The sequence below is a fragment of the Strongylocentrotus purpuratus genome, unplaced genomic scaffold (assembly GCF_000002235.5).
Source record: "Strongylocentrotus purpuratus isolate Spur 01 unplaced genomic scaffold, Spur_5.0 spur5_scaffold_8, whole genome shotgun sequence".
Lineage (NCBI taxonomy): Eukaryota > Metazoa > Echinodermata > Echinoidea > Camarodonta > Strongylocentrotidae > Strongylocentrotus > Strongylocentrotus purpuratus.
In genome coordinates, this window is record NW_022145614.1 from 7,170,005 (window position 1) to 7,314,183 (window position 144,179).

Sequence of the window (144,179 nt, forward strand, 5' to 3'; positions counted from 1 at the left end):
AACACATATTTACACGAATGGCAACCCTTTGGACTATATGACGAGCACTCCAGGAATTAAGAGCAAACCTAGACGAACGAAGAACCGTCAGACGAATGACAAACCTAATTTACACTAGGCACTAGAATGGCACACCTTCATCGGACCAAACATCTGATAAAGATAAATCTTTGATGAATGGAATCGTATAGACTTACGACGGACTTGGGACGACTGGCAAACCTCGAGAAGATATGGCGTAACACAACCTGTAGAAGATCGATACATCTTTCCTCTAAAGACAAACCGCGGACGAAGGGCGCCACCAATGATGATCCTTGGTCGGATGGCCCGACAACGGAACCTGGAAGAATGGTAAACGTTGAGAATCAATGACGTTACACAACCTATAGAGGATCGATACATCTTTCCTCTAAAGACAAACCGCAGACGAAGGGCTCCACCAATGATGATCCTAGGTCGGATGGCCTGACGGAACCTGGAAGAATGGTAAATGTTGAGAATCAATGACGTTACACAACCTATAGAGGATTGATACATCTTTTCTCTAAAGACAAACCGCAGGCGAAGGGCACCAATGATGATCCTTGGCCGGATGGCCTAACCTGGAAGAATGGTAAACCTTGAGAATCTATGGCGTTACACAACCTATAGAGGATCGATACATCTTTTCTCTAAAGACAAACCGCGGATGAAGGGCACCATCAATGATGATCCTTGGTCGGATAGTCGAAGGACGGAACCTCGAAGAATGGTAAACTTTTCGAATAAAATAATGTCAAACTCTAAACGTCCGACAACCATTCGAGATTCGCTAAACCTTAAAAATCACGACAAACTTTGGACAAAACAAACCTTTACAAATAAAAACGAGAAACCCAATGGGAAGGATGACAAACGTTTAGACTAAGTACAGATCTTTGGACAACATGCGATACTACTCAGTTTTATAACAAATCTTCCTCTACTCACCAAGAACATTCAAACGAAAAATTAAACTTTGAGCTAAAGACAAAATCTTTTGCTCCAGCTGCACACTTTGGACAAACGGAAGAATTTTTGTTTAAATTGTAAGCGACGTACCATTTGATCGATAACATACATGTACGTACATCTTTTCTAGCAAAGGAACCTTTGGACTAGCGAAGCCCTTTTGTAATAACAAAGTTATCTGTTGTTTAACTAGAAATCTTTAGACCAACGACAAACCTTGCGACTTCAGACGAACCTACGTAACGATAAACAATCTCCAGGCCAGATATACAAACAACGGTCAGTCACAAGAGAGCCGTCATGTTGGTATATTATGTCGTGGGATTTCAAATGATCTGCAATGAAATGTGGGATTTACGTTAACAAGGAGTCTCTTTCTGAGGAAAAGGTATAACCATGGAACGTCTATCATTATATATGTGTATCTATTTTTTCTCGACTTCGACTTATAAAAAGTAAAAAGTTCTTTCTCTAAACAATCTGTAAGAAATACTTTGCCAAACATATGGAACACTCTACCTCAAGTCCTCCGCTTATATAACAACAGTTCAATGTTTAAAAAAAAAAAAAAAAACTGACCTTTTATTCTGAGTATCGTTAACTTTACCTTCCAAACCTTTTTGCCCCCCCCCCCGCCAATTTAAAATTATTTCATACATGTTTGTGTAGTTTTTTGTCTTTATATTGTGTTTATCGCTGTATTTTGTGATATCTTTAACTCATATATGCTCAATAATATAAATAATATAAATTATAATATTCGGGGAACTTTTTATACAAAGCCACCATGGGCTTTTCCTTTGTTCTCTAATTTCATTTGAAACTATTGTAATAACTGACCATTCCTTGTATGTATATATACTTGTATGTTTATTTGCACTTGCTGTGTTTTTATGAAAATTAAATAAATAAACGAACTTAACCTTGAACTTGAAGCGCATAATTCATTACTTGAGAATATCCACATGACACTAGTGATATGGCGTCTATAACACACAAATATGGAAACATATGACTATAGCAAAACTTTTTTGTCTTATTTTAGAAGGGATTATACCCCTTATTTATTTCACCCTCGCTTACTGGACAAGTTATCAAAATGTTTGACATAAAATGGCAACACGAAAAATGAATCATATTCATATTTAAACGAGATATACATATGAGCGATACAAACACTTCAATGTTATTTGAAACGAATCTTCAAAAGACAATACACTGTATGTACATGTACGCAGTACATATATACACCATTTTACATTTAACTCTTTACAACTAGTACTGTGATTATTTTGTCGTAAGAGTGTTATCAGAGTAACTTAGAATAAAAAAACATGTTTCGCGCTTCAATGGACTGAGTACCAAACAACATACAGGCAGGCGTATTTTAAGATAATTTACAGAACAGATTCTTATTACATTGAGTCTCAAAATGTATTGCTTGCGAGATAAATTACGTTTATAAAAAAAAATATTTCAGATTTTTAAAAAAGACGAAAAAAAAAAAAGACAGAGTATTACTCTCCGAAATTTGGAAAAATGTCAAACTTATATACAACAAAATAAAAACTCTCGTTTCATATGTGAGAGGTACAGTTAGGACGAAACAAATTTTTAAGGGGCAAATAATTGACCCCCAAAATACAAAAAAAAAAATTGCCACACTTTAAATGCAATGAAACGCGCTGCTTTATTTAAAGCGATATAGTTCCTTTGATGCTAGTGATCGAATTAAGAAGAAGAGTGTATTTACATGATATCTAGTAGCTTAAAAGTAACCATCGACCAGATAATTGTTATACGAAACAAATTTTCGTTTTAATTTTGCGCGGACTGGCCAATAATGGCTTCAGTACAAAAACAAAAATCGAATCAGATTGGTGCATCGTAAATGGAGAGAATATTGAAGAAACACATATACAAAACGGCAAAAAACAGATTGCATCTACAGCAGTTCGAACGAAATTCGCGTACAACAAAAAGTAAGCATTCAATCTTAGGTGCAAAGTATACAAGGGAACCACAATATTATCAAATAATTTAAATAGAAATTAGTTTATTACGGAAACTGTAATATACATGATTAAAACGTTATAACGGCGCAAATCTCGGCTACTCTAAAATTGATCAACAAAAACATTTCTAGAACAACTAAAGTAATGCCCACCATTTTTGAAAGACGAGTTGTTATTTTACAGGAATGTACAAAAATGCATTATCATACATAGGAACAGCGCCAAGGAAAAATCATATTATATTTCACCAAATCCATGGGTGGCAAATTTACAAGCAACCCCACTACCATCACGAAACACTTCCGAGAAAAAAATATATACAAGTATCAAAATAACACCAATTATTCATAGAACATTGCCTATACAATCTATTTATATCAAAATCAAAGTCTGCGTTAGTTTACCAATAAAGCACGCGAATTTTTTTTATATTCGTCCAACGATGCTTTAGTTGTATCGTGGAATTTCGTTAGAGAGTCGGGAGATTTCAGGTCACTCCTGGGACCCGTTTCACAAAGCCTTTTTTCAATGACAAATGACCCAAATCAGTGACAAATCCGCTGATATCCAACCAGATGCAAGGATTTAAGTAACTTGAAACCGCTGTAATTTGTCACTGATGACAAGTTTTGTGAAACGCCCCCTGGAGAAGTGCCTTATCTTCTGCCCAATCATAAACGAATGCCCATCGCACACGAGGCGTCATTTGCCTGACGCAGAGTTGCGTCAGTGATTTGTACGGTCTTTAACGCGCCGTGCGAATGACGTAGTACAAACAAGTGATGGCAAAATAATCAGCGATGAAAACATTGCGTTGAATTATTAGCGTCTATAGGCTCGTCACAGCTCGTTTATAACGCGCGGATAACGCAATCAAAATAACGCCTCGTGTGCTACTTGCTTAACTGTCTACAAGTGCTTCCATAAGAGATGAAAGTGAAATATTTCAAGTAACCCGAAACTAAGTGGGTATAAGTGAAATATTATGCGTAAAGGTTTCGATGGAACGTCCATTTTCGTTATATATATTCATTGTATGAATGGTGTCGGATAAATGTTGTTCTCGATCACCCTAAAAAAAAGAGAGATATTTGTCTTTTCTATCAACACTATTACATTTGATAACTTACAATATTTCATATTTTTTCAGGAAAAAGAAACAGATAATTAGTATTGTGCATATTTTCGCGAATAACGTAAAGCAATAAATGAAGAAAACATACGGTCTACTAACAATTTCAGCATAAAAGGAACGATAGAGTACCTGTATAAATTCATTTTAAAGGCGGGCCGATGCAATTTTCACTTAAATACGAAACAATTTCATCATCCAGAAAATGTTTAATACTTGATTTAATAAATTATCGCAGTATAATGCCCGACTGGAACGCATGTAAAATAGCCTATACGACATATCATTCCTTCAAAGCTTAATAATGCACATTTTGTGCATGTATTCTCGGAAAGAAAACAGCAAAATTCATGGTTTCAGTTCCGAATAGGCGGGAGTACTATTTTCATTGGATCCATATTGGCCTTCATGCCGGGCGGTGACGGACGAATACCGAGTACACGAATCATAAGCGGTATAATGAAGAAACGTGCAAGAGATGGTGACCAACATCGTGAATAGATGAAACACTTCCTTGTTAAATATTATATTATTTTATTAAAATTACATTACGAATCCCGACACGGCACTCATAACCTTCGGCAGGTATTAAATGGGTACCCGGTAGGATGCTACCGTCATCGTTGGTCAGTTTTTGAGCGACAAGTAACGCCTGGCCGGACTACTCCCCAGGGAGTGGAGATTGTGCACACCGTGCGTGCGGGCAATTGTTGAATCCAATGAGCGGGGTAATAATATATCTGTAAAGCCCTTAGAGACATTTGTATTAAGCGCTATATAAAAGCGGAATATTATTACGGAGCACTTTAGAGGCTGAAAATATAAATATCCTTTCTTAGATTTGGCTCCTTATGTTGCTAAAAATATGGACAGATAATCTGAAACCATACATTAACAGCTGAAATAAGGCCCGTCTTAAATTTAACAGCGTAAGACAAACTTGTAGCCTGTCCATCTCATTCGGTGGTGATAGTATACAAAATATTGAATAATTTAATTTGCGGGGCAATGCTCATAATTGACAGAAAACTACTCACCATAAAGGGTTAAGTTTTATCGGTGACACCAACTTTGTCGTCAGTAGTCCTTTTATGTGCCACACCCCACATGTGCATCCGTAAAAATGGCAAATCTTTTAAAAATATACCTTACAAAAGGTATTTAAAGTACGATTTTCAAAGCAGTTTTGTAGTGCACAGTGACGGTATTTGGTTTTAAGCGCTATAAATCCAGATTCATTATTATGATAATACTTATGTCGTCCTTGTTTTGTGATTTACATGCAAAAAGAGCCATTTCCGGACAATGTTTTTACTAATGACCGACAGCTGTTACATGGCAGTCGATAGCCACTTTTACGCTCGTAGTTCTGACCAATCAGAGACCTAGAATCCTACCATGAGGTATGTAACAAAATACAACTCCCTTCAGCGGTCCAAAGAATGTTATATTACACCCCCTGCTAGTCAATATCTGTATAATAATACACATGGCTTTACAAAAAAAATGTATAATACAGCGACGCATGCATCATCCTAAAATATATTTTTTTCTATATATCTATTCACGACTTACGGCCTCTATCGTCTTGATGTCTCACAACCACTTTTCATCTCATCGGTATGTCGCCCGAACATCGCGTATGGTCTCGTTACGTCACTAGCAATAGCTACTCCGACATTTAACTTGCGAAAAGAAGATAAAAACGTATAAAGCATGATTGTTAAATAATCATATTTCATATTTGGGAACAGGCATTTCTGAAAGCTCCATACAGGTTAGCGGAAACTGCATTGCGTTTAATGTTAACAAAATTGTGGTATTATAAAAGAAGTGATACGATATGAATTCAATTTAAAAAACGGATATTATTATATTAGAAAGAATTGTCGAAGATCGAAAACGATTGCAACTAGTGTCGAAAAATCAACAAACATGACAATGACGTATTACGTAATCTGAACATGATTTCTATTGGACATTTAGTAGGGCACTGAAATTGACCTTGAATTGATTCTTCGAAACCATTTGCGTTCGTGTTTACTCTAAGAAGTATCAATAATAATAATAGAAAGTTTCTCATCATATGGCGACATGCATGATTGATCAATAGAATATTTCTTGAACATTGTATTTTTTTCTCGCAAACATTACACTCGAAACCGTCTTCAAAAATCCATATCGGTTCAATGAAAAATAATTTAAACGATCGTACAAAATTTTACTACCATGATCTGACGACAAAGAAAAAACACTTGAATGACTTTTACCAACCATCTCTAATTAAGATACAAAACATTACCAGATTGTACGCTTGAACAAGACAGACATTAAGGATAGAGCACCTCTCCTGGTTGAGTAAAATGGAGTACATGGAAGTCAAGCTGAAGGTATTGCCGTAGTTATTCAAGCACGTATGGGTTCCTATAACGAGTTTAAACACCTCATTATTATCAACATGAAAAACTTTTACATGACAATCAATACATGATTGATCAAATCAAAGTTCCCTACTGTCATATAAATGATTAGTTACATATATATTAGTGTAATGTACATGACATGCAAATCAATGAAATAAAAAGGCATGAACTACAACATGTATTATATTTCAATGATTTGTTGGCAGCCAAGAAAAATTTGAAATATTAGTCCTGAATGTACATCGCATTGCCTTTTAGCAATCTAATTCTCCCATTGCACCTTTGTACAGCGCATTTTAATGGAGGATTTAGCTTTCACATAAGTGTACGACATGGTGCAAAACGCATGGAAGATGATTGATATTTCATATTCTTATTTCATACCTTTCAAGTGAGTGAGCAACATGATGCAAAATATATGGGAGATAATTTATTTTTTGCCGACAAATCACCTCACAAATTATGAAAAAGATCCTCTATAATCGGGTAAAGCATTGATATAAGGAATCATCAACAGAAGTGCGTTTATAAATAACATTATTGAACAAAACTGAAATCTTTTGCATGATATTGAAATAATATTTAAAACAAAATAATAATGTACATGCAATATTTTGTATACAATGAGACAGCTTTTGTTAAATACAAAGGGATAATGAGCTCCTAAACAAACAAAAATGTGCATTGCTGGAAGCAGATAAATCACAGACACAATAATAAGTTCCAGAAAGACAAGAAAAATAAGAAAATTGTGATTTGGTTTCAAATTCAAGAAAACTGTTTTTACATCCAAAATGTGTACAAAACAAAAGGGAGAGTTCTCTTGATATACACCACAGAGTATGACAGAATCGTAAGCTTGAGATTTTCCACAAAATTAAATTTAGATCTTGATTTATCTAAAACAATCACCAATATTGATTGATATAAGAATTGATATAAGAATTGATATAAGAATTGATATAGGAATTGATATAGGAATTGATATAGGAATTGATATAAGAATTGTTTTAAGCCAGATCCTATTTGTTTTAATCCCTGCACCAAAATATATATTATTCATTGGTTTAAACTATGGTCACAAACCAGAGCACTTCATGTTTTCAGGGTATCGCTCGGTCGCCGCTGAAGTTTTAGCGCGGAGTTAAGATTCGGCGGCGCCTGATCTTTTCGCTTGCCGCCCAAAATACGCACGGTGCCCGGGCGTTTGTCGCCCGACACCGACCTAATCGAGCGTTCGCCGTCGAGCGATTTAGGTCAAAAATCGTAGCCGCTAGGTCAAAGGCTGTCGAGCGGTCGCCGCCCAGTCGCTGCCCGGTCGTCACTGGGAGATTAGTCGGTCACTGGGCGGCGAGTTCGAAAGCGGTCGGCAACCTTTGACCTCGCAGCTTCGATTTTTGAGTCTATCGCTCGACGGCGAACGCTCGATGACCGGGGAGGGGCGACTGCCCGGGCACCGAGTGTATACCGGTGCCCCGCCGATCATCGGCCGGCCGGCGGGCACTTTCTTTAAAATCAGCCGGTGGCCGGTGGGAGACCGCTCGGGAATCGTTTGGTCATCAGTCGGTCACTGCCGGGACGCCGCCCAGAGAAGGCGAGAAGCTCCCCGATTTCGCCCAGTTTTTACATAAAATGACCGGCGATCGACGGGATATCGACAGGGCACCGCACAGACATCGCTTGGGGCTCTACAACCCGATAGACTTTTCAACAAAAAAAAATCGTTTAGCGATGCCTAAATTCCAGCGGCGACCGAGCAGGCTACAAATCGGTCGGTCGTCGCTCTGAGTTGTGACCATAGATTAAGGTTTTACAATTGTGCATGTGGAGGAAAAACATGAAAACATAAAGCTACAGGTCCAACCCTTATCAAATCATGAAATTTAAAGCCACACTATTAACAAAAGAACCCTCGAAATGTATAGCTATTTTAAAGACAATGCCCTTTTTATTTATTTGTTAACAAACTTGATTAGTTTTAAAGCCCCCCTGCACTACTTATAGCTACTTGCGCCCTCTACACAGCCAAAAATGCCTAATCTGTACCCTTTGACCCCAATGATGCCCCTTTCCTTATGGTAATTGAGAGCTGATTTGAAGAGATAACCACCTGCAAGTGACCTTGCAGGGAGGTCTAATCCCTCCATGCCAAACTAGTGCAGAGGGGCTTTAAAAGGTGATATGATTTTCCCCTCCCCCTTTTCAGTAGCAAATTTGCATGACTCCGTGTTGATGTGAATTGACCTGGAGGCAACATAATCTACTCACAGTGCAATGTGCTCATTAAAACATCAAAAATTAGCAGGATGTACTTACATAGGAGGCTGATTCTATATTCCATTATGTCATATATACATATGATAGTCCTTCAAATATAAGTATAAAGTTACGGGAATGGAATAAACAATCTGTTAATAAGGTAAACAGGATTTAGGATTCATAATCAAAGTATCCAATAGGAAAATATATCATGTCACCTATACATAAAAATAATTAGTAAGTCCTCAATATCATGTATCATGAATGACAAATAATGATTTCACGTTTAAAAATGCTGCTTCCTTGGATGATTCCACCCAAAATAAGAAATGTTTCTTAACCAAAGTAATGATTCTTTCGATTTGTGCGTAATCCTCATGCCTTATACATGTATTTACAAAATAGTACTTTTCTTCAATACAAGTGATTTTTATGCTCCTTGAAAATAAAGGAATCACAGAGGCACTAAATCTTAAGTTGTCTATCCATTTCACTGCAGCAGACGACACTTGAATCATATTCTAGGGTTTTGGTAAATGACCTTTCAGTTTCTGGTGCCTTTTCAAAGTCCCAGGTGTTTTGAATGAGAGAGTGCATACCTTACACGTGTTGGGGAGATCCTGCTTGTGACGGTCTAGATGAGCCTTGAGGGAGCTGAAGACCTGGTAGCGAACGCCACATATCTTGCACGCATACTGCTTCACGATCCAGTGGTCATTCAGATGTTCCTTTACTTCTGTCAATGTTAAAAACTTCCGACTGCAGTTCCGGAATGGGCAAGGACCTCCTCTCAGTTCCTTTAAATGCATTTTGTTGATGTGAACCACCAGGGGGCCTGGTAAGGAGTCAGAAAACTCACATAATCTGCATTCAAAGCTCTGTTTCTCACACTTGTGATGAATTCTTTGATGTGCCGCAAGTGACGAGGTATCGTTGAAGTAAATATCGCAATGATGACAATAGTCTGCCCCTGTCTGTAGCGTGTTTGATATTTCCTGGGAAAGTTCTTTACTACCAAGTCTTTCAGGCATGTCAACTTTGGAAGAAATGTTTGGTGTAACCTTGGAACCCGATGTACCCAGTCCCATTTCTGCAGTTACCGAAGCTTGAAATTCATCACCAAACCTTGCATGACTTTCAGGATTGTTGGTGATGCTGTCAGCCTTTTCAGATGCAGCTTTAGCCCTGTACTTTTCAAAGTGTACTTCATTTACATGGTTTTTCATTTCTTGACGAGAAGTGGTTCCAAATTCACAAAATTTGCACTGTTTATTTACAGGCGCTTCTTGCAGAGACGCCTCAAAAGTCTTCTTACTGCCTCTTGGTCTTCCTCTCTTACGACGTCCAGAAGGCAACAGAGAAGCTGCAGGTTGTGTCACATCACTGGCTGTCCTTACTGCAGGCATCTTCGAAGGAGTCAAGCCAACAGACTGCATCAAGTATGCTTCATGGGCCCGCTTGTATCGCTTCTTTGGGCACTGACTCATATCACTCACTGGCTGACTATCCTTTGGGAAATTTGATTTCAACTGCTTTAAGTTATCTTCCACTTGCAAGTCAGATGCAGCGACTGCAATATTGGAAGTTGAAGAACTCCTCAGCATATTTTGGGGATCAATGCAGGCACCATCAGGTTGATTTTTGTTGCTCTCGAAACCCACAGCTGGGCTATCATTGCTTGTATATCGTGAAATGCTAGAGCTGTGCCTCACTTCAGTATCATCACTTCTTGTTCTTCGAAGGTGATATGATACATGCAAAAATTGATCTTGAGAATCAGCCAGCTTCTTCGCATTGGTTTCATCTGGAACCTGTTCTAGTCTGTGATGAACTGCTACTGTTGTCTTTGCAGACTCACCAGCTGTTAGAGTTAAGCTCTTCTTAGGGATCGTAGTGAGATCAATAAGTGGAATGCTTGAAGTACCTGTGGCTGGATTGACATATGTGTTACAGGTTTTTGCAATTTTTAGGCCAGGCCCTTCAGAAGTGAGTCCATGGTCCAGCAGATCACTGAAAGCATGAGGTTGTCCAACTCTTTCAATACACACATTTCTGTCTATTGCTACATACTGTTCTGGAACTGTTATCACATCTACCATTTGTTCATTTTCTGGTACAAACTCTACTGGGGTAGTTGATTCACCAGACTTCCAAGGATGTCCAAGCTTACTTCCAAGCAATTCAGTGTTCAAATCTTGCCTCGAGATATTCCGATCTTGATGGGACACATAATCAGTTTGTACAGGGCTTCTATCATGGCGACTGTCTACTGTAGTGTAAGTGTTGCTAGAATGAGACATTTCTGATTGAATGCTTCGAGCTTCATTTCTATTTGCCTCTACAATATCACTGCCAGGATGTTCTGATTGTGATCTTGAAAGAGTAACCTGTATCCTGCTCTCCTCAATAACCTCACGATGGAACCGTGCTACAATCTGCTCTCGTGACTCAGCATCCCACATTCTTGGTTTGCAAGACAGATCAAGAGGAGCAATGGGGTTTTGTTCAACATGTACCTTTGTTCTTGCTTTACAGGTAAGGTCAAGTGGCATCTCTTCTTCAGGAGCACTGTTCTTCTGCAACATCTGAGATGTTTGAATGTCCATTTGTCCTGGAAGAGTTGATTCACCGATGGAGTTTGGTGTAGATGATGGAGTACAGTGACTCCTTGGTGTTGATGTTCTTGACAGAGATGCTCTTTCTAACTCTGTTGATACTGGTTGGTGAGACAGAATGGTTAAGTTATCACTGGTATATGTTGTAGAGGTGGTATTCGATTTTGGTGTAGGAGTTCGGCTGTGCATTCTGGGAGTGGGAGTTCTTGATGTCGTGTGGCATAAGTTAGTAGCAGCACCTGTCAAAGAGCTACCTTGATTGCTTTGCACTGTGTGTGGATGATACAACACATGCTGGGAATCAACCATGTTCATTCTCTGGCTCGATAAGAAACGATCAAATGCAGGATTCGGCAGTTGATGTATTAATTGATTTGAAGTCTGTGAAGGATGCTGAATCAGAGTAGGGCTCTGGTTGAGCCCCATAATTGGTAAGACATGTGGGGTTTCCAGGAGAGAAACGCATGAAGTCTGACTTCCCAATAGATCTTGACCGGCGTGATCATTTTTAATGGCTCCACATCCACCATGAAGTTGCCTCAACATATCAAGTGCTATATCTTGATCAACCGGGGCCTGTGTAGGTTCTTTGCCAGGATTAGACTGCGGCTGTTTTACAGTTGAGACTTGCATTGGCGTGCTTGATTTCCTTGCAGGCTGAAGATTTTGTTGAAGATTCGTGCGGGGTGGAATTCCAGCCTGCGTACCATCAGGATAGACAGCAATCAATTGTTCTTTTGGCCCTGAAGTAGTATACACTGGAATATTGTCTGCATATCCCAAATGATGATGGGCAGGCGAATACCTTACTCTGCTGGTTTCTCCTTTGTCATGGATTTGCTGATTTTGAAATTTTGCTAGGTTTCTGGGTAGCTGGTCTGCGATTGGAGGGCTAAATGTTCCAGCTGTTGCAACCCTGCTACCATGAAATTGTGGCCTCTCATACTCTTCATGGCCTAATCCGACCGACATGCCCTGAGCTCCAAAGTGATTGGGATTTGTTCCAATAGGTAAATTTCTCTGAGGAGATGGTCGAAAATATTCCAAGTATGTGTGATTAATTGTCACAGCAGTGTTCTCTCTTTTTGGTACATTTGCATTTCGCTTTTCTCTGTCTATTTGCGACTGCATACGTAGCTCTGCTAGTTGATTTAACGCTAACTCCCTTTCTGATGGATAGGTCGCAGAATTTTGCCGAGAAGTACTCCTTTGATTGGGGTTAGGTAATTGACTTTGGGGTTGATGGTGCATCAGGTTTGGCAGATCTGGTGCAACAAGCTTTTCTTTACTCAGCAGGTGTTGTTTGAGCTCGTCGCAGGTTCCTGACTGTTTCAAATATGGATTCCTCAGTTGTATCATAGGTACAGGGGGTTGTTGTTGGAGGAAATGTGAAGATTGTTGCGAAGGATTTAAAAAGTAAGTTCTATTGGTGTTAAGCTGGGGTCTTATTTGAGTTTTGTTATTTCTAGGTGTACCAAAGAAGGTTGCTTTATCTTGGGGAATGTACTGGGGAATGTACTGAGGAATGTGCTGCACAGTCTTTGCACCTATGTCAACCTCTTCAGCTGAACTTTGTACTGTATGCTGCATTTTTTTACCCTCTCTTTGAGGATCTGTCATGCATCCAGAGGATGAAATGGTTGACTGAATTTCCACCATCGGAGTAACACCTTGGTTGCTTGGCAGACTCCCAGATGGGACTAAGCTCTTCAATGCAGCTGTAGCTGATGCACTATACAATTCCTTGCCAGCTGATAGTGTCCTAGGATCATCACCAGCGATCATTACTAGATCCTCTACTCTTGAAGTAGCTATGACCACTGGTTCAGGACCTCCGTTCAAGGGCTCTCCGACTTGACAGTCATCACTACTTGGCCTCTTCTCTGAATTAGAATCTCCCAGTGTTTCTGCATTAGTTCCAATTGGTTTCATTACTACAGATTGATTGGCTTCAGCAGGACTTGACTCATTGATGTGAGAAAGATGACTGTGTGAACTCTTGGAAATGGGGAGTTTGCATGTAGTATGGCTAACCAATTGTGTCTTCTGTGGTGATTTTGGTTTCTCTAAATCCTGATTGATTTCTTTCTCTACCATTGGATCGTCTACTTCCAGATGGTTCCTTCTTCCAGATGGTTCCATAACAATGGCCTCCTCTTGCAGCAGTGATTGTGAGTTTTCACCTGGTACTGATTCCTCATTTTCTGACAGCTTTGTGGCTGTGTCAGGAGACTTACTCCCAAATACGACATCTGAATCAGCTACAAAGGTCATTTTGATATGTTTCTTGTCTCCTTTTTCTGTTGGATTTTGTTTCTTGTGTGATTTCCTTTTGCCTTTTGCAAGGTGTCGATCTCTAGATCTCTTTCTTTTCTTTGGATTAGTGAACTTTACAGTCCATTTACAGGCAGTTGAAGTTAATGAATGTTCTACATCTTTTCTGTGTCTAGTTGTGTGTAGATTTGGCACATCTTGTACAGTTGATGAAGGTACCCCAACCTGAGCAACATTATTATCATTGCATTCATCATGATCATTCCAGTCATCCCCATCACTGAGTGGGTATGGTATAGTAGCACCCCCTGAACTTGTTGTAGACATAGCATCCTCATCATATCCCCCTACAGTTTCCTCACAGGCAACTGACAGCATGTCCATTGTCCCTTCACATGTTGATCCTCCCAAGTACACGAAAGGATCTTCATTGGCTTGTTTCTTTGCATCAATAAGATTAACAAGCCCCTCTGATGTTTGGGAAAAATTTGAATAAGTAATATCATCTTTAAGATTGTTCCCATCTTGTGAAGTATCAGTCTGGTTTGCCGAACTTTCAAATGAACCATTTGGATGGGTAGGACTACAGAGAGATTCAGGTAGAACAGTTGGCTCTGTTGTAACACTTTCTTTAGGACAGTCCTGTCCCAAGTATTCTGCTGTCAACTCTTTTTGGCTCTGGTCAAGTTTAGAAGTTTCTAGTTCTTCCAAATTGGACTGCAGGGAAAGTTGATGATCTGCAGACTGATCCTTAACCATGTCTCTGTCCTTTGTTAAGCTGGGCTGAGGATTACTTTCCTCCTTCTCACAATTCTGTATTTCTTGTTCAATGGAAGAGTTAGACTGCTGAAGAGCATCAACTACTTGATTTTGCTGCATTTGTGATAGTGATAATGGTTGCGAATCTTCAAAGTCAGATTCATTTTGTGAATCACTGGAAAGTGGATTGTCATTTTCCCTTTTAGTGCTATCTGACTGTGCAGGTTCCTGTTGTTCATTACTTTTAGTCACGTCAGTTTGACCGCCTCTTTTGTCAATCCTGATCGGACATAATTCCTCGACATCAGGACCAGTAGACAAAGTTGACTGAGGTTCCTTTATTTGTTCTTGTAACTCCATCGCATCGGAACAGTCTTCAGGCTTTGATGGCACAGTGGTAACCTCATCTGTGTCCTCCTTAGACTCCAATGTGGCCTGTAACTGTTCACTAGCTGTTAAGCTTGCATGTTCAACTTTTGCATATGAATCTTGCAGGACACCCACATCTACTAAGTCCTCCTCATTATCATCTGATGAGCTTTTAGATTCCTTCTCTGTATCCTTACATGATGTTTCTACTGTTGCGGGACATTCCTCTGATATGACTTCCTTTTTGTGCAGATCTTTTTCAGGTTCCTCTTCCTGGAATTCGGTTTCCTTACACTGCATTATGGGAGGATGTTCTTCACCTTTGTGATTTTCTTCTTGGGAGGCTCTATGTATAGAATCTTCACTAGCTCGTTTGTCAAGGTTATCTTCAGGTGTTTCTGACAATCTAATGGTCCGTTTTTCTTTCCTTTTACAGGCTTCAGAATCTGCATCGTTGGAAGGTCTGACATGGTTTAGTAAATCAGTAGCACCGCTAGAAAGTTCTGCTGTATCTTGACCATTTAGTGAAGAGTCTCCTTCTTGGACGTTTGTATCAGCTTTGCAGTCATCGGAAATCTCAATATCACCTACTACAGAGTGAGCAACTTTCTCTTCATCAACTAATTCTGGTGAGCATCTATCAAAAGTGGAGTTGGGTAGTTCTTTAGGATCAGCCACATGTTGTGATTCTTGACGTAAGCTATCAGCATTATTTTTATCAGTAGGGTGTGCTTCATGTATTGGTATCCCTTTATCGACTGCGGTGTTGCTTTGCAGATGCTCATCATTCATATCTTGAGAAGTATTGGGCTTCTCAGAACTCTCATCGTTGCATTCTGCAGGATTGTTCCCGTCACTCGATTGTTCATCTCTTCCTTCCATTCCAGGCGCCATATCAACCTCCTCAGTAACAGATTTTGAATGTGTTTCTTGTTGATCCATTTCTTGCATCTCTGTGTCATCTACCACACTGCTTTCCTTTTGGTCTATTTTGTTGTCCACATCTTGCATCACTTTGCTATCAGGCACACTGCTTTCATCGTTTTGCTCAGAGATGTTGCCGCTGTCCAGTGTAATGCCATTCTTTTCTTGATCATTTTCAATGATATCTGCTTGTTTTACATGTTCTGACCAAGTTTGGTGTAATGGCTTTTGTGATACATGGAATTCTTGAATAGCAGTGGCATTTCCATTTAGTTCTTCAGTGGTGTCTATAGAATCTGGCATAGGAAGATTCTGAAGCTTGGTAGAAGGGCTTTTCTTACAATCCTGAAATCCCACACCTCTACTGGGACTTGAATTACCAGATGCTGACATGCTTGGGGATGATGCTGAACTTACTAAATGGTTGGGCGAAATACCAAGATTAGGAAAGGAATTCTGAAACTGCATATCATCACATTGGTCTGTTTGTTTCTCCTGTATTTCAGTTGGAGTGCTCAGCACCTTCCGATCATTATGGATACATTCCTCCTTGGAAGTCGAAGACTCACTGATTGCGATGTGGCTTGGGGATTGTTCCTCTAATAACTTGACATGTGGATGTATGGTGTCATCTTCATCTGGAGTCTCAAACTCGAATTCTTCCTCATCGTCTGCAACACCAGCATCTTCCTTCTGGAGATCTTGATCAACTGCTTCAGCTGCATCAATTATGTCAGTTTCAGGCTGAGGTGGATCTGATCCTAAGGGCCAGTTATGAGAAAAATCTTCAACATTGACATTCTCTCGTGGCTTATCAAACTCTGAGGTAACGTCAGATGGGTTCTCAAATTCAAATTCATCATCATCATCGAGGCAAGTACCATGGAAAGCTTCTTTTTCTAATATCGGTAAGGTGTCAGAACCCCCAGAGTGTGGACTGTTGTGGGAAGCGTAGCCATATTGACCACTACCCCCATAGGCCTCGAGGCAAGGTATCTCAGGGTCTGATACACTCAGTTCTTGATGCCATTCATCTTGCTGTATGAAATAACTGAAATCAGACGCATCCAAGTTTCTACCCTGATTAGAAGTTTGAGAATTCAAAACGCTTCCCAATGCCTGGAATATGTTTTTCCTCTCCCTCCTTGGCAAAATAGATGAATCGTCAGTAACTTTCACTGGAACATTATTAACACTGGTAGTTGAATTGGCTCCACTGTGTTGAGTTTCCATGTCTCCAAAGTGTGTACAGCTACTTGAGAGTTCATCTTTTGACAAGGAAAAGGTCTTCGCAATTCTCACTTGTGCAAGTCCATCTGATTCTTCAGTAGAACCGTCTGTGGCTACTATGGATACATTCTCTGAATTCCCTGGATTACCTTCAGTAATACTTTTTTCGCTTTGATCTCTGCCACACATGCTTTCCTTTCTCATTACTGGAAGCACACAAGGAGATCTGGTCCTGTCCAACATTTCTTTGGAGCTGTCTGTAATTGTAGAACCCTGATGAAATTGTGGCATATGGAGATTTGATGAAGGTGATGAAGCGACAGCTTCGGAGAGGGGATCCGGAGCAGAAGATGACAATGAAATGGTGACGTTGCTTGGGCTCTGACATGCTTTCTGGATGCTAGGCTCTTCTGGAGTTTGAGGACATTCATCTCCTGATATTGTTGAGAGGCATTCATTTGATCCTGGAGGAGTCAAGCATGTAACGTCTTCACTCATCCCTTGAAATTCTGATGATGGTTTGTCCTTCCAAGCTAGTGTCCGCATAGCACTGGAAACATGGCCACTGTCATCTTTTAGAGGATTAGGTTGTGTATTATGTAATAATGATACATCCGTCTTCTGTTGTCTGCTTTCAATTAATTTTGGAACACAAAACGGATTGCTGTTCCTATCCGTTCCAGGAAAGTTATCATCAATAAGTCTTTCTTGTTGCAGGGGCAAGTCTTTTTCCACATGTGATATGATACATCCACTTTCCTGATGTAGTATGTCAAGTTTCTGGACATGAAATACTCTATGTGCTTCTTCCTGGCAGTTTTTCTGTGATGGCAACATGGTCGTTGTGTCCTTCCGTGGCCTCCCACGACTCTTTTTCGTTTGAGGTTCCTTGTTACCTTGTACAATGTCCAAACGATCCAAATTTCTTGATGTTATCATTTCTGACCTGTTCCTACAGTGTTTTCTATGTGGTAATACTGTCCTTGACTGGAACTGCTTTGCTCCTACCGCATCATCAATTTTCTGCTTTGGAGGTCTTCCTCTTTTACGTTGTGGCTGGTCTGAGAGTGGAGTAGTTGGCTCACACAAAATCTCGTCTGACGAATCAGTGAAATCATAAACACTTATGGATTCACCAAGATGTTTACCATGTTTTGATAATGGTTTCCATTTTTTCCTTTTCGCAGATCGATTCACATATGTGGGAGCAGGAGGCAAAGGAAGGTTTCCAACGAAATGAAAGTTCAACAGCTTTGGCTTGTTCTGTGACTTTTTTGGAGTATTTCCTTTTTCTTTCACACATGCTAAGTGGCCATTGGCTGGAGAAATTGTAGATGATAGGCTTTCACATGCTTCTTTATCATTAGTCCTTTGTTCGCTTGCCTTTGGCTCAACTGATATAGAAGTATCTCCAGGATCGCCACATAATTTAGTCCTGCAACTTTGTGAAATTTCCTCTTTGGATTCCTCGATTTCTTGAGGAATTCCTTCTGCTTCTATCCATTCACCATTGATTTCTTCTTTGGAATCCACGATTTCTTGAGGAAATTCTTTTGCTTCTAACGATTCACCATTGATTTCCTCTTTGGCTTCCTCGATTTTTTCCGCTTCTTTCAACTCACCATTGATGCATTTTGAATTTTCAACTGTTCTCTGAGAGTAGGTTTTACCAATACAAGGTGTACTGTTCCTTTTATGAGAATGGTAGAACTGTTTCTAGCAACTCGTCCTAAAACATTGGCATATCTAGGGAATCTCTTGGACACTCCTAAGTCTCTTGATTTTGAAGGAAGCAATCTTCTCAATGGGTAATTACGAACTATGTCATCCTTTCTAGCTGTGGAGCCAACCTTTGACTTTTTACAGGGGTGATTTCTTTGACTCTTTGTTGCACTAGACAAACGACTAACAGGAACAGCAGTAGGAATTACATTTTGTGCGTTGCCTTTGTCAGGTACTCCATTCTTTGGTGGCCTACCACGCTTTCTTGGTTGATAGACAGTTGATAGGCTATGGGGCTTCTTAGTAGAGCCTATGTTTTTTGCGACTGTACCACCTACATCTTTAAGATTCTTTGGTGGCCTTCCACGTTTCCTCTTGATGTTGACTACCCGTTGTTCAGGTACATTCTCTGTTCTTATGAGGGGGACATTTCCCTTGACTGCTTTGCTTGATTTCAATTCAGATTGCAATAGTTCGCTGTCATTGGAAGTGTTTTCCAGTGCCCCCTCATGGGGAAATGATGTACCCAAATCTAAGTCATTCTTGTAAGTCAATCCACACCTGGTTTCAACCACATTTCCATTTCTAATGTCTTGGCCATTCTCATTGTGTCCTCTGAAGTTTTCTTGGATTTGTTGTCTGGGAACAAGACCAGGAAGAGACAAATGCAGCTCTCTCTTTAGACGAACAAGGGGAGATAGAAGCTTTAGGCTAAAGTTATCATTGAATTTTGAGATAATGTCATGATCACTTATACCTAATTGGTTATGGTAATCATCACTCTTTCCTAATTGGTTATGTAAATCATCATTGCTCTTCTCTACCATTGTTTTTTCATCATCTATACTTTGGAGGCCTTTAGGATGAAAGGTGTTTTCGGAACTCGTCTCACATCAATCACTCTTGTCTCTTTCATTTCCACCTGTTTAAATGAATCCAGGCAAACTCGGTGGCATAGAGATTGTGTAAGAAGACTGGCTCCTGTATGTCTCGCAGTCCTTTCTCAAAGATGTCAGGGCAAGGAATTTGCAGATCTGAAGAAAAAAATAAAATTGGAAGAACAAGAGTTTAATTCTTTCCCTCTGTCATCTGTCCATTAATCTTTAAGAAGATATCATGAGAGTACTTCATTTTCTTCGAAGAGTGATAATCAATGCTTAAAAATATGTCCAGATTTGAAAACAAAAGTGTTGTATCAATTTTCTCTCTATTTAGCTATCAAGGTATCTCCTCCCAATTTCGGAGGTTGATTGCAACATTTTTCACACATCTCTGTTTTCTGCCATCCTACGGAACCTTTAAACTCTTACAGCGTCATATTTCACTCCATGTCTCATTCCCCCTCTCTCTAAGACAAGACAAATTGGGGCTTTATATTGTTTTTAAAGCTATGAAAACTAAGGACAGAAAAGACATTTTGAAATGCTCATTGAATGATTTTTGAATTGGAACGACAATACAATAATGTGTGCAAGATCATGACATCATCAATATTAAATAATATAGCAGAATCAACAGGAACTCAAAACTTAGCCCTGTCAAATGTATAATTACAACTGCATAATGCTCTGGCATAAAGTATGTGCAGATCAACTAAGTGAGAAAACACACACACACATATATGCAAATACAAGTCTACAAAACAAAGATGAATTAAAAGTCATATCTAATGGTAATAATGTTTATAGCTCTCATGATTACTGTATGAGAAAGGTGCTCAATAATGATCACACATTCTCATCATAACGGGGGAATAAATTCTAAATAACTGAACTTACAGATTTTAATACTATTGTATCTCCTATCCTCATTCATTTTAGAAATCACAAGCATTCTTTAAAAAGCTAATATATGGAGAAACACACATATTTACATCAGGAAGTATTGTTTGAAGTTTAACCACACATATTTGCCTTTAAAATGGGGGAAAGTGTATAATACATTTTCAACCTACTCCTTTAATGGGGCATCTTTTCAAATACATGTACCGGTACTCATACCAAACCATTTCCTGTGCAGGGAACATGAAATACAAGTCAAAATTCATGATATCTCTTGTAAATCAGAAGACTTATGACCCCTCACCCCTCAATGATCGGAATGGGAGGATATACACCTCTTCCTACATGGACAAAATAATCAGTCAAAATAACAAGCATATTATTTAACCAATGAACAAAGTTTCATACATACATATATAAAGTTATTTCACAGCAACATACTTACTTACTATAAGTGTACCAAAAACAGGGAAGTATAGAAAGTAAAAACAAACAGATACACATACAAAGCTCAGTTGTAACAATGCTGGTTAAACACAAATTATGCATCTGTGGATCTAAAAACCAAATACTACTTGTGTGAGTCTTTCCTACTCCCCTTTAAATTCTTTCAGCAAAACCAATCATGTATAGCTTAGCGTTGGTGTGCAACAATACACGTTCCTTTGGTTTTGTGTAAAGAATTGAAAACCATCAAACTAAACTAACAATGCCTTCTTACATTCAAGTTACTCGAGCATGAAGCAGTATAGCGTCACAACTAAATCTTACCACATTCAGGCAAGCTACAGATAAATTTCTTTCACACACCTTAAAATGTCCCCTGTGATGGTATAACATCAACAGTTAAAGTGTAACAAGTGATCAGACAATTGCACTCGTGGGTACTCATAGAAGTAGGGGCCGGGTGGTCGTTATCATCATGCTCTAATGCTCCTACAACAGGTACAGAATTCTATACGTGTATGGCACTTCCATAATCATGAAGTTGATGTGCTAAAGGCAATTTGTGTAACGAGAGCGGTTTGTATCTACGCCAATGCAATCAGAATTGATTAGTCATATGCAGTCATTCTAGTGGTCTCCTGCTCAACATAATTGAAATGGATATGAAACCATGGTTCTATCTGAGGTACAGTGCACCGTTTCAATGATGAATAAATGTACAGTACAATGGCAAGTTTATTTAGGTTGCGTTAGTTGGTGGTTCACTATCGTAAGGGTATTTAAATGCTCAAAGAAAGCAGAAAATTCTGTTTTGGGATCAAGGATTGGTCATCTCATACAATTCTCTCCATAGGTTGCCTTCATATTTGATTTTCATCTTTTAAATCTAACTTGGATTTAGAGATACACGTCAGCATATATACTTTTATACAACCAATACTTGGATGAAGCGTTTTGTTTCTTTATCAACATATTACCATACATTAGATTATAAAATACATGTTATTGATTTCGCTCTTTAATTACTAAAAAATGGGGTGAGGTCTGATGTTATGTCTTATTCTACACATATATCACCCTTATAAAAAAATTCCATGGTACACTGTATTTTGGCTATGGTACATTTACCATGGTACTACCATCGTAGTACCATTACAATTATTACGGTATATCACAAATATAGAGCCATGGTAGTACAGTCTGTATCATGGTAGTAATATATATATATATATATATATATATATTTTTGTAAGGGCTGTCAAGGTCGGGACAATCAAGGTTGGGACAATCATACCAATTTTCCTCCACCGATTACCAATGGAAAAGCAAGAAAGAGTCTGATAACTCATTACCTGGATGGCATTCAGCTAAGCAATTAAGTTAACTGCTCATCCCATTGCGACTGATATAACAATAGCAAAGTTGCAGGTTTACACTTTACTACCAGCCGCTTAGTATGCTTGCTCTCTGATGCATTCATACAATTTCCTAATCAATTAGTTTGAATATTGAAATTCAGTAAGGAGCGTAGCAATCAATATAATTGCTATTTTATTTTGAGTTCAAATATGAGTCATCAATAATAGATGGATGCGTATTATTTCTCTCTTTTTTAGCATGACGTATATCCTTGTGGAAAGCTGCAAAGCATTAGCCAGGGAACATAATGCAATTGTCCAAAATGCAATTAATTCACCAGCATTAGATCGTGGTTATGTAGGTTTGAGAATGAGTGAGTGAGTGAGTGGGTATGTGTATGTGTGGGTGTATGCTTGTGGGTGTTGTGAGTGCATGCATATTTTGTATTGTATAAATTACAGTATATTTTGCATGCCATTTGAGGAAAGTTTTGGAACGTATGATCAGTGCAATGGTAGAAGTGTTGGTTGAAACAGTAATAAATTAGATTTCCTGGATCTTCCATACAAATGGGTAACAAGCCTAATGAATGATTAACTTTAAAAAAAATTGTCAAGATTAATGGTGAATGCTGGTTTTATAGAAGTGCTAAGGTAATGCAGCTGGCTTGTTAATTGTAATTACATCACTATTGAGATCTATCAATTCACACATAATACTGCTCTATTTCCCTTCATTGATCTCACAATAAAGAAATCTGAATTAAGAAAACTGTTGTAGAAGGGAAATATATTTGTCTAGCAGAACAGATATGCTTGACATTTTTTGTCCAATTTGAGAAGAAAAAAAAAATTATCATTAAATTATTCGGCCGTCTGGAGCACAAAGATAAAAAAGGATATCCTTCAAAAAAAAAATGGCCTTGACCGATGATATTTTTTGAACATCTGGCCAAAAAATATTTGTTAAGCATCCGGCTAAAAACTGCATATGTAATAGACAATGAATACAGAGACATTCTTTTCAAATCAACAAAATTGTCATTTAAATTGACCACAGATCACACTATACTTCAACAGATGCAAAAGAGGTTGAAAAAAACATAAAAATAACCACAAATTATGCCCGCGTCATCAACCGCTATGGTGCGTGCCCGGGAAAAAATTATCATCAACATGCATACTGCCTCATCTCAATCTACAAAATGGCTGATGAAACAAATTAAACAAAGTTTTACCTACACGATACCACTGAAAATACAAAAAAAGTCACTGCCAGGCTGACACCATTCCTCTAGTCATAATATAAAACAACACATGCAACATATGTATGAATAGAAATTCAGATCAACATGATGGACAAGAGAAATCGAGTTTGGGTTTGGGCTTTTGACAGTCACTTGAATGGGTTCAAATTAGGGTTATTTTTTTGATGACTTTACTATTTTACTGAACATGCGGAGTGTTGTCATCTGGTCATGCTACAGTGAAAAAATATATACTGAAGAGTGGAGAGCAATGACTGCCAAAAACACGTCAACATGAGCTGACGAAAAGGGAAACAAAGCTATGAAAACAACGATGACAGAAATCCTTGCCTTTACGAACATCTTCCCTTTCCTCTGTGTAAAAAAGAGTTATTCCTACATATTCATTCAACACAATGTACTATAAACCACAAGTCTCTGACTTGTTTGAGAAGGCAAGGGTTATAGGGGTCGGATGCAGTTTTAACTTCTAAGAAAGAATGCATTGTACTACAGTTGGTACCAAAGTTGCGGATTTACATATACCACAGAATAGGATACAACCAAAATGAAATTCCATCAATAAGCGGAAGGTCAACTGCCATAAATACCACATTAGAAGCCATATGTGAACGACCAGCAACAAAAACAGCTACAAAAAGCAACCGGCACTTATAGAACATCAGTGAATACATGTATGAATGTACTCACCTTCGCAATGAGAAGAATACTCATGGTGAAGGGCATAAAATCAATAACATGGATGTATGGATGAGACATCATGATGTGTTTAGTCATGCTCACTATAGTCTACTTTGTATAAACCATTCTTGCACGAGCAGTAAAGCTACTCCCCTAGCCAAAGCCATCATGCAGGGAAAGAGCTGATGCTCACAATACGGAATAAAAATGAAATTAAGCCAACGTTTCAATATACATTTCTATAATGGACATGGGCTGGGGAACCTGATCGCTAATCACATCCTGACACGTTGCCTGCGACACTTCACTCCACGACACACAAAGAGCGTGATCCTCCTCCTAAATGAAACCATGGTAACCGCATCATTTTCATAAGAGGTTGGATGGAGAGGAAGGGGGGGGGGGTGCAAGGCATGTATGAGTAATCATCCCACCCAATACCTGGATGTATGTGTGTGTATTCAGTAATTTGGCAGGTTAAATCCAAACCTATTCATCACTTCTCTTTTATTCCTGACTTCTCTTTTATTCCTGACTTCTCTAAAGAATAAAATATATGCCTGAATGCATAAACACTATTGTTCTTATGAATCATTTCTTTTTTTTCGCCATCATGTTATTGTGTTTTTGTGACCTGTTCAAATGCTCCAATGAATCTCCCAGGGTGTTGTGGGGGCGGAACATGTACAAATGCTTTTCTTCTCTTTGTAAACAAAAACTGACAATGAAAAAGCAATTCTGCTGCGCGATACCACAAAGAAATGACTGCCTTCCAATATGATTTGGTTTGGTAACCACAAAATAGAGAAAATACAATTTCAGTAGCTTATCAAAACAACCAGTTGGCAAACTGAATACATTTTCAGAAAGAATGCTGCACGTACAGATTAACAACTTTCTCCAATGATAGTAAAATCAAATATTTCTCACAATCTTTAAGTGAACCCCCCCCCCCAAAAAAAAAGGCAATGGATGGAAAACCATGTGGTAAGTTTTGCATGAATCTATAAAATACAATTAGTTAAAAAGCTGTCATTTCACATTCAATGATGATGACGCACAAGAAACGCACAAACACATAAAGTTAATACATGAAATGTAATATATATCTTCATCTGTTATCCGTCTCAGAAAGATCTTACATTTAAAAGAATATGAATCAATAAGCATTTATTTCAAACTGTTTGTAAATGTAAATCTCAATTTTCAAAGCCAACAAATCGATCGAACCAATGCATTTTGGTTCTCATTTTGTTTAGTCGGTCATCAGGAAACGCACAAATCAAAGCGTACCTCCTAAATTGTTATTACAAAAGAAAAACAAATGAATGGGTGATTTGTTCGGCATTAATATTTCACAATAAATACAACGCATGCAATAGCCCATGAAGTTTCCATAGACCCCGTCATAGATTGATGCAGACAGTTTTTTACTGACAAACCCTGAATGGATCATTGCTTATCTTTTATTTGTGAATTTCTAAAGAGCCATATTGAAGGCATTTTTGGGGAGGCAATATGACGTCATAAGTCAAATTCATTATTCTCATTTCTAAAGCATCTAACCATTTACCCCCCCCCCAACAATATTTTTTCATTCATATCTAACAATGAAGATGACGCACAAGAAACGCACAAACACATAAAGTTAATACATGAAATGTAATATATATCTTCATCTGTTATCCGTTTCAGAAAGATCTTACATTTAAATGAATATGAATCATAAGCATTTATTTCAAACTGTTTGTAAATGTAAATCTCAATTTTCAAAGCCAACCAATCGATCGAACCAATGCATTTTGGTTCTCATTTTGTTAAGTCAGTCATCAGGAAACGTACAAATCAAAGCGTACCTCCTAAATTTTTTTTACAAAAGAAAAACAAATGAATGGGTGATTTGTTCGGCATTAATATTTCACAATAAATACAATGCATGCAATAGCCCATGAAGTTTCCATAGACCCCTTCATAGATTGATGCAGACAGTTTTTTACTGACAAACCCTGAATGGATCATTGCTTATCTTTTATTTGTGAATTTCTAAAGAGTCATATTGAAGGCATTTTTTGGGGAGGCAATATGACCTCATAAGTCAAATTCATTATTCTCATTTCTAAAGCATCTAACCATTTACCCCCCCCCCCAACAATATTTCTTCATTCATATTTAACACTGAATAAGTTATAAAATCTACAAAAGTAATGCTATTCTTTACCCCCCAAAATCTCTTGGTACACGATATCTTTAACAAAAGTGTTGCAACGTATCTGCAAAATCTATGCACTTTTATTTTGCAGAAATTCTCAATTATATCTACCAAAAACAATTGATGAGATGAATGATATTGATGCTGTAGAAATAAGAATGAATGCACAGATATTCTAGAAATTTGACAAGTCTTTTTTATAAAGAGAGAAACCTAACAAATCATTTTTACCTTTACCACGTTCTAAAAAAAACCACTGAAAAGTGTGATTATAGTCAGAAGACTGTAAGACAAAGGCTCAGCAACCCAAGCAATTTCACTCACTCAATATATATGCTACTTATTTTGGAAGGACGCATGCAATCTATAGGATCATTTCCTTCCAAGGACTTAAAATTATAATACAGCAATTAGATGAAGTAATTTTGGTTTATGAAAACGTTTTTAAATTAATAGAATGATAAATGTAGAGCCAAAAAGACTAGAGTCATGTCTTCATCATATCAACTGACGTCTGAAAGTGCAACATTATTCACATTTTTTTGTTATGTTCACTACTTGATCTAAACTTCTGAATTTCAAATGAAATTATACTAATAACGTCAATCTACACATAAACCTGTTTTCAAATGTCTCTCAGTTAAAACTCAACACACAGGATTCTAATACAAAGGGTCTATTCGACAAACACCAATGCTGAGGACAAAAAGTAATTCATTGTCGTTTATGAAGCATATCATCACGTGAAGCACTTTACAAGATTAACTGTTTAATAATACATACATGAGCGAATGCAGCCTGAGAGGCTTTGCAAAATAACAAGTCCTCTTCCTGGTAGTGCGTGACAAATTAGTCTTTTTGAATGCACACTGCGAACAAAAGGAATTAGGCGTGGGAACCAATTCACACATCTGTTGTTTCCAAATATAACGATGCTTTCATGATGTACAATTTATACCTGAATTTTCCCCTGTCAAAATGATTGAATTCTACACCATGCATATAAAAGAACAAAAATTGACAGCATGCGTGCCAAAATTTTAGAAATTCCACTGGTAGTAAAATAAACCAATTACAACACACGTATGTATGCAAGCACACAGCAAACAAAAACTCAAAAACACTGAATCTCTGTATACACTGGTAACAGTTGGAATCTGAAACTAAAATATGGGCATTCAGAGACATGAGAGATTTTAGAATGGTAAGTGCACTCCAGAAGAATTATGTATTTATATATAAACTAATGAAATAGTGACAGGGCAAACATTTTACAAATGCCTTCTATAATTTCCTTCACAAAAGCTCAATGAATTCTAAATTGAATTGATATTCATATATGAAAGCTTCTCATTAATTTAAGAAGACACTGTCTGATGCATTTTCTATTTTTTCGAGTAAAAAGCTCTATTAATTTTATTGAATTGAGGTACGGCAGTTTTAAAAACTTATCATTAATTCCAGGAATTTATTAAATATTTCCTATTTAATCAAATAAAGCACAATTATGTACATACAAAAAAAAAGAGGGTTTTCAGTAAATTTAGAATGTTGTTAAATTTATCCATCTACATTAGCACACAATACAACATCCAGATGTCATTTATTGATGATGGTTTACCAGCTAAAAGATACAGGTTTTGTGGTTGATCTTACATGTTGTTACATATTATTTGTTATGAGATAACAACTAAGTAGATCTAAGTAAGATAGTAACACATTGAAGATAAATTTCACATAAACAAACATGCAACAGATGTCAGCTGAAATAAATTCCCACTAGCGGGATACATGCAACAAGTTTTTTGGCCAGTTTATAATTTTCTTTACTAAACTACCACCCATCTGTTCTAAATACTATATCAAGAGTGTTTTGATTTTTTTCCTGCACAATCCTACATCTTAAATCTATTTTATGAATTTAAATACTGAAAGTATATAATTATGAAGAAAAAAATGTTTACAAAAATGTTAGGTAGATCAAGATTATCTTTAACAAAAAATCTAACAGAATTCCGTTGAAGTCACTCATGGATTCATGAGGATATCTACGATTTAATTCTTGATAGCAATGAACATTCAATTTCCTTTTTCCTCTTGTGTTATTCAAAAGTACATTCACCAACAAAAATGAAATTGTTTTGATAAAAATCCAATACCTGATGGCAAAATCAATAAACCTCATGGTGTATATCAGCTGTTCTCCAATTGTTTACAAATTTCCCTTTTCCTGATGAAGCCGGTTTTCCATCAAGAAACATGGAAATCAATTAATGTTTCATTAAAAATTCTACAAGGGTATGGGTAAAGCATGTAGTTTTAAATACTTGTCCAAATCAAATAGAAGGTTATTTTTTCATAGTGATGCCATAGTTACAACATCGAATTTCCACAATTGTGGTTGATCTTTAGTACTTTATTCACCACTTGTTAAATGATCTCTTTCTGGTACTTACCTGAAATTTAACTTTCAAAAAGGTATGAGCCTACGAGGTATTATTATTAAGACACAATACATTTAAGGGTCAAGATTTGTCTGCACAATATAGCCCAACCCGCTAGCTCAAAAAGGATATACATATACATGTATCAACCGCTCATGCAATGTATGAGAACATCCTTATTCCTTATCATTCTGTACATTGCGTACGAAAACAGGAAATGGGTCAAAAGGTCACACCTGTGTTATACCGGATTTCCTAGGCCACTGTATCATGGGAATGAATTTCCTTCCAATGCTCTCTACATGGCCCCTTCATACCGGTTTCATCTGGTTTAATACAGGGGGAAAGTATGCTCACATGGCCAAAAAAAAGCTAAATTGACAACATTTTCGACACTTCCAGAATTCACCAGCAGAATGCAAGTCACAACATGTAAAAATATTACTTGTATGTCTTTACCAGTTTGTGTCCAATCAGCATAAAGCAAGCATTGGTTCCATATCTCGGTTACTTTATAATATCTTTTATGATAAGCACAATCAGCATATGGCAAAGTCCAATCTTTGTTGCCTGTTGATATAACATCACATGATATTAATGGCCACGCACAAGGCAGCACAATCGGATTACCTGTGATTATACCATACTTCCTATCAAAGCAGCAATGTTTAATGGCAAAGCGATAAAAATGATATAAAACAAACACTCAAGATATAATTCATGGACTCTTGGACCCCTTACCTTTAATCTTTTACATATAGCAGATAAGTCTAAAGTTCAGAGTATATCAGATTTGGTTTGATATTTACCTTGGCCTACGTAACCCATATTCCCTTTTAAAACAAATCTTTAAAATATTCTTATAAATTGTCAACAGTCAGCGACATACACAGAAATCAGTACAGTTCCTACACAGGGGAAGGGGGGGGGGGATGTTCACAAGTTCAAGAAAAGAGAGAATTGTAGCCTAGATTTCATGTGGTCTTTTAGAGAGCACTACACATCTGTGCATTCCTATTCCATACATGTAAGACCTATTGTAAACCTATTTGCCCTCATATTTGTCCTTAAACTGGTCGTTACAAACTGTATTTCAATGCTAATCATTCTGCCACTCTAATCCAGTACATGTACCTTACACTCTAATTCAAACACACATTGGCTCGTGTTAATGAGCTTAAATCACAGTTGTACCAGTAAGTTTTGCCTAGCTAGGTAATAAATGGACAACTTACAAAATTGAAGCAGCACAGCGCAAGCAATGAAAAAATCATTATACAAATAATTCATGTTTGCAAGTGCATTAGTGAATATGCACTGCAAGCAGGTTATCAAGTCATGATCGGATAATAAACGAGACTTGTCGGGTTATTTTATTACCTTTTTTTATTTTTTACTGGTAGGCGTGGTAGGAAAGTAAGTAAGATGCATGAACACATATGGTGTCATTCGACGAATTATAGTGCCTACATTTTTTTAACCGATTTTAAAATGATTGAAATAGCCTCCTTCCATCCTTGAAGTACAGCCTAAATGATTTTAATCGGAATATGAAACTAGTGCACTTGAGATTTCTGAGTTGCATTTTTGTACTCGCACTGCCTTATCTTGAAAAATACCTTCAAAATTCTGAACAAGATTCATGAGCTCTAACCTACTCATTTATGTCAAACTTAGGAAAGTTTCATCTATAGCATCAATAATTATGAAAATGAAAAATTTCTCATACCCTACATTTTTCCAATCTTACCTGGAAGTCATAGGGAATCTTATAAAGATAAAAACTTGGTAAAATAACATACGACTCAAAGAGACTCAACAAAATGAAAAAAGAGACTTTATTTGTCAAAACAAAAATAGTTTGAAACACATGTAAGGACTAAAAATATGTTGAAAATTTATGAAAGTTATGAAAACTTTTCTACTTTACTACAAAGTTAGGATGAAAACAATACACAAATGATGGCTATGCATATGAATATATTTACAATTTAAAAGTAAAGTTTTTATTCAAACACACATGTGCATTATGCCAGTACATCATTATGAGTCTAAGACAAGGAATGTAAAGAGTTACAAGTTCTCACAAACACTACATGGATACCAACAGCTGCATCTGCATGTATTATCTACCAAATAGAGTTTTGATACATTAAATGTGAGGATATAATGAAGACTGTGATCTTGAGACCAACATTCGATTCTAGGTCTTCATCTCCAGGTTAGCAAGCTTCTTGCGGAGCAGTGCACCCTTCCAGCCAATGGTCCTCACAAGCTCCTCCATCTTGGCTGCCATGGTAACCTGCTTCCATCTGGCCCATTCTCACAAAGGATGCTTGCCAAGAGTCCCTCCTTTCTTTCTCTCTCTCCAAAAGTTCTAGGTATTTTTTTATTATGTCCTGATATCTTCATCATCATTCTAGCCTCCAGATCCATGGGTTGTGGTTTCTTGTAGTCACTATTTTCTCGCAGGCACCACACCTTGCTTTCTCTACATGGTTGGTGGTGTTCCACAGGGTTACTCTCTTAGTAATCATGCTTTTTTTACATTTCATTTCAAAATATCCTTAAAATATTGCTGATCAACTTACATCTCAATTCCTCAATATCAAACAAAATAATGGATACTTCCTGAAACACAGGAGAAATTTTCTCATCCAAACAATTACTTTTGAGCCAAGATATTAATATTAAAATTCATCTAGTTGCCAAGTAGCTAAATATCTTTCTCTATTTAGGCAATTCTTCTTTCACTTCTACCTTTAACAGTGTTTTAAATCAAGAAATGAAATTATCTACATATGATAACACTTTCACTTCATATACCTCATTGTAGTCCCTCTCCTTGATGGCAATACTTACCAGATTGATTCTTGCCAAAGCTTCTAATGACTGATTATGTGCAGACAGACCTGAATTTATTGTTTTGCCTTCAAAAACCAAAGAACAAATAAGTTTATGGTATTTCTTTTTTTTTATAATATATATATTCATCAGCATAAAATGAAGTAGATTTTAATGTGATAAATAAACATTGTTGGTATTTTTTTTTAATGCGATGAAAATACTAAAGACACATTGATAATACCAGTGTAACACCAATAGAAACTAAACTTGAATCTTGAATCTTAAACATTGCAGTTTGTGTCATTATGTTGCAATATGACATTTACATCTCATCTCAAATCATTAGGACTCTTACATTTTTTATTGATTTATAAACTTCATTTTTGATATTTTGAGGATGACTTTAATGGTTTATTTCATGGCTACTGCGTGAAATAATTTATAAGGTACTGGTGTCGCCATGGTAACAAAGCTGGTAGTAAAATCCTAGGCTCATAATAACACAATTTTTTTCTTCACAGAGCTTCACTATTGACAAAACTTGACCGGAAAGTGATTTACAAATTCTCGCATAACCTTGCATAACCCATCCTCATATAAATGTAACTTTAGCATCACCAGTCATACTTACCAGATACCGGTATTCACCAGCTTTAGCAGTACACCTGCAAGTGAACCAAACACAATTTTTGAATATGGTTGCATTAACATAATAAAAACATATGCAATCAGTATGCAATCAGATATAATGCTACAGTCTGCTTATATACTGAAGAAATACGTTCTAATCTCTACGAGATACAGTCATAAGTATATATGACGCACCTGTTCCAACCACAGATCATTTAGTATAGGTAATACCGGTATGCTCAGTCGACGGCGCCTGCATGTTACATCCCAGCTGAGGAGTTGATGCAGTAGTCCACCAGAACCAGAACCAGAATCATTATAGCCTACTCTTACAAGGTTACAAAAGGGGGACATGGGAACTGATGATATGATAACTGAATAATGCACCTGTTGATTGTTTGCTTGCTTTTCTCATTGATTTATTGATTTATTCAACTGATAGTAAGAGCAAGGTAACTAATGAAAAAGATTTCAAAGAAACATGTCTGCATGATCAATATTTCCAACACTTGCACTGATACCAGAGATGCCAACCCTCCCGATTTCATCGGGAGGCTCCCGATAATTCACCCCAACTCCCGACCTTACGATCGCCATCCTTATCCTCCCGATTTATTTAATTTTTTTTTTTTTTTTTTTTTTTTTTTTTTTTTTTAATAATTTCTTTTTTTTTTTTTTTTTTTTTTTTTTTTTGGGGGGGGGGGGGGGGGGGGGGGGCGCTTATCAGTATATATATCTGTAAATTGAATGGGAAATATCGTCTGCTAACTTTCGCATGTAGTAATTCCACTATGTTAAAAGACAAATTAAGAGTAGCGAAAGATTGTTTCAGCATATGGATTGCCGTAACCAATGCGTGAATATTGACACAGAATCCAAATGGCGGAAAATCAGCAAAAGAAGACCTAGAAATGGTCTCAGAAGTATAAGACCGAATACAGTATCAAGTACCCGTGTCTTCGGAAGTCTGAAAGGAATTCATCATGCATTATGTACAATTTGTATGTTATTTTTGTTTAAAAGTGGGAATTATTTAACTAAATACACATGTAAAATGCTCCAAAAATAAGGCTTAGATTGCACCAGAGAGCATCTAGAACCCTAGAGCTTCCAGGGCCCTAAGGCGGCCCTGGACCCCGGCCGCATGGGTCGGGCGCTACGCGCTCGAGATATGCGCTACGCGCACATTATTTGGTGTCGGTTACAAATCCTCCCTATTTCTGTTTTCCAAGAGTTGGCATCTCTGTGATACACCTATAAATTATAAACAGAACAGGTTTTCCAACTGTTCATATGATGTTTGTGCATATTACATGCCCTGGCTTACTTTACAAAATCAATGCGGAGGTATACCGTTTTTATCTCATAAAGCTGTGATTGAAAGCAGTATTGAAGGTGGTATAACAATTTAATCTAAAGGACAGTGGGGAGGGGATAACAGCAATCCACAATTCGTATGGGGTGGGGGACCAGTCTGAAACTTCTCATTGTATTTGCTGGGTGCATTTTGGTAAGTATGAGCAAATTTGAGCAAATTTCCTGGAGGTGTGGGAGGATTAGAAATTATTTTTTTGTACACTACATGCTTTGTGAAGGTATTCTAGACTGGAACACACAGCCACCATGTCCCTCCCCTGGACCCACTCATAGGAGTTAGTATTTGATACTATTTGGAATATCCTTGTGAGGGTAATAAATGAAGAAAGAGAATTTGTTTGTACAATTTTGTTTGAGAGGGATTAATAGTAATTAGGCTCTTACCTGTAGTCATGTAGTGGTCCTGTAAGTATGATTTCTAGAATCCTTTCTCTTCAGATATCAAATCTCATCAAAGTAGCAATCAATTTTTTAGTCCATCAGATCAGTTTCTACAAGCTGCCAGATGCATTGTTTTTTAATGAAAGAAATATGATTTGTATTGCAACAATAATAACATTGATCAAAAGTAAATTCTAGACAAAAAATCTCATGTTACATTCAAATTGCGGTGAAAAGATTAATATATTCCAGCCAAATTCTTACCCATTCATTTACCTATGCAGAGAAAATTACAAAACAGATAAAAGAATAAAAACTCTTTTTTTAAATATACTGATCATTTCTTTCATGTCTAAAAGAAATGATTATAATCTTGAATATGTACTTGTGGTTGATAAAAACCCAAAATGATTTCAAATACAAGCACCTTTTCCTCTTGATAAAGGAATGGATCAAGATTCCAAAGTGGATATGTAGACCTCTTACTTTACTATTGTGACTTATTCTTTAAATAACTCATTATTAGGGTAGACTACTTCTAACAGTATCATTACACTCTGGCATTTTTCAATTTCTTATGCCCTTTCTATTTTTTGAATATCAATATCATATAAAGTTCATGCCTATTTCAAATCAACTACACTTACATATATATATATATATATATATATATATATATATATATATATGATTAATTCCTTGTTTTAAATAGTCGTTATTTCCTTGTACAGCTTTCTGTTTATCTACCATGTATCGGTTTCAAATGTGGTCCTTGCAAAGTTGTTTTTCATGTTGTACAACTGTGAGCTTTCATATTCATGTTTCTAAATCAACATACAAAAAGTGAAGATTAATCTTGCACTTCTAATTGATATATAATTAATACCACATGGTAATTATTTATATTAATTAAAATCTGATATCAAAATCATATTTTGAAGTCAGATATGATAGACAAAGCTAAACCAAAGGATAAGTTGTGGTAGCCGGATGTGCACTCACTCGCACACATGTAGTTCAGAACAGGCAATTATACAAACCAGGATGTGCAACTTGTATCTAATTATAATAACACTTCTTAGAAATTACTGAGTCATTGAAAAATGACACCATTGTATTTAAACACGACTGAATTCATTATTTAAAAAGAATTATCTCCTTTGTGGTGGCTAGCCTTTGTTTGAGTTTCCATAGAAAATGTATTTCCTTCAAGTGAATGTCATATATCATTAGATATATTTATTTCCAAAGAGTTCCTTTTATATTTTTGCTTTCAGCTTTAAAGGATTTAAAAAATCTGACACTCATTATATTTCCATACTGTAGAGGCATCACGATCTTGTGAATAAGTCAGAAGACTGAATCACAAAGCACATGGTTTGAAATCCCTGTCACAGCACTAATGACCTTTGATAATTAAGACATTGCTTTACATTTGCCACTCTAAACCCAGGTGCAGTAAATGCATGGGGCACCTGGGAGGAAGAAATTGCTTGAATTCTTGAGCACCTTATAATGGTAGCTTGGTTACACCAAATGAAATAAATAGGATTCTTTGAAAAGAACAGTAGAGTATATATATATATATATATGCAGAGTAACTTTCACAGCTGTAGTATAGCTGTGTATATAAATGGATATGGTATATTGTATTATCAGTATTATTAGAGGCAAACATTGCATGTTAGTACAACTTTGGACAATTCATAGTTTATACACGAGACATATCCTGACATAGCACAACCAAATATCTTGCTTTAAACTATCCAGAAAAAGAGCGAGTCAACTATTCGTGAGTACGTAATAAAAGTACAGGGTGACTATGTTTGACTCACCTTAACATGCAAAATGAATCAGAGTATCGAAGCATGAGGAAAATTACCTGGTCAATGTGGCATCAGTCCATACAAGCGAAGGTTTGTTATCCCGTTGAACACTGCAAGGGAAAGCAACAAAGTAAAAATAGAAAAGAAATGGCACTATACAATGAATGGATCACGATTCAAACAAATTCTCTGTGTACGGCCCTTTAACATTTCTAAACATTTATCCATAATACCACCTACACAAAAAGTGAAACTGCAGAATAAGCACACACGAGACGAGTTGTTCTAGCTAGTTCTCAACGACTGGGTCCATGCTCCGCGTGTAGCATGTGAGAGAATCATACATCTCCTCTATACTGCACAAACATAATGATCAAAACTCACGGGTTGTTTCGTTTATCACCAAACGATACAAACCTCCAACTTATGCTAGAAGACAGAAACTGAAGAAAAGTATTCTATTCAGCACTACAATAGAACGCCGAGCTTGACTGCACATGAAAATTAAATGCCACCACTGTGTTTTTTTTTATATCTCTGTCTTTTTATCTTTTTTCTATAGTACCGCCGGAGTGTGTATGCATCAAGGCTACATTCAGTATTGAGTCTGTGTGAGTGTGTGACATGCACAGGAAGGCTTCTGTGTTTGATTAAACCAGAGGAAGTTAATAGTGCTTTTATCAGGAAGTACAATACACACCCACACCCACAGAAAAAAAATATGTGGACTTTGGACCTTCGATTCAGTCCCCACTTCTATTCAATCATGATTTGTCTACCAAATCAAACTTTATTTGTGTGCAACGTGTCAGCTTCTGTCTGTGTTCCCAACTGACCTTTCATGTGTCTATATTTTCCCAATATCATAACAACTTTATCAACATACACAATATACATTCTTCTATCAAAACTGATGAACAATGTATATACAGACCACTTAATTTTATCTTACTGTTGCCGTACATCACATAGGCCTACAATAAATACTGTACCGAAAATTGCATATACATATACATGTATAGCAATTGCATATATATTGTATACATGCTTGCATTTCCTTTGATAGGTATTAGCCTAATAAGTGAACACTGAAATAAATATAGGTTTTCTTTTACAAATGCAATAAGTTTCTAAACGGTGCCTGGATGGATATGTTGTCATAGCAAGCAGTATTAATCAGTCATTTGAGGGTACTATTATTCTCTTATATATCTTATAATTAAGAATACATTCACATACTCTGGATAAATTGGAGGTACTTAACACTAGGATAAACAGTCACTTATAATTTTAATTAAGAGGTGTTATAGAATTTTAATGATAAATTTGAGTGGAAAAAAGAAGAAAAAACAATATTTGTAATTGTGAAATAACACTGAAGATATGGCATTTGTACAGACATTATATTTACCGGTATGGCAAAGTTAACATATTCAATAAAAAATTCATTTGCCAAAACAAGCTGAACAAAAGTGGTCTAGTTTCTCTCGTGCATGTAACACAAGTAATATACTAAACATACAACTATTATTTTATACATTTTAGAATATATCTGTGACAAATATAATACCAGGAGACTTTTAATCATATCAAATTGGGTCTTAAAAGAGAAGAATATGAATGAGAATTTCAATTTAGAATTCACCTCCATTATTGACAGCATAATGTAAGAGTATCTCCGTTGGGGGTCAAGGTCAAATCCAAAATCATGGATTTAAAGAAAGGGTATGTTATTATTAATTATCATGCATTTATTTGATCGCCTTAGACTATATCTACATCTGTTAATAAGCCTCTTTCACATTCAAACCAAGGCCTATCAACAGCCAAGGTCACAGATTTAAAGCAAGTTTTTATAATTAATTTTCATGCATTTATTTGATAGTCTATAAAACTTATCTACACCTGTTAATAAACCTCTTTCACATTCAAACCAAGGTCTTCCAACATTCAAGGTCACAGATTTTAAGAAAGTATTTATTATTAATTTTAAGGCTTTATCTCCACCTGTTAATATACCTCTTTCACATTCAAACCAAGGTCTTCCAACATTCAAGGTCACAGATTTTAAGAAAGTATTTATATTTAATTTTCATGCTATTTATGATAGTCAAATGAAACTTATCTACACCTGTTAACAAACCTCTTTCACATTCAAACCAAGGTCACAGATTTAATTTAAAGTATTTATTATTAATTTTCATGCATTTATTTGATAGTCAAATAAAACTTATCTACACCTGTTAAAAAACCTCTTTCACATTCAAACCAAGGTCTTTCAACAGCCAAGGTCACAGATTTAAAGTAAATATTTATTATTAATTTTCATGCATTTATTTGATAGTCTAAGGCTTTATCTACACCTGTTAATATACCTCTTTCACATTCAAAGTAAGGTCTTTCAACAGCCAAGGTAACAGATTTAAGGTAAATATTTATTATTAATTTTCATGCATTTATTTGATAGTCTAAGGCTTTATCTACACCTGTTAATGTACCTCTTTAACATTTAAAGTAAGGTCTTTCAACAGCCTTTAAATCAGCTAGACTAGTGCATCATCCACACATGTTTGGGATCTGAATTCTTGAAAAGAGTGGGAGGTGGGAGGTGGGGGGAGAACCGGTAAGCCAAGTTTAATACAAGCATATGTTTCAAAATTAAAGTGATCACATTATTGACAATTCTTATAGACTTATAGCTACTAGGTAAAGGCACTTATTATAATCATTTTTACACATTATCAATATTGTTATTAGTAGTATTATCATTAATATTATCATAATTATTATCATTATGATTATTTTTATCACTATTATTATTATTGTAACTAATGTTATTATCTTGTTATTATCACTATAATTATTATTATTATTAATATTATCTAATCATTATTAATTCTATTATTTCTACAAATCATACTTTTTGAGAATTATGTCACTTACTAATCGTAATTTTACATCTTTATCGTCATTTTGCAATAATTTGAACTAATGGATTACAAACCTGAAGTATCTCAACGGTACCTTTAATTACATTGAGCGTCATTTAGATTGATATTACTTTCAGTGCATAATACGTCATTTACTTTCATACAGGACATTGAGAAATATGCATGTAAACTTGAAAGTGTATTTTGGGCGCACTATATTGAACGTATATTTCATATAGTATATTGTACACAAACTAGGCATATAGAGTGGTGAAGTGTGACGTCATCAAAAATCTATTTTTAGAATTTCTCAATTTTTTCTTCATATTCCAAAAGAACATCAAAAATAATGTCCAAATGTCGAAAACCAATAGAATATGTTAAGTATTGGCTGAGATATGACCATCTGAATGAATATATGTCCTATAGGAACTCGGTGTTAAATGCTCTGGCTCCTAACCATTATGAGCCAGAGCATATAACACTGAGTTCCTATGGGGAGTATATTTATTCAGATGGTCATATCTCAGCCAATACTTAACATATTCTATTGGTTTTCGACATTTGGACATTATTTTTGATGTTCTTTTGGAATATGAAGAAAAAATTGAGAAATTCTAAAAATAGATTTTTATGACATCACAGCTTCGGTACTCTATTGCATAATTTCACAAATCCAGGTCAAGTATTTTAGCTCTCTACAACAACTGCTTTGAGCAAAATTATTTACAGTACCAGTACATACTTCTCACAAGTAAATAGTTATAAAAACTTTCTCATCACATCTCTTCTGCTTATTCAGCTTTAAACTTTTTAAACTACGCTCCTGATTATGACTATATTTTTTATCCCAGATAAAACCTCTAACATTTATGAAGAAGCAAGATATATATACATATAGATATACATTTGTGAATTTTGAAGAAATATTAAATCAAATGTCTGGACTTGAAAAGAAAATATATTCCTATTAAAAATATACCACAAATAGAGTGGGAACATGAATTTGCTCGCCTAGAAAATTAATTGACACCTGGGAAGATGGTGGAAGCTTTTATAAAAGAGACTAATTTTTATTAATTAAATCACAATTCTGGAATAATTAGAGGTACCTTGCCAGATTTTGCATGTGAATAGTTGTGCCTTTAAACAAAAATCTGGTTGTAAAGGACCTGACTTGGTTGACTAATATGCATTTATATTTGGGGTATATCCAAATATCCAAAGGCCTTTTGAAAGCGCATACAGATGTTATATTATAATGTGATTATGTCAAGAGCAGAATATTATTATTATTATTATTATATCCTGATCATGTATGTTCAATGCATACAAGCCCAACCAAATAATAATACAGCGTAATATCACAGTGGTTATTACACCCATTTTTGTGTCAGAGTTGGTGCAAGGAGACAGAGAGCTCACAAACCAACACGATAAAGCCACCGATGTTCCATACCTTCTCTGAGGTCCAACTGTGGTATATCGATGATGAAATTATTTGTGAGACTGTGAACGCACCATTTCCAACAATTCCCACTGAGACCACATAGTTTGAAAATACAGGTAATCAGCATTATAAAAGTGCTCACACTGTGGTGTGTACACATTGTGATTCCCTCAGTGACCACAGTGTCTCCAGTGTGGAAATAATCAACACTATAAAAGTGTTTGCACTGTGGTGTGTACACCTTTTGATTCCCACATTGTGTGCAGTGTGGAAATAATCAACACTCTAAAAGTGCTCACACTGTGGTGTGTACACATTGTGATTCCCTCAGTGACCACAGTGTCTCCAGTGTGGAAATAATCAACACTATAAAAGTGTTTGCACTGTGGTGTGTACACATTTTGATTCCCACATTGTGTGCATTGTGGAAATAATCAACACTCTAAAAGTGGCCAAACTGTGGTGCACACACATTTTGATTCTTTCTCAGACCACAGTGTGTTTAGTATGGAAATAATCAACACTATGTAAGTGCTCACACTTTTGTTAGTACATTTTTTTTATTCCCTCCTAGACAAGTGTGTCAAGGATGGAAATAATCAACACTCAGTAAGTGTTTACATTCAAACCACAATGTGTAAGAGTTCACACTGTGGTTTATACACATTTTGATTCCCTCCTAGAAAAGTGTGGCAAGGGTGGAAATAATCAACACTCTGTAAGTGTTCACACTCAGACCACAGTGTGTAAGTGTTCACACTGTGGTTTGTACACAATTGATTCCCACTCAGATCACAGTGTGTCCAGTATGGAAATCATCAATACTATGTAAGTGTTCCCACTGTGGTTTGTACACAATTTGAATCCCACTCAGACCAGTGCGCCCAGGGTGGACATAATCAACACTGTGTAAGTGTTCACATTGTGGTACATACATACATACAAGACCTAGTACACTTCTACGAACCACGACTAAGCTCTGCACACATTTACTTCTTTGCATCCAGGGGTCTTGACACTCCTGGGGAAGACAATCACTTTCAAGTTCTGGCCCTGAACTGTGGAACACACTCCCTCTTCACCTCCGAAATGAGAACTTCTACTCACAGTTCAAATCTCTCTTAAAAACATACCTGTTCTCAACATGTTAGCTTGTTTAATTATGTCTTACATTGTACTACCAGAGATGCCAACCTCTTGACACAAAAAAACAGACTGAGTATCCTAAAAAATCAGATTTTCACGAAAACTTGACACTACCAATGGCCGGTTGGCCCCAGGCCAGTAAAATGTTTGCTCTTTCATTAAAATTTTAAAAGAAAATTGTAAAGCAAAGTTTTTGTTGGGGCTGCGGGGGTTTACTTGTTCATGTTTTAATGCGATTCCATGGTTTTTATGGGTATTTAAAAAAATATTAAATAAAAAAAAAATTAAAAAAAATTATTTTTTTAAATGTTGTTTAAAATCGTATTTTAAGAGGTGATATCGTATTATCGTATTCCACTCTTATTACCGTACTAAATACGATTATATCGTACTGGTTGGCACCTCTGTACTACCCTTATATAACTTTCATTACTGTAATATGCTTTGTATTGGATATTAACAACAGTATCTCATATGTGTTTCAATTCAAACCTGTATCCTATTCAGCCTATGTAACCTTGCTTTTATGTTAAAAAGGATGTTGTAATTCTATTATTGCAAAGTCATGTCCTGAAATATGCTAAACTTAAATTCATGTGTATTTTACTTTCTTTTTTGAATTACTTGATAGTCCTATGCAATAATACAATTTTCTCACAACTGCGCCAGGAGTGTCGATTTATAAACGTTCACTATTATCATTATTATCCAAGTGTTCACACTGTTATTTGTAAACATTTGATTCCCTCTCTGACCACAGTGTGTTTAGTGTGGAAATAATCAACACTGTGTAAGTGTTCACAGTGTGGTATGAAAACATTTTGATTCCCGCCTAGACCAGTGTGCCAAGAGTAGAGATAATCAACACTATAGAAGTGTTCACACTGTGTTGTATATCCATTTTGATTCTCTCTCTGACCACAGTGTGTCTGGTATGGAAATAATCAACACTGTGGTATATACACACTTTGCTTACCTCTTAGACCAGTGTGTCTAGAGTGGAAATAATTGACACTATAAAAATGCTCACAATGTGGTGTGTACACATTTTTTTATTCCCTCTCTGACCACAGTGTGTCTGGTACGGAAAAATAATCAACACTGTGGTATATACACACTTTGCTTACCTCTTAGACCAGTGTGTCCAGAGTGGAAATAATTGACACTATAAAAATGCTCACAATGTGGTGTGTACACATTTTTTTATTCCCTCTCTGACCACAGTGTGTCTAGTGTGGAAACAATCAACACTGTGGTATATACACACTTTGCTTTCCTCTTAGACCAGTGTGTCAAAAGAAAAATAGTCTGTGTTATGAAAATCATAGTTCTATTATCATCTTACATGTACATCTCATATTAATATGTATAATGTGAACAGTTTCCTCCCTACAACAATGTTAACTATTGTGGTGCATTTACTCTCTGTGACTAGTGTGTCACCAGTGTGGTAATGATGTGAACACTGATTTAACACTCTCATGTGTACACCAGGACTTGTGGTAACTACTGTGTACCAAATCTAAGTTGTGGTCACACACTTCCATTTCCTTTGTAATACTAGCACGACCAAATTGAGCAGATTATCTCACTGAAAAACTTGTCTACGATAGTAGTATCACAGAAATAAAGCACTTTTGAAGGTTGCTAAGAAGCCCCATACATTGTGCTTACATTTCAATAAAGCGTCAGTGTTAACAACGGCATGTGAATTCTATGCGCATGGTAACTCAAATTGTGCAAATACCCTCAAAAGATGCAATTTTTTTTAGTGTGCTAAGAGCAGTGAACCATAGAAAATATCACAAAAGTTTCTTTTATTCCACATTCCTTCCATTCAGAAATGATCCATACACTGCAGGAGGTTTTCTACATGTAATACAAATATGGGTATGAAGTATATCAGGGTTTGCATCTGCCAATAGCTTTGTCATACAGGTATAAACTTTTAAAGCTCATCTTGAGCTCTGGTATATGGGAATTGTATTTTGTGAGAAAATTGCTATGATTTATTCTGGACTGTTTATCCTGCAGTAGATTGGTCTTTTGAGCCAGTGAAATATTTAAAAAATGCACACAAAATTATTATGACACCATTTGCACATTGTGATCTGTGTTAAGTACATGGTGTCGGGCCTACTTACCAGGATTTCCTCATCTTTCTATGCTCATTACTCAGCCACTATACATTTTCTACCTAAATAGTTTCCCACATGTCATTTATTTGTAATCTTGAACTTCAGTGTAAGTTTCGCTGGAATCTGTGAGATTTTTTTTCCTATATTTACCAGAACTCAAGTTTATCTTTAACCAGGGAGGTGGGATTCCCAACTCCCTTCTTTAACTATCTATAGTAAAGTAAGGATGACATAGAGCCACTCAAAAAAACTCAACTTTATATCATCTCTCATAAAAGAGAAAAGAAAAGATAATAAACTGCCGGATCTGTTCATGGAGTAGTTGACTTAAAACCACAACCCATGGCATAGTAGTGAAAGAATGACCAAAGAAGGCAGTTAGTCAAAATGTTTGTTGCGCCCAAGCTGTGCAGAGTTTAGGTATAGAGCCAACTTCCGTATTCTGTATCAAAACAAGTTTCCATGTTGAACAAGTTCTTGTACATATTTGTCAGAACTGTGCAATGAATTTATTTCTCTATTAAAGTTAATATACTTTGCCAAGGTTAACATCCCAGTTATTGATGGGCAAGGGATTTCACATGCAGTATGGATTTTATCAAGTCAAGTTTTCAACATTCAAGTATTCCAATGCTAAGGAGAAAGACTATAGATTAATCATATGTTATGCAATTACATTTATATATTCTTCTTTTGTATCATAACTGACATTCAAAGAGCAGTATAATATATACTTTTTTTGCAAAACAAATATTTTTTCCAGGGTTCTTTCAACTATTATCAAGAGATCTATATACTTTTATACCTCTAATTGTACCCTCTGATTCTATGAACATTCTTTTTAAATGTTGTTCTATAAGCTTAGATTAATTTGATTTAGTACTAAAGGTACATAATACATTTTTTGATAAATTTACTAAAATGTAAAAGGATAACAAAATTGTACACTTTGTGCACTCTAACTACTTACATTTTCCAAGTTTGCTTTCCTACGCTATCCGGAAAAGAAAACCAAACGAAAATCAATTGTTTTTTATGTGTTTGGAAACTCAATAATGATCCTTACTACCTTGCAACTAAAGACCTTGAAACCACAAAATATTAGCCTGGAACATTCTATCAACTATTCTTCAGAATTATGTTTCAAAGTTCACAATTTCAACTTTCCGGAAACACATGCTAGTCTCATAAATAGACCTAATAATCTAACGACTAACACAATTATGAAACTTAAGAAAGCATAATATTTATAGATATTATGTGTATACATATATCAGCTAGTTATATGTGACAATAATATGAGGTGCATGTGAGCAGAATTACCTCTGTCAAATATTGAGTTAATCCCTGAAATGTATTTTGCACATCATCAAAATGTCTCAAAATGAAAACTACAGAAAGGGGAATAACCACAGGATGACGTATGGGAATGTTGCAATGTTCCTGAATCATGGCGCAATATCACAGGTAGGAGGCCAAAATGATTTATCTTATGAAGTCTTCCTTTGTCTAAACTACATTCCCATTTTCATTGTTATCTTTTGACGATTTTGGGGTACAATGTGGACTCTTCAAAGGAAAAATTCAGTACAAATGTATGTGTTACTTCAAAATAGCCCAACAACCTCTCATTACTATTAAATTGAAGCAGCATTATTGGGAAAGGATTTACATACCATGACAAGAAGAGGATCTGTAATCTTTTTATAAACATCACAATGAACTCAAGGTCATAACCATGGCAACAAATACACTTCAGCCCAAACACAGAAATGTAATGGCTGTAGGGGACCTTATCATTCCAAACATTTGAACAGATTGGATGAAAGTTACGGAAACAAATCACTGCTAAAGCCCCTCTGAAGTGTTGGGAGCCCCAAATTTTGCCAAAAATTTGTTGGCAAAATTCCACTTAAATTGTTTCATAAATGTGAAAGAGGATTTCATTAAAGACACACTTCTGCAAAAATTTCCCCCAATAAAATGTGTTTGAGGACGAATATTGATAAAACAAAACATTATTTAGGTTTTTTGTTGTACGCAGAAAAACTAAATTTTGTATTCTTTCATCAATATTCGACTTCAAACACATATGTTTTGAAAATCAGTGCAGTAATGTGTCTTAAATGTACTGTTCCATTTGCAGGCCCCAAAAAATGAAAAGGTTAAATTCCAACGGCATTTGAAAGATAATACTAATTCAGAACTTCCCTAAAAAAAAACGGTGCTTGAAAATGTCTTTAAATGGCAAAATAACGACTATTAGTTGTCGAATCGACTTAAGAGCTATAGAGCCAGTAAGTAATAGTCTCAATTTTCAGACCATTGTACCAAATGGTTGTACGTTTTATGCTGCGCAAAGTTGCAATCAGATTACTTATGGCCATTACAAGAAGTGGGTTATTGACATAGACAAATGCTCGTATACCCTGTACAGCTCATTTTCTGTATGTTATTACGAAAGAAGAAAAAAAGCCAGTCAGTCACTCAATAGTGTCTGACAGTGAAGTCTAGCAAGTAAACAGGTTTCCTTGCATAATTTGAATATTAGGACACTGCTAACATTTAAATTTCACAGAAAGGACATACATGACATATTCATAATTCCTGCAAAGTTCTACACAATTCGATGTTGGCTGCAAAAGGGACATAGTATCTTTAAATGATAATCCTTTCATATTATGATGCTATTTAAGTGAAATTTTTGCCATTAAATTTTGGGGGCTCCATACAAATACTATGGGGGCTTTAAGTCTATTGTACTTTGCTTGACAACTCTGGCAGGAGAGGGTAGTATAGTAGAGAAGCAGATCAGGCCTGGAGGCTTGACACCCCTGGGCCACTTTAAAAAAACTTGATGTCAATACTCAATAGCAACTTGCTATTGACATTACAATAACTGTTATAAGCTAGTGAAATTGTGGAATCCGATTGGCTGACAGCTACTAGTCATGGAATTTTAGCATTTGTTATTGATAAAAAAAAATATGAAAGAGGGCCCAGATCTGCACACATTTTAAAAGAACTAACACTATACATTGCAATAAAATCATTGGAAAATCCTTTCTTACAATAACTATTGCTTTATCATCTGGCAAGCACTTTAGAGATACAAATGCAGATTTTTTTTTTTAGTCACGTGAAGGGGAGCTATAAATTGTTTAAATCGCTACATGTATACAACTGTATTGGCCATTTACTGATACAAGCCTTGCTCTAGCACACACATATGGTGATTCCACAGACAGGTCCATGTGTACTAAAAACCAATTTACTATTACCGGTAAATGCCAAGAGCAGTGAACCACAGAAAATATTACAAAAGTTTCTTTTATTCCACATTCCTCCCATTCAGAAATCATCCATACATTGCAGGTTTTCTATTCAAATATGGGTATGAAGTATATTGGTTTCGATTTGAGAAAGAACCATACAGCTGCTCAAAAACACCGATCCGAATATTATCTCTTATTAAAAGGAATTTTTAAAAAATGGGATCTGTTCATGGAATGAGAGGTTAATCTAAAGACACGACCCATGGAATAGTAGTGAAAGAATGGCCCATAATGGCATTTAGTGAAAATGTTTGGTAGATGGGTCTTTCAAACGCCTTATATCACTTGCTAATTAATGCAAGCATACCTACATGTAGCTGTACAAGTATAGAGTCAAGTCTCATCTAATTTATAAAGGCCAAGTTATATTCTGTGTCTATGTTTCAACAAGTTTTTGCACATTTGCAAAAAGTGTGTAATGTATCTATTTATATTTCATCAACACTATCTAAGTGTTCACACTGTGGTGTCCACACATTTTGATTTCCTCTCCAACCACAGTTTGTCCAGTGTGGAAATAACACTTTAAAAGTATTCACAATGTGGTGTGCACACGTGTTGATTCCCTCTCTGGCAACAGTGTGTCTTGCGTGGAAATAATCAACACTGTGGTGTGCACACGTTTTGATTCCCTCTCTGGCAACAGTGTGTCTTGTGTGGAAATAATCAACACTGTGTAAGTGTTCACATTGTGGTGGTACACATTTTTTGATTTCCCTCTCTGACCACAGTGTGTCCAGTGTGGAAATAATCAACACTATGTAAGTGTTCACACTGTGGTATGTACACATTTTTATTCCCTCTCAGACTACAGTGTGTCTAGTGTGGAAACAATCAACACTGTGGTATATACAAACTGTGCTTACCTCTTAGACCAGTGTGTCCAGAGTGGAAATAATCGACACTATAAAAATGCTCACAATGTGGTGTGTACACATTTTTATTCCCTCTCAACCCACAGTGTGGAAATAATCAACACTATGTAAGTGTTCACACTGTGGTATGTACACATTTTTATTCCCTCTCAGACTACAGTGTGTCTAGTGTGGAAACAATCAACACTGTGGTATATACAAACTGTGCTTACCTCTTAGACCAGTGTGTCCAGAGTGGAAATAATCGACACTATAAAAATGCTCACAATGTGGTGTGTACACATTTTTATTCCCTCTCAACCCACAGTGTGGAAATAATCAACACTATGTAAGTGTTCACACTGTGGTATGTACACATTTTTATTCCCTCTCAGACTACAGTGTGTCTAGTGTGGAAACAATCAACACTGTGGTATATACAAACTGTGCTTACCTCTTAGACCAGTGTGTCCAGAGTGGAAATAATCGACACTATAAAAATGCTCACAATGTGGTGTGTACACATTTTTATTCCCTCTCAACCCACAGTGTGGAAATAATCAACACTATGTAAGTGTTCACACTGTGGTATGTACACATTTTTATTCCCTCTCAGACTACAGTGTGTCTAGTGTGGAAACAATCAACACTGTGGTATATACAAACTGTGCTTACCTCTTAGACCAGTGTGTCCAGAGTGGAAATAATCGACACTATAAAAATGCTCACAATGTGGTGTGTACACATTTTTATTCCCTCTCAACCCACAGTGTGGAAGTGTGAACATCCACATGGTACAAGGGGAAACTCTGTGGTACATACACACTGTGGTTCTCTCTGTGTGTCATACAAATAATGGTCTTATTAGTCTGTTCACCATTGTTCAACATTATAAAAGAGCCCACACTGTGTTATCAAACAAGTTATATTAACAGTTTTTCACAGTACATCACATAAACTATATTATGAAAAGTGTCCTCCCTACAACAATGCTTACTATTACAGTGGTGCATTTACTCTCTGTGACCAGTATGTCACCAGTGTGGCAATGATGTGAATGCTGATTTCACACTCACATGTGTACACCAGGACTTGTGGTAACTACTGTGTACCAAATCAAATATGTGGTCACACCGCTCTGTTGTTTCTTTTGTAATTCTATGTGCCTGGCAATTCCAATCGTGCATACACCTTATAAAGATGCAATTTTGTATTTTGTACGCCAAGAGCAGTGAACCACAAAAAATATCACAAAAGTTTATTTTATTCCACATTCCTCCTATTCAGAAATCATCCACACAGTGGAGGTTTTTTAATCCGAAAATATTGGTATGAAGTATATTGGGGTTTTGCTGCTTTCGCATTGAAACAGAACTATGCTGCCAATACCATTATAATATAAACTTTTAACTATTAAGAGCTGGGGTTCTCAAACTTTTTCTTTGACGGTCCAGTTGTGATTTTTATAAATGGTCCAAACCATGGGAAGCTATTCGCCTAAAAATTCTTATGGTCGATCGTATACTTTAACTTAAGTAGAACAATGTACGATATGATTGTTGGAAAGCCGGGCACGACTCGAGCATTACTCAATTTTGTTTCAGACTTAGACAATCTACTCCTAAATTTTTTACAGTAATGACACTTGCATACTGAAGATAATGAGGTTTGTTTTAGGTCTACATCTGATCCAAGGAGAATTGTTACAGATTAAAAAAACTGAGACGCCAGTGCTTCCACTCATTTAAATACTGTTTCCTGAAAAAGAACACCCAATTTCCTGGAATTTGATGGAATTTTCTTAGAACTTTCAAACTGCTTCTTACATGGATTTTTTTATTAGGATGAATTGCTAGAGGAAGACCAAGGTCATCAACTTGTCGCACAGTACCAGATCATTAACTTTAAACTGTACATTTTGCAAATGAGCAAAAATGGCTACTTCATTAAAAGGAAAGGGGTAAAAGTACTCTACATTTCTCAGCTGCGGATCCAGGGTTTGTAAAAGGGGAAGGGGGGGGGGGTCAAAGCCAACGAGTGCGCGAAGCACACTGCAATCGCACATTAACGCTAGTCCTTCTGGATGGGGTCCAGGGGCAGAGCACAAAGAAGTTTTAATATATATATATATATATATATATATATATATAATATCAAATATATGAATAATTTAGTGGGGATTATATTACTTTCTAATGGATTCGTACAACATGATAGAGCTTGGGGGGCCTGGCAGAGCCCCTGCCAGGGGTTCCGGGGCGGAGCCTCAGGACGCTTTCGAGTCTTAGCAATTCAGAACCTTCAAGATGACCGTCTTGAGCAATGGAAACTAACACTGTCTCCTAGGGATAATTTTATACACCAGCGGGTTTTCTGGGAAACCACTTCTATGTTTACTAATGGGGGTCCAGGGGTCCGCGTCTGGAACCCCATTGTGTGCTCCTTTCAAAGAGCACAAAAAGCCCTCAGATTGAACATTCTATCTCATTCAGAAATGGCAAAACACGCCTTTAATATCAGACACAACATTCAAAGGGATGATGCCCAATTAATCAGTTATCCATCTTGATAAAAAGGATTAATCCTTCACCTAATCTAGCTATACATTGTTATCTTTCTTCGTTCCAGTGACCTCGAGACAGCAGACAGCAAGAAATTGTGTAAATGATTAAAAAAAAGTCTACAGGAGTGGTTGTTAGAAGGTTTAACTACATAAAACTCACACTCTCTCCTAAGGACAATTTTATACAACAAAAGCTTGTCTTGGGAACTTACATCTTTATGGATGGTGTGCAGGGGGATAGCCTTTGCCATGAGTCTAGGGGGTAGAGCCCCAGGAAGTTCTTGAATGTTTCAAAAATGTAGAAAATTAAAAATAGCTGTCACAAAATTGTAATTTCCTCCTTGAAAGTTACATAGCCCCTTTCATTTCATTCTAAACATAACCTCTCTTTCTCTCTTAAAAACAATTTTTAAAAACGTTTTTTTGGTATTGTTGTAATTTTGTCAGCAGTCTTATTAAGCACATTACGAGCCGACTCATCGGAAATGAAATCCGTTAGTTTATGTTCTTCCTTTTTCTGTTTTTCTCTTTTTCTCTCTCTCTATCCCCTTTCCTCCCACCCTCTATCTTGTCCTCTTTTACATTATTTTCTCTTTCTTTCTCATGTTTCCTTCTGTCGTTTTCCCTTTTTCCCATTTCCATTTGTTTAGGTTGCCAAAAAAGGAGAGTGGCGGTTGATTCATCGCCCCTCCCTCAATCAGTCTGTGATTTATATGTTGATGCGAGCAATACGCATAACCTGCGGTGGGATTTGTTGCCTTCTCCCTATTTTTTAAAACCTTTTCTCTTTCTTTTCTTCTTTTTCTTCCGCCGCTCCCTCTTCCCCCTTTAAATTTTTCGCTGACATACAATTACATCAACCGTCACCTGGATCCCCACTGTTTCTAACGCTTAACAAATAAAATCCTTTAAAAATCTTTGAAGCTTTCAAAACTCTGTATTTTTCCTTAAATTATCTTCATTACAAAAACAAAAACAAAGAAATGGGATCTGTCCAAGGAACGAGGGGTTAACCAAAAAGCACAGCCTATGTCTTGATGGTGAAAGAATGAGCCACAATGGCATGTTAGTCAAAGTGTTTGTTACATGGGAGCTTCAAACGTCCTATATTACTTGCTATGCGCACATACCAAGCATTACAAGTATAGAGTATAGAGTAATAGAGTCAAGTGTCATCTTTAAAAAGGCCCAAGTCATATTCTGTGTCATATTCTGTATCAAAACAAGTGTCTTTTATAAACAATTTTTTGTTTGTCAGAACTGTGCAAAATATCTATTTCTACAACTTTCACTTCCCAGTAAAATTGAGGGGCAAGGGATTTTGGATGCAGTATAGTTCATCAAGTCAAGTTTTCAACATTCAAGTATTCAAATGCCAACAAGAGAGATTATAGAAATCCTATGGGTTATGCAATTACATGTATTTATTCTCATCATAACTGATATTCAAAGAGCAGTATCAAATATACTTATTTGTTAAAGAAATATTTTCTTCAGGGCTCTTTTAACCTTGGAGTGGTTCAAGAAATTCCCCCACAGTAAAAAGCAATATGTATAGACAATCCACATGTATTCTTCTATAAAGGCCATTGAATGTGGTGTGCCTCAAGGCCCTATTTTAGGTCCATTATTTTTTATTGTATATATATTAATGATTTTTACATGTCCTCAACTACCCTGTCCTTCATTTTGTTTGCTGATGACTCTAACATTTTCTTTTCTCAACGTGACACAGACATTTTTCTGGGGACAAATAACTCTCAATTACGAGGGGTTACTGACTGGAGCAGGGCAAATAAACTGTCATTGAATTTACAACAACAAAAATTATATGCTCTTTAGTAATATTATTGATAACTTACAATGTGATAACTTACATTACAATATTTAAAGCCACACTGTCCTACTTGTAGCTACTTGCTCCCTCTATATAGAAAACAATGCCGAATCGGTGACCATTGGTCCCCCATGATCCTCTTTTTCTTATGTTATTTGAGAGCTGAGTTGATGAGATAACCACCTGTCTAGTGACCTTGCAAGGTGCTCTAATCCCTTCTAAAAACTAGTGCAGATAAGCTTTAAAAAATAGCCAATGTCATAGATATTTTCCAAGCTAATTTTCTGTTATCTAATTACCGGTACGTTTAATATTGTGATTATCTTGTCTTTGTTTATATTATGTGAAAAATGAAATAAATTTGCTGTGCATAGAGCGACTACTACTACTATCATCAAGAGATCTCTATTATTAACATATAATCCTGCTCTCTGATTCTATGAACATTATTTTCATATTGTTTTATAAGCTTAGATTAATTTGATTCTAATAATAAAGTACATAATCAAACACTACATGTTGATAAATTTACTAAAATGTAAAAGGATAAAAACTTACTACTTACATTTTCCAAGTTTGCTTACCTCAGCTACCTGATAGAAGAAACCAACTGGAAATTAATTATTTTTGATGTGTCTGAAAACTCAATAAAGATCCTTACCATCTTGCAACCAAAGACCTTGAAACCACAAAATATTAACCTGGAACATTCTATCAACTGTATTCTTCCTATGTTTCAAAGTTCATTATATTTCAGCTTTCGTAACAAACATGCTAGTCTTTATAAATAGCCCATATAAATCATCTAATGACTAACAAATAGTGAGAGCATAATATTTAGAGATTATATCTGTTTATATTTAAGCTAATTTAAGGTGCCAAAAACTGCCAATAATATGAGGAGCATGCATGTGAGCAGAATCACCTCTGTCAAATATTGAGTTAAATCCTGAAATGTATTTCGCACATCGTCAAAATGTCTCTAAATAAAAACTACATATAAAGAAAGGGGAATAACTACAGCATCATTGCGCAATAGTAGAGGGAGGGTGGCACAATGATTTCTCCTATTAAGTCTCCTATTGTCTACACTACATTCCGATTTCCCATTTTCATTGTAATTTTTTGTCAAGTTTTGGGCACAATGTAAGGAAAATTGTACTACAAATACATGTGTTACTTTAAAACAGCCTGACAGCCTGTTATTACTTTGAAATTGAAGCAACCTTACAATAAAAAATGAAAATGAAAATGATTTGTCATCTTATAATAATTTTTCATGTGATGTTAACTTCAATGAATTGTGAAATTGTGAACATGCTTATATAAATAAATAAATAAATAAATAAATAAAATGAATTAAAGCTCAAGGTTATTGGGAAAGGATTTTTCATAAATGAAATCTAGCTTTGTTAAGAGGAGGATCTGTAATCTGTTTATAATACAAACATTGCCTGACAACTCTGGCAGGAGAGGGCGGTATAATTGGTTTTAGACCAGGTCTAGAGGCTAAATACTCCTGATATGCACACAGCTACAGGTGTACATAATAAAACAATTAAATTTATACATTCCACTCAAACCAATGTAAAAAAGAATTCTTTCAATAATGTACTTTATCATCTGGTGAGCATGCACTATAAAGACACCAATGCACTTTTTAAAGTTACATAAACATGGGCTATAAAATAAATTGTATAAACTAAAAAACCACTACATGTTTACATAACACAACTGTATCAACCATGTACTGAACTACTGATACTAGCACAGAACTCATGCTGCTCCCAAAATACCTCACAGACACTAGGCCGACAGGCGACACTTCAGAAAATTAAAAAAGCATGTCTATTCATATACATGTACTTCAAGAGACAAGTCTACCTAAAACCAATCATATTAACAAATATATAGTGTATCAATCATGTCTCAAGGTAAATAATATATTCATAGAATGACAGGAAGCATGGACACAAAATGATACACCTTTCCAGAGGGAAGCACTTCATTCAAAATGATGTTGATTTCAAACAAAATATATGGCATAGACAAGCTTCATCTGTGCAATAACCTTTAAATTAAAGATTGTATATAAAATAAATAATGGTATAAAGAATACTTCTAGATTTACACTCTTCAATATAACTACACATAAAGTGAGTCATAAATACATGCAGTGCGCACAAAGGAGTGTGTCATCAGAAGATCACTTTAATATTTCATTTTTTGTAAAATGACCCTTTGACAAAGAAGAGGTGAAAATGCCTATTTTTTTGTATTTTGCAAGGGAAATTATAATAAAAATATTGGAGAAAGATTCAATGCATTCCCACTTCCAGTATCAACATGTAGCTACATCCTGAAACCAGCAGAAAAAAAAAATGCTCCTTATTTGAAATGTTTAAATTATCTTTGAGAAAGTAGAGTATGATAGGCTTTATTGTGAGCCCTTTAATGTAACTATTAACTGTAACATGCAGGCAGGCCTATCAGATTCTGTTTAATGAAGAAAATGATAGTTTTAGTAGAAAGGTAATGCCTCAGTCACACCTTTGCGTATGATGCTGCGTATTGCTGCGCTGTACGAGGTATATCAATACGCAGCCGTTCCCAGCAATACGTGGCAAATTTGAAGGTAGCAGTCACACTATTGCGTATCTAGCTCGTAGGTAGCTCGTATGCCGCTCGTACTAAGACTGTCTACGGTTGCCTATGACCACGCTATAGCTCGCTCCACATTGTATTTGGGTTACCCCCCCCCCCCCACACCCTTAGCAAAAAGCTAGATCCGCCCCTGTGTTTTGGAAGGATATGGTTAAGACTAAAATTAAAGAAAGAATGTAAATAAGGTTGCTCCGAATAATGAGGAGGACATTATGTGCAGAACGGGAAGAAATGGAGAGAATGTCATCACGGGTATAAAAGTCAATAACAGCTATGTAACAAGTTTCTAAGAGGGAAATCGCCGACTTAAATAAATGATAATGACAAAATACCAAGGGATTTAGGAGTTTCATGGGTACCAATTCAATGGAAATTTGTATTAAAGGTATTACAAAGTTTTGGTATGGGGTCATGAATTTGGTTCAAATTAACATATTGGAAGCGTATGCGTTCCTAAAATATACATTGATCGTTGTCGCGGTTGAAATCAAGTATAAATTTATGAAATTGTAAATAATAAACTTCTTATGTTGTAGCTCCCTCTCAAGGTCAAGATATTAATTAAGCTATAAAACAATGTTTTTTGACTAAAATCGACTAATTAGCTATTCCCGTTTGGTAATTATATGTCACATCTACATATTCTGAGATTTTCATGGTCGCAGCTACCATTGTACGGCCATAGGCGCTATTTGAAATTTATCAAAATTTACCGGGACCACCGGTAATTTTTTATATTCAAATTTTCTCAAAAACAGAAGTGTTTTAGGGGCTAATTTTTTTAGTGCTTATAAATATAATATATCCACAGGGGCATCCAAATATATCAAAATTGTAAAGATTCACTATTCACCCAATTTTCAAAATTTCCCAAAACTTTGTAGTACCTTTAAAATAAGAGCCCCCGTCAGCACCCAAAGAGCCCCTGTGAGAAGGCTCACAGGGGCTCTTTTTTTTTTGGAAGAGCCCCCGTGGACAAAAAATTAATTTGAGACCTGGTGGAGAGGAGCAATGTAGATAAAATGCCTTGCTCAATGACATAATTACCGTGCCGGCCGGGATCAAAGACAGGACCTTTGAATTATCAGTTGAGTGATTAGAAAACTCAACTACGATACCTCTACAAATGTAGTAATAAAAGTTAAAAGTACCAACACTGCGAGTGACAAAATAGGCCTTGAGAGGGCACTTGTAGAATTGAGTTGGGGGGGGGGAGAGGGGCAGAACTAAGAGTAAGAGGTAGGGACTGGGCATAAAAGCCAGAGTTTAATTGTTTTATAGAATGGTGAATTAATTAAAACAGCCCAAATAACAAAAATTTAAAGTTTCTCGTCCTGCCTCCTTAAATTATTAATGTAACTATTTACTATTCAGAAGAAAAAAAGCCCCCCCCCTCGCAAAAAAAAAGCTTGTGATTTACATTTTCTTTAGATAATAATCATTTAGATAATAATCATTTGTTTTGTCATACATTGCATCAGACAGTACACTCACATGGAACAATATCTGTGAATAAATAGGCTTAGCCATGCGGCTATTATTAGCATGGCAGCCATCATGGAAAAATATAACTAAAAATTGCAAAAAAGTAAATAGTAATGCCCTGCCCGATCCTCCCTTTTAAAACAAGTCCGGAACGAGAAACACATTATTTTTTATTATTTGGCCTTATCACAATTGTTATTTTTGGTTTTCTTTATTGATAACTGAATTTTCTTGTATGACTGAAGATATGGCATTTTACGAACGCCATAAAACAACTACCGGCCAACAGATAGACTGGTCAGTGAGAAGTCAGGGTCAGAGCAGGTCACAGCAAGGTCTCAAGTTGTGTAGTTCAAGTGTATATACTGGCAACCATACTTTGTTTGTTTAGCACAGCTGATGTTGTTTTGTTGTGCTCCATGGCACTTGTTGAAGTTTGATCTACTGCATCAAATCAAAAACAATTAAGTTAAAGGTATGATATACTCCACCCAGGTGAAGTAAATGGGTACCTGGTAGGAATTTATTCCTTGAAAGTTGAAACGCAGCGCGCGTAACAGCTGCACTGCTAAAGCCAGGGTAATTATGCTGCATTATTGTAGAGCGCTTAGAGACTTCTGATAAAGTAAGTGTTAGGCGCTATATAAGCAGGGATAATTATTATTATATACTTTCCGGACTATGTTATTGTTTCATAACTGTATATTCATGAATCTGTGTTTGTATGCTCGATTAGTCTCATTATGACTGTTCGAATGTGCATAAACGAGTGTGAGAAATTGTTTGAGTAAGCTTTGCATCTTGCATGCCATAACTTTGGCAATTAAGTGACGCATTAGTACGCCGTACGCTCCCAAAGTTAAAATGACCGCTCGGAAGTGGGAACGTCAGCATAGTTGACAGCATGAGACTGAGATGGAGATCGCGAGTGAGAAAAACCCCTAACAGTAACACACTTAATACATCATACATCATGTACTGAAAGAGTAAACGGTCTATAGTTCAATTCTCATGACATGACATCCGATCTACCATAACATAATATTATTCAACAACAAAGATAGCACACACACTACCATGAGACAAACATTTAAGTTAACTTGTCTTTACTTGTTAGAGATTTGTCAGTTTGATATTGTATTAACATTCATTACTAATATAGTAATACTATAATAAACGAAGCGATCATAGTTTCAATATCACTGCAGTGTTCATAATCATACAACAGATCATCTGATCATGTGCAATATTATGATGACAAGTAGGCCTACGTTCCACTCAAACTAAAACAAAGCGGAATTACTCACCATATACTCCCTATTGGCTACACATTAAAATGATCAGAACGACCCTTAAACATGAATTTTGACGAAGGATTTTTCATTCAGAAGGACTTTGAACAGTCGAAGATAATGGCGAAGGCCGAAGGTGCAGTGTCCAAACAACACATGAGCATAACGACAAGACGCTTCCGCGTGTATACGGTAGATTAGATCCACGTGTATAATGTTTACAAGTTGAGGAGATGTGGATCACGTGACCTACTAAGATAAGGGAACGCTGAGGTTTTACATCTAACGGTATATTCACTGAACTTTTATCAAATGAGAGTTTTGCAATACATTATCTGAGAAAGAATTATCAAAATATCCCAGGACAACTCGTAAGATACATTCTCGTTACATGGATATCCGCGTATCAAGCTAACTAAGTATGAGTATGAACATGATGAATGAGGTCAGAGCTGACTCTCCGGTCCCACCTATGGAAAATCGTCGTAGTGATTCGCCTGCTATTCCTCCAACTCCGATGATATGGTTTGAATTTCTATTGAAGCCTGGGCTATTGGAAAGTCATCTCAGTAGTGAGAATCCAGGTTCGTGTATTCATTTAACAAGATTTGCATCATATATGATGCCGCTATTGTACTCTGAAAGATAATGCAAATTCTATGTTTAACTTTATTAAAGAATGAGTTTTTTTTAGTTGAAATATTTTTATTTCCTCGCTCTGGCATCTCGAGAGGTTTATTTTCTCTTACTCTTAGACTGAAAAAAACACAAACATAGTTTACTCTAGAGACTAGACCTTTTAAATGATTTAGTCTATATCTGTTGTGTTTGTTGTAAGACAGCCTAGTAGTGATATTTATACAGTTCATTGAAATGAAGTTGTTCTTAATTCAGTGTTTATTATCATGATTATAGGTCTAATAAACATTTATAATTCCAGATTTCATGTAGATATAACAATATTAATAACTATAAGTTATAAGTCAATACTCAATAGACCACCAAATCAGATATATATATATATATATAGATCTATATATATATATTTAGATCTTGATATGTGACTATGCCCCTTATATTTAAATTTGCAGGTTGAATACATTTTGGAAATGGACATTTGCCATGACTTAATTATCATAGATCAGTTTTTGTTTTTACTTTACGTGTGTGTCACCCGTCTTCAATTCTTTGCAGAACCATCGGCAACTCATCTCCTTGAGCAGTTTGTAGACCAGTCCATCAAAGAGGCAAACAATGAAGAGTCTCCAAGTCAACTACGGAAGATTCACTCCCTCAAGGTCATGGCACTCAAGGTGGCGGCCCATCTCAAGTGGGACTTCTCTTTCCTCCAAACAAGGTATTAAAGCTCCACCGCACTACTTATAGCTACTTACGCCCTCTATTAAGCAATGCCTAAGCGGTACCCTTTGGTCCCCCATGATCCTCTTTTTCTTATGTTAATTGAGAGCTGATTTGATGAGATAACCACATGTCAGTGACCTTGCAGGGTGGTATAATCCCTCCTTACCAAACTAGTCCAGAGGGGCTTTAAACCCCAAAGAAAAGACAATCATAGCATTCACTTGTGCATCCAGAAAAATAATTAGATACACAAGTGTACCATTCCTGTTATTCCTCTTCCACTTAGACATATTCTGATTTCAAAGATTTTAAAGTTCATCTCATTAGTGTTAATATTTATTCATGGATTATTGATGAGATCATGAGAAAGAAAATTTCTGAATCAAGACAATAGTACATCATACATGTGAGATCAAGATTATGACTTCTTGCGGTGGAAGACATTTAACATCACTCAACAATAGGGGATTTAGAAAATTAGAAGTACAAATTATTTTTAGCTTTCTCTTGTTTTCAACCTGCAGCCTTCCCTTGTACATGGTGCATAAGGTTCTCAAGGATTTTGTTGAGTGGGTTTCTCCTCCAGAGCTTAACATCCAACCAACGACAGATGTGTGTAGCTTAGATGACTCTGTGCTGGTCGCTTTGACTATCTACAATAGATGGTGAGTAGGTTGGACAAGCCTTATTTGTGTTTCTTTTAAAATCTGAATATCCTTGATGGGGGCCAACCAATAATATTTTGCTCTTTATATTAATTGTACCGACAGTACCGTGCCCCTATACTCTATGTAGAAGATGACCTTATCATTATAATATCGCTATTATGAAAATATATTGCAACTTTGCAAGTATAAATACACTCTTATTGAATGATTCTGAAACTGACTTGTGAGTAGACTAGCTTGTAACATTATCATACGCTCTTCAGTTTTGCATTTCCAGTAATAACTATTTGACATGATAATAATAATATTAGTAATAATTAGATTAATTTATATAGCGCAGCTACTACTGATATAAATATACTCTAATGCGCTGTGATGAAAGCAAAACTCCTAACCTTGCTCATTTACAGACACACAATAAAAAAATAAAACTGTTCAAAAGCTCCTGAAAACAAGTGTTTCTTCCAATGCAATAAGATAAAGTTTGTTTTTTGTTTTTATAGGAGTGTAAGAACGTTTGTGGAGAGATCAGTCCCATCCAAGCTCATCAAGACACCACCTGGTAATGTTCCTGGGTAAGCTTTATACTTATCATTTTGCAAGGTTTTGTTTAGGGACCCGTTTCACAAGGCCTTTTTCCAATGACAAATGACAAAAATCAGTGACAAATCTGCTAATAACCAATCAGAAGCAAGGATTTCACTAGCTTATAAAAAAACTGTAATTTGTCACTGATGACAAGTTTTGTGAAACGGGCCCGGCCCAGGTACTGAGGTAAGACATACAGACTTATCATAAGATTACAATGTCTATCAATGTTTGGATATGCTTAGATTGTGTTCTTTGGTGAGATGTGCATTTTAACCCATTAAATACTTAATTCATACAATACCATTGGCTTAATACAGGGGCAACCAGATTCAAGTAAGCAATGGGTTAAGTCAATCATATCAAACCCTTGCCTCCTGCACAAATTAAAATCATGTAAGACATTCTCTTACAAAATAGACAGAAAACAAAGAGTTATGTATGTGCTAGTGTTAAGGATTTGCTTTTTTTGTATACACCTGTATTTATCTTTAAACCATTCAATTAATCTTTTTCGATCTTAACCTTGTGTACTTAAAGTCATGAAAGTATTAAATGATATACAAAATATATAAATCAGAACTATATCCCATATTTGTTATGGAATCACTTTTAAGTCAGTCACATTCCAGTATTGTTCTGGTCATGAAATAATAATTCAATTAACAATTTTACCACAATAATTTTGAAAAAAACTTTTTTTCAGGAAATCATTTACAATTCATCTAAGCTATCAAATAAAAGATGTACTAACCATGTTTTTATTGTCTAGGAGTAATGTTGAGGTATGTTATTTTTTTCTTCAGTGCCTTCAATGTGGCTGGTGTAAATGATATGGTCATGAAAACGGTAAGTTATTATAAGGTATTCTCATCCTTCCATTGATACATGTACCTTTATTACACCTAGAGCAATGACAGAGGATCAGTCAGGGACAAAACTTTACATTGCTTTAAAAACCCTGTTGGAAGTGAAAGCCTATAAGCCATAGTTTACAATAATATCAACTATAAACTATTTTAGTTTCTGTCAGAGGAGTAACAGCTCTCTGAAAAATTGAAATATAAACCTGTGAAAATTGGAAATTATTGACCTGAAAGCTATCTACTTGATGACATCATCTTAAAATGTGGAGTATAGATATTCACAATGAGTTTTCATTAATTAAGCATGGCTTATTGCCTCGGCTACATTGGTGTGACGATTGGGTCCACATGTTATTCTTAATTCTTGTGATGTCATACAAGTTAAAAATGAGATTAATACTTATTGAGGCAATATATCTTCTAAAACCCAGTTCCATCATTTCCTGTCATGACAGTAAAATAACAAAATTAAATTAAAGGAGAATATTTAAAGCTTATATATGAATGCACCTGCAGGATATATAATTATTTTCTCTGTGCAAACAGGTTAAGGATACTCTCCCCGATTCCCTCAACTTCTTGGAGCGATGTCTACCCCTCGATCGAGACATCTACTTCCCAGACACCCACACCTTCATTGGCATTGACTTCATCCCAGCATCGTCCTCCTCCTCACCCACCCCATCATCACCATCATCATCCAATGCTAACAGTTCTCCCATCAAGCTACCTGCTCCACACCACCAAGGTATCAAGGTCACCAAGGAAGAATTCCTCTGGCAGTTGAACTATGACCTCGGCTGCTACTGCTTTCATCAGCAGCAGTACGGGAAGGCTGCAGAGATGTTCCAGAGAGTACAAGAACTCTCTCCGAAGGTAAAAACTAGGAGCTGAAATATCATTTTGAATATGGTTAATTCCATAAATTAGTGACCCACTTTGTGACATTTGTGGTGTCCCTGTTACACAAGGAACCCCACGTATGTGGGGCTCTGAGTAAAGAATTAAATAGTGGAGTATGATTGTTAAAGATGAAGTTGAGTTCTGGTCATGCGATTGCATTGTGAAAGAAACGGTGTGGAATCGACCAGAAAAGGTTGATCATCTAGCATATAAGAATTTGTGTGTATTGCAAGGTTCTGGAATCATCAAAATGATAAGAAATTTGGCCAAGTCTTGGTAAAGTTACAAACACTTGCACAGAAAGATGTATATGGGATTACACGAACACGTGGCGTAAAAAGCCGGCCCCCGATTTTTACGATGTTACATGCATATTTAGAATATGAAGGCATTTGAAGAGCCATGCTTTTCAGGGAACATGTCTTAACTGATGTTCTTCCACACTTGCATAATAAGAATGAGTAATGCTCACAAATTATTTTTCACCTCTTCCCAGAACTCAACCTTCTCTTTAAGTGAGTATAGGTATGAGGATGCAATATTATGCTTGGAAGTCACTTTACAATCTCACTCCACTATCTAAGCCTTTACTCTGAGCTATAAATATGTGTGGGTTCCTTATGTAACAAGGACACCAAAAAATGTCACAAAGTGGGTTCCTAATTTATGGAATTACCCATATGTTATCAAGTTGGGGTTAGTGCGTGACTAAATATTTTGAAGGAGAAAGGTTTATTCATACAAAACAGAAAAGTTTTTTAGACATACACTTTCATGCTTGTTTTACACTGAAAGGCTACCTAAGAGAAACTAGTAAAATTGGCCTTCACAAGGACTTGGTCATTTTATATTCTGATATGCATAGAGGAGATGACTAATAACCATAACTATATAGCAATTTATTTATTTATTTATTTGCTCAATATACAACATGAAAATGTAGTCTGTACTGCAATGCCTTTCTTAAAATTGTTAAAGTTTGCCTAGCTTTGGGAGACAATTCATCACCAGAAGTAAAATGTGCTTGTGTAAATTAGTAATTGTTCTCTCTTCATGTATTTATCATTAGGTTGAAACCTCGTTCTACTGTTCTCCTGAAGGCTCAAAGCTTGAAGGTTATCTTGCTGCATGCAGTGCCCTGATTGGTCAGAACCTAAACAGGCTACCATCCAATGAGCCTCTACTCTCCAGATGTGAGGCTAGCAAAGCAAGAAACTATCAGGTGTGTGTTATACCTGGTGAAAAAAATACACGAGGGCGATTTAGCCCCCGAAATGCTTAAAAGAGCCCCCGAAAGTCATAAAAGAGCCTGCAAATATTTGCATAGAGTTCAATGCAAAACAAATTAAAGAGTGTTATTTTCATGCAAGCAAGCTTGAAAAGTAGCCCCAAAAATTGTTAAAGTATTTTTTCCCCTGGTTGTACCTGACAGCGAGAATTACATTCAAGTTATTTTCAGTAGTATGTGTAGTTAGAGTTATAGAAATGGAAACAAATTCCTACTAGAACGATTTAAATAAAGGTTACCTGCACCCATTATATTCTGTGAGTTACAGGAATCATTAAAAGTAATGAAAATGCTTCATTTTTCCCCACACATCTCTGTTCTCTTGCATTGTTATTCCATTCCAGATGGTCTAACCATTCTTAGCCCGGTTGGTTCTTGGCTTCCCTCTTTATCTTGTAGCTTGATAAATAAATAAATTAAAAGAAAAACAAACAAATAAGAAAACTGGTAGCGGTAAATCTATTGTGTGCGGGCATTTAATATCTTGTATACATCTCCTCACTCTTTCAGTAACAGAGAACATCATATTCTCTTAGGTCTTCATCAGCTCCTACCTTTGTCATTCCCAAATCCTTTAAACAGGCTGGTTTTAAATCCTTTCAGTCCTTAGCACGTCTCTGGAACAAACTCCCCTCATTCTTAAGAAAGGGTACTTCACTAGATTTCTCTAAAAAACAACTGAAAACATACCTGTACAACTCCACTTTAATTGTTGATAGTCTAAGAGACAGCGCCTTGTATCCTATAGAAAAGGTGCTATATAAATCCAATTATTATTATTATTATTATCTCTCTCTCTACATCTTTTTTTCTTTCCACAGGACATTGTGTCTATCCTCCTAGAGGATAACTTCAAGCAGGAGCTCCCTACCTGGTACAGGGAATGCCTAGGTGACGACATAACCAAATCGGCCATCACTCCTGCCAAAACCAAACAACAGGTGGGGCTGTGCAATGCGGTACGATGGGCAGCCGAGGGTAGGACAAACCTTGGTGACCTTCAGACGACCCTTCGACACTCTCCGCAGGAAGCAAGACAGTTCTTTGTAGAGGTAACACTATGAACATGACGGACAAAGAAAGAGGACAAAATATACAGTTCCTCATTCTACCCTCAACAATTGCTTGGTAGACAAAGGAACATCCCTTCACTGCTATTACATGCATATTCATAGCAGTGAAGGTATGTTCCTTTGTCTACCAAAGCAATTGTTGAGGGTAGAATGAGGAACTGTATATTTTGTCCTCTTTCTTTGTCCGTCATGTTCATAGTGTAAATTGTACGGTCAAAGGCATGTGGAATGTAATACATGGACGTAGCTAGGGTCATACAGAGGTGCCAACTGTTCCGTTTTTGCCGTATTTGTTCCGTTTTTTCGCTATGAATAAGGCAGTACGTTTTTGTATGTTTTGTTACTTTTTTTAAATTTTTTAAATTTTTCCAATTTTTTTTTTTTTTTTTTTTTTCCAATTTTTTTTTTTTTTTTTGTTTTTGTTTATATATTTTTTTTTTTTTTTTTTTTTTTTTTGGTGATGTTTTTCTTAATTTCTGATTATGGGCTTTGTGTCGTAAGTCTATTATGCACCTACATCTTAAAAAGATGCACGCAGGATGGTGATACGGGCCCCAAACTGCGCACATTGTGAACAACCCACGTGTAATGTATGCACGTCGCGCTCCGATCCGGGTACGTATACGTGGTACTGCCTGGTTTTTTAAGCTGCTCGATTGGACGATATGTTAAGTTGAGAGATTTTTTCAAAAATACTGTTTTTTGTCCAAAAATACTGTTTTTTGCTCTTAAGAATACTTTTTTTTATTGAAGAAGGTTGGCATCTCTGGTCATGAGATTTATTTCTAAAATGCTCTGAAATTTGTATGCATTTGTTTGGTGGAGAAGTGATAAGTATTTGCTATATATTGCTGTTTGTTATTCTTATTGGGCGTGGCAAGAAAGTTGCAATCAATTGCAAATCCCCCAAATCAAGTGTAAGTCTAGCAATTAATTGCAAATTTGCAATTGATCGCAACTCAATTTTCTTGCAATGCCCTATTAGTAAGAGAAAGAGAGCGAGAGAGAGAGAGAGAGTGGGGAGAATAAAAGCTAAATCTAGTTAACTTATTTAATTGTTAAAACTTTAATACTAACAAAATCCTAGGAAATTTAGGAGACTAGTAGGGTGTTGCAAGAAAGTTGAGTTGCAATCGATTGCAAATATCAGTTGTAAATTTTGCAACTTGCAATCAATCGCAACTTTCTTGCAATGCCCCATTAGTATTGTTATATTTGTATGTAATCATGGTAATGGATTTTTTTCTGGTGATGCACAAACAGATGAATTCAAATCATGATCGAGTTCAATGTTTCAAACCAGTAGAAGAATCATTCTTACTGTGACATAGAATGAAATATGATTGCAAGTACATGTGTTGATTAATAATTTCTTCTTTCTTTTTTCTTTTTCAAATTGTGCATTTCAGTGTGTTGTGAAGACGTTATCATCGAGTACTGAACAACAGAAATCAAATGTCAAGTCTCTCCTGAGGTAATTAATATTGATGTTAGGTTCCTTGTAGTAGAAATTTATTTTCAAGTAATCTGTCAAAAACCTATATGGAGGGTTGATAATGCAGAAAATTAGAATAAACATTGATATGCTAATATACCTGTGAGGCTGGTATTATATGGGATCTCATATGGCAGTTTCATTTAGAACATGACGGTGACCTTAAAACCATGTATATCCATACATTGTCATTGGTCATCGTCAACTAATCATCATCATCGTTTGCATGTTTTGAGTCTCCAACGCTTCCTACTCTCAACCCTGCAGAAACACTTGCATACATTTTCCATGGCTATTGATATACATCAGCATATACATTGATGTACACTGATGAGGCTTTAAAAAAAATTGTTGTATTGCCCTTTGCGACCGACCCAAAATTTTTAAAATCTACAGTCAGCTTTTTGTTTAATTTTTTTTTTAAACCGTTTTTAAAATTTTAAAAATTGTATTAGAGCATTCAAAACTATAGAATATCAACCCAAAGAGGGAAAAAGCAAAAGGCAAAAAGCAAAAAAAATTCAACCAACTGACCAAGGTGCTGGCACCTAAAGGGCAATACTACATCTTTTTTTTGGAGGCCTGATGGTGATGATGATAATGGCATCTTAAAGATGAGATTTGCTCCTATTTTCAGGTTGTTATTCCGAGACGACAAGCTGTGTAAGGGTATCCTAGAGAGCCCTCTTGGTATCCTCTTCTCTGAAGAAGAGAGGCAGGAGTTCTTGAGCTGTTTCAAGTTGGAGGATGGCAAACAAACCGGTATGGACACTAGTCAGATGGATCAGCATAGAGGTAAGAGATTCAAGAAGAAGACTCTCGAAGCATCACCTTGGTTGTGATGGGATTTTTTTTTTGTATTGAAATTGTCTTTTTTATTTTTATTTGTCAATTCAAGGTACATTGATATATTTGACAAATGATTCACCCACCAGGGAAAATGAACATTAGATTACATAATGCATTGAACATTATACAGCTTATTAACATATCAAATATCTTTCTTCACTTATCTGACAATAGACATCCACTGGGCCTTGCCCTGCCACCTGCTGTCATTGGCAGCTTTTTTATCATTACGTATAGCAATGTATCTTTCCATTTTGTTGTGATGGTTGTAAATGACATGACATTGTAAAGAGAAAGGTTTGATTATATGATATTTAGCACCGTGCACCATGGGTATGTGTATTTATTGCGTCTTATTCCGGAAATCGATGTAACTACCGTGGAAACCTTGATTTTGGTTGGCTGTTGAGCCCTGTTACCATGGTAGTTGCCATTGATGGTACCTTTGCCATCAATGGCAACTACCATATTTATGCAACAGGCCCAGTTGCAGTTGATTGTGGCAAATATCATGTACACTATAGAAAACCAAAATACTATCGTTATTGAACGAGATGATATAGGAAAGACTGAGAAGACTAAGTACATAATGATGTATCCCATGGTTTGACTGGGAATGTAGAGATGAGTTCAAGTTTAATACACCGATCAGCCCATATACAGAGTAAAGAGAGAACGTGTGACACACAATGTATCCCATTTCAAAGAAAATAAAAGGGGATTACGAAGATGGAAGGTCAGTAAACAGGAAAGAGAATGACGTTAGGAGAAAAAAAGAAAAGTGAAATTTTGAGATATAAGAGCAGTCGTCTGTTGTTTATTGAGGTGTCGTGATCTAGTGGATAAGTACATGGTTTGCAGTTCGAGTTCCGCTGCGCACTAAGGTCCTTGCAAGTCATTAATCTGCATTTGCCACTATCCACTAAGTAAGCGGATGCAAACGCTAATGTGGTTGGATTTGCACGTGTGTGCTTATAAAATGGTGCCTGACCAAAATATTTCCTAGGAAGCGGAAAATGTCCACTATCATGTGCGGTAATAATGATTACAATGTAAAATTACAGTGCTTAGAAACGTAGTATTGAGCGTTATACAAAATAAGACTATTATTATTATTCAGTACTTTGTTTTTCCTTCTTCTAGATAACGTAGGACTCCAGATGGGCCAGTTGGAGCTCAAACTTCTCCTCACACAAGACCCCAACGAGCTGGAGTCTGTTCTCAGAGCTTTGCATAAGATGGCTCCAAACAGGAGGTTCTCAGCTGTCTGCAGCAAGGTAAGCATTTATGTCCTGCCCAGACAAAGTAGAATGCACTTATTTCTTGAACAAATTATTTTACTGTTGTATGTCACATCTTAATCAATATAGTTTGCAAATGATAGCAATACTTTTGCCTTTTCCTATCATGCAGTGGCAGGTGGATAGAGCATATGGCTACATCATTGAAGGCATGAACAACAGACTGTCACAAGACTTCATCTTTATTCTACTGGTCAAAGCGCAGCATTGCATTGAGAAGAAGGTAAGATGAACTACATCCGCCTATCCTTTGTTAAATCTGCTGCAACTAATGAATTTCAGGATGTTCAGTCTATGTCCATATTCTCTATTCAAATGTCAGACATGATCAATCCTTGCACGTCTTGTAACATTTCAGGAGATGTAATTAAGGGATTAGCCATGTTTAAGCTCACCAAAACCATAACAGCTATATATATGGCCAAGTAAAACTGCTTTTTATAAAAGCATCTCTGCTGTGCATATTTTTCTATTTATATAATTTTGTTTAGATGTAGACTTGCAAAATTGACCTACAATATTCTTTGTAAAAGCTCTGGACTGCAGTTGTTAGCATGATCTTTTGCTGCTACACCAAGAAGTATTCTAGTCATTACTTGCTTGGTGGTGGTGATGGTTATTTCATCTAACTGCTAAGAAAGCATAAATGCTTGTTAAGAAGCAATTGGAGGACCGACGGATTTAGGTCCTCTCCAAGGCACCTGGTAATGAGGACTAATGCCTTACCACAGGGCACTAGCGCATCAACTTGGTTTTGAACCCGGGTCACTGGATTACGAGACCACTGCTCTACCAACTGAGCTATCGCGCCTACTTATGTTGCCTCTCTTGTGTTGTGTTTTTCTGTAGAACTATGATTCAGCTATCAATCATCTTGAGGCTGCGTGTAAGGCTACCAAGGATGCTTACTTCAGACTCTATACCGGTGTGAGGAATGAGATCCTCTATGTAGATCTACTGAGGATGGCAGAGCAGAGAGGGGCTAAGACGGCTGGACCTGACTTCAAACAGATGGTCCTGGCTTGTCTACTCGGAACACGCAGTGGTGAGTGGAAGAGGTTGGGAGGGATGAGAGGGGAAGGAGGACAGGGAGAGGGGAGGAGGGATGGATGGGGTAAAAGGTGCAGAGAGGGGCTAAGACGGCTGGACCTGACTTCAAACAGATGGTGCTGGCTTGCCTTCTGGGAACACGCAGTGGTGAGTGGAAGATGGAGGGAGGGAGGGAGGGGATGGAGGAAAGAAGAGGAGGGAGGGATAGAGGGAGTAGAAGGTGCAGAGAGGGGCTAAGGCGGCTGGACCTGACTTCAAACAGATGGTCCTGGCATGTCTTCTAGGAACATGCAGTGGTGAGTGTAAGAGGGAGGGAGGGAACGAGAGAAGATTGAAGGTTGAAAATGCAAAGCAGAGAGGGCTTAGGTGGCTAAATGGTAGAGCGAATGTATTGGTAGAGAGGGTACATATTTATAGAGGGGCTATGACAAATGGACCAGACCAAACAGGTGGACTTGACTTGACTTGACGTATGAAAACTCATAGTGATGAGGGAAGGGGAAGGGGGATGGTGAAAGGGTGCAGATCAAAGGGGGCTAAGGTGGTTGGAAATAAAACTTCTTACTTATTATCTTGGGAGTGGTAGAGACCTAGGAGGGGTAGTAAAAGGATGCAGAGCTCATAGTGAAGATGACAGAGAGGGTTGAGGGAGTGTTTAGTGCTCTAAACTATTTTGTATTTTGACCAACGAGGTAGTTGTTGACTCCATCTGGATGAATAGAGCTAACTATCAGTTTAACACATTGCCTTGCCTTGCTTAAGGACAATGGTAGGCCCACATTCAAAGCTTGTAAGAGTTGGAACTGTTGCTCCACATCATCCTTAAATTTATTATGTTATGGAATAAAATAACAACATGCTCTTCTTTCTCATTTGTGATATAGACCGAGATATCCAGCCTAGAGAGCCGGTCTTAGATCACTGTATCTTGTTCCTACTCAACAGCCAGTACTGGTTATGTTTCTTCAATGCTGATATTCCATTGCCTTTCTGGAGGGTAGGTATCTAATCATTCCTCAACACCCAATGCTGGAAAGCAAACATATGAGACAAATATAAATGATCTTATTAAAAGGACTGATTCAATATTTTATACTGGCAGTGATACAATGTACTTTGAAGTATGCATGCTTTTAACATAGTTCTCATAGTATTTCCTCTTGATCCGAGCGTACAAACAAAATTATGGATACAAATAATATAATTGTAAGCCATCCTGGAATGGACATCAATATAGATGCTAGCCCCTTTAATTGTTATGCCCAAGATAAGACAAGATTAAACCTATGTGTGAAAATGTGTGAAACATAAAGCATTAAATTATGCAAAGTATAACATAGCATTTTATACTTTATTGTTCATATAATATAACCAATATTATCTTTCTGGGGGGTGTTTCACAAAGATTCTAAGCCAAACTTAACTCTAAGTTGGACTTAAAAGTTATGGAGAGCTATTTGTAGCCTTAAAATTAAATATATTCAAAAGCAGAAATTCAAGTATTTTAGACTTGTCATAAATTCTACATCAAGAACATGAAATCTCCTTGATAATAGAAAATATGAATGATTTGAATCAATATTTTATGCCTTTTGAAATAACTTTTACAAATTGTTTTTAAACTTAAAAGCCCAACTTAAAGATAAGTTCCACTTAATAGGATCTTTGTGAAACACCCCCCTGGTCTGTATGTTATTGTCTTGGAATACAGATCAGTAAGTACATGGCCTTCTGCATGAGAGATGATCCATCTGACACCAACAAGTGTCGCCCTGTGGCCAAGGACCTCTCCCAAGCTTTGGTGTCAATATTCAGCACGTCAACACAGACGACGACACAGACTAAACGCAGTAATACTGGAGCCAATGCTGCTACCGTCACCAGAGAGACTAGTACAGCTATCATGACCAAGTAGGAACAAGATAAACTAGACACTTGAGAAAATGTCCTTTGGCAATAATAATAATAATAATATTTACCTTTTGTATAGCGCTTAATACAATGTCTCTAAGCGCTTTACATATATACTAATACCCCGGTCATTGGATTCAGTGCATTGGATTCAGGCAAGACATTGATCTACATTTGCCACTCCCAACCCAGGTGTTAAATGGGTACCCGGTAGGATGCGAAAGTTAATGTCGTGGGATGAGCTTGTAAAATGGCGACTGGCCGGAATGATCCCCAGGGAGTAGAGAATGTGCATACATTATGTGCGGGTAAGCCTGAATCTGATGACTGGGGTAATGATATATCTGTAAAGCGCTTAGACACATCGTTGTATCGATGTATTGGGCACTACCATAATCTCTGTGTATAAGACGCTGCCCCGACTTTCGATTTAAAAAAAAAATTTGGCTGCAATAAAGTGCGTCTTATACACAGAGATTTACGGTATATAAAAGCGGAGTGTTATTACGGAGTCAGTTTTGAGGTTTACCTTTTTTGTTAGGTGACTCCCTCTGTTTCCTGTGGTTATCACCAATCAGGCATTGCACCCTGCATACATTGATTGTTAACAACTTCTAACATATGATTGTCTTGAAACATAGATGTGCAATATCTGAAAACAAGCCATGTCCTGAAGCAACACATTATAATTTAGCTTATCAAATATTGGAAAGCTTTTCAAAGACTGTTGCTTAGAACCATGGTTATGATAACTCTTTGCCAGGCTAGACTAATGAAGTAAATCAGAATGTTCAAATTTTGTTAGAGTATTGGTTATTTATTGTAGTTACTGGTCATGTAGGTGCACCAATAAAAACATTATTTTCACCATGACTTTTATTTTTTAACCAACTCTAATTTTCAAAATTGGTTTGAGTTTGACTTCTTTTGTCTTGAATAAAGTTGAAATATTGCTTTGTTGAGAAGATATTTATGATGTAAAGCTTAATGTCTTTGATTTACAGGGTTGAGTTTGTGAACTTTGTGAAGTCTCTGTACGATGATAGATGTCTGGGTCTGGTCCTGTCCTGTCTGGTCAAGATTTACAACCTTCTGAAAGACGATCCGACGAACGAGCTTTCCCATGAATACCCAGCACTATGGCCAAACACTATCACCAAGTAAATATTTTAACATTGTTTGAACATAAAGACAGAAGTGTTAATATGAATGCTATAAGTGTAACAACGAAACCCTAAGACAACCTGTGTATTGATGTGATATACATGTACCTTTCAAAACATCAATATATGTTTTGAGAAATCGCCATTTATGTTAATTTAAAAGTTTGCTCAATATTTTTTGTTTGTTTTTTTAAACTGATAATTGTCATACTTGAGAGCAGTTTTACATCAAAATCTGCAATCAACGATCAATATGATGCGTGCTAAAATCACAGTTTTATATCATTTTTAGATTACTTAGAGATGTATCCCGACTCTCTGCACCCCTTCATTTTGTATCAACTTGAAGATGATATCTCGGGCTAGAATATGAAACTTTTACAAAATTGGGTATGATCATGAGATGGTTTGGTAAGCAATATGTATAGATTGCTAAAGTGGTGATTGCAAATTGTAGTGCACCCACACTGGTCAGTAGACAGTGGCAATGTGCAGATATGGACACCAATTAATATTAATATGTTGTTCTTTATGATCTCTGGTGACTGGTTGGCTGAGCGTTACCAGTTTCCTCCTCCTATTGAACAGTAGCATACTTTGTATCTTTTAGAAGAAATCCCGTTATTAATTCATTTAGGAAGACATATAACACAGGAATGAATATCAGCCTGATGTCATTAACGTTCCATAATTTTCATCTTGCCTTTTCTTCTTTCTTTCCAGTCCGGGCTCGGTGGACATTGATGCTGTGGGTACCACACTGCATGAGGTCATAGGTCATGCTATTTCCGTGGACCCTATGAAACCAGCATGGCTTTGTACACAGGCTGATGCTTGCTATGGTAAGCCCACAGAATGGTTGTTCAAGATTTTCATCAGGTATTCATTTTAATCTAGCAAAGATGTGGCACGTGCAGAGTATTGAATGTCTAGTATATTTGGACTCTTACATTTAAAAGAATGATCAATTTTTGTTAATTTGTTGTTTATTTATATATTTATTTATTAATTTATTTGTTATGTATTGTATCTTTGTCTATGGTTTATCTATCATATTTTGGCTCTTGCATATTAAAGAATGTTCATGTTCATTTTTTTGTTCTTTGTTTGTTAAAATTATTATTATTTATTATTATTATTATTATTATCATTATTATTTATTTATTTATTTATTTATTTTTTTTTTTTTTTTGGGGGGGGGGGGAATGTACAAGGTATATGTAATCTTTAAAGTAATGATTTGTTCATATTGATATGTTATTGACTATGAAAGCAAATGAAGGGGAAACCTGTTTTTTTTGCATGTCTGTACAGCTAAAAAGCAATTTGGATCAGCACTAAAGTTCTACCTCCAGGCTGCTATGGTCTCCACACAGTTCTTTGAGGTCCCCATACCCAAGACTGTATGGACAGACCAGGTCCACAAGCGCTGCATCAAGGCCTGTTCAGGTCTTCAGTGCCACACCCAGGCGGCCATCTTGTGTCAGTTCCTTCAACCGGTGGACTATGCGACTGCATACCAAGCTCTGCAGGAGAAAAGATGGTAATTAAGTTCTCTTATCATTGTGTGATACTGAAAGGCATTGTTTAACAATGTTTCCAGTTTTACAAATCTGAGATGCGTTTAATATTGAAGCCCTAAAAAAACTGCACTTCAAAATGATCATGAAGTGCTACAAAAAAGTAAAAATCTTAAGGTGACCAGTTTCTTCTTCCTCTTCTTCTTCTTCAAAATAATCTGCCTCCTTCAACGGTACTCATTTCCCCCCCAATAAACTGTAGTGTTGTTCGAAACTGTTTGGCAAACTTCTTTTGACATTTTTAATTCCAATCATAAATATCTTGATAATCAGACATGCAATCGGCTTGTAAAAGACATGGGATTCCTGACTGACCTACAAATTTATAATTATGATTGCAGCATGAGCTAAATCCAGGATTCTGTTTAGAATCTGAGGCAAAGATACCCGATCCCTTTAAGATATATCAACATTTGTAATCCGTACCCCTTCATGCCCGTGACATACTCTTTTAAAAACAAGATAACTTTATGTTTGTAATTTTGTAAGCTTGGCTTCCTTTATAAAAATTGTGATCTATATGATGATGTATGATAATGATTATAATATATAATAAATAAATAAATGTTTTCTCTCTCTTTTTCAATTTTTTTTCTTCTTCTACAGCTATGATGGGAGTGACAGTATGTATGGATGCTTCTGGGATCTAGCCATACTTGAGTTCCTTGTGTGTATCCTTTCACATTGAAAAAAAACAGACATTTAAACGGTTTATATAGAACAAAAGGACACGTATCAAGGCCAGGTGTTCCATTCAATCCTACATTAACCAATTTATTTCGTTTTTATAATAATATTTATATAAATAGTATAGTATCATTATATCATTCTTTATTTGTGTGTTAAAGGCATTGTTTAACACTGTTTCCAATTGTACAAATCTGAGATGCATGACCCAAAGTGTTATCAATGTCTGTGATATGGTGTAATATTGAAGCCCTAAAATAAAAAATTTGTGCTTCAAAGTGATCATGAAGTGCCTCAAAAAGTAAAAATCTTTGAGTGACCGGTTTTACCAAACTCATTTTCCCCAACATACTGTAGTGTTAAAAACCATTGGAAATACGGTTTTTGACATTTGTAATTCCAATCATAAATATCTTGATAATCAGACAGGCGATCGGCTTGTAAAAGTCATGGGATTCCTGACTGACCTAAAGGTTTGTCATTATGATTGCAGCATGAGCTAAATCCAGGATTTTGTTTAGAATCTGAGGCAAAGATACCCAATCCCTCTATTGATATACTGAGAAAAACTGAGATATAGCTAACAATTATGGAAGAACTACCTTTAGTGTACTTCATGTTACATCTTTAACTCTGCTCCCTACAGTCACACACCACAAGAGGAGTGAAATAGACAAGAAACAAGTTGCAGTAAGTTATTCTCATTCTCTCAAGGTTTTCTCACTTGTTCTCTCACTAAATGCCAATATTTCAACAAGTCCAAGAGTTTGACAAAACGTAGTCATCCAGTGATTATGACTTATGAACTTATTTGGTTTGTGATAATATTATTTAAGCCCCACTGCACTACTTATAGCTACTTGCGCCCTCTATATAGCAAACAATGCCTAATCGGTGCCTGTTGGTCCCCCATGATCCCCTTTTTCTCATGTTAATTGAGAGTTGATATGATAATATAATCACCCGTCAGTGACCTTGAAGGGAGGTCTAATCCCCCTGGCCAAACTAGTACAGACGGGCTTTAAAGCAGCTCATATTTTACTGTAAGATAATTGTAAGGCATGAGAGAAAGCTGTTGTAGATGAAGAGATAGATATGTAGAACTTGTGATAGCAAACTTAAAGAAAAGCAGTAAGAAAGGAGTAGCGAAGAGCACTTTTGAAATTGTTATTATTATTTTTAAAAATCATTTATTCCATGTACTATTCCATTGCAGCTGGAGGTTCTGAGTCAGGCTGAGCTAAACACGTGTAACTCTGAGACGGTCTTAGCTGCAGCAGCAAGAAAACGGCAAAAGCTTTTCCTACAGTCGATGGCCAAACAGTATCTATAAGGTTTCCTGACAAATGAGAGACAGATATATTAAAGTCATAAAGACACAGCCAAACAGTATCTATGGACATTCTGACTCAGTAGCATGCAAGACACAGAAACATTTTCTACGTCTATGGCCAAACGGTATCTGCGATCACTGCCGGTTGGAAGGTTTGGAAGTAATGCCCTACAAAGCATGTCAACAGGAAACTGTGTTAGAACCATACCCAAGCAAAGGAAATTGTTTTTACTTGAAGGAAAGTAAACCATTCTAAATGGTTCAGTGTATGTTGAAAACCCTTCTATGAAATGGATCCAGGATTACTTAGCATTTGGGCTAACTTTGACTCAGTGGAAACCTTGGCTTAGTTATCCAAGAGAGCTGAATCGATCGCAAATACTTGCAGCAAGTTTTCCATTAAGTGTTTCTTTTTGAACATCCACATTCCAGATTATTTGTTTGTGATGTTTAAAATTGATTATAAATAGGTAATGTTGACGATTTCAAGAGGTGAAATTCTACAAATCATTAGATTATGGCTTCTTTGATGGTCCAGGGCCCTGTTTTACAAGGATCCTAAGTCGAACTAAACTCTAAGTTGGATTTAAAAATTATGGAGAGCCGTATGTAGCCTTAAAATAAAATATATTCAAAAGCGAAAAATCAAATATTTTAGACTTTTTATAAAATCCACTTCAAGATCATGAAATCTCCTTGATGATAGAAAATGAATGATTTGAATCAACATCTTATGCCTTTTGAAATAACTTTTACAAAATATTTTCATAGATGCTAATGGCTTTCCATAATTGTTAAGTCTAACTTAGAGATAGGTTCATCTTAGGATCTTCATGAAACACCCCCCAGGTTGTAGCTTGCTCTTCACCCCCTGAAATCCTATCATCGCACATTGATTTGGCGGCCCGGGTGACGAGTTAGCCCGCCCCCTTGTCGAACATTCTAGTTTAAGAAATATTTTGAATGATCTGTGGTTCTTGGGAGTATGAACTATGCTTCACATTTTTTCTTCCTCTTCAATTTCCTGAGTGCTTTGAGATGTCACAGTCACAACCAGCATATAAAATCACCTGAGAAGTAATTGGTAGTCGTATGGTTGTCTGAGGTATGAACTATGCTCCATATCTTTTCTTCCTCTTCAACTTCCTCAGTGCACCAAGGTGTCCAAGCAGTGATAGGCACTATAAAAATCTATCACCAATATATCTCCTAATACCGGTACCGGTACCGGTCATTTTGTAATACCTGTACCACCACTTGGGCTTTTCTTTCCAACCCAATATATTTAAAATGCATTGTTTGATACTAGGATTGTCATTAAACAAAATCCTCCTAACAGACAGGCAGTCATAAAGCCATCCAGGAAATCCTCTACCTGTTTTTTCAAAGAGTAATTCAGTACTCGGACCTTTCCCCAGGATATAAAGATCAGGATTGGGTCAGGTCAATAACCATAAAACTTTTATTTTTCCAACCAAAAGACCTGGAGAATAAAAGAGAAGTATGAGATTTATCAAAGTAGGCCTGTTATTAATCATGAGGAATGGAATATTGATCCATTTCACAGTGGGTATCTAGGCCACAAATATGATGGAATCTTTCCTTAGGAGGAAATGGAGATTTATCCAGGGAAATGCCAGGGCCCTGTGTCATAAAACTTGTTATCAATAACGAATGCTAAAATTTTATGTCATATTTGCTTTCAGCCAATTATCTGGCGCAATATCAGTAGCTTTTAACAGTTATTGAAACTTGTTTTTATATCAAGTTTTATGAAACAGAGCAGAGTTTTATTTTATGCTCGATTGGTAACAAATTCAAAACTTCATAAATTTTCTGTCATGTAACAGAGCTTCCTCAAGGTTTCACCAGTACGTTTTTGTCAGCCAACTTGATGCCTGATCAGACTTCTCCTTTAAGATACCTGAGGGGTACTTCACAAAGATCCTAAGTAGGACTTATCTCTAAGTTGGACTTAACAATTATGGAAAGCCATTAGCATCTATGAAAATATTTTGTAAAAGTTATTTTAAAAGGCATGAAAATGTTGATTCAAATCATTCATATTTTCTCTTATAGAAGAGATTTCATGTTCTTGATGTAGAATTAATAAAAGTCTAAAATACTTGAATTTTCGCTTTTGAATATATATTTTTTTAATGCTACAAATGGCTCTCCATAATTTTTAAATCTAACTTAGAGTTAAGTTCAACTTAGAATCTTTGTGAAACACCCCCCAGATTCATAAGAGGCACATTCACTGCCGTCATTAAAAAAAAGAAAAACACATCTGTAGTTTCAGGGGAAACCAATACTGGGACAGAGCTCTGTAGTCAGCATGTTCAGAGTTCAGTTCTTGACTTAGAAATTTGCATATAATGTGGATTACCGGTAGATCTAGTTTCACCGCCTGAAGACACAAACTTCCGTGCCACTTGAAGTCTTTATGAATTTTGATGCATAGGAACTGTATCATGTTGTCAATGTTAAGCACAAGGAAATATTTTCTTGTAATGTACACATGCTTTTGGAAACCAGCATATGATGTGAATATTTGTAATGTGTTCACAATATTTGTATGTACATGTATTAGGTTTTGTAAATAAAGGAATCTTGAAAAGAGAATGAATGTGGATATATTTCTTAATGCTATCTTTGTGATTTATATGAGTTGTAAGGCAAGGTCTTTCAATATTGATACAAATAATTTGGAAATAGAAGCACATTATAGCTTATGAATTAAATGAAGTCCAAACATGAATACGACAGTTGCACACAGTGATGTTCAAGAAAATAAGACGATTTATTATGAACTCTTACTAAACAACCAGTACATAATATACTACATGTTGGATAATAGCAGATCTCTTTCAAGCAAATTCTTATGAATGAGGTAGTGACTTTTTTATGTCAGACCTTATAATTGGGAAATATTTTTAAAAAAAATTCTAAAAAAAAGTGCTTTTACACATTGAAATTCACAAATATCCTTGTTAATAACCTGGATATAAATCTAAACCAATTAGATTCTCAATAAAACTACATTTTTATCCCCAATAAGTTATATCATCATTAATTATTAAATAAACCTACAATCTACCCACAAATTCAAAACCAAAATAAGGTGCTCCAGGTAAACAAAATTCTAAAAATTAATTGTATAATACCAAAACACCAGTGGAGTACTGCTCTATAATGGCTAATAATGTGTTCTTTTTTAATTATTATTGAATTCAAAATATATGCTTTTTCTAAATCTTGAATCTCTGCTTTAATATATTCATAATGACTACTGAAAGAAAATCAACTATGGATAATACATTGCTGATAAATAAGAGTAAACAATTCAGAAAGCAAGAACTTATCCGTAACAAGAATTTGTGACCTCAAGAAATTTGTAAACAAAAATATTCAACCTTTCACTCTAAAAAATGTACATACTAATTGTTTGCAAGGTAGAGCAAGTGTTATAAAAGGCAACATATTTCAGTTGATAAATGGCAATTCTTAGAAAAAGAGGGGAAATACTACCTGTATTTTAAGTACCATAGATATAATCTTGCACAAGAAAGGCATTATACACTAATTCATACACAGCTATCTCATAGCAGCTTGAAGATACATCATGACCCTGAGCCTTGCTCGGAGTCGGAATAAATAGAGAAACTTCAAATATTACGTGAAATGTGTGAAAAAACTATTAACATGCAGCCATAAGTATTGAGACTATAAACACTTGCATGCCATGCAAACAGCTACACTTTACTGGCTATAATAGACATTAAAAATATTACAGGAATATCTATCAAAAATATCTCTACAAGTTTGATCATTTTTATGAATATGATAATTGATGATTTTGTAAATGAAATGATAACAAAGAAAGAAAGAAGAGTGACAGGACTTTATAGTCAAATACCATTATTTCATCGAGAGAGGAGTAACTTGACTTGTTTTGATCATAGAAGAGTCTATTTCAGAATACTCTGATTAAATCAGAAAATCACACTAAAAATAATGTGACATTAATAATTAACATATCAAAGAAAGTATACAAAATAGAAGTCTTTTTCAGAATGCTCTGATTAAATCAGAAAATCACACTTAACTAAAAATAATGTGACATCAATAATTAACATATCAAAGAAAGTATACAAAATGTATCATTTTTCACAGTCGGCCTGATTTATGTCTGGAATTCAATAATCAAAATGCATGCATGGCTAAAGGGGAAAATGTATGGAAAATTCACAAAAAAACCCTGTTATTTGTTTTATTTTTCTGGAATGCAGAAACTGAGTCAGCCTATAAATATCCCTTTACAAATACCTTGTAAGTCATTGAAGTAAGACCTCTTTTGGCAGAGTGCCGGAATGTGAGAAAAAATGGATAATTGTTTTGCTTGCAGTGTCAATGTTGCTTTTGTAACACAATCTTTCATTCCTGTCTATTTCTGCTTTATCTGCAGATGACATCTTATCCATCTTATCCATAAGAGAGCCAGGAGAAGGGTTGTACTTTCCTTTTGTCTCACGGGAGATGATTTCTATAATGTTTCCATTTTTGTAGGAAATCCTGCGATGATTTCATTGTTGATTACATCAGAGCCAATGTTATCATGTAGAAGTAGTTTACAAAGTTTCAAGGAAATAATGTAGTAAGAAAGCAAATATTTTGTTAAATATTTTTCATCTTGCAAATGTTATAATTTGCCTTTCAATAGAAAGACATCATATATAAATGTATACTTTAATCATAAAAATATGCTTGTATAAAAAGATGCAACTAGATTTTCAATCATCAACATATTAATCTGATCAACCTTGAACAGAACAGGTCACTGATTAAATATTGATTTCAGATGTTTCTTATAATGAGACTACTCTATCTGATCAAACTTTGTTGGAGTATAAACAACAACAAAAATAAGGAAGCCCATGAAATAGGCACTTCTGGGACACAATTATCGTGAACAGATAAAAGCAATAATATTCAGCTATATTTATAGGTAATAAGTTACTACTAAGATTCTTTTCACCGAAATGTGAAAAATAGTTCAAAGTAACATAAATAGATATGAAAGATCTGAATAGAATGGGCAATTTCAAGAAAAAATGGTAGCAATTGTTATTGGGAAAAAAAAGAGATCACCTTTGATTGTGTGTGTGCTTGTTTCGGGCTATAAAAGGTAAATTTATGAAACACGTTTCTTCTGTGTTTTTTTTTTATAGCGACTACCTGTGGTACAATCAACTAGCAAATGTCACTTTGAAGAAAATTCTCACCACATGTAATATTTTCCTTGATGGTTTAATTTGATTTTCTTCAAGCAGACAAATAATTAAATAATAGTATAACCATATGCGACCAATGCAACATTTGGCAATAATTTCACTTTTTTTTTTACAGTAAATTTGTTTCCTTGGAGCTTGTTTCTATTCCTGACCCAAACTCGGACGACGATTTGATTTCGCATCATAAACTTGAATATATTGGTACATGGTGTCTTATGCTGGGTGATTGTGTGATCTACAAATAATTTTTATTGATGCCTGCTTTACGTGATTGCCGTGGCCGCTGGGAGCATAATGTAAACCTAGCATTCAAGGGATGTCTTGATGACGTACCAATGGATCTGTTAGCGTAGAGTGCCTGTATGATCTACAAGTAATCTATATTGATGTTTGCGACAGAGCCAGAGTACCGACAACCCTCACTGCACTTCTCGTAGACACCCTGTTTCACCTTCTTCTCAGAGCCTTGGAGGACGAAACACGTCTTGATGAGGTAGGCGTGAATTCGTTTGCGCCATGGGATGACGAGGAACATGACGGCAGACAGGATGAAGACGGTTGCCATGCATACAAGGGAGAGTGTGTAGGAACCGGTCAGATCATAGATACCACCTGGATTGAGGACAAGGGCAGAGTAGAGACTATCAAATCCCGGCTGCTATCGACTCAAGCATTCTTGCTTATGATAGTTGGTCTCTGCATTTATCTTGATTATTTTTTACTTACCTACCTCCATACTTTCAAGCTTCAATTATGCATTTTTATGTGTGAGTATTTAAGTTGTCACTCTTTATGTAAATCAATTATATTATATGCTATTATTAATATTTGAATTTTTTGTATTTGATTTATCAATAAATGCAGAAACATCTGCTAAAAAAAAATTCTTCTTTTAATCCATCAAATTTACAATTTAAAATAGCAGAATGCACATGTTACATATATCCTGTTCACATGAGTCATCCCCACTTACCATTCATTTAGTTTTTTTTTTTATTTTTTTTAACAATTTTGTTTTATTTCTCCAGATGTGTAATACAAACCATGACATACAATTGAATAAAATAAATGTGTTCAATATTGATGCTTTTACATAAACATAATTAAACACAAACTTATTTGAAGTATAACTTAGCAACAAAGTAAACGTATAAGTACCTAAACATAATATGTCAATTGTAAATGTTATTTACTTATATATTACAAAAAAAAAACAAATCTGGAGATAATTTTACTGAAACAATCCTGCCCCCTCCCTGCCCCCTCCATCACACAGACATACTCACCCTCTATCACACAAACATACTCACCCACTCACCCACATACTCACCCACCCACCCACCCACCCCCCCCCCCCACACACACACACACAGTACTCACTCAGTGGATGTCTGCCAACATTCTCAACTTAAGAAAAATATACTAAATAAGTTATCCAGGCCGCAAAATCGAGTTACGCTTTTAACAAGCTCACGGTGGAGAAGAAAGCAAATCTTAATTAATCTTAAGCTGCTCCCACTTTAAGAAATGTGATCCTAGCTTTCCCATTTTAATTGCTATTTTCTTTTCCTCATCCCTATACTTAAAAATGCTTTTTTTCATCTTTTTCTAAAGTTAGTACTCGCCCCCCCCCCCCCGATCTTGACATAAATGTAACATACTTCACCATGAAAATGATAGTATTACACATTTTTATTCTATATGAACTACCTACCAACCCAACAAATATATCTCGCCATTCTAAATCTTTAATTTCATCTAACTCAAAAAGTTGTATTAAAGCCTGCCATAACCTTTGAACGCTCCCACAAGATAAAAATAAATGTTTGTATGTTTCTATTTCCTGCTTACAAAACGAACATAAATTATCACCAACCAAACCAAATCTATGAAGATGCTCATTAGTGTATATGGCTCCATGCAATAATTTAAATTGAAATTCACGTTGTTTTCTAATGAGTATAGTAATTCTTGGTCTAACAAATATTTCTTTTAATTCTTTATCTATAAAATCATAATCATTTTGCCCATCCCTTACCTGCAAATCATACGTTCGTTGCAGTGCTTTGATGAAATAATCATAGATTGTTCTTGAACCCACATCCACAAACTGTACACATACACACACGCATACCCACACCCACACACAAAGATAGAAAAAATGTTGTTATTAACTGCAGCATATGCGAAAACAAGCCTTTATTCAGATGCGGAGCAATTGTTGCAACAGCTAGAACTCCTAGAAGCGTACACTCAAACATAAAGCACAACTTTTAAAGGTTAAGTTCCCATAAGTTTCAGTTTTAAATGCACATTTTGAGATGCATAGATGGAATTTTCCAGTAAAAATTTTACGAGCCACTAGAACACTAACTATGAATGACACTGCGCTAAAAATAAGCGATATACACAACTTTATTCTTGCTATGAATAAAATCATGAATAAATTTGTTTTCATGTTGCTGTTGGAATGACTGGATTGTTTGTTACCTGGGATGACCGATCCTACAAGGTAGCCTGCCCCATAGCTGAACATGGCCAAAGTAGATGCCTCCGTTGTACGGGACGTCCCAAAGATCTCGATACCAGCTCCAAGAGGTACTGTATTAAAGATTGCTCTCATCAGCCCAATACCTAGTGAAACAGATACATTCAAGAGATTAAAGGTAATTCAAAGTTTTGGTATGGGGTCATGAATTTGGTTCAAATGAACATATTTGAAGCGTATTCGATTCTACAATATTCAGTGATCGTTGTCGCGGTTGAAATCGAGTCTAAGGTTATGAAATTGTAAATAATAAACTCTTGATGTTGCATAGCTCCCTCTCAAGGTCAAGATATTAATTAAGCTATAAATTATAAAACAATGTTTCTTGACTGAAATCGACCAATTAGCTATTCCCGTTCGGAAATTATATATCACAACTACATATTCTGAGATTTTCAAGGTCGCAGCTACCACTGTACGGCCGTAAGCGCTGTTTAAAATTTATCAAAATTTACCGGGAGCACCGGTAAATTTTTATCTTCAATTTCTCTAGAAAGCAGAAGTGTTTTAGGGGCTAAATTTTCTAGTCGGCTTATAAAACAGCTACAGGGGCATCCAAATTTATCAAAATTGTAAAGAATCACTATTCACCCAATTTTCAAATCTTCCCAGAACTTTGTATTACCTTTAAAGAATATCCGTAAAATTTACCATACCATATGCCTCGTGCCACGCAATGCCCTTCTTGAAAATTTATGTGTGCAGGCTAAAAAGCCAGTAATTAGAGGTAATGATAGCATCGTCAAATACATTCACTTATAAATTCAGACAATGCACTATGAACGTTAATACATATAGTATATGAAATATTATCATCATGTACACGGACATGATAAGAACGATACCAGGTTACAATAGCATAGATCAATACATCATCCTTGACATGACAGGCATACTCATAACTATATACAGTACATGTAGCTGGTAGCCAGTAAACAGTTTTAAGTGTATTGTTCTTTCAAATAGATCTGCTCCATTTGTATTGGTATTGAAGATACATGACCTCCAACGTTCTGCACTAGAGTCTCAACAAATTTCATGGCTCTGAATATAACTGAAAAAGCAACAGACTAACACTCAGCCAATGGAGACAAAATACATGATCATACATGTATCGAAAATGTACATCACAGCCTTTTTTTAATAATTTTCTCTTTTTTTCTAAAAAGTAAAAAAAAGGAGGCAGTGGCCAAAAAGGAGGCAGGCAGGGATGAGAAACTCTAAAAGTTATTGTTGTTATTTGGCCTTGAATATTTATATGCAAAGGATCTTGGTAAATAGATTTAATGAATGCATTCCAGGAAAGATTAAGCTTTACAGACAGTTATTTGCACTGGAAAAATAATCTACAATGTGTAAAGGATCTTATCCAAAGAAAATTCTTCCTCTGTTTCTTCCTGCTACTACAATAATGGGAGTCACTTCTCATAACAAAGGGCAGTATGCCAGTAAGTACATGTAGGTAAAAAGTAATGAGGCGAATCGCCAAACATTTTCTGAATGCAAGTATGGGACCCGTTTCACAAAGCCTTTTGTCAAAGAAAAAGCACAAAAATCAGTGACAAATCAATCAATCAATCAATATATAAATAAATCAATCAATCAATCAATCAATGGATTTGCCAAATAGATTGTCTGAACACAATCCATTTCTAGATTTTGTCTCATCGTTTTACTCAGTTAAACGCAGATGATTAAACATACAGGCTCTATGCATGATACTTTGTGGAGTTCAATTTATATTTGTAAACTACATGTACTTTATAGTAATATAGTCTACACTCTGGATCTTGTGCAAAAGATGGCATAATGGTAATTTTGAATGAATCTTATTGAAACTGGCCACAACAGCATCTTATTATTTCACTTAATTTATTGTTCTTCAATGGCTTTATTATAGAAGCATTCAAAACAAGGAATGCTCTCCCTCCTTGATATTTAATCCAAAACCTTCTAGATTTGTTCAGAAAAAGAAAGACTTCATTAGTTATGCCTATAATGAAAGATGCGATAAAGATTGAAACCAAGTTAAACGTAGATGTTGATATGAACTTACATACTGTACATGTAGTTCTAAGGCCCAATCTTTTAAAGAGTTGCAATTACAAATCACAGCTCAACCCGAGTTTGATATCATTCACAACTCTTTACATAAATGGCATATTAGCGTGATTTTGGGATTGATTAGAAGACTTGTGGTCAATTAAGAATGACTACCATTCTTTATAAGGGCCTGTATCTCCCTAAAAACCTAAAGTTAAAGCTAAACCAGAGTCCCAGTTATGGTACTACACATGTTGTTGTTTCTCTGCAGTGGAAAATGTCTTGTGAAATTCCAGTTTTTAAATCAGGAAAAGAGTCTGATATGAACAATTATAGAATAATACCAATTCTTCCCGCGATATCTAAAATTGTTGAAAAATTGGTATTTGATCAACTTTACGGTTATATGGATCAGAAAGGAATTATAAGTTGCAAACAATCAGGTTTTTGACCGAAACACTCTACAATGACATCTCTATTGAACGTCATGGAAGACTGGCTTGACCAGAGTGGTGACCCTTGACTTAAAAAAGGCCTAAGATAGAGTGGACCACTCAATTCTTTTGAATAAAAGATTTATTGGCTTGAGTGAATTGTCATTACACTGGTTTAGTAGCTGTATCTTTGAATACCGGTAGTTATTGATAAACATCTGGATTGGGGTAAACATACATGTATTGAACTTTTAAAGTAAGAAGGTATTACAAGATATATATTTGTTAAAAAGACTTAGAACATTTGTTAATGAACATAGCAAACTGCACTTATACTTTATTAATCAGTAATTCAATGTAAGTTGGATTACTGCAGTGCAATTTGGGGGAATGCCAGGAAAGGAAGTTTAGAAAGTTTGCAAAAAGTACAGAATAGGTCAATTCGGGTGGTACTCCAAGTTGAATGGAGGTTCCCTAGCCGAGGTTTATTTCTTTGTTTGAAAACAGAAAATCTATTAGAACGGAGAGATAAACATGTTTTATATATTTTGTATAAAATTGTTCATGAAATGATATTTGGTGGGTTTATAAAGTACTTTGTTATCAAGTAATATTATTATAGCTTGAGAAATGCTCATAAAACCTTAGAACTGCCAAAATCACATGTGAATTGCAAGAAAAGGAGCTTATGTTATTGAGGCATTAAATCTTGGAATCAGCTACCTGCATGTATGAACGTGAAAAAATATGTCTTTCTCTGTATTTAAATCAAGGGTAATATAAATATTAATTTTATAAAATGCAATTTTACTGTTAAAGCTTTATAATATTTAAAATAACAGACAGTATTTATGTACGCTTAAATATATAAAACTATAAAAGTTAAATTAAAGGCTGTTTGGAAAAAATAATTTTTCATTCATTTTTCTTTTTCATACTTGTTTGGTTGTTTTTAATACGTATATATGTTATGATGTCATTGATCATTATCTTAAAATTGTACATGTATTTTTTTATTGTGCACAGACTTGCAGAAGAACAGCCTTTGGCTGAAGTGGGTGCCATGCAAAAATAAAATAAACTGTAACTGAACTGAACTGATGTACATTTCAGAAAAAATTGGCTAAACAATTTTGAATTGTTTAAACCTATCAAAAAGTTGGTGGAAATCTTATTCACTGAAACCTGTAAAGGTCAACATGTGCTATCAGGGACACAAGCCTGATTTTCTCATGTATTTGCTCACTGCTGCAGGCAACATGAGTTATCTACCAAGTTTGCTTGGCAGATATCATTCAATCAGAGTCTCGAAAATACACAGCAAAATCTTGGATTTAATCTGTTCAATTAAATTTTCTGTGATTGCCAGAACTTAAAACCCTTTTAAAGGTAAAGGCCAGTTCTGGTCATGCGATTGCATTGTGAAAGAAACGTTGTGGAATTGATTAGAAAAGGTTGATCATCTAGTATATAAGTATTGGTGTGTACTGCAAGGTTCAGGAATCATCAAAATGATAAGAAAGTTGGCCCAGTCTTGGTAAAGTTACAAGCACTGTACACAGAAAGATGAATATGGGACTCCGCGACACGTGCGCGATATCAATTATCAATTAGTACGCGATTTCCCGGCAAAATTTGTATCATCACGTATTAGTCAAAACATATTCTTTCACATGATTGATAATAAGAGCTTCCATTTCATTTTTGAGAGGGGGGCGTTTCCAAAACTGGTCTTTACCTTTAAAACCCTTTTAAAATTGAATTTTTGTGAGGAGGATCCCTGAGCACTTACCGATAGCTATTGAGATCATGCTGGTGAAGTCCTTACAGAAGATCATACCACAGGAGATGACAGCCGAGAGGACGTTACACATGATGATGATGTAGACCTTAGCGATGGGGACATGATCACCAAAGATACAGAGGAGAGCTTTGCCGACCATCTCAGCTCCAGCTAAGATTGTGAGTAGGATCGAGCCATGGTTTGCGGGGATGCCAACGCTGTCTGTGTAACTCACCTACAATACAAGGCAAGAAAAAAAGATGATGTTCTTCATGTCATATACTGAAACCTGTCTATAAAGACCACCCAAGGTAGACAAGAAAAGTGGTCTTTATAGGCAGGTGGTCTTTATTTAGACAGGTGCCATTAGTACATGTATCAATATGAAAATGTTTTCAAGGGGGAAAAATGTGGTCGTTGTAGACAGGTGGTCTTTATAGACAGGTGGTCAGTAAAGCAGTTTTGACTGTAATTATTTTGTAATAATAACATTTACCACTGTACATACAATCTACATTTTTTATTGTTAATTTGTGATTACTTGCAAAACTATACCACTTGTTGATTTTCTTGTTTATATAACTGTTTTATTTATGTATTGTGAAACAAAGTTTTCATGTATATACAACCCCTGTATGTACAGTATATGAATTAAGTTTTTTTTTTTTACTACTAAAATTCAAATTCATGAACAAACAAGAAAGACACAAATTACATGTATGTCTTGCTAAGCTTATATATTGATAGATACACCCATGTTTAACTTAGAATTTATCTGTCTGAATTCATCAATCCTAACTAACCGGCAAGTCAATTTTTTATAAACAGTTCAATATAAATAATAACAACCACCTTCATTTTCAAAACAATTACATTGGCTTCAGAACATCATACATGTACATGTACTTTTTATATCTATTTGAGTTTAATTTCTTTTATTTGAAGAAAAAAGGGCATTTGTAGAAAGAAAGAAAAAAAATCTTTTATTTGAAGAAAAAAAGGCATTTGTAGAAAGAAAAAAAAAATTGTTTCTTTGTGTCATTTGGAACATAAATAAAAAGCACCAGATAAACGTACATCAGAATATGCATTGCACACATGCTTATCAGTAAAACCCTTGACAATTATACTCATTATACAACAGCAATATACACATTGATACTATTTAAACAAAAACAACAGTAGTGTCAACAATTTGATTATATCTGCAGAAACATTACATTTAATGTCTATTTCCTCATGAAATAATAGGAAATTATGGCACAGTTAACATTTAATATATATTTAAAAGAAGAAAAAAATAAATATATATATGGTATTGAGAGTAAGATCACTGGTTGTAATCAGTAAAATACAAATACCTTAAATTGCCGACCTAGTAACATGTAGTAGATATCATTGTGTACACAAATTGTTGTACTAGAAGAGCCAGATGTGTACATGTACATTGTATGTAGATAAGGGTATCTGAACTTGTCTAGACTCTAGAGAAGCTTGACATTGTCTTACTCTTTGTTGTCTTAACTGTTCTTCAGCTGTTTTGTTTATAGCTGGAAGTATTACATAACAGATTAAAATAAAAGGCAATAGTTGTCTGCAAGTGCAGATTCTAATGTTTGTCTTGTCTTGATCAGTCAAAAGGGGAGAGAAGCAGCTGCAGTACATGGTCTATTGGGTAGAGTCTGCACTTGAGGTCAGACCCTGTCTCACAATGTAATGTGTTTACATTTCACAATGACACAATAGGGTTAACTAATGTCACACTCTCTTTTAAAGTTTTTTTTTTTTTTACAGTTAAACAGGCAAATATCTCTCAGAGTCAGTCTACATTGTATATTTCTCAATCATGCATTATATAAATTCAGACTTCGAAGAGGATTCTTCCTTCTTTGGTTTATACACCTTGCTTTCTATGTCCATTTGACAAAACATAAGGGCAAAAAGGACAGTTGATAATAAATAGCATGGACATCGTTAGATAGGATCAATACACCGTACCTTACTCCTAGACAACTAGAGTCTACCTGATCGAGGCCAAGATATAAACAAAGGCCATCTACAGAACACAACTGAATGCATGGCTCGGTGTAAAAATGTCAGTGGAAAAAATGTCAGAGGTAAAAATGTCAGAGGTAAAAATGTCAGAGGTAAAAATGTCAGAGGTAAAAATGTCAGAGGAAAAAATGTCAGAGGTAAAAATGTCAGAGTTTGAAATGTCAGAGGTAAAAATGTCAGTGGAAAAAATGTCAGAGGTAAAAATGTCAGAGTTTAAAATGTCAGAGGTAAAAATGTTAGAGGTATAAAATAAAAACAAAAGCATGTGACAAGTTTGTTATGTTTACACCCGGGTTATATATCAGGCTTATCGAAAAAGAACAGCGAGGGATATTCTGCAGTCGTTATTTCACCGCTGTCTTATTGTATTGTATTAGTCAAGTCTTATTTTGAGCGTATACCAAGGTTGTTGGTATACGCTCAAAATAAGACTTGTAGAGGAATCATGTACTTTGAAGAATGCTATCAGTTGTCTGATGACCGCTTGCAAGGCGTGAAACTCGGAGTACACCATCCATGTCCCATTAGTCTGCCTTATTCAATATTTATATACCGGTATATTATGTTTTTGTATAAGCAAATGGTACTGGTACACTGAGCAAACTTCTAAGATTTCTAAAATCGAGAAGTTTGGCCATGTTTTATAGGCTGAGCTGTCGCTCCATGGTGTAATCATTAAAAAAAAAAAAAACAAGGTTATTTTATAAAAGGATCATGCGACAAATAATCATTGTGATTCAAATTGATGCAAGGATTTTTTTGAATAAACAATGCTTTTCACCAGAATCTTCTTTGTAAAAACGACTTTTACAAATCTCAGCCATGCAAATCTGCCACTGTGTTGTAAGATCACTTTCAGATTAGGAGAAGTGTATTCTGTAATGAGTATTTTAAATTGAATGGAACGTCTCAACTCAGTAAGCATGGCTGAGATTTGTAAAAGTAGTTTTTACAAAGAAGATTCGGGTGAATACATGTAGCAGTGCCTATTCAAACAAATATTCGCATCAATTTGAATCACAATCATTATTTGTCACTTAATCCCTTTTAATGACCTTGTTTTCTTTCTCGTTTGCAAGGGGAGAAGAAGATATGTCACGTTAAAGACATCATAAAGATCAGTGTTGTATGCGTATATATTATATACACAGGCCAGTAACAGCTATGTAGCTTGTAAATTTGTAAGAGGGAAAATGCTGATTGAAATGATAATGATGAAATAGCAAATAATTGAGGAGTATCATAGGTACCAATTCAATGGATATTTGTATAACAGAGAGCCCCCGTCAGTACTAAAAGAGTCCCCGTGAGAAGGCTCACAGGGGCTCTTTTTTTGGGGGGGGGGGGAAGAGCCCCTGTGGACAAAAAATTAATTTGAGCCCTGGTTGTAGAGGAATCATGTACTTTGAAGAATGCTATCAGTTGTCTGATGACCGCTTGCAAGGCATGAAACTCGGAGTACACCATCCATGTCCCATTAGTCTGCCTTATTCAATATTTATATACCGGTATATTATGTTTTTATATAAGCAAATGGTACTGGTACACTGAGCAAACTTCTGGGGAAAAAGATTTCTAAAATCGAGAAGTTTGGCCATGTTTTATAGGCTGAGTTGTCGCTCCATGGTGTAATCATTAAATAAAAAGAAAAGTCAGTACAGCCCCCAAAATAGGATCAGATATCTCTGAACCTTCCCCCTCCTACTTCTCCTTCATATTTGAAGATTGTTGGACATTTTAACTGCGTGGCAATGTCTACTTTTATATGTAATTTCCAATAAATGCATATTTCCGACAATTCCACTTTCTTGAGGGCTTGGTATTTTGATACTCTGAAACAAGCAGAAAGCCATGTTATCAATGCTAACCGCACCATCACATTCCCGAAGTGCGCGCGTTGCAATAAAATATTGTCGATTACTATTGCGGTATAAAATAGTCTGGGAGAAAATCAATAAGCAGCTTTGTTACTCCGATACAAAGCAGAAAGCCGCCCATGTTACATCAATTAAAGAGAAGGTTGAGTTCTGGGAAAGGTAAAACAAATTATTTGTGAGCGTTCAATGCAAGTGTGATAGAACATCAAAGAAAAAAGTTATTCCCTGAAAATCTATTTCAAATGACTTCATATCCCAGATATAACAAGTAACATCTTTGTATGCCTGCCCGATTTGTATGCCATATGTTTGTGTAGTCCCATATCAATATCTTTCTGTGTACAGTGCTTGTTACTTTACCAAGACTGGGCCAAATTTTTTATCATTTTGATGACTCCAAAACCTTGCACTACACACCAATACTTACATGTTTATGCTAGATGATTAACCTTCTCTGATTGCTTCCACAAAAAAATAAATTTCAAAATCTATTTTCCACATTATATTATCCTCAGGACATGTACGATATACAACACATCCATTTAGAAAGGAATATAATAGACTAGCCCATGCAGTAGCTGTACGTCTCGACATTCTGAGTGATAAAAGTGCTGAGATATTATGACGGCACTCATTTGTTTTGCTTGTACCTCTGACATTTTTACCTCTGACATTTTTTCCTCTGACAATTTTACCTCTGACATTTTTACCTCTGACATTTTTACCTCTGACATTTTTACCTCTGACATTTTTACCTCTGACATTTTTTCCTCTGACAATTTTACCTCTGACATTTTTACCTCTGACATTTTTATTTTTTACCTCTGACATTTTTACCTCTGACATTTTTACCTCTGACATTTTTACCTCTGATATTTTTTCCTCTGACATTTTTACCTCTGACATTTTTACCTCTGACATTTTTACCTCTGACATTTTTACCTCTGACATTTTTACCTCTGACATTTTTTCCTCTGACATTTTTACCTCTGACATTTTTACCTCTGACATTTTTACCTCTGACATTTTTACCTCTGACATTTTTTCCTCTGACATTTTTACCTCTGACATTTTTTCCTCTGACATTTTTACCTGGCACCGAATGCATGACTAGAATCACCATTATCAGCTACGAGAAATACAGAATATGTACATGGATGCATTGAATGAAATATCATTTCTCAATCAAGAAAACTTACCAGATTAACATTGAAGAAGGTCCATGCTAGGGAAAGCGTAGCCAAAGCAACTGAGAAGAAATATGTCACTGGATTTTTCGACATTTTCATCTCCACAGCTGTCCTTTCTATCTCTTCCCCTTTCAACTCGCCATCCTCGTCCTCTTCCCGGCTCTTCACGCAAAATCGGCACACAGGCTTTGAACCCTGGACCTGAGATAACGAGTCCCCCTGATCCTTAGGCGGTACAATCTGAACTTGACCATCCCCTGACAATGACTGATCATCGTTCATATCACTGCTTTTTTCATTGTTATGATCTCCACTACCCTGATCCCTCTCGCATACGTGATAGAGGGCAAGACGTTCTCCCGTCTGAGGACTCACAGAGTCGCTGCTTTTCTTCCTGGGCGGGAGCAGGATGATGCAGCTTATCACACCAGGGAGAAACACAATCCCACTGAAGATGCGGAGAGCAAGACGCCATCCTTTGGTTGCAACAAAAAAAGCCATCAAGGGATTGAGTGCAAGCAGTCCTATTGGAAATCAAAATATGGGTATGAAGAAATTAATATTTATTGTAAATATGTAAAACATCTTGATATTATACCTAATCAAAGTTGACATTCAGTGAAAATGTTGCATTACATACTACTTGCGTATGAAAAAACATAAGTCCAGATTTTGATTAACTAATATTAATACTTCACATACAAAAATGAACAATCAACAGGTCCTTAATGATGTCTGTATCTCTTTCATCTGTACCTGCTACATCAATCTTCCAGTCTATATTTGTTTGGACTTTTATATAATGCAAGAATTTAGGATGACATTACATGATTCAACAAATAAAAGGGTGGTCAACAATCAACAGGTCTTTAATGATGTCTGTATCTTTCATCTGTACCTGCTACATCAATCTTCCAGTCTATATTTGTTTGGACTTTTATATAATGCAAGAATTTAGGATGACATTACATGATTCAACAAATAAAAGGGTGGTAGCCTCACCGACTTGGCATCCAGTCAGTGCAAAGGAGATGGTTCTTGTGGAGTTTCGTTTTGGGAAGTAGGTAAGGATGAGACAAAGCGTAGAGTGCTGGGCAAAGTTGATACCCATGCCGTACATGACACTGAACGTAGCAAAGAGTGAGAAGACGTTGGTGACATAGGATGAGATGAGGAGGCTGGAGGAACAGAAGATGATACCGAGGAGGGCGATGCTGCGGGTCTGACAGTATCTCAAGAGGATAGCTGTCAAAGGGCTGGTCAGGGTGGAGATGGCCCAGGCTAGAGACCCAATCCAACCTTCAGAAAGAGAAATAATATTACTAATAAACTATCATACCATGACGGAGTGATGGCTCCTTGGGAAGATTATTTATGACTTAAGGGTTCAAAAGTTATATGTACTTACCGGTAGTCAGTGGACTAGTGCCATTTTGGTAAATACATTCAAAGCGCGGAAGCTTTGACGTTTCATTAAATCATTACTATATTAGAGAAAGAAGACGATTAGTTGTACCATTCTCGACTCTTAATCCTTATCTGAATTCAGTTTCTTTTGACGTTTCATTAAATTATTAGAGAAAGAAGACAATTCGTTGTACCATTCTTGACTCTTAATCCTTGTCTGAATTCAGTTTCTTTTGACGTTTCATTAAATAATTAGAGAAAGAAGACGATTCGTTGTACCATTCTCGACTCTTAATCCTTGTCTGAATTCAGTTTCTTTTGACGTTTCATTCAATTATTAGAGAAAGAAGATGATTCGTTGTACCATTCTCGACTCTTAATCCTCTTAATTTTGGCATATTTTGGCACTTCGCAGGCTTATAGAAGGAGTAAAAGAAAATCAGCTCCCGGCTATTATCACATTTATTGACTTTCGCAAAGCCTTCGATACCATCCACAGAGGCAAGATGTTGAAGATCCTTACTGCATATGGCATACCGGAACAACTGGTGAATGCTATTGGCAAGATGTACGAAGACACCAAAGCAAAAGTAATATCACCTGATGGAGAGACTGACCTCTTTGAAATCATGGCTGGTGTGCTTCAAGGTGACACGCTTGCACCTTACCTATTTGTAATAGTCCTCGATTATGCCTTGCGAGCAGCTATAGACGGCCATGAAGAAGAACTTGGATTCCAACTAGAAAGAAGGAGAAGTAGGAGAGTTGGTCCGGAAATCATAACAGACCTAGATTTCGCTGATGACATAGCCCTGCTATCTGAGGAATTAGAGCAAGCCCAAAAACTGCTGAGCAGGGTGGAGACATCGGTAGGCAAGGTCGGGCTCCGGATGAATTCAGGCAAAACCAAGTTCATGTCATTCAATCACAGGGGGATCATCACTATAAAAACAAATGATGAAATCCAGTTGGAGAATGTACCTGATTTCAAGTACCTGGGAGCATTGATGGTGAGCACAGAAAAATATGTGGAAGCTCGTAAGTCAGCAGCATGGAGAGCGTGTAGCAAGCTTGGAAGAATCTGGAAATCTTCTCTTCCTAGGCAGTTCAAACAACGTTTGTTTGTTGCTACAGTTGAATCTGTGCTTCTATACGGCTGCGAAGCATGGGCAGTTACAACAAAGCTGGCAAAAGAATTAGATGGTTGCTACACCAGACTTCTTAGGACAGCATTCAACGTGCACTGGAACCAGCATATGACCAATAAGGAGCTGTACGGGAAGAATCTACCAAAAGTATCAGAAAAGATCAGGAAAAGAAGACTACGTTTTGCAGGACACAGCTGTAGGAACATCAATGAACCAATATCTCAGCTTATACTCTGGAAGCCTAAACACGGGAAGAGGAAACCTGGAAGACCTCATCTTACTTATACAGACCTACTCAAGAAGGATACGGGACTTGAACTGTCAGAGATAAAAGCAGCCATGCTGGACAGGAATGTGTGGATGGCCATCACAGCTCGGGCAGTTGACCCGACTTAAGCAAGTAAGTTAAGCAATCCTTGTCTGAATTCAGTTTCTTTTGACGTTTCATTCAATTATTAGAGAAAGAAGACGATTTGTTGTACCATTCTCGACTCTTAATCCTTGTCTGAATTCAGTTTCTTTTGACGTTTCATTAAATTATTGGCAAACCCGGACTTTAGTGCCCAGCTGAAAATCTCAGTTTATTATGGATTTAATATCAATAATAGTTGCCCTTTTACCCCAAATTTGGCGACTATTGAGCACCCCCCCCCCCCCCATCCCATCCCAACCTGCCCCTATCATGTGCGCATATCGGAAGAAAAAATTAATAAACATTTCAAAGGTAATTTCAGAGGTGGTTTGATTTTTTCTTTTCTTTTTTTAGTTCACCATAGTTTTTATTCGGTTATTTCAGTTCGCTAGTATCTCGCATCAAGCAAAGAGGAGATCCCCTACTTCGCTGCTATTTTTGGCTTAAAATTGCTTTTTATGACGTCAAATGATTAAAAATCATCAAGTTTTGGTATGTTTATATTTGCATATATTAGCATAATTAATATTATTGATATTAAATCCATAATAAACTGAGATTTTCAGCTGGGCACTAAAGTCCGGGTTTGCCCAGAGAAAGAAGACGATTCGTTGGACCATTCTCGACTCTTAATCCTTGTCTGAATTCATCCCCCTCCTGCTTAACTCTATAGATCTACTTATCAATCTCTAGAAAACTGGATTAGATCTATGAGAGAACCAACCTGTGATTGTGGCACTGCTCTTGAACTCCTCTTGCAAACTAATGAAGATTAAGCCGTAGCAATAAAGGACACCAATGGTGATAAAGTATAGAACAAACGAGGCAACAGTCACGATCCATCCCCATCGGTCCCTCAGCCATTCTATCGCCTTCCGTAGCCGGGATCCGATTGCCTGTGACTCCGACATACTGCACTGCCTTGAGCCTCAACAAGCTCAAAGATGCCGACAGAAAGAATATGCGATGCAATCACTTCTTCGCAAAAGTCAGCATTCACACCGTATGTTTATACAATTAACTCGGAACATAATTTCAAGATGATACTCTGATGCCATGACGGAGGAATTTGCCTCCAATAACTAGCTGCTGGCTGAAACCAACGAAGAAGGGCAAGTGTATCAGGCGATGGCATGGCGCGCGCGCGCGATGAACACCTTCAAAGTAAGTACGTACGACGTACGTTCGTACCTCCTATAGCCTGCCTAGATGTAGTAGGCTACCCTGGATTATGCATGAAGAAGGAGATGGCCGGATGAGAGTGGTCAAGTGTGACGTCATCAAAAAACGATTTGTAGAGTTTCCAAATTTGAACTTTATTTTCCGAAAGAGCATCAAAAATAATGCAGGGATTCTCCGGACCCCAGGGGAATAGGTGGCAATAGACAGAGTCCCTATTCAGTGAAGGATAAATTCTTTTTATCCTGGTGAATTCTTTAGCCTTTCTTGACCAGAAGGTCCTTTCAAACTCAATGGACAATTATCAACTGGATTAAAAAAAAATTCTTCACAGTTCTCTTAGGGACACGATGTAATTGTCACTCATCTCATTGCTCCGGTGATTTCGAGGCAGCAGAAAGAAATTGTTTATAATTATAACCACTTGGCTTGACTGAAAGTCCACAGGAGTAGAATAATTCGCTTGCCTATCGGTAGAAGCTTTCAGGCGCGGATCCAGGATTTCTTAGGGGGGGGGCCCAAATTTGAAATTATGCGAGCCAAATATTGGTACGTAATGGTGACCAACAGTGACGTAATGCAGGGGGGGTCGGTGCAGGGAGGGGCGAGTTTTCCCCACCCTCCTCCACGAAACGCGGAAGCTTTGACGTTTCATTAAATTATTAAAAAAAGAAGACGATTCGTTGTACCGTTCTCGACTCAAAATCTTCGTCTGAATTTAGTTTTGCCCCTCCCGCGCGAAGCGCGAAAATTTTTACGATTTATTAAATTATTAGAGAAAGAAGACGATTCGTTGTAGAGTTTCGACTCTTAATCCTTGTCTAAATTCAGTCCCCCCCCCTCCCCCTCCTGCGCGAAGCGCGGAAGCTTTGACGTTTCATTAAACTATTAAAGAAAGAAGACGATTCGTTGTACCGTTCTCGACTCTTAATCCTCGTCTGAATTTAGTTTTTCCCCTTCCGCGCGAATTTTACGTTTTATTAAATTATTAGAGAAAGAAGACGATTCATTAGAGAGTTCTCGACTCTTAATCCTTGTCTAAATTCAGCCCCCTTCCCCCTCCTGCGCGAAGCGCGGAAGCTTTGTTATTTCATTAAACTATTAAAAAAAGAAGACGATTCGTTGTACCGTTATCGACTCTTAATCCTCGTCTGAATTTAGTTTTTACCCCTCCCGCGCGAAGCGCGGAAAATTTTACGTTTTATTAAATTATTAGAGAAAGAAGACGATTTGTTGTAGAGTTCTCGACTCTTAATCCTCGTCTGAATTCAGGTTCCCCTTTCCCGAGCGAAGCGCGGAAGCTTTGACGTTTCATTAAACTATTAAAGAAAGAAGACAATTCCTTGAACCGTTCTCGACTCTTAATCCTCACTGAATTTAGTTTTTCCCCTTCCGCGCGAATTTTACGTTTTATTAAATTATTAGAGAAAGAAGACGATTCATTAGAGAGTTCTCGACTCTTAATCCTTGTCTAAATTCAGCCCCCTTCCCCCTCCCGCGCGAAGCGCGGAAGCTTTTAAGTTTCATAAGATTATAAGAGAAAGAAGACGATTCGTTGTAGAGTTCTCGACTCTTAATCCTTGTCTGAATTCAGGTTTCCCCCTCCCGCGCGAAGCGCGGAACCTTTTACGTTTCATTAATTCATTAGAGAAAGAAGACGATTCGTTGTACCGTTCTCAACTCTTAATCCTCGTCTAAATTCAGTACCCCCCTCCCCCTCCTGCGCGAAGCGCGGAAGCTTTGACGTTTCATAAAACTATTAAAGAAAGAATACAATTCGTTGTAGAGTTCTCGACTCTTAATCCTCGTCTGAATTCAGGTCCCCCCCCCCCCCCTCCCGCGCGAAGCGCGGAAGCTTTGAAGTTTCATAAGATTATAAGAGAAAGAATACGATTCGTTGTAGAGTTCTCGACTCTTAATCCTTGTCTGAATTCAGGTTTCCCCCTCCCGCGCGAAGCGCGGAAGCTTTGACGTTTCATTAAATCATTAGAGAAAGAAGACGATTCGTTGTACCGTTCTCGACTCTTAATCCTCGTCTAAATTCAGTCCCCCCCCCCTCCCCCTCCTGCGCGAAGCGCAGAAGCTTTGACATTTCATTAAACTATTAAAGAACGAATACGATTCGTTGTAGAGTTCTCGACTCTTAATCCTCGTCTGAATTCAGGTTCCCCCCCCCCCCTCCAGCGCGAAGCGCGGAAGCTTCTAAGTTTCATAAGATTATGAGAGAAAGAATACGATTCGTTGTAGAGTTCTCGACTCTTAATCCTCGTCTGAATTCAGGTCCCCCCCTCTCCCGCGCTAAGCGCGGAAGTTTTTCATTAAATCATTACAGAAAGAAGACGATTCGTTGTACCGTTCTCGACTCTTAATCCTCGCCTGAATTCAGGTCCCCCCCCCCCCCTCCCGCGCGAAGCGCGGAAGCTTTACGTTTCATTAAATCATTAGAGAAAGAAGACGATTCGTTGTACTGTTCTCGATTCTTTATCCTTGTCTGAATTCAGCCCCCCCCCCCTCCCCTCCTGCGCGAAGCTTTGACGTTTCATTAAATTATTAGAGAAAGAAGACGATGCGTTGTACCGTTCTCTATACTCTTAATCCTTGTCTGAATTTCAAAGATGTTCTTTGTCTGCTCCTTTTACTTCCTACGTCCTCTTCCGATTTGGGGGGGACCGCCCCCCCTACCCCTGGCTACGCGCCTGCGGTCAGATAAACACATTTTGATAACTTGTCCGGCCCCGGAAGCTCAGGGGTTTAGGCGTTTGATTAAGGTCAGATGATCATTTTTTTTTTAATACCTATTATTTTGTGACACTGGCAGGTCACTTTTTGGGGGGCGGATCCCCCCAAAAGAGGGGTTTTAGGCATTAAATTACCGTCAGATGAGCATCTAAGGGCCCGCCGTAGCACCCAAGGTGGAATCCAGGGGGCAGAGCCCCCGGAAGCTTAGGGGTTTTAGGCATTTAATCACGGTCAGATGAGCATATTTTGATGCCTCATTTTTTAACACTGGCAGTTAACTATTCTTTCTTTCTTGCTCTCATTCTATTTTTTTTCTCTTTAATATACTTTTTCAAATAAAGTGGGGGGGGGGGGGCTCGAGGCTCCCGATCCCTGCCGTACCTCGGGCCCTGACATGTAGGAATCTCAAGAATCATATTTCGTGCCTGGCTGTAAATTCAGAAATTTGTCATTTTCCAACAAAAACATATACAAACGTATAATTTACTAAAAAATGAGGACAAATCTGGGAAATTATGTCATTTCAGCATTATTTGTAATCCACCGTTGTGGAATTAGAAATAAACCACGTTCGAATTTGATTTCTCCAAAGCCCCTCCCCCTATTAGTACTCCAGTATTTCCCTTTTTCCTTTATTCTTTCCCTTTTCTTCCTTCTCTCCTATTTTTTTAATTGGGGAGGGGGTCAACAGCCTGGGAGGCAAGGCCCTTTCGGTCCCCCCCCCCCGATTTCCTTCTTCCCCCTTTTCTTTTCTTCTTCTTCTTCTTCTTTCTTTCCCTTTCTCTCCTCTTTCCCTTTCCCTTCTTTTCCTTTCTTCTCTCTCTTTTTTTTTTTTTTTTTTTTTTTTTTGCGGGGGGGGGGGGGGAGGCCAAGGCCCGCTCGGCCCCCCCTGGATCCGCGCCTGTGAAGCTTTAACCAGTGTGTGTTTCTATCGCTCAAGTCAGCTACCGGTATCTTTTCTTTTTTTTTGTATTAAATTTTATATGAGCTACGGTATCTTAATGGCTCTAGCTGAATTTCTAAAAACTCAAGAGCTGATTCGGGGGCTCCACCACCTGGATCGACCCCTCCGGACCGGGACTCCACCACCTGGACCCGAGGTGAGGGCAGGTACTGTCCTTCATAACCGAAGGGGCCCGAAGGCATGCAGGCCCCCATCCGTCAATATAGAAGTGGAATTCCCATAAGACAGCCATTTGTTGTATAAAATTGTCCTTCAGGAGGAGAAAGGTTGTGTTCCATCGCTCAAGACGGTTATCTTGAAGATTCAGAATGGCTAAACTCGAGAGCGTCCATGGATGGGCTCCGCCCCCGGGACAACCAGGACAGGGGCTCATTGCCCCTGGAACCCACCCCCTAAGGGCTCGCAATTAGGCGATCGCAGTGGCACATGTTGGCTTGCCCCCGCCTCTCCCCTTTTTTGTTTCTTTGTCGCTAAGAAATGTATAGTTAACAGGAAAAAGAAATATATATATATATATATATATATATATATATATATATATATATATATATACTTAGATTTGGTCTATTCCATTAGTCTGCCTTATCCAATATATATATATATATATATATATATATAGGACGAAGGAAAAGAATTCAGGATGAGACAGGTCAACAAGAGAGGAGTGGACACGTTGTAAGGAGCAGAAAGAGAGAGAGAGAGAGAGAGAGGGGGGGGGGGGGACAGTGAGGGCGATGGGGAGAAGAGACTGTCCCCTCTTCTCAAGGACTTCTAAATAGGTATAGTTTGTGATTAAAATTATTTGATTTGATATTTCCATATGATTTCATTTTCGTGTATGTGTGTACATTATAATATACATACAGGTGAGGGACAATATATACATTGTCCCATGCCTGTCCTAGGGGATAGAATTATGCTAAAAAGAAAACAAAATCAACATACATGAGAGATGGATATTTAGCCCAAAAGGTGTCAACGGGAGAACATTTTTAAAGGAAAAGAACTGTCTAGGCATTCATAAAATGACCACTGTGATGGCGCTATTTCTAAATATCTATTAGTGTCCCTTTCCCTTTCTATAAAGGGACACTAATATCTATCAAAAGGCTCACGGTGCTAACTAGAAATAAAATACATTGCCAAAATCAATTAAAAAAATCATTCCCCTCTCCCGTCAGTGGCATGTCAGTTGGCGCCCCCCCCCCCCCCAGAAGGCAGAGAGAAAGAAAGCAAATTACAGTCGGTGTAAGGTATGTGGGGTTGCCAAGATTATTCTATAATTTCTAGGACTTATTTTAAATCCAAGGGGACTTGGGACAGTGACAATTTGGGACAGTGACAATTGTCACTGTCCCAAGTCCCCCTTGGATTTAGAATAAATTCTTTGGACTTTAAAATAAATCCTAGAAATTAAGAGAGATGTCCCCAGAGTATTCTACCCCTGTAAATCAATGTCTTGATAGCTCTTGAAATAGTTGTCCTTACACTGTATAGCCTAAACGCATTTTATTTGATATCAAGTTCTATAATATTACAAAATATATTTATATTAATATTACATTGTAGCCTAAACATGATCTGCACATTAAGTTATAAGTACACTAGTTTGTTCTGCACTGTTGAAAAGAGAAAGGAATAATGTAAGTGGTAAAGAACTGCCTTAGTGGTCTCACTTGAAATGGTATTATTTTAATGAGAACTTGATTTGTAAAAAATGTAAATGTTTGTTGCGTCGATTCTTTCTTGGCATGCTCCAGAAGATTACTTGTAAGCCAATGAATTTAAAGGTAGTATTTGCTGTTCTACGTAGATATGACTAATACCGTCCTATTCGAGCTTTTAATGATCAAGAAAAGTAAGGTACGTGTTATTTCATGTGAGTATGCAAGGAATTCAAAGTTCTCTACAGTGTAAATTATTTTACAAGTACCCAGAACATTGAAATTTGGTAAAGTCTAAGGTCCTTAATTAATGTCCTTTGGCAAGACATTGATCTACATTTGCCACACTCAACCCACGTGATGTAAATGGGTACCTGGCAGGAATTAATTCTTTGAAATGCTAGAGCGCCCCAATGGCAGCACAGCTAAAGCTGGGGTAATAATCTCCAAGTTTGGAAGCGCTTAGTGATTCTAATAAGCGCTATATAAAAACCGAGTATTATTAATTACTCTTGAATGTGTCATTATCCTTGATTTTTCTTTCTGGTCAAAGCTATGGTACAAGCTACTATTCACGGGACTATTCAGAAATACCAAAATCTTATGTGGGTGGTTTACGATGAGAATAAAATGCAAGATCTATATTAAAATAATGCTTTTGTTAGAATATCAATGTGGTTCAGAAACTTGAAAAGTGAAGACAGTATAAGGTATCTTGAGGGGAATACAAAAAAGCCATGATAAGGAAGATGTATGGTGTGAAACTGTCTGAAAGAAAGAACCCAAGTGAGCTCATTGGGGGGGGGGGGGGGGGGGGGGTCTGGAAGAAACTGTGGTGGAAGTGGTAAAGATAAGGGGATCGAGGTGGGTGGGTCATGAACATGATGTACTGCGAATAGAACTTGGAATATGGAATAAATATGGATAAATATTGTGGAAAAAACAAAGCAGTAATGTTGGTCTTAATGAGTGCTCGAGACAAGAAGTGGAGGAGTGTCGTCATGGCGCGAAAGTCAGTAACCCCTCGTAATATGGAAAATGCCGACTATAATATATGAGGCTGCTGCTGCTGACGACAATGGTGGTGGTGGTGGCGATATGGTAATGTTTGGGACAGAAGAATGAAAAAATATTCCATCAAATCAGTCAATTCCAAAAGCCAATTTAAGAAATTCTTAAAATCATATTTTTCCCCAGAATACCGGTAGTTCAAATTCCTTTTCAGTTCTTTCACTTAGTACTTCTGAAAGTTTAAAATATATCCAGCACTACATACTATTAATTTGTGAATGCTGTGATACAGTTGTACGAAGTAGATTATACTAAATGCTTGTTATTATAACATGTATTATAATCATGATTATTATTATTATCATTATTGTTGTTGTTAGAACTGTTATTATTATCATTCAATATTAAAATCCATGTATTTTTTTGTTTCTTCTCTTTCAAGTTCATATTTTACCATGCCTTGTCATCCATAAATCCCCAATAATCACAACAAATATGGAGCAGTCAAACATAAAAGAGGAGAGATAGTGTCTTTTCACAGGATTTTAATTGTGTAAAGGCAACATACAATTTGAATATCACAACACCAAATGCCACAGCTAAAATTATGCAATAATAGCAGCCAATAATAATGCAATTTTTACTAAAAACTTGAGGAACATTAAAAATTCTGCATTTCATACATCATATCCGATTTCAGGGTCTACCAAAACAGTTTGTGAACAAATACTGACATTTTGACAAAAGGTTATGTTTTTGTGCTCTAGAACATCTGCAAAACATTTGTCACCAATATACACAGTAATTAGAGATGACGAACCTATCTATGCACCAATGCTAACTGTTGGTTCTGCACATTTTAGGTTTGTTGTGACAATTAACATCCCTTTCCTTAACAAGAAACAAAAGGATAACATTGTTTTCAGAATACGGCCACAGATTATCACCGATCACAATAAGCCTTTCAGCAATTACATGTAGCTGGAATATCGATTGTGACTGGGTATTTGGGGGGAGTTAAGATTGGCTGTACAAATTGTAGGCAGATTCCAAGCCTTACACAATAGATAAGAGATGTAGTGATTTAGTGCACTACATCATATCATAATAAATTCCTCTTATATAAAAATATATATACAAGATATGACCATTATTTTACAATGAAATAATGTAGAATATGTGCTTGAGGTCTACAAAGGCAATAGCTGCTAAAGCACTAACAGGTCTAAAACTTTTCACTAATAGTAATTAGAATATGTTATCATTATTGCATGTTCAATCATAGTTTCCAAAGTCCAAAGAACTACCAAAACTAATTTTTTAAACATGTTGTGATTAGTTTTGGATTTGAGGGCGAGCCATATCAAATGAAAAATGTATTGCAAGACAATCCTTGTACATCCTTGAATATGGTTGCTTGATTGATCAGTTGGTTTTACCGGACTGCTAAGAAAGCATGTATGCTTGTGAGTAAGCAACCAGGGGACCGATAGCTGTAAGTCCTCTCCGAGGGACTTGGTAACAAAGATTAATAATGCCTTACTAAAGGACTTGGTTTCGAACCCGCTGAGCAATGATCCTGCCTCCTCTATTGTTATGAACTATTTAGCGGGAATGTGGGTGCATTTCACTCTCCAGAATATTGATAACCTTTATAATGTATTTTGGTATCTGGGCATACGGAACAAATCTTTTGAAGGAATTAACAAATTAATAATTTCATCAATTTTGTATTCATTTGACATTGTGAAGGCAATCTTGGGTAAGATATTAAATTAAATTAAGCAAATTGAATGACAGTTAAAAATTTGAATAATTTAGAGTATTTTCTCCATCTTTTTCTTTGTTTAAAATTTATGTATGTAATATGTCACTTCAGCTATTACAAATAGTTTTTTTTTTTTTTTTTTTTCCAACTTTTTATTGATTTTCGAAATTTTTTGTAACATTACAAAAACAACAATCATACAAGAATTAAATAATTGTATAACATTAAAAGAACAATAATCAAATACGAATCACTGTAACAATTACCCCCAAAAAACAACAACAATCAAACAAACAAACAAACAGACCTGATGTAAAAACTAAAAAATCAGTCTCGGGTGGTTTCAACTATATCATTATCAAAATATAATTATGGATAATTAGAATAAATTCTCAATAGGGGACCATTTTCTATAGTGCATGTTTTCTTTGTGCTTTTGTTTAGCAATTACCAATTCTATATGTCTGATTTTGCAAATGAACGTTTCAAAACCTATGAAACTTACTACTAAATTCTTGCATTTCTGAATATAAATATATCTCTTCAATAAGATAATTAAGTGATTTAATAATATTTTATGTGGTCCCTTCCAATCCTTTATGAATCCAAACATCATTCTTTTCCTAGATAGATCCTCATATCTGACAGATAGCTTTAGACCAATTTTATCAACAAAAGCTCGTCTTAAATCTTCAGCAACCTTACACTCATAAAAAAGGTGTAAAGGAGTTTCAACAGAGGTCTCGCACAATGTGCAAAGTTCTGTCTGAACTTGCTTCATTTTAAATAGTCTCTCATTGGTATATAGAATATTATGCAAAATTTTAAACTGGAAGACTCTCATCTTAACTTCTATTGTGCATTTAAATGGGAGTAGATACATTTGTGGCCATTCCTCCTCTTCTATCCCATATTTAGTGGAAAATAGGGGTTCACAGACAGGTCTACATGTCAATTTACTAACTAAATCAACATAAATATTTCTAGTTTTTAGTTTTTGAATTTCTACTGTCAAAAGGTCAGACTGATCATGTTCAAAATCTATTTTCTCCAAGAACATTTTTATCAATAATTGATTAAATGAACTTCCCCATTTCTTCCTGACTAGCGATACTATTGCCAAATATATCATGTAGTATTTACCTGGTACTCCTCTTGCTTTCCAAAGATTAAATTGAACAATGTTTCCATGTAGATCAAAAAGTTGATATACATAACATAGACCTGCCTCATGAAAGGCCTTACAGTAAACTGATTTATTATCAATAAGAATATATTGATTGTTCCAAACAATTTGACTAAGTACACTTGCTTGGGCTCCTTGATCATCAACAAATTGATTATACTCCTTTGTCTTGGACCATGCTAACAACAAGTTATGATAAAATATGGGAATTCCAAGACAATTCAACTGGTTCATAGAATAATTACTCATAAAAATCAATTTTCCACCAAATCGTTTACTATAGTGGTCAAAGAACAACTTCCAATGATGATCTGATTCTGTATAATATCTCTGAATCCACTTAACCAGCTGTGTCTCTATCATGCATTTTAGTTTCGGGAATTTAAGACCACCTTCAGTATAATCTGCAATCATTGTTGCCCGTGATATCTTATCTGGACCTTTCCATATAAACTGAAACATCAACTTTTCAACCTCCTTAACAAAATCATCGGGTATTTCAATATTGGAAACAATATACATAATCTTAGACATAACAAATGTTTTCAACAGTTGAATTTTTCCTATTAAAGTTAACCCCCGATTCTTCCATCTTAAAAAAGTACATTTTATTTCATCCAGTCTCTTATCAAAGTTCAGTTTCCTGACTACTTCCTGATCATATGAGAAATGAATGCCTAAAATTCTTATGCTTTTGTCTGCCCAATGTATATCATTTGTTTTTTCTCCATTGTGCCTATCTTTCCCAACCCATATACCTTCCGTTTTTGTTTTATTCAAATAAAGACCTGATATGATTGAGAATTCTTCAAAAACTTTGAAAACCATCTTCATTGATTGTATATTCCTACAAAAGCAAGTTATGTCATCAGCATATGCTGTATACTTTATTTGTTTTCCACTAAATTCAAAAGCCTGAATATTATCATTATTATTAAGTCTTGTAAGAACAACTTCCAAGCTCAGTATAAACAGTAAAGGAGCCAGAGGATCACCTTGTCTGACTCCTCTAGACACTGGAAAATATCCAGTGGTAAATCCATTCACCAATACACAACTACTTATATTAGTGTGCAATGTTCTAACCCATTGTATGAAATATGGTCCAAAATTGAATGCTTCTAAACAATTTAGCATGTACCTGTGGCTTATTGAATCAAATGCTTTTGATAGATCAAGGGCTAGCATAATACCTCTCAAATTCTCCTCCTTAGTATATTGTAAGAGGTCTGATATTAATCTTATTCCTTCCCCTATGTATCTGCCTTTAATAAAGGCAGTTTGTTGACTATCTACTAACTTTCCTATCACCTTAGCAACTCTCTTTGCCAAGCATTTAGAAAGTATTTTAACATCTACATTTAAAAGAGTTATGGGACGCCAATTGCTCAGTGTGTGTTTATCTCTATCAGGCTTAGGGATGAGTTTAATTGTACCTTGTCTTTGTGACACAGACATTACACTATTTTCATATGCAAAATTGAAAGAATCAATAACTTCTTTTGATATCAAAGGCCAAAACATCTCATAAAACTCCACAGTTAACCCATCGTTCCCAGGTGTTTTATTTCTAGCCATTTTTAACAATTCTGCCCTAGCTTCAGAGCAAGTGATATTTCCTTCACATGAATTTCTTTCTTCGTCTGTGAGTTGCTTGATGTTACTCTGACTTATGTAATCTTTGCTCACTTCATCTTCCACCTTATCTTTGTTCTCAAACAAAGTTTTATATGATTTCTTAATGAAATCCTGTATTTCAGACTGTTTATCAATACGTCCTACATCTGAAATCAAAACATCAATATTGGAATTTGCTGCTTGACCTTTTTCCAATGACAAAAAATATTTAGTACTCTTTTCCCCTTTCTCATACCATGTACACCTTGACCTCAAGATTGCCCCATCTGCAAAATAGTCATATATTTTAAACAACTCCTGTTCTATTTCCCTTTTCTTTTTCATTAATTCATCATCTATGTCTTCTGCTGCCATCCTGTCATCTAATTTTTTCAATTCTTTTTCAAGAGCCTTTCTTTTCTCTTCCCTTTCACATTTCTTCTTCTTAGAAAATGGTACAGTAAATTCCCTAATTTTAAACTTTAACCAATCCCATAGCCCTCCTTTATCATTACTATCTGTACACTCACCAATCCATTCTGAGTATTTATTAGCTAAAGCATTAACATACTCCACATCATTCAATAGACTATTGTTAAATTTCCAGTAGGACGGACCAGAATTTTTTGTCTTAATTTTCATGTGCAAACTAACATGATCATGATCAGACAAAACACACGGTATGATATCATTTTCACTAATTGTATTCTGTAAGGATTCATGGATTAACCAAAAATCCAATCTAGATTGCACCAGTGGGTTATACCTTCTCCATGTAAATCCTTTTTTGCAGGGGTTTCTGATTCTCCAAACATCAACCAAACCAAAATATATTTTCAGATTTTCTATAAGATTCACAGAGTGCTTCCAAATGCTTTTCATTGAGCCACCTGCCCTGTCCAGATCAAGGTTTTGAATTAAATTAAAGTCCCCACCAATTATTAGAATTTCCTCATTTTCAACGTTATCTTGTATGGTCAATTCTACCTTCTTAAAAAATTCAACCTGATCCTTCTCATTATTTGGTGCATATATGTTGCATATCACATAAACTTTCTTCTGAATTTCAACTTTTACCAATAAAAATCGTCCCATTATATCTTTAATGGAGTCTAACAATTTAAAATCGGGTGTCTTTCTTAATATAATGCATACTCCTCTGCTCTTAGAAGTTCCATGACTGAAAATAATATCAGATCTAACTTGATTTCTCCATAATGATTCTTCCTTTTCTACAGAATGAGTTTCCTGTAAAAGGATAATATCTTTGTTCTGTTTAAGCATATAATTAAAATAACGTTTCCTTGCTTTAAAGTCCCCCAATCCGTTAACATTATGTGTCATCAGCTTCAAATCCATAGTTGAGATATGAATTACTTAGAAATACCACCATTATAAGATCAGGTTTAACATATATTAAACATTCAGGTTCAACAAACAAACAAAACAAAAAACAAATCATAACAAAGGCTAGTTCTTCTGTATGCCTTAGGGAGATCAAGGTGGCGCTCTACATCGTGGTCTTTCCTTTTATCCTTTGAGTGCTTTTTCCACATATTCACCTATAAAAGTTCACTCTCAGAGTTAAGTTCTTGTCATTAACCTAATCTAAGTATTCCTTTTTCACTTTTCTTCTTGTTTTTAAGTAGGCAAGGTAAATCCAGCTCTATAACATTATTCATGTTTTTGTTTTTTTAATGTTTCCAGCATTTCGATGTGGAATGATAATATTTTCTTTCCTTTGACGTTTTGAGTTATTTCATCTTGTATTCTTTCTCCTTCCCGTCTTTTCCTTCTTTGTAGAAGATGCGAGCAGGATACTTGAAGTACACTGCTCTCCTTGTATTTTCCTCTTTCAGCTTCTTCTTGATGTGAATCAGCTTCTTCCGTTGTTCACGAATTTCCTTGGGCAACATTTCATCCACGTAAATAGGATGCTTTCCATTGTGCTCAAAGGGTTTCTCCTTCAAGAAGCGACGTGCATTTACCAGGATCATACTTTTGGTCGAGTACCGATTAAAGGCTGCAATAATCGGCCTTGGTCGAGGTGATGAGGTGCTTCCGCTGCGATGTGCCCTTTCGATGATTACTTCAGCTTCAATCTGCAAATGTGACTTGGCAAATGACTGGATCAAATTTTCACAATTCTTGTTCTCAGCACCCTCTGGAAAGCCTTGGAACACAAGTGTGTTTCTCATTCCCCTGGCGGATAGGTCTGTCAGACGTTCGCGCAACTTCTCATTCTCCTTTTCTTGTGCGTGCAATTTCTCTTTGATTGAACCAATGTCAAACTCAATCCCTTCTTGCTTTTCCTTCACTTCTTCTATCTCTCTCTTATTGTTATCAATCTGAGTAAGGGATAAGTCTAATCTGGCCACTATGTCATTGAATTTTGAGTTCATTTGATCCATTCTGTCAAGAAGCTTTGCTAGTAAATCTTCAGTGGTTGTACTTGCCTGCACCTTTTGATCTCCATTGATCTTTCGCTTCTTCTCTGCCCGCGGTTCGTCTTCGTCTTTTTCCTTCTCCTTCCCCCCGACAGCTTGGGGGTGCGACTCCTGCGAGTCCTGGCCTGCTTCGCTGGTTCCAGTAAGCACTGACTGCTGAGTGAGATTTTCAAGTTGAATGTCCGAGTTTTCATCGATATCCATCTCTGTTCTGCCTGAAATTGAGCCAGAAGGGGTGAAGTATTGGGAAATCCTTGGTGAAACGTCCATTTTGTCCATCTGTCTTTTCTTTCCACTCATTTTTAAATTATCTCACAGAAATTTTCCACGATGAGAAAAAATACGGTTTGACTTAGTAGGGCGCCATCTTTCTCTCTATTACAAATAGTTATTATAAATAGAAATGCCTTCCAATAACAGGGAAATGTAAGGACTAAATATATTAATTCAAGGAAAGTTATCACAACTTCAGGAACAGTACATATAAAAGATAATCTGTAAAACCAAACTATAAATGCCTGTTGACAAATCGAGAGCAATTTATTCATGGATTAAAACTGCCAGCACAATAAACTATGGTAATATATCATCAATCTCATTAAAGACATCTCGATGTAGATAATGATTTATGAGACACATAATTACGTTCAGAAACCAAAACTACAAGTTTCAATCTAATGGCAATGAACGTAGAATATATTATGCTTCATTGCTAGTTAATGACATTTCGAAAATCAGTTGTGCGGAACATACATTTATACATGTACACACAGCTTGAATACAAACAAAAAGATTTTGACTATAGTATTACTGGGGACAATGGACAAAGAATAAAGAGAAAAAGAGAAGAGGAATATCTTAAAACTAACAAGGTACAAAAGGTTTTAAATACAAGTTATGGCAAATAAATAGATGGAAATTGAAGTACACATATGCACAACACACAGGTTACTAGAGAGTACCGACATAGACGTTAAATAAAAAGGATAGATGTAAATGTCAATTGAATTTTTATAAATTCTTGAAATACACAAATCAGAGAGAATGTTAAAAATTGATAATTGTTTCTCTTCTGATCTTCCTAAAGTCTTATAATTAAATATGATACATGTGGGGCTATAAAAGACAGATAAAAATTTGCAGATTAAAAGGATTTACACCAGATTCATAGAGAGAAAACTTTTTTGCCCTAACAGAAGATTATTATAACAAACTTGATTAGAAATAAAAGACCCCAAAATTCACATTTTGAATACTTCAAGCCCCCCCCCCCCCCCCCCCCCCCCCCCCCTCCCAGAAATATCCACATGGTCAACAAACCTTCTTTCATGAGTCGTTAGAAAGAAAATAATGATGACAATTGTACCACAGCTATAATAAAGAAGACAACAATGAACATTTTACCAGTGTCCTTAAAATGAAGATAATGATGAAAACCCCATCAAATACTTTCTACTGGTATGAACTAAAATCATTCAAATGTACATGTATATCATAACACAGAAAGAAGGCTATGATAAATAATGCAAGCTATCTTACCGGGTACTCTATATAATACAGCACTGTTTAAGCCATTAGGTAGCTGTGGATTAAGACTCTTCCTGTCAAGTATTTGACACAAAAAATGTAAAATCTCTGGATATTGCACTCTTTGTCTAAATTGGGATATCCAGATAAAGTTCAAGCATCACAGGTTTAATGATGAGAGAATAAATATACAATATGTTGGGCTTAATGATAAGTAGTACAGCAATGTTTAAACATACTATACAATACATTGATAACACAAGTACACAACTGACCTCCCTTTTAACTGAATTATAGATTAACTGAGAATTTCATTGAATTAAAGGCAGGTGAACCCTGAAAAACAAAGTACAAAGAATCCCAAAGAATTAAGGAGAAAGGTTATTGAAATTATTCATAACATTAAAACCCAACGAACTACAAGCACGAAGAGTAAGAATGTAGTATCCTAATTTCTATATTAATAAACCAGTCTTGCGAATGAAAAGAAATTCATGATTGGACCTTTGTTTGGACTTAATAGAGGTAGCCTCTTCGGTACAATAACTTACTATACAGAATAACCATAGAATAACCACCACCATCATACTTAAGATACAAATGTTCCTTTCTGATCCTAAGAATGAATTCACACAAGTGTTTGAGAGAGGAATTAAATAATCAGAACGGCACTATGCCACTTCCTATTAAATTGCTGAGAATCAATAAACATCAAAGCTCCTGACTGTGCAAGACCACTAACACACAGGAAATGAAGAAACCTTGCATAGTTGCTAGCTGTTAATAGGTAACCATGGTTACCATAGCAACCATTACGTTTGCCAGTCATGCCACCTTTAAAAAGCACTGACAATTTAACAAAAAGAGCAAAATTTCCGTTTGTGTCAAAATGATCTTGTGCTGCAGGTGGTCACATTTATTAACAAGCTCTTTCTGAAAATTTAATTTAAAACAAATTATAATTTAGTACCAGAATAGAATTAAATAGATTTTTTTAAATGAGGAAATTCATGAGACATGCTTACCGGTAATAACAATTTTTAAAACTTGTATTAAATCATATCTTTATTTACCCTGTAAAAAAAATTGCAAATGTGATCAGTATTATATTTCCGGAGAAAATGTAGTTCCTCTGCAAATCTATGTTGACTTCCTTACCTTTAACAATTCATTTATAATATGAAGGATATCATGTTGACATGATGACCAATCAGAAACTCCATAGTCCCTACGACATGGAAATGTACCACTTCAAAGCCTTATTATCACTTGATTTTGATGACGCATTCACCAACACAGAAAACCAAACATCAATGCTTATCATTTGTGTGCACTTACCAAATATTGGAGAATAGGCTTTTTAAAGGCTTTTTGTAGGTGAACAAACTTGGAATACTTTGAAAGATGTGTTATTTTGTGCTGAGCTTTGCAAGAAGAAGTTGGCCTGTACTCTACCAAGGTTAAAACCTTACAGTTGGGTTTAGGTTTTTGTTTCAAAATCAGGTTTAAATCCAAACACCTAGGGTCGCATTTAACTGAATTAGTACAGTATGGACCGCAGGGTATTAACACCAGCACTGCATAAAAGTGCTCTTCTCACTATAACCATTCGCATATGCAAACAGTCCATGTATCACAAAAAATATCATTTTGAAATCCTGGTACATTCCTGTTTCTCTTTATAAAAAGAGTATTGTACCCCATGCCTTGGAATTCCTGCAAACTTGAGTCATAAAAACGATGCTTTCCTCAACACAGGATGACAAAGTAATGTCACCCTCAAGAAATACGTTTGCTGACAGAAGCCAAGATGAATGTTTGGTTCTGGGAGTTCCTTGACGATCATATGTGAATGGAAGAAGTTCAAATGTGAGTGGTGGACGTTCACATCAGGATAGTAGCTGCTGAATTACATTCTGCTCGAATTCAAGAAGTAGATAAACTATGTTTAGAGCTGAAAGAGAACTCGCTCTTCCCAAAGTCTTTTATATAACAAGCGATGAGAGAAAGAACATCCTTTCTCTAAATGTCTAATAAAATCTGTACACGACTATTCAGCATGGAGGAAACTTGCAGAGTAGAATTTATCATTCCTCTCCGTTTATCCTCTCTACGACTTGTCCGATTAGGTCTTGCATGACTCCTGCGCGCCACTTGCCGGTCTCCAGGACCTCCTCGTGATTCGTCTCACCGTGGGTGGCGTAGTCCATGATGCAACAATTCGTGACCAGCGAGAAGCCAAGGACGCGCATCCCACAATGCCTTGCGGCTATCACTTCAGGGACAGTGCTCATACCTGTTACGTGGAATAAAGAAGAAAAAAATGTTTGAACTCCAGGCAAAGTGACATTATGCTCATTTAGATTACAGTGTGGATACAATCCATTATCTTTTCATTGAATGATAACAAATTGTGTCTACCTGACAAAAACAAATGTAAAATCACTGCACATTGACGTACTGACTTTAAATCTACAGAAAAATTCTGTTAAAATGATGTGGTTGGGACCCTGGAAGTTTCTTCATTTATTGTCCAGGTACCTAATTGCACGAGAAAATAAACATCTTGATTATACATGCAACTTTTGCAAATTTTCCAATTTGTATGGCAAGATGCTTCCGTGCCATGCACTGCAATTACAAGTTTGATGATTATAGAAATCTTTATTTGACTGCTTATTCTTTACCAGCAAACCTATTCCAAATTGAATGAAAACATGCACTAGAGCCTATTTGTGTAAAATGTACATTAAGTTGTGGTTTAAATCTTGTTCTTGTTGCAGGTACTGCAAATCATCAAAAATTAATGAAATTTTAAGAAATTACTGCTTATACAATACACTCTCACATGCAAGTAGGTATCTCAAAACCTGATGAACATGCTTGCATCAAACAACATGCTCAGTGTTTTAAAGGCCCACTGCACTACTTGTAGCTACTTGTGCCCTCTATATAACAAACAATGCCTAATCGGTGACCATTGGTCCCCCATGATCCTCTTTTTCTTATGTTAACTGAGAGCTGAGTTGATGAGATAGCCACCTGTCCAGTGACCTTGTAGGGCGGTCTAATCCCTCCTGTTAACTATGGCAGATAAGCTTTAATTCTGTATTTTCAGTTTCAAAGTAAAAACGCATCGTGGCTTTATGTTCAGAAAAATAATGCTCATGAACTTGGCTCGATAAAATAATTACTATGAAGAAGGGTAACATTTTCTGCCTCCAAGGACAAAGGTAGTCTTTATGATTGTGTGATAAATGAACAGTGACAACTGCTAGATTGCTTACACCAGCCCAAATTTTAAACTCCAACCCTTGGCCCAACACCGTATGTTACTCTAATCCTAAACCCAACCCTCCTCCTTTCAAAAAATAAAGTCTGAAACAAATGTCACATCACTGTCTGCTTACTTTACTTTCATGTAAAAATCTGTACTTTCATGAGTTATTTCCATTATGAAGTCCTAGAGTCTATCACTTACCTACAACATCCGCTCCCAATGACCGTAGAAGCCTAAGTTCAGCTGGAGTCTCGTATGAAGGCCCTCCGACCATGACGTAAATGCCCTCTTTGACGAACGTCGAACACTGCAGATCCTGAGCGACCTTCATCGTAAGCTTCCTCAGCTTCTTGTCGTAGACATCGGACATGTTGATAAATCTTGCTCCAAACCTATTATTACAAAATGACAGGAATGATTAATAGTGCGGGGTCTTAATCTCGACTTTCTTCTTCAAGAACATCCACATTGTGAAGGGCATTGGTTTGCAAACTAGCTGCATAACAACACCCAGGACTGGGAAAGTTCTAGATCTGTGGTTCACACGCTTTTAAAGAGAAGGTGGAGTTCTGGGAAGAGGTAAAAAATAATTTGTGAGTGTAATCATTGTTATTATGCAAGTGTGGAAGAACATCAGATTAAAAATGTTCCCTAAAAAGGATGGCTCTTCATATGCCTTAATATTCTAAATATGGCATGTAACAGCATAAAAATCAGGACGGAATTTTGAGCCACATGTTCGCGTAGTCCCATATACATCTTTTTGTGTACAGTGCTTGTAACTTTACCAAGACTGGGCCAAATTTCTTATCATTTTGATGATTCCAGAACCTTGCAGAACACACAATACTTATATGCTAGATGATCAACCTTATCTGATCAATTCCACGCACAATGCAATCGCATGACCAGAACTCAACTTTATCTTTAATTCCATGAATTACATTGTATCTTTGTTTATTTTGTAAGTGCGACATCAAAACATTATATCCCACTCTATTTCAAAATAATCACTGTAGCTTTGCCTCATTTTGCATTCATCACCAATGAGCTTTGGAATAAATCCTACCAGATATCCGTTATTGACACCCAGGTCACAGCAGACAACTGACACAAACACTTGGTAAGAATTACAAATGGGCAACATAAAAACTAGAACTCTAAATCTCATCTTGCTTAGACTACATTGTCCTAAATGTATTTCAAACTTCCTGAACCCTTTCAAGACAAGTATTCCACATGTTGTAGTTTGGCTCAATAACTTTTCATTCAGAGTAATACAAAAATATACAACAAGGAAAGGGAAAGGGCAAAATTTCTGCACACGGATCCACTTTCTTTGCACCAGGAATTTTAAAAGGTAAAATAGGCCTTAAAATACTTAAATTGGCAACACATTGACAGGATAAAATCATTTTCTCAAACAAATTAGTATTTGAAAAAAAAAATTAAACATATGTATAGCTTATAACCATGAATATTATTTTCAGAGACCGCATTTTATTTGAATAATGTAGCAATAAAAGAAAAATATTGTTGCCAATTTTAAGAAGAGAAGTGATCAATTTAGCACTAAAAAAAATCCTGCCCTAAAAGGGTAAAAATTAAAGGTTTGGTTTAAAGTATTCTGGATCAATTGACCTAAAAATTGGGGATTTGAGAACAGAAAACAGTTCCAGGAAATATTGCAAAGATTTACTCTACTGGAACATCGTTAGTAGGGGAAGTACCTACCTTTCATCGTTGGGACCAACGAGGGGGTTAGCACCAGCCAATGTCGGCATTCCTATGTGATCGATCATGACCATGATGTCTCCGACCTTGTAGTTTGGATTCATTCCACCTGCCGCGTTGGTAACCACCAGGGTCTCAACTCCAAGGAGCTTCATCACCCTCACAGGTGCGACAAGCTACGAGAAGTAGGCAAGAAAAAGGAGGCATATTAGATAAAACGTTATCACTCTCACGAATGTTACGCAAATTACAATTACCAGCATGTTATTAGCTACCTTTCTTTATTATTTTTTTTTTGGGGGGGGGGGGGGGGGGGGTGGGAGCAAGTGAAGCAGGATTTAAACCAGGAAAGCAACTGAGTATGAGATGAGTAGGCAAAAATCAGTTGGTTAAGATCAGACTACTTGCGGGAATAATTGTTGTAAAAAAATGTATCATCACAGATGATGTTGTTCTTTTGTAAAAAACAGCTTGTACAATACCACTTATTAACATTTTCACTATGTGTCATCATCATCATGTGTACCAGCATATCCTGCTTCTAATGGGTCACTTGACAAATGTTTAATCAACCAAGGTTGAGGCTCTAGAGAGCAGGAATCAAAACCACTAAGACTAATATTACCTCTTTACATGTATTAGTCTACCAATGACACAGGCAGGGGGTTTTCGTCAAACATACTGTGTACATGTATACCCAGACGTGGTGTATCCGGACAGTTGATTTATAACGATAATTTGAAGAAGTTTACAAGCAATATTTGATCACCCTTTCTGAGACTTAAGTTGGACAATATTAGTACAAATATTCATGACGGTTTGTGCTATTTGATGAATATTTTCCTTTAAATTTGTGGCAAAAGAGAAGTCTCTATGTTTTTTCAGTGTGTGGAAACCCTCCATCATAAAAAAACTTTGAAGAAAAATATGGCAAATAAAAGAGTTAGAGACCATATTTTTCTTATCAAGTGCTATATAAATCCATATCATTATTTTGTTTAAGTCATGAGATAATAATCAATGATTCGTTCAAAATGGCTACCTACCTTCCATGCTGGGTAACCCTCATAAAGATGAAACCTTCCCTGCATCATCACCACTGTCTTCCCATTCAATGTTCCAAATACAAACTGACCATGGTGTCCCTCAACTGAAAATAAGAAATGATTTATATGATAAACTTTCACTAATTTGCCTCGGAATGTAATAGAATGAGGGTATAATTATGCATAAGTACTTCTTATACACATCTAGTGTTCTGTAAACCAAGAGGGCCGTAAATCGAACAAAATTATATCCTGCCAATTTTTTAATGGACAGAATTCATTTGTGAATCAAATGTACAAAATCTTATGCTGAGAGAAAATTGCAATTCAATTTCTTTAAGTTTTTTCTCTTTCAAATCAGTATCCTACTTAATGTAGTCTGGATAATGTAAAGTAAAGGGAAAGGAGAATGTCCTTCATTTAATTGGAGTTCATGTTGTCATTGCCATGACGCAGCAATATCCTTGGCCCGATGACTGATAACCAGTAAATGACACAAGCAATTATCTTTCTTCACTTCTTTGAAATTCAATCTCAACACTTGGAAAGCTGTCAAAATTAGTCTTCACAAATGGCTCCCCACAAATTTTAAAGGAGGGTTATTTTAAAGTATTTTATACTAATAATTACCATCAAAACAAGTGGGTCCTGTTATAAACCAATAACTGAGCCTAACACAAGAACACATGTCCCTTTAAAACTTAGAAAAATACAATAATAATATTTGTTTGTATTGACTGGAGTTGGAACCTTTCATACTGATATTCATTTTCATGATTTTACATTCCATTCATATTTCATACCTGTGCTGACGGGAAAGTTTGGAATCTTCTCGTAGGGTATCGTGTACCTCTCCTCCAGTTTATTTCCCAGGTTCATCAGGCCTGAACCGCAGATGATGCCTATTGTTGGACGATGCGGTTGCCTTGACAACAGGCATTCTGCCATAGACTCAAAGTCCTCATAGGTATACCTGAAACAAGTAAAGAAGGCAAACAAAGATTAATAAAAATGGAAATAACAACAATTTCAGCAATATAAAATCAAAACAATTCTTGAACTGCTTCTATCGAACTGTACTAACCTATATCGTACATTTCTTTAAAGGACAAAATACCTCATACAGCAATTTTACATTAAAAAATCTATATGTGCATTTTATAATCTTACACAGATAGCGAAATTTATTGATAGGGAAGCCCACTAAGCCGAACTGAGTATACTCAACAGGATACTCAACGAAATAATTCATATCAAAACTAAACTGTAATCTTTATGAAACTGCCACGTCAATGACACGATAAACGGGAAAGATTTGAAGGAATATTCATGACCGTGCAAAGAGGTGCAGAGTAGGGAATTTCACAGGTCAACGCAGGGAAAGACTTGTTTCAATGTCTACTATTACAACTAGTACATGTATCATGCACATTTATTACACAGAATATATATCTAAAAACTTCATCACTCATCAAACAAATGTGCAACTGACCATGCATGAACATCAACAGACAATTCAACGACACAGATTATAAAATGAGAATCAAAATCTTTATTCAGCCAAATCTGCTACACACATTATTTTGTCTTGGTGGCAAACATATTATACATACATGTACATGGATAAGTGTACAATCCCAAGATTTTTTTTTTTCTTCCTTTCAAAATGATCAGATTGGTAGAACCCTTCCAAATCCCACCATTTCATTTTAATAGTAGGGTGATAAAAAGCTTTAATTCTTAGAATTTGATTGTCAATGAGTTTGGATAAAAAGGACAGTTGAATAATATCTTTAGTGTGCCAACAGCAATTCTTACTGCTCATTACATCACATTTGGTTCGATTAATTACTATTATTCAAGCAACTCAAATATTCAATGACCTTTCACACACAAAAAAGGACTTCTAAATTCCTTTTGATGTTGAATGATTTTGATTATTCAGGCAACTTATATATTCAATGATTTTGGACTTTGAAGGACATTTGAATTCTTTCCTGTGTGTACCAACAATGATCTCAACATGTTACATAATACTTTGTAGAACTAGGGAATTGCGTCACAGACTATTTGCTCTCAATTCTTTGTCCTTTGCTATAAATCGATTGTAAGTTCGACTAATACACAAACATGGTCTGACATGTATTATGCAATCAAAGTATCTGTTTCTAAGTAGTTTGACTGTGATAAAGATAAAGACATGTTACCAAGAACACATCTACTAAACAGTAAAAAAAAAAAAAAAAAAAAAAAATCTTTGCGTAAAGGCCGCAGTATTTTTGGAAGAGAATATATCAAAAAGTTGGGGGGCGGCCTTTACGGCGAAAGATTTAAAAAAAAAAAAAAAAACCTCAAGTCAAAACCAGCACGAATTTGCACATATGGGACTAAGAACGGTACAATAACTATACCACTATGGTACAGGACATTTCAACACATCTTACCGACAATTTTATCTTGCATTGTTGACATGAATACGAAAATAAATTGCTAAACCAACATTTGTCGATATATCTTGATCTAAGTTCGTGCCAATGCATTGCAAAAGTAAAGTAAGAGACCATTTGACGGAGCAGCAGCGAAGCATCGATCCGAAGCCGCCATTTTGTTTTCCATTTTAATGCAGTTTCGCATTACACTGTACATTGTGGTAGAGGTATATCGGACACCAAATCTGCCCGCGATCACTTTTTGAGCTAAACTTCCGGTCAATTACAAGAATATTGATGAATTTGGTATCATTTTGTAAAAAAAAAAAGAAGAGTTTTACAAGAAAATTACAATTATTTTGTTTTGTCTGTTTGTTTTCAATTCAATTTGATCATAATATAATTGCATTTCAAAATGATGATGATTGATGAGGATGAGAGTATTTATAATTTGCCAACTCCACATGAATGATGCACTCCAGGCGCAAAAGAAAAACAGGAACATGAAAATGTACAATAGTGATCTAGGTACATGTAAGTTAGAAATATAAGTAGATCTACTGGAAAGCAACTTTGACAAGATGAGTTTGGCATTTTTAAAACAATCTTCACTTGAAATATTACCATCGTCTTGTAGCAACTGACTTCAAACATGTAGGTTTAGGTCAAGAATGTGCAAATAAATGCTGCAAATCTAGACTTACCGGTACTTTTTCTTTCATCTATATTTATTCTCATTACAAGGGAATATATCCACTTAGAATCTATCTTTAATCAAGCTTTGGTTATAAAAATAGAAACCAATACCATTTCCTCTTTCTGAAACAAAAGCCATTAATTTGGTAGATAATTAGGCAATTAGCCAATGCCACGTTACGATGCAAGGAATAGGCAATAGGTCACTTAAAGTGCACTATACATGTACATTGTACATGTATGCTGTTGCCTATAAAATTGGAATAATTTCCCTAACATCTTCATATGAAATAATTGTCACAATATTGCTTGTTCTTGATAGGTAGAGTTTATAAGTTCTGAGAATATATCAACTTTATCTATTCAGAATGAATTGTATTGTCACAATCATTTCATGGAAAGAGGTTAGAGAAAAGTATTCCAACTTTATAGGCAGTAGTGTGCAATTTATTGTGCAATTTATTGTGCACTTTAAGTGACTATTCTGCCTACTATTTCTTGCATCGTAACATGATGGCATTGGTTAATCATCGACTCAATGATTGACTGGCTTTATTGCTGAAAGAGGAAATGATATTGATTTCTATTTATAACCATAGCTTAATTAAAGATGGGTAGTTAGGTACAAAGTGCACATATATCCACAGGGGGAACTTGGTATAACGGGGCACAGTGTATAATCTATTTTCCTCCAAACCATAGAAACTCACAACATATCAACATAATACGGTACTGTCTTGTTCTCCTACATTGATCCTTCCATCTCTCTCTGTGAATGGAGGTTCAGAATCAGGAAGTACAGCGAGACCTGATATAGGGGAATTATTGGCGTCTATTGACGTACATTTCACAAAGCTTGTAATGACAGTTTTATTATAAACTTGTGATTTTTTTTTGGTCATTTGTCATTGAAAAAAAGGCTATGTAAAACAGGTACTAGATCTCGGGGTCTGAACAAAATCATTTCCTGTGAAAATCAAGCTCTTCATGATCACCTTCATTTTATAATGTTGCATATATCCTAACTTGGATACAGGACAAGCACATTTAATTCTGCCTCCATTTCTGCATTTATATATTTTTTTTAAAGGTGGGGTCAATCTTCACACTACAGTATCCCTGCCTGCTGTAGATAATACCGGTACAGGTAGAGATCTTGATTATTGTGCAAATACATGTACAAACAAAGTCTACCATCCACATATAGATGGAGGTCAATATGAAATTGATTACACAAACAGTCTATAATGGAGAATGCACCTGGTGCATTTAGTCCATGCTGTTCACAGTCAGCCCATGCACTTGTTATATCTGCATGTAGTGCTGTAGCCAAAGAAAGGGTCAAATAAACAGTTTTTAGTTACGTATGTGGTATATTCCCTCTCTAAATGACTTTTTTTGTGGGGGGATGCAATTTTTAAATCTTTTATCTCTATTTTCATAAAAAATAGATTCTGTACGACACAAGTTCACCTTCATGTACATAATGTACATAATGTACATGTACAGTCAAACTAATTACAAAATGTGGTTGATTTGAATTACACATGTAGATTATTTTGTACTGTAAATTTGACAAAGGTGGTAATAAAGCCAAAACGCAAATACTTTCTTTCTCCCCAATTGCACTTTGTAAATACAATTAAGAAACTACAATGTTTACTTGATGTTTTTTTTGTTATACGTACATAAAAATGCATTGGCCAACAAGACAGGAAATAATTTGCAATGAAAGAAGGAAAAATCTTAGACCACTATGTGAAATTCATTCTGCTGAAAACTTGCCTAAATCATTCCTTTCTATTTCTGACACTAGAGAAAAGAGATTAATTTTGTTTAAAGACGAGACTCTTGAAACTGTAGTGAATCATCTCTTTAACCATCAAAAATAGCATTGGGAGAGAGAGAACTTGGCTAAAGCGGAAATGGAAGACTAAGTTCCGTGTGCTGAAATCTAAATTCATGACACTCAAGGAAGGAAAGGGATGCAATAACCATCCAAAGACTTGATCATGTGAGAGTACCTACTCTCACATGTACGTAGGTCTTCCTGTTCTAGGTAAATGTACGGTAGTCTGGCAAATGCTAAAAAAGGAAATGATGACGTTGTTTTACAGTTCAATCTTTGGATAGCGCACTTTACATGACTGTAAATATACCCTCTTAAACTATATTTACAGGGTACTTCTACACTGTAACTCCAATAAAGATACCATTTAACATTTTGATATGATCATGAAGAAAAAAAATCCATCATCGGTGCTCATGCAATCCCCCTTTCACTTTTTGTGATGATTTCAACAGTGTATTTTCAAAGTTGATGAAACACCACATGGTGATAGCAATGCAACAGTGGCATCAATAAGATACTCACATTTCGGATGAATTAGTTTGCACACAGACAACTTTCCTTTCCACGCTTTCTTCCATGCTTCCTTGGTATTCACCAACACGTTTCATCGCCTATACCTTCTACAGTCTACACACAATGACTCTTTGAGTGAAACTATCCTTTACTGATGAAAGAATGGATTCTGTTAAAGTGAGATCGCGACTAGCAGTGAAAGGGACGATGACTAAATACCGCAAAGAACTGAAGAGAAAAATCTATACCAGACAACAAAAAAAGTATTGGAATACTGCCAAGATGGATTTAGCCCATGCAAGCTAACAGCCCTGAACTGAATAATAGATCTATAAAGTACACGCTGCAGGCCTATTCTATATGAACAAGCTGTGTATAGCCTATATATTTTGCACGGCTTCTAAGCCATCTTGAATAGTAATAATCATCTGGTAATTTGAGCAGTTCCTCAACTCCCCCTCCCCTCCACGATGAGAGTAGAAGAAAGCAGTCTAAATTCATTGTAGCAAGACTAGTTACTGCCACCCTAAACTGAAACAAGATCCACAACATTCCTATTGCCTTGACAATAAGTTACCCCCCCCCCCCTCCCTCCTCAGACACAACATTCCTGACCTCTTTCTTTCTAAGTTCATGTTAGAATGTACCATACCAGACACAAATTTGTACCTATAGTGTATAGCCTACATGTATCATTACAATTTACAAGAATTGAATTTCTTGTTTAGTACTCTAATCAAAACACAAAAAATGAGTTAAAAACATGATAGATAAAAAATGAGTTAAAAAACATAGCATTTCATGTTTTATATAATAATCAAGACAAAAAACGTGAGTTAAAACATGGCTGATCACACAGCTATGACACGCATGGCGTAATGAGCGTGTTTGCTTTGTATCTACGGTAATCAATAACACTCAGGACTGCTTGGATGGCTGTGTGTGCAGACTAAAGGCCAAGCCTCCCACACACCCCCAAAATGATAGTCTCTGCAATCAGACCCCTCGTGGTTTAACATGTATGATGAACATATGCATGCAAATGTGTCTATACAAAGAAAACTATATGAGAAAAATATATGAGAGATAGAACTACACTGTACAAGAACATAGTCATACTTTGTTTTTGTTTGTACATGGTTATCAAACTTATAATGAAATTACAATTACTGCACCCCGATTTTAAAGCTAAATTGCCCTGTAAAAGTTTTATGAAACTCAAGGAATTGAATTGTATGCTACAATTAATAAATGATCAACTAACAATGGAAATAATCAAACATCTACGACTGGGGTCTTGACTACATTGTAAACAAATCCAATATCATGTTGTGCTTACTTGTAACTGGACTGAAATGCAAAGACTAGACATTAATTGGCAGGATGACCCTTCAGGATCTGTGCTGCTGCTGTTGGCAAAAGGAGGCAATTTTTTTTGGCACAGTGCCAATCTGATGCAATGGACCTCTTTCAATGGTGTACACATGTATGGAAAGTGGGCGTTGGCTTGGTCAACATTAAATACATGGGGCTATTAGTATTATGGGTGCAGAGAACTTATGCAAACACTGCAAGATTGGTAGCCTGTTCATAATAACCAAAAGTCATACAAAAGTTTAATAAAGAAACATGTACATACAGAACCACTCTATACTATAGTGACAAGACTCAAGAGCATGCAGAATAGGAAACTTTGTGTATAGAAACGTTTTTTAAACAAACTATATGTAGTTTGGAAAAAGTCAATTGACATGAGAGCTGGCTAATTATTAATGTGCGCTCACAAAAATCCCTGCCCAGTATTATGATTATGGTATGATTCATACGACGTTCAGAGACTAGGGCAGGACCCCGATTCTGTAATGTTTTTTTTCTTCTTCAAAACGATGCTCAAACATGCGTTTCATTATACGTTTCTTTAATCTAAGTTCAGAACTTCAGATTAGGAAAAAGGTATTTACTTATTGTATAGATATATGATTTTTAAATAGCTACATCTATATATACAAAGAATTCTGGTCGTCCAGTGGTGTTTCTACAAACTACATTGCAATCACAAGCTTGTATGTTATGTGGTTACTTCCATCAAGCGTGGCTATATGTACAGTAGATAGAATATTAATTAAATCATCACTTTCTTATAATAATTTTTTTTTTTTTAAATTACTGGTACATTTTTTTACATGTAAGTTTTAATTTCACCTACCCCCCCCCCCCCCCCCTCACAACAAAAATGCATTCATCAAAGTTGTAAATTCTAAGTTCATACTTTTAACACAACAAGGCTAACAAGCTTTGGAAAATATCTAAACAGAGAATTATGAGAGTGAAGTGAGAGTCAAAATATTCATTTTGATAGCTACATGTAAATGATTATGCCAGGATTCCTTTGCCAAGGTTGAAGGACAATATCAAAAGTAAATTAAAAAGAAAAACAAACAAATTAATGGGAGAGCTCACAAACACAATAAATGTGGGAGTGAATAAACAGTACTATACCAATACTCATCAATTATATTATGTACAAGACCTAATATAAACATGCAGTAACTAATATAAAATTAGGAATAGAAAATACATTAATATTTCAATAAACCAAAAACTAGCTCCAAATATGTATGTAAGCTTCCAAATATACTAATCCAACTGAGCAACAATTGAAAATGACTGATCTGAAATAATAAAACAATACAATTATGCTGTGCAGTGCACCAGGGCATACTGTTGAGGGTAACTTTGACATCAATATTTCATGTAACTACCATGGTAATATCACTTAACAGCCCAGGGCATACTGTTGAGGGTAACTTTGACATCAATATTTCATGTAACTACCATGGTAATATCACTTAACAGCCAATCTGATCAAGGTTTCCGGGTATACTGGTACTGTAGGTGTAGGTGTAGGTGCAGCTGTGCCTGGGTCAAAACAATTAATCTGACTTGTACTAAAAGCCAATCTTGATTTTCAAAATGGCTACCCAATCCATTTTATTGGTAATTTATTCTTAACTTGTGGGAATCTCCAGATAACAGATAAGGGCATGTATCTGACCATGCAGATGGTTTGATGTTTGATCATACTTAATAGTTTCAACAAATTAGTGCACTACCCTAGTTTACCATGATTCAATAATAATAATAATAATAATAATAATATTTAATTTTTATATAGCGCTTAATACAAATGTCTCTAAGCGCTTTACAAATATATACTATTACCCCGGTCATTGGATTCAGTGCTTGCCCGCACACACTGTGTGCACAATCTCCAATACAGAATTTAAATCAGATATTTAAAATGTAGCCTCTAAATATTTTGTTTTAATTTACCCAGTGCACCACCAATTAACAATATATGAATGTGCAAGTTATACAATAATGCGCAGGTATAAACAGGACTACAAATTACAGAACCACCACTAACACTACAATTAAATTTGTCAATATATCTGTAGGACCAAGACAGATTTACTTTGAAAAGAAAAAAAATATGAATTATTATTCAACTGACAATAAGACAGAGTTACAACCATGCAGTTATAAGCCTTGCCACTGCAACACAAATCACTGCCTTCACCATAAAAAAAAAAACTATTTTTAGTGGTACTATATTAAGTGAATATTTTAGTGCTATCATTCAAGCTCCCCTCCTGTTTTTTTTTTTTTTTTTTTTTGGGGGGGGGGGGGGAGGGGGAGGGGCACTTTGATGATTTACATATCTGTTATAAAAAATAATGATACCCCAAAATTTAGTACAGATACAAAAGTTGAATACATGTGCAAGCCGGGTAAAGAAACAAGAGGCAGCTATACTAACGACTAGTTGTCACACAGTACCTGGTAGACTGACATGGAATGGAATGCGTGGTGGTAGGGGGGGCTCCCTCCGACCTAGGGGCACCCTCGGAGGTAGGGGCTTCAGTGTTGGCCTGCGGTGTTGTCTCGGCGGCAGACATGGCAAGCCGATCTTGCTTGTCGGAGGCGATTGGATCTGTAAGGTTCCTGGTAGTCAAACACTCAAAAGATGAAATGACACTGTCACTGGAACTCTCCGATTCCACTACACTGCTATTGGATGCCATCCTACGCTATGGTAACGTCTACTGAAGCACTACGCTAGGTGTCAAGTGGTTTGTGTACATGCATGCACGAAAGAGTAAAAGTGGAGAGAACTTGGTCCACTGTAGTACTAACTGACAGAGATATGGAATATACATGTAGCTTTAAACCTTCAAATGACTGTATGAGGTGCTAGAAAAAGTAGGCAACCGATTGTACAATGCACATTCCCTTACAAAGGGAGTCTTAAAAAAAAAAAAATGTGATGACGTGTACAAGCAAATATGATTTTTGTAGATGCATTGATTGTATTTGTAAATAATAGTTGTTTGACAAAACTGTGCATTCCATTCTTTTCATAACCAAGCACGTGCTCAGCCGCATCACCGATTCCAAGGTATTTTGACAAGACAGTCTTTTAGTTCAATCACAAAGGCTTTGTTCATGGGTATTTATGGTTCAAACTAGCTTGAAAGTGCAATCTAAATTTGAGATTATGGCTGATCTGCCTACTTCTTTTCATTAAAAAAAAAAAATTCCTGCAGAGCATTAACACGTAGATATTCTGATAATTCTACCTATCCCACAGAAGAGATCACCTTAACACTTTATATTTCCATATAACTTTTTTTTTCTTCCTGCTGATGAATATCCTTACACACAGGAAGTGTGACTTCCTGATAACGGTTTGATAAATGGATTTTTGCCTAATTTTTAAAATGTGCATCTTCATTCCATTTACTGTAGTGAAAACATCTCACCATACAAATGAATGTACTACTAAATTAAAAAAAAGTACTTTTTTAACTTTTGTTGCCATGGAGAAATTACTACGAAATGCATTTTTTATCATAATATCAATATTATTATTCATAACGTTTTTTGTGAGTGTGAAATTGAACTCTGCTTTCTTTTCAGCATCATTGTTGAAATGCATAATACATACATGTGTATTCCTTTTATTTGTCTATCCTATATTGACTTATCATTTCAAGTTTGGCATCTTCAGAATGTTTGTTTCAAAAAGAAAATTGTTTTTCCTAAAACAGTTGGACAGTACTATAAAATAAATGCAACGAAATAGAGCAAGGTTTCAGGAACATCACCTTGCGTAAAGATTGATTTTAAACTTCTATAAAAAAATAATGTTCTTCTGTATTAATATTCAGCTGGTGATTCCTGGAACACAATACTTTGAACGAACTCATTATGCAAATATTTATCCAAGATAGCGGTACCTTGAGACTCAGACAGCATTCAAGCACATTATCAATAATTATTACATCTAAAGGTAGGTCACAAATATTTGATTTAGATTAAACTATCTGGCACATTTCATTTGGGTTACATTTGTTAGATAAATGCGAACTGAAATGATAAAAATGTTGATAACCTCTCTCGTCCCTATCATCAAACAAAAATGAAGTGCGTGCAATTGTAGTTTTATTGATCTCTGCTGAGTTTTAAAAAAGCCTGGAACTCCCAATAATTATCCATGCGTATATGAAGCCTTATGTATTTTCCACTGTAGTGTAATTTCATTGGGACAAGGTCAACTTGGTCAACAGGGCCTACACACAAGTACAATAACAGATGGGATACAATATGTATGGTTTCCAATATCACCTCTATACTATTGCCCTCTAAGTCTAATGGACTATTGCTACTGCCAACAAGAAAAGCAGACTGAAACCTACATGTATATATATATGCTTGATTCAGATCATTTGTAAGTTACAAGTTCAGAGGTTAATAGAAAAATGTCTGGTGAAAACACTGAACTAGTGGGGGAGGGGAAAAAATAAAGAGGCCAGAGCATATATTTCATGACAATGCTTTTGAGGATTTTTTTTTTCTTTCCCTGCATTAAACATTAATTTATTCTAGATAAAGACTGCATGGCTCATGCAACCATCTTTTTAAAAAGATGATTTGTCACCATTATGGGCCCAATTTTTATGGAACTTAGCAGAGGCTCCAGGGACCCCCTGCTGAGAAAAAAAAAGTTAAAAAGGTATAATGCTCACATACATGCATGAACACTCTGTGTTATTATTAATTTATTTAGTCAAGGAAAAAGTAACAAGTAAATACAAAAAAAGTAGTAGTCCTGTCCACACATTACACATAAAAATAATAATAGGGTTGATCACTGACCTTTGCATTTCAAGTCAAGTGCTTGATCACTTGACTTTGGCTTTTATGAAACTTCCACATAGAACACTTAAGGTATGGATAGAGCATAAATAAAACATGGCAAGTACAGAAGCCAAGTTCAACTTGAGTTCAGTATGGGGCCTTTCAGTTTTTTTCCCCCCTCATGCTCTCAAGTATTTAAAGTTGACTTTATACATCCTTGGTGTACACAAATTATTTGTTGAAGTGATTGCTACAATGGCTGACTTTTTCAATTGAGCACTAAAACTAAAATAAACACCTCTTAAGTTTTGTTTAGTACTGAGGCGCACGCAAGGAGTTGCTGATTTTATCAAACTCCCTGCGCATGTTTTCTTACACTAATCGCTATCATCATAAAGTAAGAATCAAAATGACAATGCAAAAACAGCCATTTCCGTGTACACCATGTCACGTCTATTGGCATTGATGGCAAACTTTTGAGAGGTTAGCATTTGTGTACCGGTAATGTAAATCGCATATTACTTAGCTCCTTATCATCAGGTTCATGTTTTGGTTAAATTGTTGACCAATTTCAAAGTGCTTTGTACGACTATGACAGTATGAGTGGAAAGAAAGAGTCCACTGCACTAGGCCTACTCACTAGCAAACTCTGCAAGTACAAAGTAGTTTGCTAGGTTTGTCGGATAAGGGAATGAGCGATGACGGACGCATTTTTGGTTTTGTTTACATCGCTCTTCACGCAGGGGTATGGCTAGGTAATATCAATATCATATCATCACTACCCTACATTGATAATTCTTCTTCTTCTATTGTCATGACTCAGTCTCAAGTCATGTTTGTATTATAAAATAATTCTACAGTATGCCCTATAAAACTATTTGTAAACCTGCCCCCCCCCCCTTCAAATTCAGATCCACCCACCATATTTCAAACTTAGCCACCTTATTCTTGCTCGAGTCACATACCGACACACCAAACTTATCATAGATCTAGATATTCAAATTTTGATTATTAGTTAGATGTATAGTGATGATCAAAGGCTAACTTATAATAATCATCCATCTATCACATATCAGCATCACATAGGCTACATGTATATCCATGCACACCGCATCACTGCATGCTGCATGCTGGCGTGGCATATACAGAGATCGCCCTTCATAATACATTACACACACACGCACAAGTTAAGATCAAGACGCACACACATGCCGGTATTTTTTCAGACATGTTTTCACTAGATGCAGACGATAATTACCACTTAAATTCATTTAGGCCATAATATATGTATAACTTACTCGTTATTGTTCTTCTCAGACATTGTTAATCGGTGATATATTCGAAGTTCTCTTGCTATTTCTATGTGACGATGCTACGTCGCTGTTTTCCAGTCGTTGTTTACTACAGGGCGGGCACGAGGTTTGGCGGGATCAGATATTATTCTGCTAAAAAGATAAACACGAGGCGGCGCGCCAAATGTGGAAGAAAGAGCGCGGTTACGTAGACATATACGTCAGACCCGTCATCAACATACGCATGCGCAATGCTGACGAAGCATTCGTGATTAATCTTGTTTTGGCCACTTTTGGGTACCTTTTTACTGTTATTTAATCCCCAAAGCTGGTATTGAATAACGTATTTCGTAATTTTGTATGTAACATAAACAGAAAGGAATGTATGAGTGTACATGCTTCTTCGAATTTCGTTGCAAGGCTCCTAAGTTGCTCGGTTGTAAATTTCACTCATGAATATTCATAAGCTAAAATTATCAATGACTACACATTCGCATTCCGAATTTGTGAATGGATCTACCCGCTCCTTGCAATTATTTACTTATTTATTAATTCACAAATATTACATTACTTGGTGTTTTACGAGACAATATCTTCTCTCTGTTATCCTGGCTATTGCAACATGTAGGCCCTGCAGTGTACTATATAAAAACAGACACAATCTTTTGTTTTATCCAATTAATTATATATAGATTCAACTGTAAATATTTTAGATTGCCTTTTGCTTCAAGGCAACCCAAAGAGGCTGTCATTTTTGTTATCAAGTTTCCTATAAAAAACAGTTTTCAACTTTTTTGTACAGCAGTGGTTTTTAATAAATATGAAAAATGATTTGAGAACAGATTGAGATTTAAAATAACAAGGTATATCAAGGAAAATATGGAGGGGTGTACTATTATATAGCTTGTAAAATGTAGACCCTGACTATGTAAACAATATTTTAATAAATTGTTAACATTATATGATTTAGCAAAGCAAATTAACAAAAATGATGAAACACACTTTGTTAAGTATCGGATACTGTAATAGTACTTAGTGGACATGAAGTACATAATCACTGTAGAGTCAAAGAGGTGGAAAAACAAAGTAGAGTCAATTAAATCGGTAAGAATTCAGTGTAGAATTTTTAACAAGTGATATCAATCTATTTATCTTTTTCAGGGGCGGGGGGGGGGGGGGTTGAGTGTTATACTTATATCGATATGATCGACTATAGTCCCAATCTTGATACTAGTGATGAATAATCATACACAAATGTTATTTTGTAGTAGTCAGCTTCTTTACAAAATAGTCCCAGGCATGGTCATTTTAAAAGAATATGTAAATAAGCATTACATATATGGACGTACGTGCAATTAACGATTACTTTTGTATGTAGACACATAATTCGCGCTGTCACCCTCATCTCCATCTCGATCCGTTCTCTCTCTCTCTCTCTCTCTCTCTCCATATCTTTCTCTCTCTCTCTCTCTCTTTCTCTCTCCAATCGCCCTTCTCTTAATTCCCTGCCTCCCCCGCCGCCTCTCTTCTCTCTCTCTCTCTCTCTCTCTCTCTCCCCCCATATCTCTCCCTTCTTTTAATTCCCCCCCCCCGCCTCCCCCGCCCCTCTCTCTCCGCCCTCCAACTGACTTGTGCATAAATGGGCAACCGTCACCTCGATCATATAATGCCCCTCCCCCACTGAGTTACTCCCAATCTCCCTCTCACTTCAATGCACGAACTCAACCAGAGGCTATCATGACTACTTTTTAAAATCAAAATAAAATCATGAATATTTAAAAAGCCTCGGTCCAACATGAGTCCTGAGTGCAAGTGCAAGTGCAAGTGCAAGTGGGCGTGTTTTTTTAAACGAAGATACATGTAGATCTATAATTATGTAGACTATGTAGTTTTTAGCTTTTACGAAGGATACGAATTCCTCTACATTAAAGTCTGAACTAAAGGCTAATTTGTACCAGGCGTAGCGGATGTACGTATCGGTAAAATCTGATTATTTTATATTTATGAATTATAAATATGATATATTTGTACATTTTAAAGATATTGAAATGTATATGAATTTTTAGAGTTTTTTTGCATGTTTGATTGGCTCTTTTAGATATCTTTATCAAGGATTAATTCGAAGCCTGTCGTAGTTTGCTGTTTTGTGTTGTCCCGCGTGTTCATATTCGTGCTGGCTGCATCCGCCTCGCTCCAGCAAAGCATATCACTCGATGTGGTCAATACTGAGCTCCTTGCTGAACAACTTGATAGACATCAATGGCGAGACCATAATCTTCACACTTTATTTTCCAAGACTAGAAGACCCCAAATTTAGTGTCTTCTTTAGATTAATAGTGCCTTAGATAGTGTTTCTATAATTTTTTCTATTCTAAGTTGTGGATGAAATTACAAGTTACAAGTTATACAACACATGTCTGCTGACTAAAGTCCCGATCACACCAAACTAGTTCCCACTACGTTCTCGAAAATGTTGCCAAACAGGCTCAAACTGTGTGCGAACGGAGTTGAACATAATAGCAGCTGTTTGCGACCTGTTTAAGGACTTTAAGTTTATGGACGGGCTCGGACTAGACTAATGACTATTGTAATGTCTCTAGTTCGTTCATTAACAGTCCACAATACGTCCAACTCGTCTGTACCCGTCCACCATCAATTCATATCAAGTTCAGGTCGGATAAATTTGATATTTCCAAGCCATCCAAACCATTTTTGGAACTTGTTCTAACTAGTTTATAACCCAACCACCCGTTCAGAGACGGTTCAACTCGTCCTCATCTTGTTCTTAGTGCGTTTGAACGCGCTTCTATCGTGCTTTGCAATCCCGTCCTGGTTCGAGGGCTATACAAACCCAGCACGTTCTTCCTCATTGATGCTCGACCACATCAGGTGGTAACACGTTCCTAGTAAGATCGAAGTACGGCAATTCCGTTCATAGTACGGCAATTCCGTTCGTAGTACGTCCATCTCGTTTTAAGTACGTTGTCACTCCGTCCAATTGCAGGACGGGGAGAATTTTGAACAGGCTCAAAGTTCTAGACCACCCTTCCCGCCCAAGCCAGTCTGAGTCCGTCCATGAAGTCCTTAAAAAGATTGTAAATAGTTGCTAATACGTTCGCTCCGTTCACACACAATTTGAGCCCGTTTGGCAACATTTTCGAGAACGTAGTGAGAACAAGTTTGGTGTGATAGGTGCTTGACTTGAACGTCTTGATCTGCAAAGCCTAAAGTGTTGAAGTTGAACGGGAATGAGGAATGGCGAGAACGCTCTGGGTTTTTATAACTCCGAGTCAGGACGGCATTGTACACGCTCTAGGAGCGCGTTCGAACGCACTCAGAACGAGATGAGGAAGAGTTAAACTGCCTCTGAACAGGGTGGTCGGGTTAAAAACTAGTTAGAACAAGTGGCAAACTAGTTAGAATGGGTTTGGACGTATGGGAACGAGGTAGAACTAGTTAATAATGGGTTTAAACTGACTACAGACTGGCAGACTACAGACGAACTATGATCATATTATAGACATTTTTTACACATTCTGCCCTGACCACAACCCGTTTTACGATTTTCTAGGATGGTTCCAGAACGTAGTAAGAACTTGTTTGGTGTGATGGGGGCTTTAGTTTCTGACTAAGCTAATCAATCATCAATGAATGAATAACGGCAACAGCAACAAAAGTTGTGATATTGATCATTCCAAATTCAATTACCGGTACTCTTCTAGGATATTCCTAACTTTTAGATCTACCATGCATCACTGATACTGTGATAGGAGTATTAGTAGATTTATACTGTCTTTGTGCACAATTTTTTTTAGACACTCTCTATTGATTCTCAAAATTCTCACTCTACAAAACTTACCAGCAAGAAAATTCAACAATTCAGCAATTCATCTCGCACAGGCCCATGGGTATGTCATGAAGGAAAAACTACTTTGAAAATGTAAATCAGACATCTATCAAGTATTGTCAATCCTGGCGAAGTGCTGCTTCATATTCATGGTGTGCACAATCTTCATGTAAAGCCATCTGTGAAGTCTGAGAATGATATCAATTCTAGTATTGTGGAATTTGAAGCATTAAACTGTGTTTTTGTTTTTACCGGTATATCACATTACAGATAACAAAACCAAATCTATAGATAGGTTTTGACCACCAATGTTTGTACAGATAAGGCATTGTGTGTGTAATTGTGTTTTTTAAAGACATTCATCAATCAGATTTATTTCCGGGGATCAACCTTTAAAACCAACCGAAGTAACGCATGATTTAGTATCAAACCAGAGTCATTCCAAGTCGGTTTATATATGCAAAGACAGACGTCAGAAGGTTGACCGAGTGAATGAACATGTACAGCTACACCAACTCACATCTTACCATGTTAGCAATTAAACCCTTTGATTTCTTTTCAGTGACTCAAACAATTCACCTTTCATCACCATGGCAACAATTGGTTCATTTGTCACCAATGTACTCATCGTTCTCTTTCTGGGATACCTGTGCAATACGGTTTACACCATGTATAACCTCTTCAACCCACCTCAGTGCGATGTCAACGAGGGTGTCAACAAATGTCTTATACGACATGAACAAGGGAACAAAGGAAATATGCCTTATCAGGTAATTACACCCCTTTCCACCTTCTCGGTAGATTGGATGGTTAGAAATTGATTCCTTTACGGTCAAGAGTAATGGCCAGTGTATTTGAGTAAAGAGGGGATTCATAATCTAACATTCATGATATTTCAAGAAAAGGGCAGTTCATATTACACAGTTTGTCACAAATTTCCTGCTGAGATCTGCAAAAGTGTTTACTCCTATTCAAAGAAACTAAATGTAACATTTAGTTTATGCCCCTTTTTTCTCTCTCTCACCTGGGCCCTGTTGCATGAAACTGACCAGTGAAGGTAACTTTGCCATGAGTGTCAACTAACGTGGCAACACCAGTCAACAGCCAATCAAATCAATGTTTCCATAGAAATTACCATTAAAGACAAAGGTACTGTCAAATTAATAAATTGTAATTTATATGCAACGAGGCCTAGATGATATTGTAGGCTTTTTCTCAGGTTTATAACAATTCACAATAAACCAGAATAGTTTTTTCATAAAGATTTTCTTTTTTTTAATGGAGTAAGACACTGGCAATCACTAGCTCCTCCACACTTGTAGCATTTTATATTTGGCTCTAAGCAACTATCATAAAGTGACTGTTATTTATTTGTATTAGTATAATGGAATTAGGGTAAAACTTTTATTTTGCTTATTCCTGTCCAAGTAACCCACAGCTGGCTTTTATCTGCTATTGTTTGCTGTTTTTGTTTTTTCTTTTCTTACAGCTAAGATTGTTTTCATCGCAGAGCAAGTCAAGATTTCCTCAAGTACACCAACTCACAGAAATTTTACATGTTCCAAAATTCAACATATCAGGGGAGCAATCATGGTAGGTACCTGTTCAGGTGAATTATTATATTTTTTTTACAAAGTTTTCAAAATACTTTTAATAGGATCAATTTTACAAGAATTTCCGGTTCACTAATTATATCATATATCAAATTAATGAAATGAAAAAAAAATGATAAGGAATTGTCAATGTGCTATTCTAGGTGAAATGCAAGAAATTTGCTGTGTGCTATATGGGACATCTCTGCCTCTCCTCCCCCTCCTCTCTCTGTCTGTCTGTCTCTCTCTCTCTCTCTGTATCTCTTTCTTTCTCTTTATGTCTCTCTCTCTCTCTCTATCTCTCAGTCATTGTCACTGTTTGCCTTTGTTTTTAATAATTTTTTCCTGTCATGGCTTCTCCCTTTTTATCTACCTCTTTTCCTCTTTCTCTCTTATTCTCTCTCCTTCTCTCTCTTATTCTCTCTCTTATTCTCTCTCTTTCTCTCTCTCCCCCTCTCTCTCTCTTTTTCTCCCTCTCTCTTTCCCTCCCTCTCTCCCTCTCTCTCTCCCTCTCTTTGTCCCTCCCTCACTCCCTCCCTACCCCTTCCTCCCTCCCTCCCTCCCTCCCTCCCTCCCTCCCTCCCTCCCTCCCTCCCTCCTTACCTACCATTCTCCCTACCATTCTCCCTACCTCTCTCCCTCTCACCATCTCTCCCTCATTTTGCTTTTCACATTTTGCCTTAATTTTCTCTTTTTTCTCCCCATGTCCAGGACAGTGAATGTCTCTCTCCCAGCAAGGACGTGCAAGAATGGCACACTGTACATACATGTGTACCTCCAAGCTTCAAGCACAGCTAGGTTAGATCAGAGCATGGCCTCGTATCAGACCTCATCCCTTACCAAATACTCTCCTCCTAAGGTGGAAGCATTCAATCTACTGGGAGACAACAAACCTCAGGTTAGAATTAAAGCCTCGGTCACAAATGCCATTATGAACTGTTACGAACGCCGTACGAACGTTTTTCAGACAATGGAAAAACTGAGATTCATACAAAAATTTTTTTTATACGAACCTTTGTGACCGTAGCATTAGTCAAGATTAAGATACTGGCAAGCTCTGAATTAATTTGTTTCTATGTCTCACCCATTTGAAAGGGACAAAGGCATTTTGGTTATCAAGTTATTCAAATGTTACTTGAACATGTGACAGTATTTTTGATTAATCTTTGAGAATGTAAACATTCAAATGCATCCACATGTTGAAGAAAAAATATCATTCATGTTTTAACCAATTTTTTGGTACACCATCGTGAGAAAGTTACAGTATGTAAATTTGTATTTTAAAAATGTTTATTTTAATGACATTTAATGCTATCTTACAAAACTTCATTATGGAAACTATGTATCCATCTCTTACTTTACCATTTTTTGATGGCATTAATCATATGAAATGTATTTAATGTGTTTAATTCTTGGCAGGATGATTCTGAGCAAGTTGCCATCATACCCATATCACACTGGAAACCTAAACTACACCTCAGGGTTCTGGAGGAGCCGTTTGTCTTCCATAGGATGGAGGTTCCAGCGGATATCTACAAACACATCAGGTACTTTCACTTTACAATAGTACTTTGAAAATTTACTTATAGGTATATTTGATTTCAAGGTGTGAAGTATACACAGTAAATTTTAAATATGCATTAAATTAGAAACATATCAATATCTACAGTTTGACCAAATTACTTGTAGAAGTCTGTTTAAAAGCTCCCCTCACTGGTGTTTAGCACAGTAGTAACTTACCTTGATTTTCGTTGAGAATCAGCTGAAGTTATTTCGTCAAATATTTTAAGAATAGGTGTTTGTCCAGAAATTGTATATATCATGTTTTTTGTGTGTGACATAGACATCCCAAACTAAGTCAACTTACATGGTAAGCATATTTATCTGTTGGAAATATGACATTGTGAATTAATTGTATGTATTTTCAGATTGACACCTAAAGGGGATTACCTGCCTATCCTGTACTTACATGAGATGGCTCAAAAGCTGAGAGATCTTCAGGTAAGTCATTGGTCATTATGCTTATTATGGAAAACAGCGTTTTATATAATCTTTTATTTTAAATAAGGTGGTAGATGAATAATACAGTCAACTATGCTTGCTAAGCTGGAAACTTGACAAGTGCACATAATATTTTCTAGACATACAAATTATCACATTCAACAATCTGTGCATGCTCGATTCAATTGTGTGTTGTTGTGGGGGGGGGGGGAGGAAGAGGGTCTTTTTTTTCCCCTAGAAATTGCAATGATTTCTTCTTATCCATTTATAAATTTTTATTTTATATCAAGTAATCTTCAAAAATATTACATAAAAGCAAATAGTAATGATGAGGTTTTACTGCATTCTTTTGAAGTCTTTGATGGTTCTTTTGATTGTATGTCCAGCCTATTAATACCACCAGTAAGGAGATGCCACTGACCATAGAGTACAGTCCATTGTCAATCGGTCAACTAAGATTGTTCAGCAGTCTTGAAGAAGGCATGAGTACCATGTATCAGTTAGGTGAGTAATATGTATTTGTCAATGGTGGCAGTTCTTTTCTTTTTTTCATTTTGAATTATCACATTCTTCTTGTTCTTGTCTATCTATTCTGTATAGCTCTCTCTTGCCTCAAATTATCTTCTTTCTGTCTATCACTGTATATGTCTTTCAGTTTTGTCTCTGTATCCTTAGTCACATTCCATCTATCTGGACATCTCTTTCTGTCTCACTTTCTATCTCTTTATTAGTTTATTTTCACTTTCTCCTTTGTCTCTTTTCCATCTTTGTGAAAAAAACATTTTCTTCCTGTCTGACATTATATTTTTGTCTCCTTCTTTCGTTTGTATTTGTTGCCTCTTTCCATGTGGGAACTTACTTTTTTTCTGTCAATCTGTCTGACTTATTCATCTTTTTCTCTCTCACTCTTTGTTTTGTCTCTTTGTCCATATATACCTCTTTCACTTATGCTTTTCATTTTTTTTTACTTTCTTTCCCAGGTTTCAAGGAGAAGGATACAGAGGAGGTTATGTCAATATTCACTGACATAAATATAGTACTACTCAGTGCAACAATATTTGTGTCCTTCTTTCATGTGAGTATCATTGATTATCTCTTTATTCACAGACATAAAAATAAATATTATTTATGAAAAATACATATACACTATCCTGACGACGGATAGGCAACCTGTTTGAAATGTCGAGCCACTCCTTCCAACCATCCTCTACAATCTAAGAAAGATAACCAACAGTCTTTTTCAAGACTACCAACAGTCCTTTTCAGGACTCTCCAATCCTCCCTCTCTCTCACATGGTGCAACCGGAAGCCTACTGTATATAATATATTTAGTACTGATAGCTGCAATAGTCACGCCTTTCTTTCTCAGTATCTCACATTATTTCTTTATTCACAAAAAGATGAAGTTCCAATAGGCCGGTTTACTAATACATTCAAATTTATGGATGTTTCATTCCTGGGGACCTAGTGACAAGTTATTCCATTAAACTGTTATTATTCGCCATCCAGTCTGTATATATTACTTGTTGCTGTGCTCGGTGAGCCTCAGACAAGCTTTCAAGGTTGTCAAGAACAACCTGTGTTTAAAAAGTATGCATAAAATGTGAATATGTTAGTAATCCGGTCTATTCCAGTATGAGCATGGCAGCCTGCAAAATGTAAAATGAGGCTAATATTCAAAAAACTAATTGTAACTAATCACTCTCTTTGTATATGAATGATTCTTCATTTATTAAACTATCTTTATTCAATTGATTAATCTATTTATTCATTGATGCTTAGAAGTCATTCTAATAGCAGTATTTAAAGGAAATCATTCATATTTGTAACATTAATGGCAAACAATTGTGAGTTTTAAAAAGGAAAAGTATGATGTCTACAGTGCAAATCTAAACTTGCTATTAAACTAATATTAATTTGTTCATGCTTCCTGGTCATCTTTTGTTTCTTCTCAGCTCCTCTTTGATTTCTTAGCCTTCAAAAATGACATTGCATACTGGAAAGCAAGAAATAGTATGGTTGGCCTTTCTATTAGAACAGGTAAGAGGGTGAATAAGATTTCTGAATTATTCTTGCTATATATTGTAACATTTTTTAGACTGCAGTATAAGCAATTTGGTATATTGGCCTCCATAATATATTTTATTTAATACAACAGGGTTATAATATTTTGTCTGTCTATTAATGTACCCTATTATTCAAATTAGTCAAATTCTTTCTCTGTATCTGGTTTCTTGTTTCCTTATGTAGCTTTGATGTTTGTTTGTTTGTTTTATGTGGACTTCAGTACTGTTGGGTTAGCTTGCGAACGCTAGTGTAAAATAGCACCTGGCTAAAATGCTGTACACAGGAATTGAGAACATATACTATAATATGCATCAAAGCAATCAAATCCAATGACTTGGCCGATGATAATAATAACAATAATAATAGAATACCGTCTATAAGCGCTTTATAGAGATTATTATCCCAGTCATCGGCTTCACCCACCATTCATTAATGCCTTGCCAAAGAAATGTTCGGGTAGTATTAAGCACTATTCAAATGCGATTATCATCATAATTAATATCAAGTGTACAGAACATTTACACTCTGCTTCATGCTCTGTATTTCATTGTCATTAACAATCTTAAATGGGAAAATGTTAATCATGAATGGTTGAGTCCTTGGTACCAATCTCTTTGTTGTATTTCTTTCATCACCAGTCACGTGGCGGTGTGTGAGTCAGATCATCGTCTTTTTCTATCTACTGGACCAGAATACCAGTCTCTTAATAACAGTGCCTTGTGGGATAGGAGCTCTTATTGAGGTAAGATACACCCCTCTCTCTCTCCAATCGCAAATATAATGTGATGGCAAAATCAATGTTAGTTTCTAGCTCCAGTCGGAATTTTACCTCATGCAAGCCACTAGGTGTACAAACAATTATGAAGTAATCTTTGATGATCCAAAATTTTATTTTATTTTTGACTACTGGTACCTATTTAATTTGGGCATAAACTGTCTGTGATATAGCAACCTTTCAGTACAAGTACCTTTTTTCTGCATCAATAAGAAAGAACTACCATAGCTGTACATGAGCCCGTATATTCTTGTGTGGGTTTCTGATGCTCATGGCATGGAAGAGGTTGATAATTAAGTGGAGAATGGGATATTTCTACTCTTGTGAAGAAATTTAACATAAACCTAGTTGAAATCACATAATTTAAACAATCAAACTGAAATTTGAATTTCCCTAATACAATTCTGATAACTCGAACTATTGACCTGTGGAATTCTAAGCCATGATTTTCAGTACGATTACAGACCGTGAAAGTGTGGCCTATCGATCCTTTTGACTGTCGGAGTTCGACGCAAGAGATGTCAGAAAAGTTACCACAGGGAAAACTCACTTGTGGCAGCCAAGCGTTCATAGTGACATTGATTGGATGGAAACCTATTTTTAAAAAATTGTAAATGATGAAACCATTTTGATTGGGGATAAAGTGAATAGTCTTTAACACATGCATCAATTTAGCATTTGGGGAAACTCTTTAAGTAACTACCAGTATTGGTATCATTAATCTTCCTTTTGTGTTTTATCACATTTTAGGTGTGGAAAGTGAAGAAAGCATTCAAGGTCAGCATATCCTTTGAAGGCTGGAGACCAACCTTAACGTTTGGTTCAGCTACAGATTCAGAGAAAGCAACAGCCGAGTTTGATACCACAGCTATGAAGTACCTCTCGTATCTGCTCTATCCTCTGTGTGCATTAGGAGCTATCTACTCTCTTGTATACGTCCCTCATAAAAGGTGAGATTCTGAAAAGAGGGCCATTGTTTTGAAGAGTTTTAACAAAGAACTCCTCACTTAATCTGACTTTCTTTTTTTATGCCTCCGTTACGAAGTAGCCGGAGGCATTATGTTTTCGGGTTGTCCGTCTGTACGTACGTACGTACGTACGTCCCGTTCTCGTGATCGCGTTATCTGAAGAACCGATTGATGGATTCCTGCCAAACTTTGGTCATGTATGTATCTTGCAGAGCCAATAAACTGATTAGATTTTGGGGTCACGAGGTCAAAGGCCAAAGATCACAGGGCTCATTATGTATGCAAAAACAGCTCGTGATCGCGTTATCTCAAGAACCGATTGATGGATTCCTGCCAAACTTTGGTCATGTATGTATCTTGCAGAGCCAATGAACTGATTAGATTTTGGGGTCACGAGGTCAAAGGTCACAGGGCTCATTATGTATGCTAAAACAGCTCATGATCGCGTTATCTCAAGAACCGATTGATGGATTCCTGCCAAACTTAGGTCATGTACGTTACTTGCAGAGCCGATGAACTGATTAGATTTTGGGGTCACGAGGTCAAAGGTCATGGGCTCATTATGTATGCAAAAATAGCTTGTGAACGCATTCTCATTAGAAGAGATTGATGGATTCCTGCCAAACTTCATTTATGTATCTTGCAGGGCCAATAAACTGAGTAGATTCTTGGTTCATAAGGTCAAAGGTCAAAGGTCATGGGCTCATTATGTATGCAAAAATAGCATGTGAACGCATTCTCATTAGAACTGACAGATGGATTACTATTTAACTCAGGACATCTTGCAGAGCCAATGAACTGAGTAGATTTTGGGTCATGAGGTCAAAGATCAAAGGGTCATATATGTATATGAGAAATTGCTTGTAATCACGATATTCTGAGAACCTGTTAATGGATTACAATTGAACTTGAATTTCATAAAATTCTTCTGTTTTGGTTTGTAAAATTGCTTTATGACGGAGGCATCATTTTCGACTGCGCGCAGTCGAAGTTCCATCTAGTTTCATCATGTGTTCTGCCCAAATTTACTAGAGTCTCCTTCTGTGAAAGCTTTGACTCCGTCAACGCGGAACAAGTAAAGATATTTCTAAGAATTTCCAGATATTTTAAAACTTTAAGCTGAACTAGGACACATTATTAAACTTTTATAAATCTACCTACGTTAAATCCATCATAGTTTTAGCATTATTTTGCATTTATGTCAAGTGATAAAGTAACCAGATAATGACAGAGTTCACACTTACTCTCTCTCTTAAAGAATGTGGTGTACAATGGCATTCAGGTATTCTTACACATTCACGTATTTGCCACGAGTGAAGAGAATTTTCAATAGTATCATGATCATCATATTGGGATACTTCTGATAATGACACTATTGTGTATTGTGATTCTTGTTATTTTTGCAGCTGGTGGTCATGGCTTATTAACAGCCTGGTGAATGGAGTCTATGCATTTGGTTTCCTGTTTATGTTGCCTCAGCTCTTTGTCAATTATAAGGTAAACTTGTACATTTTATCCTTAAAATCAACTTAGTTTCAAATATTAGTTTCAAGACCAATATTCAAAAGAAAATAAGTATGTGCACTCATTTTAAAAACTAATTTTTACCATGTCTTAGACAATTAATTTCATTAATATACAACAACAAACTCTGTAAAAGAAGTTTATTATAGATTCTGTTGATATCATTGTCAAACTTCTCACAAATATAGTGAAATTGATGTTTACTAATTCATCATTTTTTAAACTCATATGTCTGATTAGTATTCTGAATTTCCCCTCTCTGGTTCTCTAATTAATTGCCCTTTCATGGGCAAA

At 36.2% G+C, this 144,179-nt stretch overlaps 5 protein-coding genes across 16 annotated transcripts in view; 2 read left to right on the forward strand and 3 right to left on the reverse strand.

Annotated features, from left to right (window-relative positions):
* Positions 1-2,020: 2,020 nt before the first annotated feature.
* LOC105443635 lies at positions 2,021-57,802 on the reverse strand. Of its 8 annotated transcripts, none has more exons than XM_030976027.1 (6): positions 57,674-57,802; positions 36,021-36,074; positions 34,142-34,255; positions 32,382-32,415; positions 31,766-31,833; positions 2,021-19,749 (listed from the first exon to the last, which is right to left on the reverse strand). In XM_030976027.1, the coding sequence occupies exon 6, from the start codon at positions 17,930-17,932 to the stop codon at positions 9,344-9,346; it is 8,589 nt and encodes a 2,862-aa protein (XP_030831887.1). In that variant the 5' UTR covers positions 17,933-19,749; positions 31,766-31,833; positions 32,382-32,415; positions 34,142-34,255; positions 36,021-36,074; positions 57,674-57,802; the 3' UTR covers positions 2,021-9,343. The 8 variants fall into 8 exon arrangements, with proteins under 8 accessions (XP_030831887.1, XP_030831888.1, XP_030831886.1 ...); XM_030976028.1 differs by lacking the exon at positions 57,674-57,802 and adding an exon at positions 36,382-36,721; XM_030976026.1 differs by lacking the exon at positions 57,674-57,802 and adding an exon at positions 36,205-36,721.
* Positions 57,803-57,887: 85 nt separating this feature from the next.
* Positions 57,888-76,401, forward strand: LOC589536 (integrator complex subunit 8). The gene is made up of 21 exons (XM_011677030.2): positions 57,888-58,242; positions 58,853-59,015; positions 59,545-59,685; positions 60,192-60,263; positions 61,083-61,125; positions 61,689-62,018; positions 63,115-63,267; positions 64,155-64,385; positions 65,816-65,880; positions 66,539-66,696; positions 67,894-68,027; positions 68,164-68,274; positions 68,901-69,096; positions 69,986-70,098; positions 70,813-71,012; positions 72,017-72,172; positions 72,899-73,017; positions 73,490-73,718; positions 74,362-74,426; positions 75,089-75,132; positions 75,659-76,401. Exons 1-21 carry the CDS (start codon positions 58,080-58,082, stop codon positions 75,773-75,775), a joined length of 3,003 nt encoding a protein of 1,000 aa, XP_011675332.2. The 5' UTR covers positions 57,888-58,079; the 3' UTR covers positions 75,776-76,401.
* A 2,158-nt stretch (positions 76,402-78,559) lies between these two features.
* Positions 78,560-97,102, reverse strand: LOC593539. Its single transcript, XM_793010.5, has 6 exons — positions 96,691-97,102; positions 94,002-94,298; positions 93,009-93,523; positions 87,887-88,112; positions 83,560-83,703; positions 78,560-81,681 (listed from the first exon to the last, which is right to left on the reverse strand). Exons 1-6 carry the CDS (start codon positions 96,875-96,877, stop codon positions 81,437-81,439), a joined length of 1,614 nt encoding a protein of 537 aa, XP_798103.3. The 5' UTR covers positions 96,878-97,102; the 3' UTR covers positions 78,560-81,436.
* Positions 97,103-111,056: 13,954 nt separating this feature from the next.
* On the reverse strand, positions 111,057-131,270 carry LOC578392 (purine nucleoside phosphorylase). 3 transcript variants are annotated; one of them, XM_011677029.2, is made up of 7 exons: positions 131,118-131,270; positions 127,459-127,623; positions 118,932-119,101; positions 118,129-118,232; positions 117,083-117,258; positions 115,550-115,740; positions 111,057-114,364 (listed from the first exon to the last, which is right to left on the reverse strand). In XM_011677029.2, exons 1-7 carry the CDS (start codon positions 131,138-131,140, stop codon positions 114,156-114,158), a joined length of 1,038 nt encoding a protein of 345 aa, XP_011675331.2. In that variant the 5' UTR covers positions 131,141-131,270; the 3' UTR covers positions 111,057-114,155. The 3 variants fall into 3 exon arrangements, with proteins under 3 accessions (XP_011675331.2, XP_783655.2, XP_003726140.2); XM_778562.5 differs by lacking the exon at positions 127,459-127,623 and having other exon boundaries at positions 131,118-131,267; XM_003726092.3 differs by lacking the exons at positions 127,459-127,623; positions 131,118-131,270 and adding an exon at positions 123,628-123,836.
* A 1,758-nt stretch (positions 131,271-133,028) lies between these two features.
* LOC578454 (cleft lip and palate transmembrane protein 1-like protein) overlaps positions 133,029-144,179 on the forward strand; it is a 15,981-nt gene continuing 4,830 nt past the window's right edge. The window contains exons 1-12 of one of the 3 annotated variants that reach the window (XM_030975939.1): positions 133,029-133,090; positions 135,521-135,728; positions 136,448-136,551; positions 137,262-137,448; positions 137,970-138,097; positions 138,479-138,551; positions 138,938-139,055; positions 139,532-139,626; positions 140,507-140,591; positions 141,257-141,360; positions 142,144-142,343; positions 143,768-143,858. In XM_030975939.1, the coding sequence (XP_030831799.1) occupies positions 135,549-135,728; positions 136,448-136,551; positions 137,262-137,448; positions 137,970-138,097; positions 138,479-138,551; positions 138,938-139,055; positions 139,532-139,626; positions 140,507-140,591; positions 141,257-141,360; positions 142,144-142,343; positions 143,768-143,858 (1,365 nt within the window). In that variant the 5' untranslated portion in view covers positions 133,029-133,090; positions 135,521-135,548. Of the gene's footprint in view, positions 133,091-134,266; positions 135,020-135,520; positions 135,729-136,447; positions 136,552-137,261; positions 137,449-137,969; positions 138,098-138,478; positions 138,552-138,937; positions 139,056-139,531; positions 139,627-140,506; positions 140,592-141,256; positions 141,361-142,143; positions 142,344-143,767; positions 143,859-144,179 lie in introns of those variants that run through there. The other 2 variants (XM_030975940.1, XM_030975941.1) reach the window with 2 other exon arrangements.

Excerpts from the sequence above, each read along its gene's own strand:
- LOC593539 (XM_793010.5), bottom strand. The coding sequence starts at position 96,877 with ATGTCGGAGTCACAGGCAATCGGATCCCGGCTACGGAAGGCGATAGAA. Across the intron at positions 83,704-87,886 it reads CATGATCTCAATAGCTATCG|GTATTGGGCTGATGAGAGCA; the intron begins GTAAGTGCTCAG and ends CTGTTTCACTAG. Across the intron at positions 81,682-83,559 it reads TGTAGGATCGGTCATCCCAG|GTGGTATCTATGATCTGACC; the intron begins GTAACAAACAAT and ends TCCTCAATCCAG.
- LOC589536 (XM_011677030.2), top strand. The coding sequence starts at position 58,080 with ATGAGTATGAACATGATGAATGAGGTCAGAGCTGACTCTCCGGTCCCA. Across the intron at positions 62,019-63,114 it reads TACAAGAACTCTCTCCGAAG|GTTGAAACCTCGTTCTACTG; the intron begins GTAAAAACTAGG and ends ATTTATCATTAG. Across the intron at positions 68,028-68,163 it reads TCTCAGCTGTCTGCAGCAAG|TGGCAGGTGGATAGAGCATA; the intron begins GTAAGCATTTAT and ends CCTATCATGCAG.
- LOC105443635 (XM_030976027.1), bottom strand. The coding sequence starts at position 17,932 with ATGATAACATCAAGAAATTTGGATCGTTTGGACATTGTACAAGGTAAC.
- LOC578392 (XM_011677029.2), bottom strand. The coding sequence starts at position 131,140 with ATGTCTGAGAAGAACAATAACGA. Across the intron at positions 117,259-118,128 it reads AGGGTTACCCAGCATGGAAG|CTTGTCGCACCTGTGAGGGT; the intron begins GTAGGTAGCCAT and ends TACTTCTCGTAG. Across the intron at positions 114,365-115,549 it reads ATTGGGAGCGGATGTTGTAG|GTATGAGCACTGTCCCTGAA; the intron begins GTAAGTGATAGA and ends TCCACGTAACAG.